We start from the raw sequence: 118,178 nt of genomic DNA, 5'->3' as shown, positions 1-118,178 counted from the left end.
GCTCTTTAAGAGTGCAGCCGTAAGTTACTTGTTCTTATCCATGTCACGGATGGAGATCAGATGACAAATGTGTTCTGTTGAAATAAAGCCATTTTAATCCCTCATTTTAGACTCTTAAGAACCCAGCAGGCAGAAAGAGCTTTTGTTCAGCTTCCTCTTCTACCTGTTAGTGTGGGGCCCTAACTTTTGACTATAATCTAAATTCTCAGTTTACCTTACCTCTCTTGAGTTTTTCATTCATTCATTTATCCTTTCCTCCTTTTTTTTTCTTCATCATGTCTCATCGTCATGAGAGGTATCACTTTTTACTTTTAAAGAAGACAGTTTCTTGGTTTGCTAGTTTACTAATTATTACATATTTTAAAAGGGTCCTTCTTTCTGATCTTTTGTCTTTTCTGTTGCTCAGTGGCCATTTTTGGAGTACCTGATCCTTCAGGAATTCAGTGGGAATCCATTTTCTTGGGTGAGATAAGCTGAAAGAGGGTGTAAGAATGACCTTGTTACAATGAACTCTTGATCTGAATAACGTAAATATAATACATGGTCCCCAGAATACATTTGCTTTGGAATTCAGCGATATACATTAGCTATTCACCAAGTTACCTCCTCATGCTGAAGTCTTATACCTTCTGCCTGTCCCCAGCCCTGGAGCAGTTTCGCGTCAGGTGATGGCGCAGGGCTTACAGGCAGCCAGGTAGCTTACTTGTTCAAATGACCTAGCCTACCAACCTGCTAGGAGATGCGTTAGTCACCCCCCTTTGCTTGAGGCACCGAGGCCCTTGCCCTAGTGCCGGCATGTGATTTGGGAAGGTGGGAAGTACATTAGACTATTATTTCCATCTAACCAGGTCTGTCTGTGGCCCACCTTGTTGGAGGTCCCTAGACACTGTGGGTAACTGAACCAAATGGGTAATCATTTGGGGGATAATCAGGAACTAACTTCCTTTGCATAGGAATAGGGAATGTCCAAGGACCTAGTTCACGAATCCTGGGTGGTATCCTCTTCAAATATAGTATACACTGCCTTAAAAGGTCATTTTCTGCTCTGAATGGAGATAATTTCCTACCTTCCAGACTGAACCCAAAGCATTTGCCCTCCTTTTAGCTTCCTTACTTGTTATTAATTCTTGCATTTTCCTCTCGCTAAGTGGGTAGTCTGTTGCCTTTCTGCCTGCATAAGCTCCAAAAGCTGCTGAGTTTGGAGTCAGCATTATTATAAGCATGATGTGTGGTCCAGAATATTCCTGAGTTGGAGAGCCTACTTATATTCTACTCCTGCTTCCCAAAGATCTCCCTTTTCAGGCTTCAACATGCTGGGGCAGAGTTGGGATTCTGACTGTTCAGGCCACCAGGGTATCCATTAAGTCCTGGATAAGAACCAAACATTTGAGCTTAGTAAGCTAACAGCTGAAAAGAAATGGGAGATTAAGACATGGGTAGTTTTAAAAGAGGTATGTTTATTTGGTTCATGGGTTGATGGGGGTAGCCCATGGACTTCGCTTTCTATTTTGCTTTTCCCTGTACTCAGTTCTGTCGTGTGTTGGAGGGTCAGAGAAACAGGCTGGTGACCTAGGTTTTGGTTCTGGCCATTAGCTGTGTATCTTTGGACTAATCACTTAACTTTTCTGGGCTGCTTTCTTTACCAATAAAGTTAGAAGTCGAGATTAGATGTGCTGTAAGGACCCTCCTAGCTGTAGCATTCTGCAATACATCCCACTGTTTCTTATGTGGCGCTTTCCCTTGGGAGTTGTGTACCTTCTGCTTCGCTGAACACCCTCATCCCGCCCCCGGCTCTGGGAATGGAGACTGTGCACGGAAAGGGGGGAAATGAGGGAAGCAGGATGCCATACTATGTCCTCCTGGCCTCACTGACTAGAGAGAGAAGCCTGCTTCCTCCACCTGGTGTTCCACCTGGGGTCAAAATACAGTTCTCACCAGAGATGTGCTGTGTGTGGCCTTAGGGAACTCACATTCCTACTTAGTTCACTACTTAACAACAAAGAAAGAAGAGAAATGTTTATCTTCAACCGCATTGCTAGTTCTGTAAGGTTTAATAAGGGATAAGCACAGAATGGAAATGAGGCAAGTTTGCCAAGTATTATAGATGGGAAGATTTTGAGAAAAAAGGAGTGAGTGTTTCTCATTTTAAGGATAGGAGAAATTAAGACTATACTATAGAGGACTGAATAGAATTAGGTACTTTACAAGGAAAACACTAAACCAGTAAGTTAAAAATATTCTCTTTTTTTATGTTGTCATGACTGCCTTTTTGAGGGATCCAGTGTTAGCATGTTGTTATCCATCCATAAGTCCTAAGACATGATCAACTCACAGGGAGACTGGGAAGTTTCTGGGGCCTGCATCTTGTATAACCCTGACTGGCCTTGGACTTTGTCCCTTTTACCTTTGGCCATCAGTAAGACAGACATGTGCAAAATGTAGTTTATATTTTATAAGCTGCCAAAAGGCATTGCTCTGTTTATATATCTGTTCCCTATGACCTGACAGAAAATACATTTCCCAGTTCATCCTTGTGCTTAGTTTCAGTCCCAAAGAGGGTGTTGGTGTATTGGCTTTTCTTTGTTTAGCACAGATTTAGACCCAATATACTAAACTTGCAGCACTTTTTATAATAATCACCCAGATGTAGACACGAGCCCCCATTTTCTGCCAAATCAGGGTCATTTTGTTGCTGTAGTTCAAAAAAAAGTAACCGGATAGCCAAAAGGGAGGCTAAGTGTATTTCTCTGCCCTCTGATAGATGAACCCTAACTTCATCTAAAATTCTGACATCTTTCATCATATCCCATAGAGCCAACTAGAGTCCCAGCAAGCTAGCTTATTTTTTTTTAATCAAAGGATGTATGTATGGGCCCTGGAGGTTTGGTAGGCCTGAGATGTAGCCACATACATGCGGCTTCCTCTGAGTTCTTGGATACAATGAGCAGGACTAATGTTGGCTCCAAAAAGGGACAGAGATGGCTTGGGGTTAGTTTTTCTTTTTTAAATGTCATACAAGTGCAGAGCAGTTGGCTGCCGTCCCCGTCTCAGACCATCAGCAGAGCTTGACCTTGGCCAAGATTTTGCCTCATCCTCTCGGCATCTCAGCATAGAGTTGCGTTTCAGCCGTGGAATGCTTAACCAAAAACACATGCTGTAGTGATGGTTTCCAAAGAGCAAGTTTTTGCAGAAAGTCTACATTGTGTTGTCTTCTCAAAACAACAGTTTTCTCTGAACTACCAACCCAATAAACCCCCAAGTGGCGATTCTTTGACTCATTTGTTTACAAGGGCTAGGATTTTTGTTGTTGTTAATAATACTTTATTGAAGAACAGCAAAATGAACATACAATAAAGTACAAATCTTAAGAGTACTGCGTGTGAATTTTGACAAATTGTATGCCCCATGTAGCCATTCAGGGCTGGGGTTTCTTTCTTTCTTTCTTTCTTTTTTTTTTTTTTGAGCAACCACTCATCACAGCCCTTTATTGGCTTGGACTAGCTATGCAGGACCCTCCCACCCAATCCTGGGACTGTGCTCCTTGGGGTCTCCCAGCTCCTGGCCAAGGACAGCCTAGCTCTTGTGGGCCCCTCAGCCTGCCCACAGATCATGACCTCCTCTAAGGCCCTTTGCCAGGCCTGAAACTGGAGGGGCAACTAGAAGCCCCAAGGCAAGGGCCCTGCCCTCTCCCACTGGCTGAGGCAGGTTTCAGAAAAGGCCATTCACTGCCCAGTGGTGCTGGGCAAAGGAAAATGACGATTTGGGAAGAGAGAGGCTGGACAGTGAGTGAACAGATGCTCAGGATTGGGAATCATACAAAAAAGGGGTGCCCCGTCTGCTCCTAAGTGTGAGAGAGTCAGTCGTTGTGCAAGCACCACACCAGCATCTGGCCCACCTCTGTCATGCTCAGCACATGTTCCATCTTGTCCAGGACCATACGGGGAGGGCCACTGATGAAGTACTCAAAAAAGTTTTGTTTCCCAAGACACTTCTCTTTGAGGCCCCCAGATACTCTATCAGCTCTGGAGCTGAGTGCTCATCACCCACTGGGGTGGGGCCCACTTCTATGTGGACCTGGGTGCTGATGAGCAGGTAGGGCATGATGTGTGAGTCCCGATCAGGCTCCTACCTAGGGCTTTGGGCCCAGTCACCAGCCCCTCAGGTTCTAGGACTGCTGCGACCCACGGCTCTGAGTCCAGTTGGGGCTGGGGTTTCTTATATTACATGAAACATCTGATGATGTACGGCTTTGGATCAGAAGGTTGTACATTCATCTACCTGAGCAGATTACTATAAGACAGCAAATCCAGTTTGCTCTTTTGTCGTATCTAGTAGATGTGGTTACTGCAAAACTTCATGATATTTGTTTCTTACAAGTTACTTTTGAAAATAGGTAATGTGTGCACAAATTCCCAAAAAAAAATTTTTAATGTGTAATGAAAAGGGAATCCCTCCCCCCGCCCCCATCCCTCCCCAGTCCTTTCCCTCCTTGAAGGTAACACTGTTACTGTTACTTGGGCGTTATTCAGCCTGGAGCTGGGGGGAAGAGGGGTTTTGTTTTTAAGTCCCAGCTTTCTTTGGTTGTTAACCAAGAATATGTTTCTCAGGGGCGCCTGGGTGGCTCGGTCGTTAAGCGTCTGCCTTCGGCTCAGGTCATGATCCCGGGGTCCTGGGATCGAGCCCCGCATCGGGCTCCCTGCTCCGCAGGAAGCCTGCTTCTCCCTCTCCCACTCCCCCTGCTGTCTTCCCTTTCTCGCTGTGTCTCTCTAGGTCAAATAAATAAAATCTTAAAAAAAAAAAAAAAAAGAATGTTTCTCAGCCTTTCTCTTTATACTCCAGGCTCTGGTCTAAGGCATTTATGCAGAAACTTGGACTTACAGCCTCAGTACCACTAATCCTGTTTGTCCTGTCCTATGAAGTTCATTCTCTGTATCTGTCATCTGGTTCAAAAGTCCATGTTTCTCACAGGATTGGCCAGGAGTTGATGATAGCTGGAGTTGGGTTTTTTATATTAGGCTTGCTACTTTTAAAATACATATTTGAAATTTTCCATAATCAATTTTTAAAAATTCATATTTCTTTAGCAGGGGCTTCTGCAACATACCTATCTGACTAAATTTTTTGTTTTAAAGTGATGCTGAATTGCAATCCACAAGTAAACCATAGATGGATCTCTAGACAGTCCCACCCCCACCCCCACAGCCACCCAAATCAGACATTCAAAACTCCAAAGTTACAGACATGAACTGGGATGAATTTTCACCTTCACAAGCCATTCTTCTCTTTAAACATAGGATTGACCTCAAATTTATTTTGAAAGGCCAACTTCTCTGGCAGGCAAAATTTGATTTGATTTATACACTATGTTTTTCAAGAATATAAATGTCATGCAGCGCAGAGGACTTATATTCAGCCTGGCACAGTATTTTACACAATTTACAGGCTCCAGAGCCAGGGAAGGAAGCCCTCTCATTCCCAGCCCTCTCAGTCAGAAACCAAAGCGTGATGGATGGATGGCTGTCCTCAGCCACTTTTAGCTCCCAGCCTTATTTTGTACTCCTTTGTGGCAGGTGGATGAGGAGTCAGGTCTTCCCCAGATTAGAGTTTCCCAAAGATACACAGTCCAGGGAAAGGAGGGAGGCTGTTTATGTTTTCCAATTCAAGTCCCATATGGTTTCCCTGGGGCCATTTTATCTCTCCTGTCCTTTGGTGCTCTCCTCTTTGTCTTGCTGTTATCCGATCACCCAAGGCCTCTTCAGTCATCACTGAGAATACTCCCCCTGGTCAGGGAGCTCCCTGTGAGCATCCCTTTTAGCACTGCCGTCACATTTGAGCAGCATCTGCTTTCTGACAAGCTTGAAGACAGAGTGAAGGAAGTCGTCGAGACTTTCCCAGTGGAAGTGGATAACACAAGCAGCCTTTGGGACTTGGATCAATACGCTGTGAGGTTAGTGGCCGGGCAGCTTGTACCAGGGGAGGGGAGGCTGATTCCCAGAGGGGGCAAGGATCTCGTGGTCTCAGCTCTGTCGTCTGTGCAGGGTCCTAATGCTGGCATGGTTCCCTAAGCCTTTGGCTCCAGGCTTTTCTAGACAGAAAACAGACGGAGGTAAAATGCTTGCTTGTGTTTTAGATAGACTCTGCTCGCCGCAGCCAAGAAGCCCACAGCTTGGGAGGTGAATGACCCTTCCTGAGAGGTTTCTGTTGCGCCATGGCTTCCTGCTCCTGTTCCCTGACCCGACTGCTGGTGTCAGGCGTCTGCTTGCTGCTCCCCGGACGGTTTCTCTTCGGGCCTTTCTGGTTTTAGTACTTACTACACTTTCATGGGTTTTCGCTCTCTGCTCTTTCTTGCCCTGAAGCTGTTTTTCCTCATACTGTGTATCTTTCCATGTCTCGTGTCCACTCTGTCAAGTGCGTGTCTCCATCTGCTGCTCCTTGTCTGACTCTGCCACGGCTTCTCAAATTGTCCTCTCGCCCGCACCTTCCCGTAGCCTGCTGGGGGACGACCCGCCCTCACCTGGGCTTTGTTGGCCCTGGAAAGAAGTCGGGTACAGGGATTTCGAGCGGATGGCGGAGGAGCCTATCCCAGTTGTGGGGCATGTGACCGCGCCAGTCTGGGTGGGGGCCTCAGAGATGCGGCTGTCGCTGGGCAGTGTGGCGGTGAAGTAGGTAAGTCGGGGGGGGGGGTGGAAGGAAGTAGGGGACACAGAAGGGACGGCCAGCACCCATCGAAGGGGATAATCAGAAAAGGAGGTAGAAGAAGGCCGGGTGGCAGCTAGATGTCACAAGGGAAAGCTGAGCAGGAGCCACACTAGGGGAGAAAAACGGGGCAGCAGGGCCTGCCAGAGATACCGCAGCCCAGCTCTGCCAAGCAGAGGCCAGTGGGCCGGGGGGAGAGAAAAGGGAGCCTTAAAGACCCCTTCTCCCCATGCATCTCTGGTCCTTTTGTTCTTTTTCCTTTCATGTTCCTGCCCTCATGTTATATTAGCAACAGAAAACAAAACAAAAAGCAGTCTGTCTTTGAAAGGGAATGGCAAGATCTGGAGAGTTTAAAGCTAGATGCGTGTACTTCCCCATTTCCTGGACTCTTGGGCCCCTTTGCCCACAGGCTGCTGGAGCCGGGAGAGCTAGCCCCTTTTTGGAACGCCTAGAATGGAGTCCCTATAGCAGTTCGACAGCTCAGCCAGAGTGCCCGTGGCAAAGGCAGCCCGCAGTGGTGCCCACCCACAGAACCCTCCACGTACACGGGGGGAGCAGGGCTGTTGGCCACGCCGGCTGGAGGGCTGGGACTGGTCTTGGGCAGGGCCTGGGCTGAGGGGTGGCTTCCAGCCATGACGCCAGCCCTATCGTGGTCTCCTCTGCCCCCAGGAAGTGAGCTGCAGAGAGGCTCGTGGTTGAAGAAAGAGAAAGGAAAACTCTTCTCTTGTTTAAAAAATGTTTAAACTGAAGAGGTAATAAATGCATATGGCAAAGAAATCAAAAGATACAAAAGAATGTATGATGAAAAGTCTCCCACTTCTGTTCTCAAGTTCCCTTCCTCAGGCATCCTGGATGTACCAATTTCTTGTACATTCTTACTTCTCCTTTTTAGGTCTGCTGTAATCCAGAAGTTTTTAGATTCTTGACCCAATGGAATATTTTAAATTGTTCGAATATATATGTATGTATGTAATGTGTGTGGAGGGACTAAATGATAATAAAGAAAACTGTATCTCGGTTTATTGCCAATAATTCTTGCTGGGGCAGGAACGGTTTAAAATAACTAACTAGAGTCTTAAAATGCTAGCACTGGAAAGGACCTTCCGAGTCCCTTGTAACAAAGCCTTCATTTCAAACACAAGAAAGAGGCCCAGAAAGTGACTTTTCCAGGGTCCCCACGTGAGGTAATGGCACTTTTTAGGTAGTGGCCTTTGGAAAGATAGGGATCCTGGAATGAAAGACAGATGATTGGCACGGGTTTAAAAATTTCCTCCATTGGATACAAACATGGGGAAGGAAATCGGTAATTTCCAGGAAAAACCTGAAGTCACATTCTAATTGAAAAATAGCACACATGCGCGTGCACACACACACACACACACAGGCACTGGCCGCGACAGAAGATGAAAGTCGGCAAAGTCTACTGTCTGTCTCTCCTGCTGAGCTGGGCAGAGGCTGTAAGAGGCAGCATGACGTCACTCCTCTACTGAGGAACCCGCACCCCTTGGACCTGGGGTTCCTGGACTGGAGGCAGACGCAGGCGTTTTTGTTGGGCCAGAGGGAGAAATGCCCGCCCAGACGTGAGTAGGAGGACAACCTGTGCATGGACCCCAGGTCAGAGATGCCAAGGGTGCAAGGAGGGAGTGCCTGGCCATGCCACCGTGGAGCTCTGCCACCACGGGATCCAGGAGCACCAACGACCCCAGCTCTTTACACCGCCTCCCGGGAGGTAACACCCCACAATTTATATGCTGACAAACCGGCAGGATAATTTTGAAAAATTCTCTCTGCTTTGACGTTCGCTCCACACACTGTGAACGATTTCAGTGTCCAAGCCAGATTGATGGGCCTTTTGATGGCTTCAGTGAGAGGGCACATGTATGACTGTAAACACTGGCAGTAAAAACCCTCAATTGCTTTGAACTGGTAAATTTCCAGGCAATGTGGATCTGATGTTACACGCCTCCCTGCATTAACAGCTTTTTCTTCCTGTTCAATTATTTTGGCTGGTAAGGGAGTGGAAATTACACTTCAAAATATATCGATGGATATTTTCAGCCTTGCTGAGAGCTTCAAAATATGTACCAATCCGAGGAACATTCCCTTAATTTCCACCTCCAAGTTTGTCAGGGAAAATGGAGGTATCAACTACAGGCCCAGTTAGACAAAAGGAGAGGCAGGACCAGGGCCAGCGGTCTCTTTGCATTTCAGATTCTCTCCGGTCTTACTGTGTAATCTCTTTCTCAGCCAAATTTTGCTCCAGCCCTAAGTCTAGGGGTCCATCCTAATATGTACCAGGTGACAAGGTCCTTGATAAAGAAATAAGATTTCCCAAGAGCTTGGGTCCGGGGCCTTGAGACAGGGCATCTGATGGAGGCGGAAAAAACCACCAGTTCTCTGTGGCTTCGTTTTCACTCAAGGGATCCAGAAGTCCTAATCTCTGATGCACGTGGTTCTCTCCTATGCCTAGGTGCTGGGCGCATGGGCAGCCATCCATCAACACATTTGCCCCAATTGTGCTTCTGGTTTTCTCATGTCTACCTGACCGGTTCCTTCCACTCCTCTTTCTAAGCACCAGACCTGGATTTACAGCCGCCTTTCGGGACAGACCACAGAGAGCTCCAGTTCGGTTGAACATGCCTCCCAAATCTGTTCCTCCATCTGCGTTTCCCGTTAATAGTTGGTTACCTTACACCAAAGCACTTGTCTCCTACACAAGAAATTTGCATGCTATTCTTCATTCCTTTCTCTAACCCCACTTCCAACTGATCACCAAATCCTTTGAGTCTGCCCTCTCTCTCTCCTCCAGAGTTTCTGCCCTAACCCAGGCCCACAGTACTGCTTGCTTGGATGATCGCGGTATCCTTGTGATCCCCGCCTCACTAAAATTTATAACTAATCATGTCACTCCCTGGTTTAAAATCTTAGATGGTTCTCCATGGCTTACCAGAGTAAGTCCAAACGTCCTAGAAAGGCAGAGAAGACATCTGTTAACCGGTCAGTGCCTACGTCTCTACCCTGTTGCCATCAGCACCCCCTACCCCCAAGCCCCTCACCATTTCCTGTGTTCCCACACACTTCCACATCCTAGTGTCCTCTGTTTGCCTCCTCCTCTTCCCAGAACACCCTTCCACTCTTGCCTACTTGCCTGCCCTTTAAGATTCAGCTCTCAGGTGACTTCTTACTTGAAGAAGCACCCTTTGTGCTTCTAGAGAGTTCCATTATATCCTCTTGTGACAATTGATGTGTATTTCCCCATGATCAGTTACTGGGCTCCTCAAAAGCTGTGATCAGGTTTTGTTCACTTTCGTGTCCCTGGAACCTGGAATTGCCTGGTGTGGTAGACACTCGAGAAGGAAAGAAAGGGATGGGCATACCACCCCACGGGTAAGCAGGCCTGTGGTATTTTCATGGGACAGAATGGGGAGTAGCAACAGCCCTCCCCCCTAGGTATTTTTTTTTTTAAAGATTTTATTTATTTATTAGAGAGAGAGCACATGAGAGGGGGGAGGGTCAGAGGGAGAAGCAGACCCCCTGCCGAGCAGGGAGCCCGATGCGGGACTCGATCCCGGGACTCCAGGATCATGACCTGAGCCAAAGGCAGTCGCTCAACCAACTGAGCCACCCAGGCGCCCCCCCCCTAGGTATTTATCTACTCATTCACCCATCGCACAAACATCCAGGGAGTGCTCCCGCAATGGCCAGAGACTGTGCTAGAACCGGTGACAAAAGAAAGCGGCCAGGCCCTGCTCAGAGGAACTCCCATTCAAGGGTGAGAGACGGGCATGTGGCAAGCCCTGCCCTGGCCTTTTGGGCCATCTGTCCGGCTCTGAGGACCTTTGCCACTCATCTCCACAGAGGCTGTGGAGTGGGGGAAGGGATGAAGGAGAGCACCCGAGAGATGGGGAGGTCAGGGAGGCCTCGCGGAGGGCTCTGCCTCTGGGACCAATTCTGCTGACCAGCTGGCTTCGTTTATGCATTTGTCCTTTGTAGAAATTCCTTACTGTTAAGAAAAAGCATTTGACACATTTCTAATTAACCCTCAGCCTCTGCAATCTTCTTATTCCCAAATGCAACAGCTGACTCATCTCATGACCAGTAATAATATTCGTAGTTCCTGCAGTTATCCTCCAGAACCAGGGTCACTCCTCCCAGATTCTGGTGGGACCACAGAGGACCTTTCCACCCCCCACCCTCCACCCTGCCATCCTGGGGCAGCAGCATTTGGCCCCTGGTCCTGGGGTTGCAGGGAGGGAGGCAGTGCTCCTGAGGAAGCACTGTTGGGGAACCTGAGTTGCTCCCCACCCACTGGCCCACACTGACCCCAGACGAGGCACTCGCTTTCTCTGGGCTCCAGTCCTGCACCAATGTTCCACACAGCTACCCACTCCTCTTCCTTCCCTTCCTGCCAGCAACAAGTGCTTACTGAGCACGTACTATGTGCGGCTACATGCCAAGCGCTGTTCTAAGTGCTGGGGAGACCACGGGGAGCTCCTGGCCTCATGGGGTTTACACCCCAGTGGCAGAAACCAATCTGAAAAGCCAAATAGGAGATCTAGGACTGATAAGACTCTTGGAGCTCCTTTCAAAGAGCCAGGTCCTCTCCTTGATGGTTTATAAGAAACTTGGCTTAGAAATAACGTTCCCTTAGGTACCGTGGTGCCTTCAGTGCTGGCAGTGGGGATGGTACGTGCCACTGATGGCTGGAGGACCTCTGCGGGCACCAGTCTCTTCGTCTGGGCAAGGGAGAGGGTCACCCCCTTCCTCACAGGGTCATGGTGAGTATTCGGAGATCTTGCTTTGGCACAGTGCCTGTTGCCTGGTAACATACGTTCTGTTCACCATGTCTGCCTCCTTTTCTGCTTAGAGCCGACACGGTGGTCTAACCAGTCCCCCTCACCCACCGTCCGGGTCCCTGCTGCAGCTGCAGGCTGGGCAAGAGGCGTCTAAGCTGACGCAGTCTCAAGGGTGATGGGTATGCTGGCAAGAATGGACACCCAGCAGCAGCTGGGGCCCCGCACGCTGCCTCTGCCCCCTCCAGGCTGCTGAGCACAGGCTCTAAAGAGACAGGCAGCCATCCCCCGGTGGGGCAGGACAGTCATCCTTGTTGGGCCGGTCCGAGCTCTGTCCTCCTTCGCAGCCCTGGTGAGCAATCCCCCACATGTGCCCGGGGCAGGCCTTTTGAAAGCCCCTCCCCCGGAAGCCAGCGGCAATACCTGTACGAGGGGCGACGTGGGGTGGGGGCCTGGGCGGCTTACCAGCCCCGGGGTTTACATGCTTTATTTCCTACCTTTCCCAACAGTGCTGCAAGTTAAGGGCTGTCAATACCCCTTACAGTTGAGGCAACTGAGGGTAAGAGTTTGCCCAAACCACTCTCCTAATACGGGACAGAACCAGCATTTGAATACAGGTGGTCCCACTCCAGAGCCAGGGTCTCACCCGAACTATACAGCCTTCCTCCCTTCTGTTATCCACCCCCACATCAAATGCACAGGGGCAGAGAGTTCCCTGGGGCCTCTGGGAGCACCCAGGGCACATGGCTTTGCCCAGCTGACCTGAGTGCTGGCTTCGACAGCTTTAATAGAGAAGGCCCATGCGGAGAGCAATGCCACATTTTGGAAGAAAATGCCCAAGGAACCAGCAGTCCAAAAGGGCACAGTTGGAGGGACCTTGGAGGTCATCTCCCTGAATCCCTCCTCTTCCAGAGGAGAAAATGGAGGCCCCAGTGGGGAGCTGAGGTCCCTGCACACAGAACTTCTGACCACCCTGCAGACCGCCCAGTGTGCTCAGAAGCCCTGTCCTGGCACCCAGACACTGGCGTGGGGAACAGACTCAAATCCAGCCCCACCTCTTCCCTGCTGTATGGCTCTCGTCGCCCGCCCACCCAGTTTCCCCAGGTCCGGGTCTGCGGGGGCTGTGGTGTTTCAGAGATCACAGATGTGAGGAGCCGGCTCGGCTGCTGGCACCTGCTGGGTACCCAGTGAACTACAGCTATTATTACCGCTCGTGTTCAGTGAATGCTGGGCAACACCAAGTCTCTTAGGTGTCACTTTGATTCTCTGGTTCCGCTGGACTCCATTCCTAGGACCAGAGAGGATACAATGCTCACTGTCATCTCTGAACACTGAAATCCATCTCAGGGAGGGCTGAGCCTCAGCCCTACACCTATTCAGGATTCAAATCTGGAAGAAAGCCCATGGGCTGTAGCTGAGGCGGCAGCCCCAAGTTCCTGGCTCTTCCAACGTGCCCGTTACTTGAGGCCCATCACTTAACCTCTGCCTACGTCAAATTTCCGTCGGCCAAATGAGCATGGTAATAACCGGCCTCCTTACCTGCACCCCTCCACCCCTGCTCTCGGGGGAGTGGGGGGAATTTTACTGTGTCCATCTAAGGGAGGGCTGGCTGTGAAGTCAAACATCACCCAGAGAGGCTATGTCCCTATGGGTTTTTCTCGTGGTGGTGGCATGGGGGTGCATGGGTGGGGGCAGACAGCCTTCTGTTCCAGACAGAGCTACCAGGGAGTGACAATTGGTACAGAGGCATAGCATCTTCACCACTGACCCCTGGGGAGTAAGAGGTGAGACATGCAAAAATCCTGCCAAATTCCAGCTCCTCCTTCCCTCCCTCTCCTCGTACAGCTCTCCTTCTCGAGCCATCAGAGACCCCATCAGCCTGATTTTGATTTCCAGCTTCATTCCCCATGCCTAGGGTGAGTTTGAAGCTTCTCACTAGGGGGTTGATGTAATGTCTTTGGATCCCATGTCCTCTTACCTGGTTTTCTCAAGACCAGAGGCAGCTAGACATGCATAGGCCAGGGTGGGCTGACGGAAGGAGCCCGTGGCAACAGAGGGCCATTCCCCAAGTCTTTCCACTTCGCTGACCTGAGAGCCTATGTGAAAGTGGGGCACAGGAGGGCAGTTCCTTTACATTTTTTTTTAAAGATTCCATTTATTTATTTGAGAGAGAGACACAGCAAGAGAGGGAACACAAGCAGGTGGAGTGGGAGAGGGAGAAGCAGGCTTCCCGCTGAAGAGGGAGCCCGATGCGGGGCTCGACCCCAGAGCCCCGGGATCATGACCTGAGCCGAAGGCAGACGCTTAACGACTGAGCCAACCCAGGCGCCCCCCATCACATTTTCTTGTTGTTTGGAAATGCCTGTGGGGCCTGACTCTTAAGCAGCAAGGTTTTCCTGGCTTCCCCCAGAGGACATGACCGCTGGTCAGTGCCATGATTCCTGCGGAAACCAGGCTATGGCTTGACAGTGGTTTTCTCTATCTCTGGAAATGAATCCTGGCCTCTATGGCAGTCTAATTAAACCCCCCAGGCAAGAGACCCCAGGAGAGCAAGGCTGGCCCACGGCTCCTGGGCCAGTGGCATCTCCACACCCATCTCCTGTTGTTCCTGACTGCCACCTGGCTTAGGCCGTGGATTCCCTGCTACCCTCTGTGAGACCCTCTTTGTACACTCTCTTTCCAGGGTCCTATTCTCGGTGGGGCCATTTCTGGACTTGCCGACATGTCCTCGCGGTTTGTGTTCTGAGTGAGGAAGAGGGTACTGCAGTGGCAACGATGATCTTTCTGCAGCAAAAACTCGTTAGGCTTTTCTTTCTTCATTTTACCTCATTCCAACAGAAACGGAATGAGCATCTATTACACGCATGGTTCAGTCCTGCATGTTGGAGAAACAGGGTGCTGATGGGGGTCACTGATGGGGGTGGCTGGGGAAGGCATGAGCTGTGACCTCACCTTTGCCTGATTCCTGAGGCAGCTTCATTTGGAGTCGGGGACATTATGTGGGCCGGGACCCTCCGTGAGAGCCAGGGTCCAGGAGCACCAGCACCAGCAAGAAGCAAACTCCCCGCCAACTCTGCCCCTGGCATTCCAGGGCCCAGCCTGCCCAAAGTCAACTCCCAAGTCCTTTCCAGCATCCTGGGCCCCAGCAATACCAGGCAGCTCTCTTTTCTGGAACACATCAAGCACTGCCATCCTCTGGACCTTTGCTCTGGTTATTCATGCATCTAATACCTTGCCCTGTCCTGCCTCTTAAGAATTTATTCAAAGGTTTATCCACCTTCTGTGAGAAGTCTTCTCTAAGACTACCTTGCAATACATTATTTCTTCCTCTGTGATCCCAGCTTAGTTTATGTAACATCTACTCGCTGTGAGTCTGCTCTGGGCCCGACACTGCTGCTCTTCTAGAACTCATTTAGCCCACCTTGCCTTCTGCTCTGAACACGAGCAGTTCACACAGAAGTCTCAATGCCTCCGGGGCTGGGGCAGTGATTTCTGCGTCCGTGTCTCACACCACCGTGTTTTGCACTTTGTGGAAAGGGCAAACGGAGAGATGGCTTCTAGACTGGGCTCTGCCCACTAATTAGTCGTGTGGCCTCGGGCCAATCTTCCAGCCTCTCTGGTCTCCTTTCTCCCTGACAAATAGCGGTGATAATACCTCATGGTTGTTCAGGGGAAATGAAAGGTCTGGAGGGAAGCCTCCTGAAAGCTGGGAGCCCCAGGCCAATGGAAGATGTGGGGTAGTTGTATCCCCATTCTTTCCCTGGCGGTGAAGCAGAGTCGCACCCACTCCGCTCTCTTCAAATGTCAAGTGCACCAGCTTCCAATCCCTCCTCCGGGCGGGCCCTCGGGCGGCTCGGAATCCTAGGCTGCGGAGGATTCCCGTGCAAACTCCAGACTCTCCTCCCGCCCAGCCGTCCCTTCCCGAGGCCTCGCAGAACACACCTTAAACCCCGCGCCAGAGCGCAGTTCCGAGCGCAGCCCAGAACTGCAGCTTCGCGGCGCGGGCCCGGGTCGGGGTCGCGCATCTCCAGCCGGTGACTCAGGGCCGCTCGGGCCGGGAGCGGTGGGGGGGTGTGGAAGTAGGCGGGACCGACCAGGGCCGCGCGGGGGCAGCCACCGGGCGTTCGGGCGCTGAGCGGTGGGAGCGGAGGCTGGCTCTGGCCCGTCGCCATTCCACCGCGGGCGTCTGGCTCGCGGGGCCTTGCTCCCGCGCCGCTTCGCACCGGCCGTGCTCCTCTCCCGGTGCGCAGCGGCCCAGGCGGCCGGCGGTGGCCGGAGCGCGGGGCAGGCTCTGCGCGCGAATGAATGGGCGCCCGGGGGACGCGCGCGCTCGGGGCTGAAGGGCATTAGGACCGTGAGGATCGCTCCGCGCTCCTGTCTCTCCCTATCACCCCCCACCCCCCACCTCTCTCCCTTTTCTGCTCTGCAGGACTGAGCAGCCAGGCGCGAGCGAAAACAAACAGCTGGGGCTGCGAGCGCCCCCACCCCGGCCCCGAGAGCAAGCCGGCCCGGGCCCCCACTCGGGGCGCCCGCCCGCCCACCATGAGGAGGATCCGCGCCAATGCCATCGCCATCCTGACCGTTGCCTGGATCCTGGGCACTTTCTACTACTTATGGCAGGACAACCGAGCCCACGCAGCATCCTCCGGCGGCCGGGGCGCGCAGAGGGCCGGCGGGAGGCCAGAGCAGCTCCGCGAGGACCGCACCATCCCGCTCATTGTGAGTACGCCCTGCGCGCCGGGCGGCCGGCCGGGGAGCCGCGGCGCGCGTCCTTCGCCCCGCGCGGCTGCAGAGGGCGCGGGGCCGGGGGCTGCGTGCCCGCCGCGCCCTGCCGGCTTTGTATATGTTGGAGCATTCCTGTCCGTTGTTATGGCAACCTCTGTCGGGCCAGCAGGGCCAGGGCGCAAGGATGGAGGGAGGGTGACAGAGGGTGGGGGCTGGGAGAAAGTGCTGCAAGTTTGGTGGGCCCGGCGTGCGCGCGCGACTGGGAACGTGGCTCTCTCAGCACTGCGCCGCCGGAGCCGGGGGCCGGGGGTCGGGGGCCGGGGGCTGCCCGCACCTCGCCCGCCCCAGGAAGGAGGCTGCACCGTGCGCGCAGCGAGCCGGCAGTGGGAACCTCGCGCGGCTGAGCGCGTAGGTGGCGGTACGCACCCCTTCTCTAGTCTCCGGGGGGCAAAGGACGTGGGGTGGGGGCGCTGGGTAAGGCAGGGTCGCTCGGGGCTGCGCCCGGCTTTGCGCCCCCTTTTCGGCCCGGATCAACTTGAACTTGCTTCTCTGGCACGGAGGACTCCCCCACTAACACCCGCGGCATTCTCTGGGTCCGGGAAAGGTCTCTTCCCGTATGCGCCCTTCACCCCAACACGAGGGTCCCTCATGACGGGCGAGCTGGCAGTGTGTGCGCTAGGGCTGGGAGATTCCCTCTCTCGAGGTCAGCTCCGCGGGGAGACAAAGGTGGCGGAGCACGGCGGGGGCCTCCGCGGCGCTGCCGGGGCCCTAGGCTCTCCGGGGACTTGGGCTGGGGCGTGCGGAGCCCCCGCCGCCCTGCAGGGGGCGTTGCTGTCGCCGCCTCCGCCCGGGCCCCGTGTGACAGCCCTGTGTGGCAGGGGCACCTGTTGAGGCGGGCGGCTCTGGGACCGGCGGAGAGGCGCGGTCGGGCGGGGCCGGTGGCGGGCGAGAGCCTTGGGCGACCCTCGGGACAAGCTGCTGGGCTGGGGCGGCTTGACCAGAAGAGGACCAGGAGGAGGGAGAGCAAAGTGTGGGGGCTGAGGGTGGGAGAGTAGAGCAGGGTGGCCATTCCGATGGGAAAGATCTGGGCCTGGGGAGGGAAGAGTGTGGAGCTCCTCCGGGAGGGAGGTGCGGGTTCAGGAGGGCGAAGGCTTGTGTGGAGTAGAATCTGGGGTATTTCTGCAAAGGCAGCTGAGCCCCAGGAATATGGAGGAGGCGGCTGTCGGTGTGGAAGTGTTCTCAGATTCCCAACCTGCCCCAGATGCCGTGTCTTGTCAATCCCCCCCCCCCCCCCCCCCCCCCCCCCCCCGAAGGTAAAAAACCCCTGCAGAGGAACCATATTTCCTAGCCTTGCCTGAGGAGACCTTGGGGTTTATGGGTTTTCCCCAGCCTCCCTCTCCCAATTCCCAGATTCCTGTCTGGTTGAACTCTGTGGGTGAGCCTCATTAGGTGGAGTGTTCCCTTCTGAGCTGAGGGTCCCTGCCACTAGGAACTGTTCCCAAAGCACTTGAGGATGTTTGGATGGAAAGGCTGATGAGGATAAAGCCTCCAGTGTAAAGACCCCAGGGTATTGGGATCTGGGCAGACTGACAGATTGGAGTGGGAACTGGCCGAACCAGTCAGTAGTGGCCCCAGACCGGCAGGGAGCTTGCGCAGGCGTGGGCCCATCTGAGAGCAGCCCGTTCTTACATCCTGCGAGGGCCAGCCCTGGTCTCAGGGTAGGTGGGCTTGGAGCGCCGGGAGAGGCAGGCTGGCCAGATATTCTGTCCTTTGCTCTGGTGACGTGCGGGGTGGAGGGTCTGAGCTGGAAGGGGAGGAGGAGGGGAGGATGGAGGGGAGAGAGGAATGGAAAGGAAGAGAGCTCAGGGAAACTGCCGATTGGAGCAGAGCCCAGGTTGGGTCTCCTCACAGTTGTCTGTCCTTCCCAATCCTGACCTTGCTCTTGAACCTATCCTCACTTCTCCTTGCCCTCTGAGATCTGCTGGGAAGGCAGCTCAGACCGAGAGCCCTGGAATGGTGGGGTGGGCTCTGGGGGGAGGCACGTGGCACTTGTTTTGAGGGGTGGAAATTGGAGATCATGAGGGGGTGCCAGTGAACATCCTCTGGCCCTCTCCTTGTTCCCATGGGGTTCGACTTGCTGCAGATTGGAGCAGGGCTGTGAACTGGAAGCTAAGTTTAAAGTGTGCAGGAATATCAGGAAGATCCCGGGAGCCAGGGAGTGGAGGTGCAGGAAGAGAGGGAGAGTGGGAGTTCCGGGGAGTGAGCCGCAGACTGTTCTCTGGCCACCTAGGGGCACGGCCAGCTCCCTCTCTGTTCTTCAGTTTTAGCCCTGGGTGTCTGTTCCATAGGCATTGGTCCCCAGTCACACACCTCCCTGGACACAGGCTTGCATTGTCTTCCTACCTTCCAAGGTATTTCACTTCAGGAGGATTCTTAGTCATACACGCTGTCACGCAGGAACTATGCTGGAAGCTTCTTACATCTCCATATTGATGCACACAGCAAGACTTAATAAGTACTTGTTAGGCGAATGAAGTAGGACTTCTGCCTGGCTCTGGGAGCAGACAAGCTTCATACCCCCCTCCCCCCAGTACTTTGTTCCTGCCTCCAACCTGACCGTAACCAAAGAGATAGGGGAATGCATGTTCATCTTCTCCGAGAGTCGGACCCTATGTCCAGCCTAAAAGGGGCAGGTGCAGCTGAGGATTGCTTTCTCCCGGAACGCTGTGGTGAACCTCTCACTGGTCTTGCCATTCCAAAACATGTCTCTGTCTAGTTGGGCCAGGACACTGCATGTGGGTTTTCAAATTCTTAGGGAATGATGTGGCCAGCCCTGCTGACAGAGGCTGAGAAAATTCAGACAGGCGTCATCATCACTCCCCTGGGGAATCAGAGAACAGAGCTGGGAAAGGGAGGGTCTGCCTAACAGCCTGGGCCAGGGGGGGCAGCTCTGCCTTCACAATGTCTGGGCTGTTCGAAGCCAGCCAAGTTGCTTCTAGACCTTGGAGGCGCTGTTTGGCATTGTGGGGTGTCGGCATAGCAACCGTATGGCCCGGATTTCTCAGGGAGGTCCTGATTTTTAATATTCTGTCCTGCTGTCAGCCCATGTGTCACAAATTTTGATGTGAAAAATTGGTTACGGAATGTGTAAAACTACAGGGAGATACTGACTCCATCCCTAAACGGCTGCTTATGATGTGGCAGGGTTTGTGATTTTTCCATGCTGTATTTTTGGGGCAAGGCAGTGGATTTGGGGAAATCCACTTGAATCTACATTGACGCATGCTGGGTCCGGTCAGCAGCTGAAGCAGGCGGCCGCGCAGACACGGCCGGCCTTCAGTCTTCAGACCTCGCAGTAGGGAAGAACATTTGTGATTGGTTTGGCACCCAGGTTTTCCATATGCTAGTTCTCTAAGAGGCATGGGTGGGATGCTAAGGTGTTACACGGAATTTCACTTTGCAGACATATTTTTAAAAGACTGTCCATTATGAATATTTTCAGGATAGGGGTACTCATTTGCAACATTTCCTGTTTGGAACCGTGAAAGTCTTAGGCATGAGTTTTCTTAAACTGGAGTTTTCTTTTTTCTTTTCTTTTTTTTTTCAAGATTTCATGTATTTATTTGAGAGAGAGAGGGAGAGAGAGCAGGCAAGTTCAAGCAGGGGGAGAGGGAGAAGCAGACTCCCCGTCAGGCAGGGAACCCGACATGGGGCTCAATCCCAGGACCCCGGGATCATGACCTGAGCCGAAGGCAGACGCTTAACGACTGAGCCACCCAGGCGCCCCGAACTGGAGTTTTCTTATCCTCCAATTGGAATACTGCTGATGACCATGGACAAAATATTTATATCTCTGGACCTTGGTTGTTTTATGTCAAATTGGGGTTAAATGATTTGTAAGGTTTGTTGATCCTTAGACAAGCTGATGAGAACTTCATTTCTAGAAGCAAATAAATGGCTTTAAGGGAATTTTCCTGAAGGGTGTTGTGAGGTTTATTGCTTGTGGAGGGGCAGGCCTCTGTCAGGAGAAGGTCCTGCAGTGACCCCCGAGGCCTCTAAGGGATCCCTGCTCACCTAGCAGCAGGGGGACACAGGTGACTGACGGCTTTTCTGTGCTGTTCCCTGAGAGCAGAGGCTTCAGTCAGATCGGGATGGGTTTATATTTTATTTATAATGTGTGCATTTAGGAACTGTGGGAATAGAGTTTGCCTAAAGGACAGAAAATGATTTTATAGTTCATTTGTCTTGGCGCCACACACAAGGGCGAGCATGGGGAGGATTCGCGAACACCCGCAGTTCCCCTTGCCAAGATGCTCAGATTGGGAAGCGCCTGGTCTCCCGTCACTGGCGTCCCAGCCTGGGTCATGTTGCGACTTGACCGGAGGACTTGGGGACAGCACAGAGGCACCAAGACTGGTAAGGGCCTGAGAGCCCAAAAGTCACCTCCCTGGGAGCCTGAGGCCCGAGGTCCCAGGATTCTAGGGTGCAGCTCACTCTTCCGATGGGCCCCATCCTTCTGTGTAGGAGCAGCAGTTCCCGCCACTGGCTGCTTTCATCTCTGGAAGTCGAGTTTATCAGCTCTGCGAGCAGAGGAAGCCCTCGGGCCTGGAAATGCCATTTCAGGAGACGTGGAGGGGTGCAGGAGAGGCCGGCTGAACTGCCCAGGAAGCCGTCTTGCCGCAGCGGAGGGAACCGCCCTGGGGTCAGAGGGGAGCGTGTATCTGAGCAGTTCATTACAGTTAGCAGATTGAAGATTTAGCCCCTGGCTGCTTCTGGAGGAGACCCGAAACACCTTCCCTGGGACCTGGGGGCAAAGACACAAGGAGGCTAACTAGACCGGAAACCCAGGGTTTCGGAGAGGAGCATCTCAGACCGGAGTCAGTGATGATCACACCCGCGCAGCTGAATCAGACAGTTTGCTGGGTGCACTTGCCAACGGTGCAATGGCTCTGGAAACGGTCTGCAGGGCCTTCGTGTGTCTTCTGTACACGGACATTTGTGCTCTTTGATCTGTGCTTGTCTGGCCTCTGTAATGGCCATTACCCCTGTCAGATATTTATGGAGGCTACATTCATTGGCAACTTTGATGGTAGATGTCTCACAAACTTTAACCTCTCTGATTCCCCTCAACAACCTAGCAAGGTAGGTGTCATCATCAGGTCCAGTTAACATATGAGTAAACTGAGGCTTACTTATCCATGATCAGGCAAGTAGGAAGTGCCTTTAAAACGAGATATTTCTGCCTCTGAGGCCCATGCTATGTCTTCTGTCCCCTGAAGCATCTTTAGGGCAAGACCCAAGTCTGATGCACCAGTTTGTCTTTCCTGGAGCACCTAGATCAGCACCTTGCTTTGTGTTTACTCCATAAACATTTGGTGGGGGAAGAAATGCAAAAACATTTAGAACAAAATGTTAGCAGTAGGAAAGTAGGATTATGAATAGTCCCCCTTTCCATCTTTTGGCTTTTAAAACATTTTTTTTTAAGTAGGCTCCACGCCCAGGGTGGGGCTCGAACTCAAGACCATGAGATCGAGACTGAGCCAAGATCAAGAGTCTTAACTGACTGAGCCACCCAGGTACCCCTCAACATTTTTTTTTTAAGATTTATTTATTTATTTGAGAGAGAGAGAGAGAGCACTGTAGGGAGCAAAGGGAGAGGGAGAGAGAAACTCAAGCAGACTCCACACTGAACGCAGACCCCGATGTGAGGCTCGATCCTACGACCCTAAGATCAGACCTGAGCCAAAACCAAGAGTCGGGTGCTTTAACTGACTGTACCACCCAGGTGCTCCTCAACCTTTTTTATAATAAATGTCTATTAACATTATAATGATAAGGCCCATTGGGATAATTATTTTAAAAAGTATTCAGTGACTGAATAAAATCACTCTTGACTCCTCAATGAAAGTAAACTTCTTAACCACGTCTCACACTTCTGAATCTCCCATCAGTGCTTATTAGCATTGAGCCAACAGAAAAGGCAAGAGACTTATTTATGTGACTTATTCCATAGGGCGTGAAAGAATAGAACTGGGGCCAGATGGTAGAAGTTGCAGGGAGAGAGAAGGAAAACTTGGTCACGGAACCGTCCGTCATTGGAATAGGCCAATGGCTGACGAGGGTTTCTCTTCACACCCCTGTCAGTAGGTCAGCGCTTCCTTCCAGCAGCACTTGCGAGGGGGTGAGGAAAGGCTTTTTGTCCCACATGTCTCCTAAGACGTCAGGCAGCTCTGTAATGGGGTTTGAAATAGGGCCCAATTCTTGCACCACAAGAGACCTGGTGCCCTGGGGAGCAAGGCTGGCTGAGCACATGGAGGCCAGGCCAGGGAGGAGGATGACTGAAAGACCCATACGGCCGCTGTGCTGTCCCCTCCCTGTTCCTTTGGAGCCAGGAGCAGGGAGGCAGTGGGGGCCAAGGCTGGTCCAAGGCAAGGCCACAAAATAGCAAACGTCTTTTTTTTTTTTTTAAAGATTTTATTTATTTATTTGACAGAGAGAGACACAGCGAGAGAGGGAACACAAGCAGGGGGAGTGGGAGAGGGAGAAGCAGGCTTCCTGCAGAGGAGGGAGCCCGATGCGGGGCTCGATCCCAGGGCCCTGGGATCATGACCTGAGCCGAAGGCAGACGCTTAACGTCTGAGCCACCCAGGCGCCCCCAAAATAGCAAACGTCTTGAGTGTCTTTCCTGCTCCTCAGAACGAGGCCCACAAAGCTTTCCTGCCCGACTGAAGCCCAGGCCTGCCTGTCTCCTCCACACCCTGCATTTCAGCTACACCCTAGAAGAGTATCTGGCTGGAGACAGCGTGACCACCTGGAGGACTTTTGTGAACATATCAGAATAGGCAGGAGTGGCAGGCTGGAGTATTTTAAACTGAGGTGGCAAATGGAAGAACCCTTTTCGATTATACTCCCTAGACAAGACAAGGCCACATTTGGGGAGACATGGAGGCAAGTCTGCCCCAGGTAGAGCCTTTCTACTCTTCTGGACCCATTAGGAAGAGCTTCAAGTGTAGCTTGAGGGCCCCAGTGCCTCTTTCCTGCCATTCCAAGAAGTGAGGTGTGGCTTGGTGTACATCAGGAACAACATTGTCTCAGGGCTCAGAGGTGGGTGACATCTCTCGACACGCTCAGAGTGTCAGACCTGCCATTATGGGCCCTCGCAGGGCCAGGACCAGGCAGAACAGTGTGGCCTGGGATGGAAACAGATGGTGGCCTCTGGGGATGAAGGTGTGAGGGGATGGAGAGATGATGTGGAATGAAAACCAAGTGACCTACTTCTAGGCTCACCCTTGCCCCCAAGGGGCGACGTTTTCTTAGGTGAGTCACCTCCCCTCTCTGAGCCTTAGTCTCCTCATCTGTCAGATGAGGGTTGAACTGTAGGATCTCCGAGGCGCCTCCCAACTCAAACCATCTTTGATTTTGTTGACATGCATCTGCAGAAGTGAGGTGGCCCCAAGCCAAGGCTCAAGGTCTGATAGTGCCTAGATGAAGGAGAATAAGGCCAGAGGGTGAGGTGTACAAAGAGCCAGACCATTCGTGTGCAGAAGAGCGTGAAACCTTCAAATTCTCATAAGGAATAAACTGGACCTACTCCCGGGTGCCTGGGTGGCTCAGTTGTTAAGCGTCTGCCTTCGGCTCAGGTCATGATCCCAGGGTCCTGGGATCGAGCCCCGCATCGGGCTCCCTGCTCAGCGGGAAGCCTGCTTCTCCCTCTCCCTCTGCTCCTGCTTGTGTCCCCTCTCTCGCTGTGTCTCTCTCTGTCAAATAAATAATAAAATCTTTAAAAAAACGAAAAACAAAACTGGACCTACTCCCTCCCCATTCTCTTCCTGTCTGATGGAGCTCTGCAGCTCCCCTCTGCTGAACTAGAAGCCTAGGGTGTTTGTGTGTCTGGGGAATGCTCACACACTCACATGTAGGAGTGTCTATGGGTGGACTGCAGACATCTCAACAAGCTGAGAACTACAAAGACCCCTGAGTAGAGAATTAATAGTCCTGCACCCTTGGACTTGACTCAGAAGACAGGTGTGCAATTGTCCTTAGGCCACAGCCTGGAAATGAACATCGTAAAAATCAGTTTAAGGAGATCAGGAGGTTGGCCGTCTCCCGGCAACCTTTAGCTTTTCCTGGGCTATGAATCCAGCCGATTAGGAGAAGCGAGATGAGAGAATTGCTAGGAGCTGCTGGTCTCCTGAGAAGCATCAGCTGACAGCAGAGGACCAACCAGGAAAGGCCATAGGAGGTTGGAGCAAGCCCACTCTTCCCAAACAAGCCCACACTGGTCAGAAGTGAGTGGCATCATTGATTCCTTCTCTTGACAATTATTTACTGAGCACTTACTATGTGTCATGACTGCTCCAGGCTCTGGAGATAACAGAATGGGTAAAAAGCCCTGCTCTTGAGGAGCTTGGATCCTAGTGGGAGAGACAGACCATAAACAGATAAATATACAATGCATAAGGGTGGGGGTGCTGGCAGATATCATGGAAATAAAATAAAGTCACAAAAGGGGACAGAGAGATGAGAGAAAGATGGCCAGGAGAGGCCTCCCAGACAAGATGGTGTTTGAGCTGTGTCATGAATGGAAAGAGAGAACCATACATGCATCTAGCGGGAGAGTGTTCCAGACGACCCAGGCCCAGGGCACAATCTCTGCAGGGTGTGTGCCCGGTGCGCTTGGCCAGGGTAGCTCAGCAAGGGTAAAAGTGGCCCAAGGTGGAAGTCTGGATCGTTAGGCCCATAGGCTGTGGTAAAGAGGCTCAGAAACATGTCCCTGAGTCATCAGGAAGTGATAAATTACACAAAGTGTACGGGCTGGGTACGTCAGTGGACTCTCATTCCATTGAGAAAATTTTCCAGAAATATGATCAAATATAATGGGGAGTGTTGATTCTTAAAGAGGTAAACCTAAGTTATTTGAAAAATATTCTATGGCTAGAACACTTCATTTCCTTTTAATGTGAGATCAATGAGGTACTTGTGTGTGTTGCCTCTCTCTCTCTCTCTCTCTCTGCTGGTGAGGGGGAATGGAGGGTGCTGGTGCCTGAAGAGATTTAAAAAACAAAAGATAATGGGGCCCTTGTTGAAATGCTGGAGTGACGCAGGGTGGGGGAGGGCTCTGTCTCAGGAGGGAGAGTTCTGTGTGGGAAGGAGAATTCCTCCATATGGTGGTACCTGATCAAGTCCTCCTTTGTTTCCTCGTCCGTCCGGTTTATTGCGTTCTCCTCAGGTGCATTTGGGACTCTGGAAAGGATGCTTTCTGGCAATGCAGAAACTTGGAAGTCTTGTCCTTCTGTACAAGCAGGTTCCCCCTCTGTACCCCCTCTGTACCTTCCCCCAAAGGCGGAAGCATCCGGGGCCTTCCCTCAGACGTGGAGGTGGACACCTGAGGCCTGGCAGGATCAAGGAACCCACACAGTTTTTTATCAGGCAGGCAGTGGAAGAAAGGGGCTACTTTCAGGAGTCAGATGGCTCTGCCCGGGCCCTGTCTGAGACTGTGTCCACTGATGTTCAGGTGGCTTTCCCAGGGCCCGGTGACTGGTATGATAAGGCTTCATGTGTCCCCTGGAAGCAGCCAGCGCTCTCACTTTGTGCTTCAGGTCACACACACTCAATTCCAGACCGCCGTCAGTCATGCCCTTTTCGAGGCTGATCGTCAGAGTTCAGATTTTCATCCCTTTATCTTCTCCCAGCCGCGCTGGCTTTTAGCTTCTTTCAACCAACTGTTGGGGAGTACTTCTGACATTCCAAGGTCTTTCATTTCAAGGGGGTCTGGCCTGGGGAGGCCACAGCCAGAGGGGACCCCTGTTGACAAGTTGCCAAGGCTGCAGTCGGTTTTGGTGGGGGGATAGCTTCTGGTGCCTCACGCGTCTGTGACCGGATTCTTTGCTTAGAAGCCATCTTTTCCCCTCCATGTGAAATTCCTCCCTGGGGGGCTGGGACGGGAAGAGACTGAGGGGAGTAGGAGAGGTTGGGGGCATTATCCCAGGGTTTGGGGTGGAGCCCTGCCTGAGGCTCAGGAAGAAAGAACATGGGATCGATTAGTGATGTCTGAGGTGGTGGTGATGCCTTGAAGGAGTCAAGTGGTAGGATTGAGCCAGAGCCCCGAGGCCAGAGGGAGCAAGGGAACCGAGGGACAGAGCTCACACACTGCAGGGACCAGGAAAGGTGATGGAGGGCTGTTCGGAGCCATAAGCCAAAAGGAATTTGCCAGGTAGAAAGCAGAGACTGCCCAGGGTAATGTTCTGTTACAGCCTTGGGGCCCCCTTGTGGGGGCATGAAAATGGCAAGGGTCTTCTCCCAAAACATGGGAAGAAAGTGGCTTGTCCCTGGTGCACCCCAAGATAGCCAACCCCTGTTTTTTTGTGCAGCACCGAATGCAGCATCACCTGCTCAGCCCTTCCAGGCAAGCAGGGTCTCTGAACCACGCCTGGGGGTGGGGGGGGGGATTGGGAGCCAGGTGGGCGTGGGCTTGCAGGAGGACTGCAGTGCTTGGAGCCTGGGAGATCTGAAGGGCTGAGCGGGGGCAAAACTGAGGGCAAGCCACACAGAGAGAGTTAGAAAGGGCCTGGGCCCGGTCAGACAGTGACACTGGTTATGAGGTGACAGGCCTGAACAAGAATGTTCTGCAGAGCCAGGCCATAGGTGCCCTGAGCATGGTCACAGGGGCTCTGGTGGAGGACGGCACCTGCCCCTGGGTAGCCAGAGCCCTGCGTGGTCCAGATGTGCACTGACCACTATGTGGCCACCAGCCACGTGTGGCTACTGAGTGCTTGATGTGTGGCTAGTGTGACAGGGGGAACTGAGCTTTTAATTTTATTTAATTTAAATTGAAAAGGAGACACTCATTTCAATTATTGGTCAACTTTTAGGAGTGTTTAGAAGAAGTGAAGTATGTGGAATCTACATTTTCAACTGTAAATTTTATGAAATCTCAATATGGATCAAGTATTTCTGGTGAAAATTTAGTGTCTCAGTTGAAATGTGCCGTAAATGTGGGGCACCTGGGTGGCTCAGTCGGTTAAGCGTCTGCCTTTGGCTCAGGACATGAACCCAGGGTCCTGGGATCGAGCCCCATGTCGGGCTCCCCACTCAGCAGAGAGCCTGCTTCTCCCTCTCCCTCTGCCTGCCGTTCTGCCTACTTGTGCTCTCTATCTCTGTCAAATAAATAAATAAACTCTTAAAAAAAAGAAAGAAAAGAAATGCACTGTAAATGTAACATACACTGATTTCAAAGACTTAGTACAAGAAAAGATTTTTAAAATACTGACTACATTTTGAAATGATAATATTTGGATGTATTGGGCTAAATAAAATATATTATTAACATTATTTTTACCTGGTTCTTTTTACTTTTTTAATGTGGCTACTAGAAATTTGTAAATTCTCTGTGGGGCTAGCATTCTGTTTCTTTGGGCTGCGCTGGTCCTTACATGTGTTCATGAGCCCCCTCTAACGTGCTAGGAGGTTGTCAGCAGGTTTTATGTAAAGTAAAGAATGTGACTGCATTCCCAGTTTACCTTGACTTCGGGGTAAGTCCTTTCCGGTCCAGCCGCTGCGGAGTCATTGGTTCCTAAGGCACCATCATCTATGGGCCCCGGGACACCTCCCAGCATGGGCCTTCGTCCTCATACCGTCATTAAAACCAAGGTCAATGTTTTCTTGCAGCCTCTTCTCTTTTCAAAATCTCTTCTAAGCTCTTGCTGTGCTGGAAATGGGTTTTGGGTAGGAGGGGTCGGAGCCGTGGAGGCAGGGAGCCTTTTACTTCCTTGGAAAGTAGAGGGATTAGTTCCAGTCTGTTGCTTTTGGTGTTTCGTCTTTATCCTGTTAGAGCCGGAATGGTAAATAGGTCTTGGGTCTACTACCAGCCCAGAACCTATGGAAGTGGCCGCCTGCCGCCCCGTGGGGAGAAGGCTGCTGAGGCTGCATCCGGACTGCGTGGGAAAGAGGCAATTGATTAGCCATGTCTGTAAAGGGCATGGACTGGGACCGTAGAACACGTGCTTTGTGTATCCTGATCCTGCCCTGATGCAGTTGTCTTCTTTGAGACTTTCCCCCCCACTCTAAAGACCTGACATGTTTTTAGAAGTTGGCCACTCTGGGGCGCCTGGGTGGCTCAGATGGTTAAGCGTCTGCCTTCGGCTCAGGTCATGATCCCAGGGTCCTGGGATCGAGTCCCGCATCGGGCTCCCTGCTCCTTGGGAGCCTGCTTCTCCCTCTGCCTCTCTCTCTCTCTCTGTCTCTCGTGAATAAATAAATAAAAAAATCTTAAAAAAAAAAAAAAAAGAAGTTGGCCACTCTGAAGAAGCAGGGATGAGGCTTGCACTGAGTTAGATGTGCAGAGGGGAAGTTGGTCATCTCAACGGATCAGAACCCTATCCAAGGAGAGGTGACGAGAGCTTTAAAACACGGTGCGGACTTTTAGCGACCTTGTTCACTGACTTGGGAGGGGCGAGTTGGCTCTGGTCTGGGCCCAGTCTACCGGCAGCATAGAGACAGAGCTGAAACCCAAGGACAAAGGTAGACACCTGGAGGGGCTGGGAGAAGAGAAGAGGCTTGGTTCTTTTCCTTTTTCTCCCCATCTTCCGTCCCTTAAAAGTAGGCTCTGTGAACTTAAGAGCATTTCCTGCTTCTTGGTGCTACATTTCTGGTTATGGCTTGGTTCAGGAGGAAGAACGAGAGTGGCCAGGGGCACAGCCCCTGGAGCCGTGTTCCAGCTCTGCCACTTACTGCAACTTATTTAAACATGCTGTGCCTCAGTTTCCCTATATGTAGAATGGAGATCCCAGCAGTCCCCATTGCAGATGGTCGCCGTGAAGATTAAATGAGTTAATCCCCGTGAGGTGTTTGGAATCATGCCTCGGGCACAGTGAGTGCCACGCTACACCGTTGGCATACAAGTTAGTAATGACAATATAAATTGTCATCGTCTGTTAACTCGTTTGACTTATTTAATGCTGTGTAACAAATCACCCTAAAACTGAATGGCTGAAAGCAACGCTAATCATTTATTCTCTCGTATTGTCTTTGTGGGGTCAGGTATCTGGGAGTGGCTTGGCTCCGGGTTTCTCGTGAGGTCGTTCGTAGCCAGATGTCAGCTGGGGCTGCAGTCATCCGAAGGAGCGAGGGTGGCTCTCTCGCGTGGCTGGCCGGCTGGTGCTGGCTGTTGGCTGGAGGCCTCGGTCCTTCTCCACGTGGGTCTCTCCACATGGCTGCTTGAGTGTTTCCATGGTGGGGTGGCTGGCTGCTCCCGGAGCAAGCAATCCAGGAGACCAAGGTGGATACTGCAAAGACTTCTTGACCTAACCTGGGAAGTCACATAAGCAAAGGCGTGATGTGACCTGACTCCCATTTTGAGAGAGCTCTGTGGCTGCTGGTTGGAGAAGAGACAGGGGAAGGGTGAGGGCAGAAGCACTTTCTGACTGCCTGGTATGTGCCAGAAGCCTACCAGCTGGGTTTCATATACTTTTCCCTTCATCCATGATAGCAGGCTTGTGGCCTGAGTATCACTACCTCCATTTTACATACAGGGCTGGTTACCTGCCAACAGAGCCTGGATTCCCCCGGGGTTGCCTGGCACCAAAGCCTGGGGAGACGCACAACATCCCTGGGATGCCTCCCTCATGATGGTACGGCTTACTAGGGAAAATAGACTTTGTGAAGGATCTTAATTCCTATTTCTCAAAGTCAGGATGAGGAACCTGAGAAGCCAAGAGATATTCACAGGCCAGACTAGGGAGGGGAACAGGCCCTGGTGATCTCGGCACCTGCCAGAGCTGGGGGTGGTGTGTGTGGGGGGGAATATCAAGGGGCTGGGGCAAGGTTTGGAGGATTGTATGGATCAAAAGGGATGAGCTGGGGAGAGTCCCCGCACTTGGCTTAGGCTCTCCAAATTAACAGAATTCTGAGGTCAAGGAAGCCTTGGCATTACCTGAGCCCTAGAGATTTGCATGCAGAGGGATCAGGCCCACCCACCTGGGAGGGAATAGCTGGCAGCAGTAAAATAAATGAACTAGATTAATATATATCTGCACAAATGGAGCTTAAAAACATGATGTTAAGGGCGCCTGGGTGGCTCAGTTCGTTAAGCGTCTGATTCTTGATTTCGGCTCAGGTCATGATCTTGGGGTGGTGGGATCGAGCCCCGTGTCGGAACCTGCTTAAGATTCTCCCTCTCCCTCTGCCCTTCCCGCCCGGGGCATGCACTCTCTCTCCCTCTAAAAAACAAAACAAAACCAAAAACCCCACACGATATTAGAGGGGGGATTGCAGATGATTTTCTTTGATACTTCTATGCAAATTCGACTAATACAGTTGTGCTGTTGTTCCCGCATGTAGGTGTGTATGTGTGCATATATATCTCAAAGTGTAACAATGGACCAAAGAGGAGAAACAGCGCACTAAGAGCAGTGAGTGTTCCTGGAGAGAGACGGAGGAGGTCGGGACCAACAGGGAGTTAGATTTTATTTGCAACATTTTATTTCGGTTGTTTTTTTGAAAAGAGAGACTTGAAGCCAATCTGACAAAAGGTTAATAAGTTGTTAATTCTGGTAGTTGTGCAGGTGATTCCTAGTCTTTGTACTTTTTGGAATTAAAAAAAACCAAAAACCCTTAAGTCTAAAAACATTTTAAAAGGAAAGGAAAGAAAGGGCTGGTGCCCCAAGGTTGCTGGGTCTCAGCTGCATTAAGATGGAGAAGGAGGCTAGTGGAGGATTGAGGCAAGATTCCTGACCCCCAGCCCCCCAGAGAGCCTGTCACCCACGCAACACTGTTTTCACTTGCCTGGAGGACAGCAAAGCCGTTCTGGATTCTCAGTTCTCGGTGCTCAGGCGCGTCTTCTGTACCTGAAGATTGGCCAAGGAGGCGCTGACATTGAAGGTAGTGGTGGTAGAGAGAGCCCTCCCTCCAACAAAGTCCCAAGTGTTGGGGGTGCAGGGGCTGGAGGAAAAGAAGAGTCAGGCAGAAGGGTGCCAAGAGCCCAGGCAAGGAAAACTGAGAGCCAGGGAGTTCCATCTGTGAAAGGACACGAATAGTAAAAATGGGTGTCTCTTCACTTCTGTCAGGGGTGAGGGGATGACAAAGTCTTGCGATAGATCAAAGGTATGAAGTTTTTCTTTATTGTTCTTTTTTCTCCGTTTAGACATAGTACATGTTTAATACACAAAAGACAGGAAATTGAGAAGGAGATGAAAATCACACTAAATCCCACCATTGGGTTTACCATTATTAACATTTTGTTGAATAATCAATCCAGATCCTTTTTGGTGGATTTTTGAAAATGAAATTGTATGGGGCGCTGGGGTGGCTCAGTCGGTTAAGCATGTACCTTCCGTTCAGATCATGGTCTCGGGATCCTGGGATCGAGCCCCACGTCCTCAGCCTGCTTCTCCCTCCTTCTCCCCCGCTTGTGCTCTCTGTCGCTCTCTGTCTCTCTCTCCCAAATAAATAAATTAAATCTTTAAAAAAAATGAAACCATATATTTTATACTGTTTTGTAACTAGTTTTTTTTTTTTTTTCATTTAACACTCTATCATGAACGCTTTCTCTGTCATAGTCTTCTTCCAGATATTTTTTAATGGCTGCCTAGATTTTCATTGGGTGAATATTCCATAGATTATATAATCACAGTTCATGGACACTGGAGATTAGGTTAGATTGGATAATATGAAATTGTTGTTTTTAGGTCAAAAATGGTCAACTATTGGCAGTTTCAAATGGTTCAACCAAATATGTTTTCCAGTTTTTCATTTTTATAAATAACACAACAATGAACATCTTTGTAGGTGCACCTTTACACATCGCCTCAATTAATTCCTTAGATAAAATCCTGGCAATAGAATTGTTGAACAAAATATCAAACATTCTACCAAAGACAGAATCGGATAGGGCTGGGATTAGGGAGAGGTGAGTGGGGTGTGTGGTGTAAGTCAGGGCCAGATCTGTCTGTATTTCAAATGTTAGTTTTTGCTCACTCTGGATATTTTGCTATAATTTTGATTTTTAAAAATATTTCTTTAAAATATCTATCTTGGGGGCGCCTGGGTGGCTCAGTTGGTTAAGCGACTGCCTTTGGCTCAGGTCATGATCCTAGAGTCCCGGGATCGAGTCCCATATTGGGCTCCTTGCTCAGCAGGGGGTCTGCTTCTCCCTCTGACCCTCCCCCCTCTCATGTGCTCTCTCATTCTCTCTCTCAAATAAATAAATAAAATCTTTAAAAAAATAAATAAATAAAATAAAATATCTATCTTGGGGCACCTGGCTGGCTCAGTTAGTAGAGCATGTGACTCTTGATCTCGGGGTTGTGAGTTCGAGCTCCACATTGGGTGTAGAGCTTACTTAAAAGAAAAAAAGTCTTTACAATTTTTTTTTTTTAATAGGCTCCACACTGGGTGGGACTAGTCCCCCAATGTGGGACTTGAACTCACAACCCTGATGGCAAGATCTGAGCTGAGATCAAGAGTAGGGTGTTTAACCAACTGAGCCATCCAGGCGCCCCCCCCCAATAAAATCTTTAAAAAAATATATCTATCTTGCTTCCTGAGTTTGTTTGGTGTCCCCTTACATTTCGCACCCCACGTGAGTGCCTCGCTGCCTTCCCCTGCTCTGGCCCCGGATAGCAATAGTGTTTCCCTTCTGGAGTCATCATGGTGAGTGAGGCTTATAAACCTCTCAGAACAGCATCCAGGGTTGGTGTGCGCAATAAGCATCATGTACATATCTCCTCTCAGAAAACATTTGTCGTCCAGCATGTGACAAGCGCTAAACTAGAAGCGAGGATGCCAGGGTGAGTAAGTTCCTGCCCTCAAGCTGCTTGGGAGTGTCAGGGAGCCCACCGGGGTGGGGAAGGTGGTGCAACTGCAGGGCATGTGCTGGGTTCAGTGAAATCTTTGCCTCGTACACCGAGGGGTGATAATGTGGGCTGAGTCTTTTATCTGGGCACATGCTGGTTACACACGAAGCGAAAGGGACATCAGGTGCGGCCTGAGCCAGCACGCAGCGTGGGAAGCCCAGTTCCAAGTCATTCTGTTAGTAAGGTCGTAGTCTGGAATGGGAGGAGGACCGGGCCAAGAATGAGCCTGGGTGACGGCGGAGAGACACTGGGATACTGGGATTCTGCCCTGAGCCCCATATCTGTTTGTTCTGAAGTCACACTGACCACAGGAAGGCCAGCCTGCAGCGGTCTGCTCACACTCCCAGGGGCGCCTCCTTCCCTGTGTAACAGATAATGGTGACATGGATGCCTACTGTTGATATCTTCTTTTTCTTCCTATTTTCTTATTTTTAATCGTGGCATAATATACATAACATGAACTTTACCGTATTAACTATTTTTAAGGGTCTATGGTGTCATTAAGTAGCAGTAACACCCACATGGTTGTGCAACAATCACCACCGTCCCTCTCCAGAACTTTTCCATCATCCCGAACTCAAACTCTGTCCGCATGAAACACAAACTCCCTGACTTCTCCTTCCCTACCATTCTACCTTCTTCTCTATGAATGTGCCGATTTTAGGTGCCTCGTGTAAGTGGAATCATACAGTACTTGTCTTTTCGTGACTGGCGTATTTCACTGAGCATCCTGTCCTCAAGGGTCATCCGTGTTGTAGCCCGTGTCCGAATTTCCTGCCCTTTCGAGGCTGAATAATATTTCATCATATGCATATACCACATTTTGCTTATCCGTTCATTCATGGATAGACACTTGGGTTATTTCTACCTTTTGACTGTTGTGAATAATGCAGCTATGAACATGGGTGTATAAAGGTCTGAGACCCTGCTTTCAATTCTTGGGGGGTATATTCCCTGAAATGGCATTACTAGATCATATGGTAATTCCATTTTTAATATTTTGAGGAACTACCATACTGTTTTCCTATTCTTATCATTTTTACCCGGTAAGTCAGCTGAGGCACCCAGCACAGTGCCTGCCCCTCGTGAGTGGTCACTGAACACTGGTTGCCTGGATGAGGCTCCTAGAGGTTGAGTTACTCGCCCAAGGCCCCACAGCTGGAGGTGGGGGAGAGGGGCCAGAACACACTGGAACCCCAGGGCCAAAGACTCTTTATCTCCAGGCTGCACCTACTGTGTGAGAAGGTCTGGCTCTCGTCAGTCCTGGGAGAAGCCTCATCCTCCCTACTCCCCGCTTCCCTCCCCTGGGGACAGAAGCTGAGGACACAGCCCTTAGGGAGCCCCCAAGCTTCAGAGCAATCAGTTGCAAAAGTTGCCAGTAACAGTCGTGATTCTTAGGAAAAGAAAGGGGCAGTCAGGTCCAATTTCGGTCACCCCGAGTTGAGGAGGGAATCTCCGCTTGGGCAGCTCGTGACAAATAAAAACGGGGAGTGTTGGCAACATGCCCACAGCACTCCGCGAGCGCCAGGGCTGCTGCATGCCATGGATTGCTTTTCTTTAGCTGTTCCTGGCACACCAGGAACAGGGTCAGCATTTGTACGTGACCTCTGCAGTGCCTGGTACACGGGGTATACGGGGAGCACTCACGGAGTCTGCTGATGAGTGAGCCTACAGGGCGCCTACGGTGCACCAGGCCTGGAAGACCTGGACCCACGTTCTCAGATTTAACTCTGCGAGCCAGGGACTGTCCCCATCTCCACCGGCCCAGAGGGAGCAACTGAGGCCCTGAGAGGGAGTGACTTGCTTGATGTGTTCAGCCGATCAGTCACGGTGCTAGGGTAAGAAGCAGGCGTCTGGGCTCCTGACCACACACGTATCGAAGGAGAAGGAAACCCATCTCAGCTCCAGACCTGGTCAGGTTTGGGAGGCTGCACGGGAGGCGCCCGCTTGGATCCCTGGAGCGGGAGCGGGGTGGGGAAAAGGACGTGAGGAAACGGGCAGTTCCCAAGCCAGTGGACCCCAGCGCCCTGCTTGTCTGCCCTCCTGGCTCCCCAGAGTTCTGTGAGCTCCGGCGGTGGAAATCCCTCTCCTCTGGCTGTGTGGTCAAGACGCCAGCCCAGCGCTCCAGCCTCCCGGGCTCCGAATGTTCTCGTGACCCCGAGGGAGCTGGGGCTTGCTTAAGAACAATGACATCACTCTCTCTTCTCCCAGGACACTGGCCTGTGGTGTTTCTGAGACCTGATATTTCTCAGGCCTGGGGACCCCAATACAGTCCCCCTTCACTCCAGACACAGCGCTCTGCCCAGGTGTAGGGGTGCTGGGTAGGAGCCGAGCCTATCTACACCCCAAGCCACTAGGATGGTCATTAGAAAAAGAATACTCCTTCTGAAATGACTTCCTGCTGCTGAGTGCTGGCATGCACAGGGCTCTTCAAGGACCAAGTGCTAGCACTCTTACTTTGCATAGGTTAGGTGTTGGGATTTGCCCCAAAGGACCCCTGAGAGATGTTGGAATTGACAAAGATTATGTCTGCACGAGCTGATTCTTCTTTCTTTACGTGTAGACGGCTCAAGCTGCGCGGTGAGGTTTTACATCCTTCAGAGGGGCTTGGAACCCAAGACCGCCCTTGTCTTCCAGAGATGAATTCTGTGTGGTTCCCGGCACACTGCCCACTGGACACAGCACTGTGCATGGGAGCACACGGTCAGGCAGGCCTGGTTCGAGACCCCCACTTTACTGATCCCTTTCGTTGCCTCTGCTCACTGTGCCCCAGCCATGCTGCCCCCCTGTCTTTCCACGGTCGCCTCAAGCTGTCCTGCCTTGGGCCAGCCCTCGCTCCCAAGCTGACCGTGGCGGGCTCCTCTCTCCAGCCGTCTGCAGCCCTTGACCCATTTTCCTGCCTTCCACACTTCCATTCCTGGAAGCGATCCTGCTCGTGTGCACTTGACCGCTCTCCATCGCACAGCTCCCCTGGACTGCGCCGCCCGCCCGAGGAGAGGCGGTGTGGCCTGCACGTCTGTACCACTGAGCAGGGCCTGCCGTGTAGGTGCCTGTAAATGTGTGTCGTTAACTTTCCAGTGGGCTGCTCCCTCGTGACCAGTGTTCCAGAGCATTAAGCTTGCCCCCGCCCGCACCGGACGCTGGCGCCTCCCTGCTCAGAGCTGCTCTTCCAGCCAGACGTGGGCACTGGCGATTCCTGAGCGCGGCGAGCTTGGGCAAGTTCTGTCTCCGTGCTGTGTCTGTTTCTCCAGCTGCAAAATGGGAACAATGAAAGCAAATTGCCTCTCTCTGGAGAAGATTGCTGTGAGGATCAGCCGAGATCATGCATTGAGACGTGTAGTACTGAACTTGGCCTTATTACCATTTGTTATGCTGATGTCCTTTATTGTGGCTCTCATTTTCCAGGGACATTAGGTCATATCTAGAGCCCATCCCACACAGAAATAGGATGGCTGTCATGTAAGAAAGATCCCTCTTTTCCAAAACAAACTGTCGTAGGTACCATCGGGTGTATTTCTCTTTCGGGGGTGCTGCTGTCCTTGCATGGAAAGACCCCTCCAGGTTCCCTCAGACTCCGGACACCTGAAGGACACTGGGGTTCTCCCTCTTGTCCCTCCCTTAGGGACCATGTCGTCCCTCACACAGGGCCGCTGTCTCTCCGGGGTACACACCCTGCGTTCCTCACTAGCCCTTGCTTCTATGTACTTCTGCTGGCATGTGGCTCGTGACCCCGGTGACTCCAGCCCCACATCTGCCCCTAGCTCGGTGTCTTGGCCCAGCCAGGGCAGCCTCACTTTCAGGCTTCCTGAGACAGACTCTCATTGGCCCAGCTCGTCCTGCTAAGCTAGGCCACAGAGGTTAAAAGTCACTAGTGAACCGATAGATGGGCTGCCTTTGGGTCAAGTGCCCACCCTGGGCAAATGGCTGCATCAGAGTGTTCAGAGTCACAGACTAAGGCAGGAGGGGGTCTGGGGATGGGGTGGAGAGAAGAGCAGAGTCCTTTAAAAAGGGGTGGACGAGGGAACTCTCTGGAGCGATATTGATATTCTACTTCTTGGTAGAGATTTGGATTACACAGGTGTATGCATTTATCGAAATTCATTTGAAGATATTCTTAAGATCTGTGCAATTTACGTCCACTCACACCCAGCGTTAAACGAATTTTGACCTCTAGTTAATGACGTGCATGCTGGGAGTATTTAGGGGTGAAATACACTGAGGTCTGCAGCTTCCTCTGAATACACCAAACCATGAAGATGGGCCGATTGACAGATGAAAGGATGGCTAGGAGGATGGATCTATGATGAGGCAAATGCAGCAAAATGCTAATGGTAGAATCCAGGTGGTGGGTACATGGGTGTTCACTCTATAATTCTTTAAGCTTTTCAGTACATTCAAAAATGTTTATGAGACAACGTGAAAGGTTTAATAGAAAAAGAAAAGGCGTGTGAGCAGGCAGGCTCTGTCTGTCATCCCAACACAGTGTGCCCCTCCTCCAGGACACCAGTGCCCCAGGCCAGCTACAGAAGGCCCAGCATTGCTTGAGCAGTATCTCACTCGCATCAAAAGCTGAGATGAGTTGATGAATAATTGAGAGAGTCTCTAGGATATGTGTGAGTCACCCACCGCTCCTGGTTTTCCAGACCAGGCCCGCATCCAGCCAGGTCATTGGAAAGGGGCACACGTGGAGGCGATTTGGGACCTTGCTCGCGGTTGGATGGTCTCTGTGGAATTGCAGCCCTGCGCCACACTCTGACTTCTACAGTGAGTGACTCTTGTAGTCGCTATTGGCATCATTGGTGTATTTCCACGGCGTGAGAGGCCCTGAGATAAAACCCCTGTCACCAGGGCCTCGGGTCTGGTTGCTTTTGCAGGCTCAGCACGGTGGGCCTCTCCCAGATGCTCTGTAAATGTTTACTGGCTACATGTAGGGATGCGTGCATTGTAGAATTCAGTGCAGGAAAGAAGCATCTCTCTCCTGACTGATGGGTACGCTTTCTTTCAGCAAACAGTGAGGACGAAGCAGCACATGGTGCTTCCTTTTCGGTGTGGGTAGAAATTCAGTATAGCAATTACAGCTGCTCTGGTGGCCTGGGGTCCCTCACTGGGAGGGGGAGGGCTCCACACTCCCTCCCTTCAGCGACTCTGGGGTTTTTGCCTTCCCAATTCTAATGCTACAGGGAATACATAATAAATAAACAAAGTCAAGTCCAATTCTTTCATTTTTGCTGTTAAGAAAATGATGCAGAGAGGTTTAATGACTTGCCGAAAGGCAAACAGCAGTCTGCTGGGCAGCTGAGCCAACCCAGATCCCCCCTCTCCTGCCTCCACAGTTCTTTCTCCTGGATCACACGGCCTCCTGTGCTCAGATCTGAGGCGAAGCCACAGTGTAGAAAAGATGCAAGTACCTCTGAGTGAGATGTGCTACCCAAAAGTCCTGACTGTGGGGCCCCAATCTAGTGGAAAATTCTCCACTTGGTCCTCGTCTGGGTAGTGAGTGATTAATTCTGAGGATTCAGAGAGAGCCCTCTATGGTACCCGGAGCTCTGAATGGTCCCTGAAATCTCCAGTCCTGAAAGACCGTGGTGCTAAGAAACCAAAATGTTCCTTGGAATCAATGGCCTCGCAAGTCCAAAGCAAACTAGCAAAACTATCTGTCACCGCCTCTCTCAAGTCCGGGTGCCCTGCTTTCCAGCAGGGACTGGAAGAAGAGCCAGGAGGGCCTGAGGAAATGACCGGGAGGGCCACCTAGTGGTCCGATTTACAGGAGGAGAGAGGGTCCCTTGCTGAAAGTCACACAGTTTGTTCCAGTAGACGGGGAGCCGAGGGCTGGGATCCAGGCCTCCAGGCCTCCAGGCGTCCCGGCCTCTGGCCACAGCTCTTCCCATGACACCATGCTGCCTCTCTAGAAAGCCACAGGACAGTTGCTCTGCATTAGGGCAAACCAGAAGGCAGCTGGAACGGGTTGACAGCCCGCTGTGAAGAAACCTCTGATGCAATTGCTGGTGAATGAATTCAGCAGAGATGCTACCAAACCTGCCCCGCACCGACGTGTCAGGCCCTCGGGACCGCAGCCCTCCTGCCAAAAACCCCAGCACCAGAGTGTCCCCAAGGCCCTGCAGGGCCAGTGGCCCTGCCTCCATTACTCCTGCTTTGAGGGAACTCCTAGGCTGGCCCAGGGCCTTGTGGATCCAGACCTTACTAGGACTCACTCGGACATGATGAGATTCATGGGCCTTTCACAGGGTACATCCTCGAGGACCAGAAGTTTCCACTAGGTTTCCATCAACCCAGAACGCTATGGATTGGAAAATAGTCTCTAAAGCATCAGAAACTTAAAAACTCAACCCAGGGTCTGGAAAAGTCAGCAGCTAGAGAATGAGAGAGTGCATGTGTGGCCCAGGCTCCTGTTTGGGTCTGATGTTGACATGGACTTTTTTCCTGGCCAGTGGACAGAGATCATTAGTTGCTTTTCCTTTGGGGCCTCTGAGGGATGCCAAGGGGCGGAGGCCTTGGAGAGGCTGAAAGTGGCTGAGCCTGTGTGTAAGTCATCGCTTTGATGGGAGTGCCATTTTGGAGTCTCTGGTGGTAAGTTAGCATGAAAACGAGTCATGGGGCATGTATTGCTAGGATATCTGGAAGGTTGGGAACCAGCCACGTCAGGTGGTCCAAACCCCTGAAGGCTTCACTTTGCTGGAAGGTTGACTACAAGTTCTTGCTGCCCAGCTTCTGTCCTGTGTTTACCCTTTGGCAGGAAGAAGTGGGTTGCCTCCAAAGGAGCCAACAAGGACCCCTTTGGCTTCCATGGTCATGTTGGAGGGGGTGGGGGAGAAGACCCTTGGATTTGCCCTTCCAGTGAGGTTGCCCTCAGAGACAAGAGGCAATTCCTTAAAAGGAAACCAGGGTGCACTTTAAGGGGTGCCAGGGTGGCTCAGTCGGTTAGGCATCTGCCTTCGGCTCAGGTTTTAATCCGGGGTCCTCGGACTGAGCCCCACATTGGGCTCCCTGCTCAGTGGAGAATCTGCTTCTCCCTCTCCCTCCACCCACCCCTCCATGCTCTCGCTTGCTCTCTCTGTCTCTCTCAAATGAATAAATAAAAAAATCTTTTAAAAAAAGAAAAGGAAACCAGGGTGTTCTTCAAAAGGGGAAATGGGATCTGGCTTCCCAAAACAAAGACTGCCTTCCATGCCTAGTGTAGAAATTGTTCTGAGCTATTTTCTTTAATTAACTTAATATGACCATATGCTTTGTTGGTCAGCGTCAATGATCTAATATGTACGATTCTTAAAAGCGAAAGACAGTGCCACAGTGCTAATTACTGTTGCGCACCCATATGTGCATCTCTGTCATCAGAACCCCTGCTTGTAGGTGCTCTCAGGTTTGCACTTTGGTCCACACCATCTCGTTTGATCCTTGCAAGGTTCCTGGGAGGCGGTTGGTGTACTGCATTCAGTCCTCCCAGGAGAAGGACACTTTGCTTCTGGAAACCAACATCTCGATGGTCTTATAGGCAAACAGGAAGGCGGGGGAAGAGAAAACTGTCCCAGGACATCAGCAAGGAACCCCAGCTGCCTGAGCTGGGAACCGCTCTCCAGGCACCGACTCCATCCACAATCATCTGGCTTTGGTGCCTCCCCAGAGGAGTTAAGACAAAAACATCGGCGTGGGCTTTGCCCTTTGGTTTTACTGTTGATGATTTTAAAACGGACAGAAGCAAATAAGAAGGTTATAAACATAGTGAGGTTCTTATTGACCACAAGATGCTATGGTGGAAAGTGATTGAAAGATTCACATTAAGAATATGACTCCTGAGAGCACCTTCCAGCACTCAGACCTGCTGAGGAAAATTCCCTGTACGTTCCACCTCTGTGCTGGGAACAAAATCACAGCCCAAACGGTAATGGTCTCAGAAAATCACCAGCCCTTGAAAATGACGGTGGAGGATGAAAATGCGATTTCAGCCCTCTCTGGAAAGAATGAAATGCCCAGACCCTCCATTCCAGTTCCACTATCAATGACAGATAAATGGTGCCAGAGGAAGCAAACGTCACCTGGAAAGCCTCCCCAGAGCTTTCAGGACACATGGAGCTCCCTGGACACCTGTGATTCTCAGAGGAGGTGGGGACTGTGGCCCAAGGGCAGGAGAGGGGGTTGGAGGTCTTCCAGACCCACCGGGGGCTCACTAACCCTCTTTTCATGTTTAAATTCTCAGCTTCAGTGGTCTTTACCTTAAGGTTAAGGGATAAAGGAGATTCTTTTTGCAAGGGCTGGTCTTTTTTTTTTGGTTATACTTAATATCTTCAAATTTTACATAGAAATGTTTGAGGTTTGTCCATAGTCTCTTGGGGGGACTCAACTCTGACTTCTCACATCAGGACACTGGGGGGTCCAGGTAGACCAGGTAGCACGGACAGCTGGGTTGGTGCAGAGACAGCCTGGTGGGACTAGGGTCTGTCCCACTTGTCCTGTTCTTTATGGCCAAGGCAGTGGGAGGGGCCACTCCTTCCACAGACATACACCAGGCCCAGACCTTGACTGTGGCCCACCAGGCCTGTGTTTGCTGACTGCTGGGCCCAGAAGCTTAGGCAGGAGAGCGAGGGTGACAGGCCAAGTCAAACCCTCCCGTCTGCCAGGAAGGCCCAGAAGGATGTGGAACAGGAGCTTGATGCACTGGGTTTCAGGCTCTCTTCACCAGCTGTGGAGCCCCTCTTGAATTTCTCCATTTTCTAATGTGTAAAATGGCTATCATGGTAATACAGAGGCTTATCAAATGAGATCGTGCACTTGACGTTGCTTTACAAACTGTCGAGTGTCATAAAAGCATAAGGAACCGGCAGTCGTTACTGTAGTGGGTGCCCCAAGTCCCCTAATAGATGTGATGCCGCAGGCATGGCTATCTAGGGAGCGATGTGGGTGTCCCACCTAGGCATAGACCGGGAGGCGTCCTGCTGGGTCCCTCTTTCAGACAGGAACCTGGGACGGGAAAGGGGACCTGTGGATGGCGTGCTCTCAGCCTCATCACTAGCTTTATAACACCTGCTGTTTGTGGAGCATTAACTCAGTGCCGGGCACCGTGCTGAGCATTTTACACCCACCATTTCATTTTCTTCTCCCAGCATCCCTGTGGGGTAGGTACTGGGGAACAGAGAGGTGAAGTAAATCGCCCAAGGCTACACGGCTAGTAAGTGACAGAGCTGGGCCTCCCCACCAGGTTGTCCCCTTAAGTTAGTGCTCTTCGCCTGTGTGCCTGATCACCTCTTCATTTTCCGTCATGACCTCTGTGCTGGAACAGACAAGAAACGGTGAATCAGATCAGCTGCATAATGGCATCGCCTGTGCTGGGCCCTGCTCCTCTGGGAGAGGAGACGGAAGCCAAGGCAGGCAGGGTAGGGAGTGGGAGCACCATCCCAGAGCCCGGGGGAGCATATCTGACGGCTCCTCCTTTATCCCCGAAGACACCAAGGTGGGGCTCCCTCCACACCCTTCGATGTCTCGTGGCCCCAACCCTGCCACTCTCCTTCCCCCGTCTCGACCCAGCCACGCTCTCTCTCCTCTCTGGGAGGTGGAGAATGATTCCATCCTACCCATACAACATTCCTTTCCCAAACTCACAGAGCTACTTCAAGTTCCTCATCCTTTGCTCTTTACTCTAGTGACGCTGGCTTCCCCTCCCCCGTTCGGTGGGCAGGCACCCTGAGGGGAAGCTGGCAGATGGCCCTGGGGACAGTGGGGGCAGTTCTCTTCCTTCCTCCGGCGTGAAGACAGGGTTGGCCCACTGGGCGGCCTTGACCCAATCTGGAGAGTCGGATCACAGCGCTGGGAGCAATGTTTGCCTAAGTGCTTGGTTCATCTTCCGCTGCAAAGAGCAATGCTTTCTTAACAATCTGCAATGAGAAGTAGATCTGTAGGTGACAAGAAATTTAAATAGAAGATATCGCCTCCATTCGTTAAGCCTTATGTCCATGCTGGGAACCTGTGCTGCCCACTCTACACATATTGTAGTCCTCACAACCTCCAAGCTGGTACTTTTCTTTTCTAACCCATTCTACAGATGAGGAAACTGAGACTTAACAGAAGTTAAGTATCTTGTCACTGGTCGGATGGCCAAATCAGTAGAGGAGGCAGGGTCAAACCACCCCGTTCTGTCTTGCCCCAAAGTCTTGGCTCTGAACTTGCCAGCATACTGTCTTGCAAAGAAACACAGGCACTGAAGTACGCATTAGGGATTGCACTGACTCCTCGCTCCATGTCTAAACCAGGTAGAGAAAGGATTTCTTCATGGCTGCTCTGTAGGGTTTAGCTTCTTCCTTTCAGACAGACTATTTCTTTTTTATTTTTAAGGTTTTTTGTGTTTTCTTTTTTAATTTATGTTGCTTATTTGAGAGAAGAGAGAGAGTATGAGCGGGGAGAGAGGCAGAGAGAGGAAGAAGCAGACTTGCCGCTGAGCAGGGAACCCAACGCGGGACTCGATCCCAGGACCCTGACCTGAGCCGAAGGCAGATGCTTAACCGACTTAGCCACCCACATGTCCCCAGACAATTTCTTTCTTTCTTTTTTTTTAAAGATTTTATTTATTTATTTGACAGAGAGAGAGACACAGAGAGAGAAGGAACACAAGCAGGGGGAGTGGGAGAGGGAGAAGCAGGCTTCCCGCTGAGCAGGGAGCCCGATGCGGGGCTCGATCCCAGGACCCTGGGATCATGACCTGAGCGGAAGGCAGATAGATGCTTAACGACTGAGCCACCCAGGCGTCCCCAGACAGACTATTTCTTAAACAGGTTTGTCTGTTTACTCCATAAACATTTCAGAATATAACTGGAAAACCCCAAGCCTATTTGAGTCAGTTAGATAGTGGTTTCTTCCTTGGCTAGCAGTTATTGAGTACTTAATGTATATCAAGCATTTTGTGTTAATTATTTTTATTTTGTTCTCATACTAATCTGAGTTAGGTGGTGTTATTGTGAGTGCAGTACGTGGTTAAGCACTTGTTCCTTAAAATCAGGCTACCTGCTCTGCTGCTTGCTAGTCATCTGACCTGTGCAACCATGGGCAAGTCACTTGACCACTCTGTGCCCCATTTCCTCATTTGTAAAATGACCCCCACAGGAGAGTTGTGAGGCTTAAACGGGTTAATGATGTAAAGTACTGGGATGCCTGGGTGGCTCAGTGGGTTAAGCGTCTGCCTTTGGCTCAGGTCATGATCCTGGGGTCCTAGGATCGAGTCCTGCATCGGGCTCCTTGCTCAGTGGGGAGCCTGCTTCTCCCTCTGCCTGATGCTTGTGTTCTCTCTCTCTCTGACAAATAAATGAATAAAATCTTTAAAAAAAATGTAAAGTACTTGGAACCACTAGTGCCTGGCATTCTATTAAGCCTTAGTTACTGCAGACCATTTTACAGATGAGAACAGGGGAAGGCAAGTAGCTTGCCCAGCTACACTGGGACAGTGGACATTTTAATCCAATGAGTCTAATGCCAGGACCCATGCTCTTAACTACTACCACCTCTTAGTGGCCCCAGTTCCTTTCCTTAAAAAAAAAAAATCACTTTACTGGGGCGTCTGGCTGGCTCAGTCATTGGAGCGTGTGACTCTTGATCTTGGGCTTGTGAGTTTGAGCCCCACAGTGGGTGTAGAGACTGCTTAAAAATAAAATCTTAAAAAAAAAGAAAAAACAACAAACCCCAAAACCCACTTTACTGAGGTACTGAGGTGTAATTTACATACCATAAAATGCACTCATTTTAAGTGTATATTTCAATGACTTTTACTAAATTTATAGTTGTACAGCCATTATCATAATCAAGTTTAGAACATTTCTATGATCCCCCCAAAATCTCTCCTGCCTATTTGCAGTCACTTTCCAGCCCCACACAAGGACCTAGGCAACCACTAATCTACTCTTTGCCTCTGCGGATTTGCCTCTTTGCGGCATTGCATATAAATGGAATCATACAATGAGGGGTCACGTGTCTGGTTTCTTTCACTTCCTGTGATGCTTTTGCAGTTTGTATCAGTAGTTTGTTCCTTTTTATTGATGAGTAGTATTCCATTATATGGATAGACCACATTTTGTTTACTCATTCACTAGTTGATGGACATTTAGGTTATTTCCACCTTTTAACTAGTATGAAAACCTTTTAAATTTTATTAATTTATTATGAAAAATTTCAAACATGCAGTGAGATGCACACAGACCCGTCAACCAACTTCAACACAAGACCAGCACCGGCCACGGTGGTTTTATGTAGACCCCCACCCAGAAATCCTATCATTTCACTCTTTAACTTCTCCCTTCAAGCATATGAATTCGCATTTACTTTTGAATAGGTAATATATTCATAAGATTCTAAGATCAAAGAGTATAAAAGACATACAGTGAAAAGTTTCACTCTGGAAACTTCTATCCCCCATCTGCTCTGTTTTCACTCTAGTGCCTTCCAACGACTGTTATTTTCATGTATTCTTCCAAAATGCATATATAAGAAAATATAAATATACAGTCTTTACCCACTTTTTACACAAAAGGTAGCATATATCATTATACTGTTTTGTACCTTGATTTTTTTTCACTTAATAACATAGCTTAGAAATCTTTTCAGATCAGAAGATAATTTCCTTATTCTTTTATTTTTATTTTTACAGCTTCATATTATTCCATTGTATGGAGGTACCTTAACTTATTCAGTCAGTCACCTACTGATGGACATCGGGGCTGTTTCCAGTCTTCTATAGGCAATGCCATGGTTCAGAAACTTGTACATACTTCTCACTTATCCCAGAATATCTGTAGGATAAATTTCCTAAAAAGGAATTGCTGGGTCAGAGTATACGCATTCGTAGCATTTGTGATTTTCATTGATTTGTCCTCCGTTGACAGTTGTACCAATTGACCGCCCCCCGCCGCCCCAGCAATATATGCAAGTACTTGATTCCCTGTATTTTAACTTTTGCATAATAGTTCAGTTCTTGCCTCATTTTCTTCCCTTTCTTTCTTCCTTTCTTTTTTCTTTCTTTCTCTCTCTCTCTCTCTCTCTCTCAGTATTTCGCTTTATTTTATATATTTTTATGTTCAGAAGTTTTGAATGGGTTATTACCTGCACAACTTGAGTCATTTTTTATTTTTTATTTTTTTTAAAGATTTTATTTATTTATTTGACAGAGACAGAGAGAGCACAGGTAGGCAGAGTGGCAGGCAGAGGGAGAGGGAGAAGCAGACTCCCCGCTGAGCAAGGAGCCCGATGTGGGGCTCGATCCCAGGACCCTGAGATCATGACCTGAGCCGAAGGCAGACGCTTAACAACGGAGCCACCCAGGTGCCCCATCTTGAGTCATTTTTTAAAGCATTTTTGTTAATAGCTCTGTTGTGGTGTAATTCACATACCACATAATTTCCCTGCTTAAAGTACACCCTTCGATGGTTTTAGTCTGTAGCCCATTTTTAATGCTCATCTCTAACCTTTTAAAAAAGTGTTTTTTCTAATTATGGAAGTAATACCTGTTCAGTTCAGAAAACTTGGAAAAAATAAAAGCCACCAAGAAAAATAACATAGTGCCATCATTGTTAACATTTCTTTTTATTTTATTTTATTTTGGTTAACATTTGTTTTTAAACAAAAATGGTACCTGATGTATATACTATGCTGAAGTTTGCTTTTGTCATTCTCAGTCCCTTGAAGTCTGTCACTCAGGTCTTCAACCTCTAGGGCTGCTAATTGACATCATCACCATCATTAGGACAACAATGGCAATACCAAAGCTAATGTTCCCCACTCACGCTGAGCTTGCTGGGTGCCTCATGCTGGCTGTTGCACACTCTATGTACTCAATCTCAACTGACCCTTGAAGTAATTTGGTGACATTGGTACTATGCTCATCCCATTTTACAGCTACCGAAACTGGGACTCAGAGAGGTTAAGTAAACTGCCCTAACGTTAAACAGGTAGCAAGTGAAGGAGCCACGGCTTGAACTCTTATCTGTGTGACTTCAAAAGCCCTGGTGACTTAACCTATACGTCCGATGAAAGACATTCAGACCTGGTTCAAAGAAACCAGCTTCTCTCTCAGGAAGAGTCTCGGCAGAACCCGATCTCCCGGCTGGGTGGGGCGTGGACGTCTCTGCCCCTCTCTGCTCCTTTAGCTTGCAGGAAGGGAATGGAGGGTCAGGGGATGGGTTGCTGGAGAAGCAGCCTACATCACAAGATGTGGAGACCCCTCCGCACCAGTCCCAGTGCATGGCTCCCCCAGCCCCAATCTGTCGGTGCAGAATTATGGAACAATCGGAAAAGCACTGAACTCTGCACTTCATGTTCCCTTCTCTCATTTCCCACGTGCCCCCACCGTGTTCCAGCCTTTCCACCACTTTTCTTTGTGGCTACCTTTGGGGCTACCTTGCCCTGAGTTTGCTAAGCCACAGAGCCAGCGGGAGGCTCCTGGCTGTTAACTAGAACAGCAGGTTGGCTGCTTGGTTGCCGTGGCAACAGCTGTCGTGCGTAAGTGGGCCTTGTGGCAGAAGACAATTTAATAAACCAAATTTGGAAAAAAAAAAACCAACAACAACAATACAAATTTGGGAGCCCAGTGGGCATCTACTAGAGACCTTATTGGGTGTCTTCTGTGGCACTGGGCCGTGCGCAGGATGTGACTGAGGAGGTGCCAGCCCAGTGGTGCATCCTGTGTCCTCAGAGTTCCTGAGACTCAGCTCTAGTCATCACCCAAGGCCAAGGCCTTGCACTTCTGCTTCTAGCTATGGTGTGTGGGAGCACCCTCCCCCTGAGAACCGCTGGGAAATCTGGACAAAGCATTAAAAAGTCTGCGGGAGGTTGAGAATGAGGTGGCAGATGTCCACCCCTAGGGACCCGTGGTCCGGGGGGAGCCGTGAGCTGTTTCTCGGTCTGAGCTGCTGTGCAAATAGCAAAACTCTTGCAAAAACTTGTCCACGCTTGCTGCCTGGCTTCTCTCCTTCCGTTCCTTTCTGATCCACTCCAGCCAGGTTTTTGTCCCCACCATTCCTCTAAAATGCTCTTGTCAAGGTCACCAATGACCTCCAAGTGACTAGATCCCATTCTTTTTTTTTTTTTTTTAAAGGTTTTATTTATTTGACAGAGAAAGACACAGCGAGAGAGGGAACACAAACAGGGAGTGGGAGAGGGAGAAGCAGACTCCCTGCCGAGCAGGGAGCCCGATGCGGGACTCGATCCCGGGACTCCAGGATCATGACCTGAGCCGAAGGCAGTCGCTTAACCGACTGAGCCACCCAGGCGCCCTAGATCCCGTTCTTAATTCTTGGTCCTCCTCTTTCTTTTCTATCAGCTGCCTTTGACACTGTCAGTCACTCTCTCTTCTCCTGCTTCAGGGAGACCACACTCCCCAGCGGGTCCTTCCCCTTCTGTGTGCTGGGGCTTCCTCCTCCCTGACCCTTAAGCTTTGGAGGGCCCCAGGCGCGGGGCTTGGTCCTCTGGTTCATTCAGTCTTTACATGCTCCCTGAGGGATCTCACCCAGACTCAGGTTCCTGGGAAACAGGCTCTGAGCCAGAGACTTGCCTGCGGGCTTCATTGGGAGCGCCTTGGGATGAGTACCTGTAAGGGCGTGAGGGACTCTGGTCCCGAGGGACAAGCTGACCTGTGACTGTCATAGCAAAGGCTTTAGCCCACAGCACTGGGATCGGGGGAGCACCGGGCACTGTGCTTTGCAGGAATTCGCTCACTGAATTCGCCTAGATCCTCTGTGAGGGGGGTTCTGTCATTGTCTCCATTTGACAGGTGCAGAGGTTGAGGCTTGTGAGGTTATCCAGCCGCCCACCACGAGGAGCTGGGACTCAGACCCAGTCTGGCCGCCTCCCAGAACCCTGGCCTCCTGTTGCACTCAAAAGAGCCTCAAAAGAGCATGCGGAGTAAACTCTTGGGCCAGGTTCCTCGGAGGCCCTGCACTCCCCTCCCCACCAGCACCCCAGAATGCACCCTGCAGGGCTCCTCAGGCCTGTCCCCAGAGCCCTTCACCCTGCCAAGGAGAGGACACTTGTCCCTCCGGAGGTCTGGGCCAGGGCCTCAGAGCCAGGAGTCTCTTGTTTCATTCAAAGATGTATGAGAAGTTTGTACCTGCTTCATGGTTAATAGAAAAGTAATGTCCCATCTTCCAAACACTTGAATAAAAGGAAGAAGCACTGTGATTATCCATGTCTTTGTGCTTCCCTGGATGGATTACCTCGTATCCTTGACCCCTTTATCTAGTAGATGTGGGGACTGAAATGAGGGCAGGTGAGCAGATTCTGCTTCCCTCTCACCCCCCACCATCCTTCCTTCCTTTCCTGCCTTTTCTCCAGGTGCTATGACTCACACCCCCCTGGGCTGGCTGGGGGTGGGGGTGGCGGAAGGTGCTGCTAGAGGGGCCTCCCTCAGATTCTGTCCCGACCTGCTCCTAATACACCAAGGCTGCTGTGTTTTGGGATCTGACAGAGCTATTCTCTGCTGATGAAAGAATTTAAGCAGCCCCAGAGGCAAGATGAAGGAATGAGCACCCCGAGAGCCAGACCCCTCTTTTCCCAAGTCCCCTAGTGGCTGCTTTCAGCATGTAGTGTGCAGACTTCAGGGAGGGACATTTCCTATCTTACTGCCATATGTCACAAATGGTTCGGAAACTGGATGAAAGAAAAGTTCAATGCCCAAATAAGCAAATCTCTAACCTTTGGGGATGAACCCCTCTGCCTTTCTGAAGAGCTTTTATATTTATTTATTTTATTATTGTTATTTTTTAAGATTTTATTTATTTATTTGAGAGAGAGAATGAGATAGAGAGAGCATGAGAGGGGGGAGGGTCAGAGGGAGAAGCAGACTCCCCGCTGGGCAGGGAGCCGATGTGGGACTTGATCCCAGGACTCCAGGATCATGACCTGAGCCGAAGGCAGTCGCTTAACCAACTGAGCCACCCAGGCGCCCTAGAGCTTTTATATTTAAAATACATGGGGTGCCTGGGTGGCTCAGTCGGTTAAGCATCTGCCTTTGGCTCAGGTCCTGGGATGGAGCCCTGCATCCGGTCCCCGCTTAGTGGGGAGTCTGCTTCTCCCTCTCCCTCTGCCCTTCCCTCCGCTCTTGCTTGCTCTCAAATAAATAAATAAGTAATCTTTAAAATATCTGTGTGTGTCCACACATACAGAAGCCCCATACTCACAAACATGCCCATGTCTGCAGGAAAGCTTGTACCCAATGCATATGCATAAGCAGCCCCATGCTACCCACAGGTAGGCCCGTGCATACACACAAGTGTGCCCACACTCATACAAGCACGCAGACCCAGAACTAGAGGCCCTGGCCAGAGTCAGGACCGGCTGGAAGCTGTCCTCACCGTTGCTGTCGGTGCTGCGGTTGTGGCTTGGCGACAGTCTGATCTCTCTGAAAACCGTTCTTGCTTTTGCCCACTCAGAGCTGGGGTGATGTTCGAAGTGTGCTGGAGAGGCTTTGAATGTAGGTTTGGGAGATGGCCAATGAAGCATCTGCAGAACTTTCACAGCATCCTTCCTGAGGCTGGAGGGAGAATGGGGTAGGCTGGCTTTAGATCTGGTAGCCTGGGTCTTTCTGACTGTGGGAGTGCTGGGCATCAGGGTGGGGCCCCCACAAGGAGGGCTGAAGACTGGGTTCTTAGTGGATGGTGGGAGTTGGAGGTGGAGGAGGGGCACTGGCCCAGTGTGGAGTCCCTAGAGTGGGGTCCTGCCCAGACAGGGGAGGAAAGGAATGACTGCCCAGTGGCAGAGGCCAAGGACATCGGTTGGCCGGTATCTGAGAAGGCCGGCTAGCAGTGCTGGGTTTTAGGGCTGCAGCCTGTGCCCCTAACCTTGGCCTAGCCAGACAACGCAGGAAGGACTGGAGCTTGGCAGATCCCTTCAGTGGATCAAGAGCCACAGGGCAGGCATGGGCCCCATTTTACAGAGAGGACATCAGGTCAGACAACTCATGAGTGGCAGAACCAGGAATAAAAGCCCATGTTCTTTCTTTAAAAAAGATGATTAGATTTTTTAAAAATCACAAAAGCATGGGGCGCCTGGGTGATTCAGTCAGTTAAGCGTCTGCCTTCGCCTCAGGTCATGGTCCCAGGAGCCTGGTTTGGAACCCTTCGTCTGGGCTCCCTGCTCAGCAGGGTGTCTGCTTCTCCCTCCCTCCGCCACCCCGTGCTCTCTCATGCACTCTCTCTCAAATAAATAAGATAAAATCTTAAAAAAAAATAAAGAATAAATCACAAAAGCTACACATGCCTGTTTTAGCAAATGCATTAATACAGAGCTATTTAAAGGAGACATTAACTCTCCTCTTGCCCCTTCTGGCCACCCCACTCCAATACCATCAACCTGAGCTAAACATTCACAGCCTGCCACGTAATTTTCTTTTCCCTATGATCACAGAAATGCACACACACACACATAGCTAGCTCTCTCCCCTGCTCTTTCTTTACACAGAAGATGGAATCTTACCCTTACAAATGATCCAGCCAGTGTGCTTTCCCCCTTAAAATACTGGGGACATCTCTCAGGACAGTGTGCTTAGATCTACCTCATTCTGTAGAATGGCCTTACAACAGTTTGTATAATGGGTCCCGGCTAATGGACATTCAGGTGTTTCAAGCCTTTGCCAGTATAAAAATGCTAGAAGAAACATGCATACGTGGGCCTTTACACACTCGTGCTTTTCTTTCTGTTGTGTAAAGCTCCCAAACTGGGATTACCGCTCGGTGTGTTTTATTTTTTTAATCAAAAATTTTAATTAAATTTAAAAAAATTTTTTAATTAAAAATTTGTATGTTTTAAAGTTTTTTTTAAATTAATTTATATTTTAGAGAGAGAGGCAGACAGAGGGAGAAGCAGGCTCCCCACTGAGCAAGGAGCCCGATGCGGGACTCGATTCCAGAACCCTGGGATCATAACCTGAGCTGAAGGCAGATGCTCAACCGACTGAGCCACCCAGTCCCAAAGCTCTGTATGTTTTAAATGTAAACACACGTTGCCAAATTATTTTCCCCAGAGTGATAGAACGGAATATCTCTGCTGTCTGTCCTGCCTGCAGTCTCATCACCTTGGACAGTACTCTTCCTTTTCGTCTGCCCGTCTGATAGATGAAGATGGCATCTTCTATTGCCTTGATTTTCTACCTCTCAGTAGTTTCATATGTTCATTTGCATTTCTTCCTTGAGGCATTGTCCGTGTCCTTTGCCGATGTATTATTTGGGTTGTCTTTTTTTTTTTTCTTTTGAATAAGCTCTTAGGCCCAGCATGGGGCTCAAACTCAAGAACCCGAGAGCGAAGTCTCACACTCTACTGACTGAGCCAGCCAGGCGCCCCTGTTTGTCTTTTTCATATCAGTTTGGCAGAGCTCTTAACATATTTCAGGCATTAACCTTTTATCTGTCAAATGTATAAATATTGACTTATTATATAATAGGATATTATTTGTCTGTTGAATTTGTTAATAGTACTCCTGCCATGGGAAAATTCTTGGTTTTTGTGTAACCCAGCCTAGCTACTTTATCCTTAATTGTTTATGGGCTTCCTGCCCTCCTTAAGGATCTTCCTCACTGTTCGGTTATTCTACTAAATTTTATTACAATATATTTTTTATGTGTATATTTTATTTTATTCTTTTTCTTCAAGTTTTTATTTAAATTCTAGTTAGTTAACATATATGGTAAAATTGGATTCAGGAGTAGAATTTAGTGAATCATCACTTACATACAACACCCAGTGCTCATCATAACAAGTGTCCTCCTTTTCTTTTTTTTAACATTTTATTTATTTGAGAGAGAGAGAGCACGCACCTGCAAGCACAAGCAGGGGGAAGGGGCAGAGGCAGAGGGAGAAGACGACTCCCCACCGAGCAGGGAGCCTGAGGAGGGGCTCGATCCCAGGACCTTGAGATCATGACCTGAGCGGAAGGCAGATGCTTCACCGACTGAGCCACCCAGGAGCCCCAACAAGTTCCCTCCTTAATGCCCATCACCCATCTTGCCACTCCCTGGCCCACCTCCCATTCATCAGCCTTCAGTTTGTTCTCTATATAAAGAGTCTCTTATCATATGTATATTTTAAATTCATCTGGAATTTGTTTCCGTATCTGTTGTGACGTGAGGGCCTAATTTTGTTTTCTTCCATATGAATAGCCAGTTATGCCAGCACTATTTATGCCAGACTATCTTTTCCTCACTGAATTAGAATGCCGATTTGTCATATACTGAGTTCTTGTATATATTATTTCTAGATTATATTCTGTTCCACTGACCTGTTTGTCTTTTCCTCAGCCAGCACCATATCATTTTGATTAGAGAGGTTTTCGATTAGATTTACTAACTGGCAAGGCAAGTCTCTCCCATTGTTTTTGGCTTTCTTTTTGGGGAGGAGGGGGTGGATTGGAGAGGTCAGGGCTCTTTTCAGATGTTTGTTCTTCCAGAGGAATTTGCAAATCTTTTTGTCAAGATGAAAGTAAAGAGAGAGAAGATGATGGGTATTCCCACTGGAAGGGTGTCCGCTGGGTCTTGCACGAGTGGGGAAGCCCACGCTCCCGCCACTGGACAGGGCTGTCCCCGGCCTTCCTGGCCTTGAGATCCCTGGATCGCATAGGAGCACAGTGAAAAAGATAAAGGCAGCTTTAGCCTGAGCTTGGAACTTCCCCTCTACAGAGTATTGTGTTTTCCCTTGGAAAAGAGACACAAATTCACATTATGGTCATCGGGTTTGGGTTTGGTCAGTATGTTTTGGTTTAAAACCAATCATGGATTGGAGAGAACTTTGTGCTGCTTGACAGACTGCAAAAAGTACCCCGTACCTGTCTTTTCAGGTATGTAGGTAAGTTCTGTTTTTTCATTTTTAAGAGATGCCAAAGGCATGTTTGCTAGATGGGAGCGCGTGCGTATTTATCATTTCAAGAGCTTGGGCCAGATTGCCCGGCCCGCCAGGGGCTGCCCTCCTAGGCTCCCAGCAGTCTCCCCACCTTGTCCATGGCCTCTGCTTGGTTCTTGGGGTGGAATCCGGGTTGGTTCGCTATACAGCTGCTTAAGAGAGCTACTGAAGAGCGTGGGCAGCAGACGTGGAGCTGACACCCCTCTCCTCCCTGCCCCTTCAGCCACCCCAAAGGCACAGGCCACGCAAGGAAGAGGCGCCAACTTTGCCTTTCCCTTCTGGTTCTTCTTCCCGTCTGTGGATCCCCTGCTGACTCCAGTGCTTTCCAGCAGCAGTTCTTCTCTGCATCGCCGCGCCCCCCCCCCCCCCCCCCCGCCCCAGCCCCTCCTGCCCCACTGCTCTGGAAGTACTCACTTTGGGACAGTGCCCTGGGAGGGCTGGGCTAGATTCTATCCTTGGCTTTGTCTCTCCCTTTTTTTTTTTCCAAAATCTATATTTAACCAGTTTGGCCCCAAAGGGAATTAGCCAAGTCAGGGCTCGAGCGAGTGCCACAGGCTTGGGATTGCGCCAGGAGTTCTGAACCCAGAGTCCGAGAACGGACCTCAGGGGGTTTGTGAACATCTGAAGCCGCCTGCGGCAGCATGTGGGACCATGTGGGCTTTTTTTCCCTGAGGAGAGTCCTTAGCTTTTAAGGGGGTCTCAGAACAGATGTGTGACCACTCTGATTCCCCCCCCCAAAAGAACCCCTGCCATGAGGACAGGGTAAGTAGCTTTATAAACAAGCAGAGTAAAGGAACGGCATTCTAGAACTCTAGGGAAGGGCCTTATCAAGAAGGGATGGGAGGGGAAACTGTATGCAAAATTTTGTGTGAATATGCCTTCTGAGAATGGATTAGAGAGCTTTCGTTAGATCCCCAAAGGGTTCATAACTCCCAAATTTAAGAATCACAAATACAGAAGCTCAACGACATTAAAGTATTAATGTCATCTGAGAAGATAGATATTTCTAATAGAAAATTTTTTTCAAAATGTAAATACATTTAATTCATTGTAGAAAATCTGAAAAAATCTTCTGGAAATCTTCTAAAATTCACTTACAATCCTGACGCCCACTTTTTTTTTTTTTAAGGATTATTCCAGAATGTCCGCTGTCTCTCATTCTCTCTCTCTCCCTCTCCATTATGCGCGTGTGTATATGCAAAATTAGAATCATACTGGGTTTTTTTTTTTTTCACATTAAAGCACTCATAATTGGAGTATTTTTATTTTATGTACAATGAGTTGGCATTAAAGTAGGTATCTTGGATATCTGCCGTTAAGGTAGGTTATCTTGGATGACCAATTCAAGGAAGTTCACTTAATCCAACTTAATGAAGCCTATATCCTTCACGTACTGACGGGAACACTGGCGGCACATATTGAGGCCGTATTTCCGGATCAGACCGTGCCGGTTTGAGCAGACGCCGCAGCAACGAGAACCTGGCCAGATTTCCTCGGATGGCTCCGGTACAGGGCTGGTGACCCATCTTGCTCTCTCGGATGCAACGAGGCAAAAGGAGAATCATACTGTTCTTTAACAAGACTTTTTCTACTTATTATTTTGTGAGCACTGTCACCTGTTCTTGGTTTTCTAAAACAATGTTTTTCAAACTTCTCTTAAGGAATGGAACCCTTATTTTCAAACCAAATCTTACGCAGAAGTCTAAAATATGAAATAAAAGATGTGAGGTTCTAGCTAAAGCACAGGGAGAGAAGAAACAGTTTGAAAGCCACTGGTCTGAAAATGAGTTTTAATGGCTACGTAGTAGTCTATCATATGGATGTGTAGCCTGGCCAGATTTAGCAAATAAAGATATAAGACATCTAGGTAAATTAGAATTTCAGATAAACATTGAATTTTTTTTTATTTCATTTATTTACTTGTCAGAGAGAGAGAGCACAAGCAGGGGGAACAACAGGCAGAGGGAGAAGCAGGCTCCCCGCCGAGCGGGAAGCCCCATGTGGGATCCCAGAGCAGGGCCCTGGGATCATGACCTGAGCCGAAGGCAGATGCCCAACCAACTAAGCCACCCAGGCATCCCTGAATAATTTTTAGTATAACCATATTCCAATTTCAATTTCAGAGAAACAATGAGTACTTTTTTGGAATAAGCATATCCCATGCGATATTTGGGACATACTTACACTAAAAAAAAATATTCATTGTTTATCTGAAATTCTCATTTAACTGGGCATCCTGTATTTTACATGGCAACCTTATGATGTGCCATAGTTTGTCTAACCAAGCTCCCATTGTTGGACATTTAGATTATTTCCAGTGTTGTACTAGTATAAAAAATACTGAGTGGTATATCTTTGTACCCACATTTTCATAGACTTCTTATTTTATAACACCCTAGAATCAGACTTGCTAGACCAAAAGGTGGTAAACACTTTAAAGGCTTTTGATACAGTGCCATGTTGTTTTCCACCAAGGAAACTGTACCCTCAAGAGCTGTGCATGCAAGCGCCTGTTTCTGGAAGAGTTAAATGTGCAACAGTCCATTATTAATGATTCGTGTTAGGTGGTCGCTCTGCCCTGGCAAGACCCTGAGACAGTCAGCTTCAAGGCTGGCAAGTTTGATCCTTGGGGTCCAGGATAGCTAGAAAGGGCTGGTTAGTCCAACAACATCTGGGTGCTTCGAGTCAGGGGTCAGGGCTGATAAGAAATAGGGTAGAGATGTGCCGGCCCTAAAAGGGGAAGGGGTCACCAGGACAGACTTGGCCCGGGAGAAATAAAAGTAAGCTGTACAGAACTAGGCCCATTGTAAGGCATTATTTTTAGTAAGCAGCCTTGCATTCCATAAAGACAACTATTCTAAGGAGGGGAGAGGCCACGGAGGAAAAAGTCTCAAAGGAGGTTTTTTCCACTTAAAAATAAACATTACATAAACATAGTAATAACCAAAAGGATAGAAAATCATCCATAATCTCCCCCTCCTAACAAACCACTGTTTCTATTTTTCAGTATGCCTTTCTGGTCAAGCTCCATCATTTTCAGAAAGCTGCAGTCACCTGGCACGTGGGATTTATACCCTGCCCCTCTTCTCCCATTACCGAGCCAGCATTTTTCTGGGCCGCTCCAGAGCTTTCAGACCTAATATTGTTAACGCTATTTTTTCTTGATTTCACAGGTCATAATTATTCGTTAAGACAGATTAGAACGTCCAGATAAACAAAATGGAGTCGCGACGCCCATATTAATTTGTAGCCTGCTTTTCTTCACTTTGCTTTGTATGGTGAACAGCTTTCCATGTTAAAAAAAAATACATTTCTACATTTTTTTTTAAAGATTTATTTATTTATTTGAGAGAGCGAGAATGAGAGAGAGAGAGAGTACATGAGAGGGGGGAGGGTTAGAGGGAGAAGCAGGCTCCTCGCCGAGCAGGGAGCCGGATGCGGGACTCAATCCTGGGACTCCAGGATCATGACCTGAGCCGAAGGCAGTCGCTTAACCAACTGAGCCACCCAGGCGCCCCATTTCTACATCTTTTTAAGTGATTGCAATGTATTCTATTGAAGGCCATACCATAACTTACTGAACCAATTCCCTACTACTGGAAATCTAGGGGGTTTTTCCTCTACAATATTTTGCTATTATAAATGGAACCCACTTTAATAATTTCCTTAGGAGGGATTCCTAAAATTGAGTCCTATGTATACATCATTTTCAGACCCTTGATATGTACTGATAAGTTTACCTCTAGAAGATTTTTTTTTTTATTTATTTAAAGATTTTATTTATTTATTTGACAGAGAGAGACACAGCAAGAGAGGGAACACAAGCAGGGGGAGTGGGAGAGGGAGAAGCAGGCTTCCCGCTGAGCAGGGAGCCCAGGATCCTGGGATCCTGGGATCACGACCTGAGCCGAAGGCAGACGCTTAACAACTGAGCCACCCAGGGGCCCCTACCTCTAGAAGATTTATACCAGTTTATACTCCCTCTAATAAAGCATGAGAGCATACTTATTTTCCCACAGCCTATAACAATTATTGTAAATGACTACTAAATATTCTTTTCAATTGATGGAACATAATTTACTTACTCTTTTCCCCAGTGTTGACATTTAGATTGTTTTCAAATTTTCATTCTTATAAATAAGACCATTGTGAACATCTTTGTGCCTAATATTTGTCTATGACTAATTGTGTGATTAAAACAGGAATCCTAGATGAGAGGGCATATTTACTCCAGTTACTCCCTCCTTCCAAAGGTTAAATTTAAATCTTCTGGTTATATGGGAGATTTGGGGCCCACCTGGCACCCTGCCATGGCTAGTGGAAGATAATGGATAGAATAAAATAGAAAAGGCTTTGTGCCAAAGGATATAGCACTAGCAATGTACTGCCAGACTGTTTTCCAAAAGGGTACTAATTTAATAACCATTCTGATGGCTTAAAAACAATTTAATGTAATATTCAAAGATATTAGTCAAGGAAGAAAAGCACTATCCACCATTAACCCACAACAATGTCATTCCCCACAAAGGACTCTTCAACTGCAATTAAACCACACATTTCTGTCCCTCCTGGACTGCCCATCTGCCCAGCTCATGCACTTGGCGGGAGCCACTGGTGGGGCTCCCATTTCCTGCAGCTTCCCCACTCTAGAGATCCTATGTATTCTTACCTCCTGTCCAAAGCTCAAGGAGAAAGCAGGTGCTCTTTTGATGACACTTGACCAGAGCTGCTGACCGCTCTTCCAGTTCCCATGTAGCTGGGATCTTTGGGGCACCGTGTACACACCCTCTTGATGGGACAAACATCCCCTGAGCACCTACTGTGTGTCAAGAACAGCAGTAGGTCATTAAGAAAGCAGCTCTTGGTTCTTCAGAGGGGTTCCAGGATGTGTAATAAATACGTATTGAAGAACGATAGGGTGAATGGATGTTGTTACAGATCATTTCATGTTCAAGATGGAGAGGCCTCAGAGAGCATCTTGCTCAAACCCCCTCCTTTTGTTTTTTAATTGTTGAATCTTTGTTTTTAAGTAAATTCCAGTTAGTTAACATACAGGGTTATACTAGTTTCTGGTTTTCGATATAGTGATCCAATATTTCCATACAATACCCAGTGCTCATCACGACAAGTGCACTCCTTAATCCCCACCCCCTATTTCCCCCATCCCCCACCCCCTCCCCTCTGGTAACCCTCGGGGTTTTTTTGTTCTCTATAGTTAAGAATCTGTTTCTTGGTTTGCCTCTCTCTCTCTTTTTTTCTCCTTTGCTCATCTGTTTCAAACCCCCTCCTTTTATGCAGTCATTGAGAGAGGGCCTCCCGTGGATGTGGACAGGGTGCAATGATTTTATTTAATGAGCTCAAAACCCCTGGGCGGTAAGCATCATTACCTCCTTTCTGCAGCTGTGGAAATGCTGTTCCCAGAGGGTACCTCAGGCCTGCAGAATGGCTTGTGGGCTAGCCTGAGGGACTTGACTGACAGCCCTTTTCAGCTCCCCTTGGCCCGCCCGCCCCTTTCAACCAAGTTACTAAGCTAAACACTCCATACAAGGCATTTTACAAGAGGTTTTTTAAAAAAAAAAAGCTAAAAATGGACAAATGGTAAAGGGAAGGTCTGAGTACCATCCCCTTCAGAGTGTTCTGTGGTCGGTGCCTAGAGCCCAGATGAGGTCATGGCCCTGGACCTGGGCTCGCCTTCTTAGCCTTCCCCCTAAGCCCCACTTTCGGTTGTTAGGCTTGCGCTTTGGGGAGAAATCAGGAGACGTCAATCTGGGCCTCCAAGCATTACCTGGATGTTGGATTCACCTGCTATAACACCCACACACACACTCAAGGGCTCAGCCACCGTATACTGCTCCCCTCCAGCCTCCACTTTGAAAGGTAGCAGAAAACGCCACCCAAAAGATACCACTTTGGTATATTGATTATTTTGAGCTGTGGGCATTTGAAAACCAGCAAATGCAGGGAGATGCTTTCTCTGAACTCCCATCATCTGCCTAAACACAGATCCTCCAAAAGGAACTCACTGGTCATAAATCCCCTTCCCGTGAGTTTCAGCGGCCAAGGAAGTTGACTCTTATCACGGGAGAGAAGACTAAAAGTCAATACCACACCCAGACAAACTGTCACAAACCATCATACCTCCCATCTAGTCTTCTAAAGGCCAATTCATCTTCCTAAAACCCATTTACTCACCCTTAAGAGGTCTACATCCTCCTCCTCTTTCCCTATTAAGATGGTGTAATCCTGAATTCTGAGTTCCTTGGGGAGTTACTCATTTTTCTCTGGGTATCTTCCTTGTATACATGTTAATAGACTTCTGTTTGTTTTTTCTCTTGTTAAACTGTTGTGATTTATTTTATTTTTTTTTAGAAGATTTTATTTATTCATTTGAGATACAGAAAGAGAGCACACGTAGTGGGAGAGGCAGGGGGAGAAGCAGAGGGAGAGGGAGAAGCAGGCTTCCCACAGAGCAGGGAGCCTGACGTAGGGCTTGATCCCAGGACCCTGGGATCATGACCTGAGCCGAAGGCAGACGCTTAACGATTGAGCCACCCAGGCGCCCCAATCTGTTGTGATTTATAAGAAATATATCTTTGTTCTTGGTCCTAAACCCTTGGAATTTCCTGAGTGATAAGAGCAATGGGAGCATGTTTTATTATAATGTTGGGTCTCGTGTCCTCAGTTATGTTAATGAGGTGACTTTTGGATGGGGACTGGTTGCCAGGGGAATGAATACCTTGAACTGTGAATAGAGGAGAGGACCTTTTAGTCCCATGCCCTGATTTCCGGGGAGGGGAGGGGAGAAGAGGCTGAAGGTTGAATCAAATGCCAATGGCCAATGATTTAATCAATCATGTCTATGTAATATGACACCTCCATAAAAGCCAAAAAGGAGGGAGGCTGGAGAGCTGCCTGGTTGGGGAACCAGAACACTTTCACGTGCCACCCAAGCTCCACCAGAACAGAAACTCCTTTGTTTTGGATTTTGCCCTATGTATCTCTTCATCTGGTTGTTGATTTGTATCCTTCAGTAGCCTTTGTAATAAGCCGTAAGTAAGCTCTGGGTGGCTCTAGCCGAGTAATGGAACCCCAGGAGGGGGTCGTGATTTTGTAGCCAGTTCGTTAGAAGCACAAGTAACAGCCTGGGCTTGTGACTGGCATGTGAGGAGGTGGACCTCTTGTGGGACTGGGTCCTCCACCTGTGGGATCTGAGGCCGTCTCCAGGTAGACAGTGTCAGAATTGGGCTGAACTGTAGGTCATCCAGTTGCTGTCTGAGAATTGCTTGTTAGTGGTGTGGGAAAAACCCTGCCACGTTGAAACTGGGTCCCAGAACACTTTATCTGTCTTTTATTATAGGAGTCTCAGATAAGACCTAAGAAAGGTAGAGGGAAAATTATTCTTTTTCCCTTGCAACTTCCCTTCCCCTCCTCTTCATCAGGACTAACCTGTTCCTGGCTGGTACTTCTGCCCCCAAATGTTTCAGGTGAAGAAGGGCTTACTTTTCATCTATTTATTTATATCTGTAATACATTCTGAAGATGATGATGTTGATGATGACAATAATTAACTCAGTTCTTTTATCTTAGGTAGAGAAGAATTAAGGTTCATCTGGTTGTTGTTTTTTTTAAAGATTTTATTTATTTTGACAGAGAGAGGGAACACAAGCAGGGGGAGTGGGAGAGGGAGAAGCAGGCTTCCCGCCGAGCAGGGATCCCGATGTGGGACTCGATTCCAGGACCCTAAGATCATGACCTGAGCTGAAGGCAGACGCCCAACGACTGAGTCACCCAGGTGCTTCCGGTTAATCTGGTTTTTGTAAAGAATTTTATTGTAGGGTGCCTGAGTGGCTCAGTTGGTTAAGCAACTGCCTTCAGCTCAGGTCATGATCCCAGGGTCCTGGGATCGAGTCCCACGTCAGGCTCCCTGCCCAGGGGGTGTCTGCTTCTCCTTCTTCCTCTGTCCCTCCCCACCACTCTTGCACGTACTCTCTCTCAAATAAATAAAATCTTTAAAAAAAGAATTTTATTGTAAAAGAGTACTTATTTATAAAAAAAACCAAGCTTGTATAAAGGAAAAGGTAAAATTCTTCAGTCTTCCAGCCCACTCCTGTGCCACTTTCTGGAGGTGACCACTGTATACCAGTTTGCCATGTATTTTTCCAGATATATCTATACATTTACATACGCATGCATTTATGAACTCTTTATACAAAATCAATCACAATGTACATACATAACTTATTCTTTCTAACATTTATTTAGAATTCTACTCTAAGGATAAACTATAATTTAGGGATCATATAGTCTTTTACCTGAACTAAGACAAATTCTAATTCACAGGGGCTCCTGAGAACACAGGTGTATACTGGGACTGTCTCAGGAAAACCAAGTTTATGTTTACCTAAAAATGGAACTTCTACTGAGTCAAAAAGTAGAATTTAAAATGATGTTGTCAAGAGTGCCTGGGTGGCTTAGTTGGTTGAGCATCTGACTCTTGGTTTCAGCTCAGGTCATGATCTCAGGGTTATGAGATAGAGCCTGAGTGGGGCTCCACACCCCCGCTTTGGGCTCCATGTGGGGTTTGCTTGAGAGATTCTGTCTCTCCCTCCCGCTCTGCACCTCCCCATGCCCATGTTCTCTCTCTCTCTCAAATAAATAAATAAATAAATAAATAAATAAATAAATAAATAAATAAAATCTTAAAAAAAAAAGAATAAAATGATGTTGTCAGACAGTTTGGTCATGCCAATTTCTAATCTATCAACATATAAGGGCTTCTATTTCTTCAAACTTTCAAAATACTGAGCATTATATATAATAGTCTTTTAAAAAGAAGAAATCAAAGATATTCAACCTCATTGATTATTAAATGCAAACTAAAATAACATACAATTTCTTACTAATTTGGCAAATCCAAGAATAAAGACTCATTCATTTAAATTGAGAGAGAGAGCGTGAGCGTGTAGGCATGCACATGCAGCAGGGGAGGGGCCAAGGGAGAGAATCCTTTAAGCCAACTCCCCACCAAGTGGGGAGCCTGACAGGGGCTCCGTCCCATAACCCATGAGATCATGACCCGAGCCAAAACCAAGAGTCCATGCCCAACCGACTGAGCCACTCAGACGCCCCTCTTTTCTTTCTTTTTTTTTTTTTTTTAAGATTTTATTTATTCATTTGTCAAAGAGAGAGAGAGTACAAGCAGGGGGAGCAGCAGGCAGAGGGAGAAGCACGTTCCCACTGAGCAGGGAGTCCAACGAGATACTCGATCCCAGGACCCTGGGATCATGACCTGAGCTGAAGGCAGAGGCTCAACCAAATGAGCCACCCAGGCATCAACCCCTTTCATTTCTTATTGGTCATTTGTATTTCACATTTCTATGAACTACTTGTTCATATCCTTTTTGTCTACATTTCTTTTGAATTATTGGTTCTTTTTTATTGATTTATAAAAGTTCTTTGCATATTGAAGGAATTAATTCTTTGGCCTATATTTGGCTAATATTTTTTTCCCAGCATAATGTTTGTAGCTTGACTTTGTGGTTTTTTTAGCCTTATAAAATTTTTAAATCTTTATGTACATTTTTTGGTGACATTTGGATTTTACATCTGAGATTGCAAAAAACAAGAACAAAAAGTAATTTTTTCTGTATACTTTTTAGTTTCTTTTTTATTTTATTTTACTTTTTTTTTTAAAGATGTTTTATTTTTAAGTAATCTCTACACTCACCGTGGGACTGAAACTCACAACCCTGAGATCAAGAGTCACATGTTCCACTGACTGAGCCAGCCAGGCACCCCTAGTTTCTTTTTTAATTTTAAATTTTGAGCCACCTAAAATTGATTTTGGTTTAAAAAATAAATTCAGCTTTACTTGTTTCCATATTGTCTGGTCACTTTCCCTAACATCAATCACTGAATAGCATGTCTCTCCCTTCCTCCTGCCATTTGAAATGCAACTATATCTTGTGCCAACCCTCCATATGTACTTGGTTCTATTTCTAACCTCTCTGTTTTCTTTTATTGATTTGTTTGGCTTTATACCAATAGTATCTTGCTATATAAAGTCTGCAGTCCTTCATATGTCTTAATATCTGGTAGGTTTATTTCCCTATCTTCAATTTTTTTCAGATTTTTCCTGATTGTTCACTCATGCTTAAATTCTTCCAGCTGAATCCTCCTCTCTCCCCACCATTCCCAATACAGTTGTTATTTGATCAGTATTGCACTAAATTTGTAGATTAAGTCAAGGAGGATTTACATCTGTGTATCACTGAGTCTTTTTCAAGAATGAGCTGCACTTCCTGTTAAGGTTCTGTTTAACTACAGGGTGGTCATCAAGGAAAACATGGACAAACATATATATTATTATTTAGGTTACATTGCAATGCATGACATAGGCATTGTATTGTGACTTACTAACAATGTATGGTTTGGTGCACGGTGCAAAATTGTAATGAATGAGATGCATGACACTATATTTCCATTGATCCCAGCTGTGATCAGATGATTTGTGTCTCTGATTTCTGCTTGAATAAAACTGTATCCTGGGACACCTGGGTGGCTCAGTCGGTTAAGCCCCTGCCTTCCGCTCAAGTCATGATCCCAGGGTCCTGGGATTGAGTCCCGCATCATCGGGCTCCCTGCTCAGCGGGGAGCCTCCTTCTCCCCTGCCTGCAATTCCCCCTGTTTGTGCTCTCTCTCTGACAAATAAATCAATAAAATCTTTAAAAAGTTTTTTTAAAAAACCCTCCATCTTTAGCATACCCTAGAAGAATTAATCGAAAGGGCTCTGTTCATTAAAAAGAAAATCTTAGTATTAGCCCCATTTCCAGATTTTTATGGCCATTTTGCATATTGCACCTAGGTAAAATGCTGGGCTGTCAGGGGAGGTGCCAATCTGGGGACACAAGTTGTACTCGGGGCTGCAGTGCCCCTTGGAGAAAGTCACATGAACCAGGCTCCTTTTTTCCTGTTCCCCTTCCCCTCCTCTTTCTTTTTGCTTAATTTGATTTTAAAAGTCTGCCTTTGTAATGAATGCTGTCTCTATTGGAGGGTATAACCTCATTGTTTAATTATATTAATTATATATGAAGCACAGGTAATGTACTTCTAAACTTGACCTACCGTGCCAATAATGTACTGCGCCAGATCACTACATTAATTGGGCTCTTTGTTGCAAAAAGTGATATGAACTGAGGCACCAGGCCACAGTCAGCCCCTGCTGAGTACTAACGGCTGGGATTTGGTCCTGGCCCAGCTGGGATCCTCAGTGGGTGAGGCAGGAGGCTGCTGACACTCTTTTTTTTTATCATCCAAAGTTCATAGTTTTTATTAATTAGAGTTCACTCTTGGTGTTATACATTCTATGGGTTTTGACTAATTTATAATGACAGGTACCCACCATTGTAGTACTATGCAGAGTATTTTCACCGTCCTAGAATCCTCTGTGCTCTGCCTATTCATCCCTCCCTTGCGTCTAACCCCTGGCAAGCCTGATCTTTTTCCTTTTATCTTTTTTTTTATTCTTATGTTAATCCCCATACATTACATCATTAGTTTTAGATGAAGTGTTCCATGATTCATTGTTTGTGCATAACACCCAGTGCTCCATGCAGAACGTGCCCTCCTCAATACCCACCACCAGGCTAACCCATCCTCCCACCCCCCTCCCCTCTAGAACCCTGTTTGTTTTTCAGAGTCCATCGTCTCTCATGGTTCGTCTACCCCTCCGATTTCCCCCCCTTCATTCTTCCCCTCCCGCTACCTTCTTCTTCTTCTTTTTTTTTTCTTAACATATATTGCATTATTTGTTTCAGAGGTACAGATCTGAGAGTCAACAGTCTTGCACAATTCACAGCGCTTACCAGGCTGCTGACACTCTTGAAATAGTCGTACTGGAGGTGTTCTATGTAGTACATGGCCCATAATTGCTTTTATTTTTCCAGTTAATATCGAGTTCAATAGACTGAATACGAAGCACCGGGAATGACACTGACACATTACACCTGTGTGATCTGCACCGTATGTGGGCTGGGAGGGTGTTCGTGGGGGCCTGGGGAGCCCTGAGGTGGCCCTGTCTCGGCTGTTCTTTCTGCTCACTTCCTTTCTCTCGGCCGCAGAGCGTGGCAATGTTGTTGGGGGGGGTTGGAACCTTCAAGCAGACAAGAACCTGAACAGGAATTGGCTTTGTCCCCCTTTTCTGTGACTGCAGCTGCAGGTCGTCGGGACCCTGAGGACGTGCCTGGCTGGGAAGAACGAGGAGGGCCCGGACTGACCCAAGGAAGTTTGGTTATGTGCTGTTTTCGTCTAATACAAACTCTTATTCTTTTCATTTTTTCCACGTCCTTTCTCGCCAAAACAGAGAAGCGTTTCCATGCCCATGCCAAGACAAGAGATGACAGCACTGGGCAAGTCTGCCTCTGAACCATGAGCTGATGCTCTGAACCCTGAGCCTAGTGGGGAGGCAGCCTCCAGCCTGCACTTGTCAGGGCCTGGGTGTGTTCTGGGCACCAGAGGGCAGCTTGTTTTGGAGCTGAGGGACGCAGAACTGGAAGGCAGGGCCAAGCCCATCTGTGCCTAGGAGGAGTCTGAAGACATGCAGAGAAAGCTTTGTGCTTAAGCCCTGTAGCCAGACAGCCTCAATTCCAGGCCCAGCCCAGCCACTCAGCAGCTCTGTGACCTTGGCGTGTTATTTTGTCTCCCTGGGCCTCAGTTTCCACCTCTGTAAAAGCAGGCTCAGAGGAGCACCCATGTGGCAGGACTACTTGAAGCTGGAAATAAGCAGCTTGCATAGCACCCAGCTCATAGCAGGCCCTCAGGGAGCAGTCAGCATCCACTCATTACTGCAAGAGAGGCCTCCTTGTTCCTTACGCTCTGCAGCAGCTATGACGGGGGCGGGGGGGACGGCAGGGTTTGGTACTCTTCGCAAACCCAGGAATGCTCTGCTCAAGCTGATACGCAGGTGGAAACTGAGCTATCCCACCGCACGTCCCTAGCTTTGCCCGCCTTCAGAATCCCTCCGCCCCTGGATGACCTCTGGGCCAAGCAAAGTGTGGAAAATGGGACCTGGGGAGCTTGATTGGACCTGAAATCTCCCTGAACCTGAACAGAGACCATCTGGGGAACGCACTCCCCCTCTTTCTTGATGAGACCACTGGTGTCATAAAGCTGTGTGGTCATCAGCGCCCCTGGGGAAACCAGGTTGTGGTGGCAAATCTAACCAGAAGCCCAAGGTGGGCTTCCCAGGTGGCCCTTACCCTGTGCTCCTTGGTATGTAATTGAACTAGAGCATCCAGGGCATGCGGGCATGTGTTGCAAGGTGGTGGTTTCTATAGTAACAATGAAGGCTCCAGCTGAGTTCCAGTTGGCTCTGCTGATGGTGAAGCCGTACAGAGGCCAAAACCCAGACTCACCCTGAGGCTCCTTGGGAAGGGGGTCAGGGGAGATGGCCTCCAAGGTCCCTTCTAGTCCTTGGTCCTGTGATTTCCCCAGCTCACTGTCCTGCATCTATATAAAGTGGCAGCTCAGCCTTGCTAGCGCACTGGAACACCTGGAGAGCTTTAAGAACTCCTGATACTAGTCTCCCACCTCCAGAGATTCTGATTGAATCGGTCTTGGGTAGGGCCTGGACATCAGGATTTTTAAAGTATTCCAATTCTTCGGATTCTAATGTGCAGCCAAGGTGGAGAACGACTGGTAAAAAGGCAGGCGAGCTAATAATAATTAATAATTAATAATTCATGTGCCAGATAGTGTGCTAAGCATGTTATTTACATCGTGTCCTTTAATCCTCACAACAATCCCCATTTTCTAGCTGAAGAAGCATGCTCAGAAAGGGTAAGTGACTTCCCAAGGCCAGAGAGCAGTAAACACCTGCATTCTATCCCCCCAGATTTCAAAGGCCGGGCTGGTAACCCTTACATAACTGTTTTGGAGGCCATGTGAAAGGGGAACTGGGGACATGTCTGGGGCAGGCCCCTGAGGGACCCTTGATACCCTAGGCGAGGTTTCCTGTACCCAAGCTGAGGTCCCCAGCCCTGTGCCACCCCCAGCGTCTCGTCTGGTTGGATAGGAGCGCGGGTAGGCCAGGCGTGGTTGGCTGCTTCCCCAGAACCCAGTGGCTTGCGGGGAGGCCCAGTGGGACCCGCCTTTTCATTCGGGAGAGGTGGAACCTGACACCTTGCACTCAGAGCTGGTGAATCATGTGCTCTGTTTCCCAGCCTTCCTGAAGAATGGCAGTCTTTCAACTTTGGATGCCGCATAAGATGAGACTTTGTTCCCAGGGGAGTGGGGAGTGGTTGGGAAGCACATTTTGTTCACCAGGTGGCTGGGGTTTAGAGCAGACTCAGGAAAAAAGTCAGGAGCCATCCATAAAATAGGACCAGGGCCTTTTAATTTGCAGTTTCATTGAACTTGAGTGAAAGGCCAGCGCAGCAGGTACCTGTTTTACTGGCAGTAAAAGGAAATTAGGCAGCAGTTATTTAAAAGGAGTTTGAGTTGTTTAAATCTACAATTTAGAGGTGCATGTATGTTTTAAAGGAAAGTTTACAGGGCTTGGGGACTTGGGTTGAACTGTTTTTGATAAAAAATGATGTGGAAAATATTTTCCTTTCTTATTTCAAACCTTCCCCTTTGCTGTTTGCTTCCTAAATTTAGCAGTCAGGGAGAAGTAAGCAAATCTAGCAGGAAAAAAAAAAAAATTGAAGCCAGGCAGGCAAGATTCAAAGTTTAACTGAAGTGATGGACTGAAAATACAACTCTCTAAGATGAGAAATAATTCTTCCCGTTTTATAGAGCAGAGTCATTATTTCAGTTTAAACAATTTCAGATGTGATTGACCTTGTTGGATGTGGAAGTGGTGGATTGGGCATTTCCCCAAAGGACAGACCGGGGAGGAGACCATCCTCTAACCATCTAACCCTCAGCCAAGAGCTCTTGGAGGAGGCTGGAGGGCTGTGGGAGGCCCAGCAGGCTGTCACTCACCATCTCCCAGCCCTCCTTCCTTGTCAGGGCAACTCAAGGGACTCTTATGTTGTGGTCCAGATGGACCCCTGCCCCGATCCCCAAGCCTGACCACAGCCCTGCCTGCTGGGAAGGCAGCGAATGCCCTACCTGACTGTAGGCTCAAGTCACTGGGCCAGATGCCAGGGACCAGCCTGGTCCACTGCCACCAAACTCTGTCATTTCCATTCGTGGCTCGTTTTTTGGTGTTTGTTTTTGATTTTGTTTCTTACTTTTTTAAAAAGATTTTTATTTATTTATTTGAGAGAGAGCACGTGCACTTGAGCGAGAGAGCACAAGCAGGGGGAGCAGCAGAGGCAGAGGGAGAAGCAGACTCCACGGAGCAGGGAGCCCGACGCGGGGCTCAACCCTAGGACCCTGGGATCATGACCTGAGCCGAAGGCAGATTCTTAACCGACTGAGCCACCCAGGCACCTCTGTTTCTTACTTTTGGAGAATGGTTTTCTATTCACTGGAATGACTGAAGGACTGACATCTCTGAATTTTGGGTTATTAGAGAGGATAGTCAACTCAAACTAGTTTAAGCAAAAAAAAAAAAGAGGACAGATAGGTAGTAGATAAGACAGGTAGGTAGGTAGGAAGGTAGATAGGCAGATAGATAGACAGATACAAAAAAAACCCAAGATGAATTGGGATCAGATATGACTAGCTCCAGGGATCCCCAGATAATATCACTATAGCTCTTTCTTTCTGTCTCTTGGCTCTGATTGTTTCTTCTTCATTCTCCAGACAAAATTTCTCCATGTAATAGGCAAGAGGACTTGCCTCCCAGGTTTATGGGACATGACAAAAAGAGCTCATCTTATAGAAAGTTCTCAGAGTGGATTCTGATTGGCCCAGATTGAGTCAAATGATGATTGCTTCACCAATCTCTATGATAGATCAGCCTAGCCTGGGCCTTGTGCCCACCCCTGTGGAGGTGATCAAGGCGTTGATGGGACAGGAGGACAGTGTTTAACAGTCCTGCCAAGAGATATGAGTGGGAAGGAAATCCCCAAGGTAAGCAGAAACTACCCTGCCACCAACTTGGTCCACCTCAGTTCCAAGTAATGTGTTAGCCAAGTACGCATATGTGGGAGGGGAAGGGGATGAGTGGGGTCATGACAGCTCATCACTCGCATATTCATTAGCCATTGATTTTGAATCCTACCAACAGGCACTGTTCCGGGTTTTGGGATCCAGCATTAAACAAAACAGACCATCCCTTCCCTAGTGACCCTTATATTCTTGTGGGGAGAAGCAGTCAGAAAGATAAAATAACTAAGCAAAATACACATAGAAAGAACATCAGATGACACTTCCATCAGCTAGAAGGAAATTTAGAACAAGGTAGGAGGATAGGGAATGAGGGGGTGGGGTCATAGGGTTATAGGTGCGGGGGGTGGGGGTGCGGTTAGAGAAGGCTCACACAAGTGAGGTTTGAGCAGAGCCTTGCAGAGGGGTGAGGGAGGGACCCATGCAGACATCTGGAAGAGCCTTCCAGGAAGGAGAAGGAACAGAGGGGTTGAGGGGAAGGGTGCCGGCAGGCTCAAGGAACACTAGGAGGCTAGTGTGGCCAGAACAGAGCCAGGGAGGGGGCAACAGCAGAACCCGAGCCCATGAGGTAACTGGGCCCCCACCCATAGAGTGCCCTGGGCCACTGTGAGTTCTGTCAGGAGAGCAAAAGCCACAGAAGGTCATGTGATATGTCAGAGCATTCCCTTTTGTTAGCTGTGGTTTTCTCCCCTGTTGATTATAGGTAAGTTGAGAGCAGGGACATTATTTAGGTATTCATTCATTCGTTCATTCACTCATTCATTCCTTTATTCAGCAGACATCCACTCATTCCTTCCTTTATTCAGCAGACATCCACTCAGTACCTACTACGTGCTGGGTGCTGGGAGCCTGAAGGTGGGGATCTCACCATCTAGTGGAAAAGAAAGAGAAGTAAGGCACAGACGTCGGTGCCGTGTGATCTGTGAATTCCACAAGCAGCTAAGTGCCCGCGTCCCCTCCAGAAAGGGCAGCGGTACGAGTCCCATGTGTGGTTCCTACTGCTCCAAGCCCAGGATCTCAGATCTCCCAGGCTGATCCAGATATAGCTCCTCATGGTCCTACAGCCTCGAGCCAAAGGACGCATTTACCCCTCGCCAGTGTGCTTAGTAAGCGGTGTGGGTGGGAAAACAGGGCAGAAGGGGAAGAGCATTCACTGGTCCCCAGTCTGTGGCGCATGCACCCTGTCTGGACTCCGGTTCCAGCTAGGCTTGGGGTGGGATGGGCTTCCACGGCCAGGTCTCCAGCTACCCATGATCTGAGGTTGAGGGTGAGGGTTTCTTCTTGAACTTCCGTGGCCACGTCTGGCATAGGATGGGGGAGCCGCGAGGGGTGATCTGGGTTCCTAGATTTCTCTTCTGGGGTCCATACTGCTTTTGCTTATTTCCATCTTCCCAGCCTCTTGCACAGTGCCTGCATGTACGAGACTTGCAGGAAATATTTGTTGATGTAGCACTAGTGGTGAGCCCGTAGGACACCGCTGTGGATGTGCAGGGCCGTGGTCTCGGTCAGGCTGAGGAGCATCGGGGAAGACATCACGGATGACCCCTGCATGTGTTATTGGGAGGACCAGGAGGTCAGCACTGCCCACCTCTGCAACCAGCCATGCAGGAGAAGCATGTGGTGGTCTTCAGGGACAAATTCGTTTTGAGGTGTTGAGTTAGCGGTACCGATGGGCCATTCGAAGGCCTGAAAGTCTCAAGATCAAAGAACAGGGCCAAAGGGAAAGGAGGGGTCGAGAGCCGTGAGGAAATATGAGCTGCGGTGCAGGCATATGAACTAGTGAGATACCAGGTAGAAGATGTCTGGGTCGGGACGGGGTGAGGCCAGGGAGGCGCTGGGCAGAGAGGAAGTTAAAGCCCTACAGAGATCACATCCTACCCTTCCTTAGTGTCCCCTCCACTTGGCTGACTTGGGGCCAACTGATGTTTCGGCTCCAGGCCCCAGATATGCTGGGTCAACGTGGAAGCAGGGCTAAGACCCCAGGGAGGGAACAGGGACTGGGACTCCACAGCACCCTTCTTCACGAGGTGGCTCACAAGTGAAGGGTCTAGCCTTGGAGGACAGCTGGAGCACCCTCGGAGGCTATGGTCTGCGGGAGGGAGCAGCAGACGCTTCTGAACAGCATCTTTGAGGATGTCTAGCTCATCCTAGTGAGCTTCGCTAGTGAACAGAACTCCTCTAGTGAACCTTGGCCTGAGCCCTTGGTCTTCCACAACATTCTCTAGAGCCCTGAGGAAGCTTTGCCTGAGGCGCAGGAAGCCTGCAGGCTGGAGATGGGGGAAGAGTCTCCTGAGCATTCCTTCCCTCTGGCACTAGGGAGTGCTCTGTGGAGCTCTGCGGAATGACTGGGTGACTGGATGAAAGAGTGAGTGAACTCAAGCATTCTTGAACAACTGAATGAATGATCAGATAGGCCTTGGAACTTGGCAGAGGGGTGTCCCAGTGCCTGGTAGATGCACTGCTCTCAATGCATGTTTCTTGGGTGATGGGTGAGTGTGGGATGAGGACTCAGAGGTTTCCTGAGCCCACAGAGTGGCCAGAAGCCCTAAATAAATAAACACGGTTATTTCCCACAGTTGGCTTGCAGGATAATTAAGTGGCATACTCTCCCTTTGGGAGCTTCTGCAGTTTTTCTTTTCTTTTATCTCAGATAGCAATAGAAGCTGCTTCCCATTTCTCTGACCTGGGCTGGGAGGAATTGGGGGGGAAGAGTTGGCGCCCGTCCTTCTCCCAGGTGGGAAGGACACAGAGAACTTCTCCTGCTCACTCTCCAAGATGGACAGCTTGGGTCCTTCTAGCAATCCAGGGTTCAGGTCAAAACAGCCTTCCTCTCCCTCTCCCTCTCTCCTTCCTTCCCTCCTTCTGTCTTTCCTGAAATGTATTTCCAGCCCATGGGGGCTCTGCCACATCTGTCCAGCCCTTGTCATGGCACCAACTCCGAATATCAATCACAGTGTGGCCGCCGCAGCCGTGGCCACCATCCTGAGCATCTGTGTGTAGCTGGGCCCGGTGGACACGAGGAGACCTCCCTCACCAGCTCTGACCTCAGGGAGCTCAGGGGCTGGCTCCTAGGACAGGATGCACCCGGAGGCTGGAACCCGACAGAGTGGCATCCCTGAAGGAGATACTCACCCCCTGGAGCCTTCCGCATTCCTGCTGGCGAGGTCCGGGGCTAGGCTTTCATGGAGGCCCCGGGCCACTGTGGATGTCCCCCAGCATCACCCAACACCTTGGTCTCCTCTCCCCCACGTCCAACTACCTTCCAGGGACCATCCCTCTGGGGCTAGGCCTTTGATGGAGTCCTCATGCAGAGTTCTGTGTCTGGATAATCCTCGCCCACCTTCCCGCTGCCTCTGGGGGCCCACAGCTCCAGCCCAGGCTGCTGGGCAGGTGGGAGGGCTGCAGTCAGGATGCGCTCACCGTTGATGATATCTCAAGGCACTCTGGGGGAACATCCAGCCAGCAGTTTGGTTCAAATAATGAGATGTCAGGATCCATCTATCTCTCCATTCATCTCAGATGTGTCCTTCCCCAGGGTCTTTCATGGGGGGACTTTGGGAGTACAGAGTGGGGTGTGGCTAAGAGGAGAGAGGCTGGGCCATGGCCTGTGTGATCCATCACTCCTCCGGTGAGCCAGGAGCTCTGACGTGGGGCTATCTCGGCAGCAAGTGCCAGTCCCCGAGAAGAGGCACCGTTGTCTGCATTTGGGTGTTCTGGCAGCTCTGGCACGAGCCTGGAAGGGCCTACTTGTCCTCACAGGTAGTTCTCTGGACAGCAGCTCATCCAAGCCCCGGCTGTTTTACTGTATGCCTAGTCCAGGGTCAGGCCCAAGTTTATCCCTAGGACACTGTAGCTTGCTTGGCGACCTCCAGCTTGGCTGGTGGTCCCCTCAGGGCACCTCATCTCGGGGGTCACCTTCTCCAAATCCAGCAAAGAGCACTGGGCAAGAGAATGACTTTCCGGGTCAGAACAACCAGTTTGAATCCAGAAACTGTGACTCATTAGCTCTGACCTTGGGCTTTAAAAAAAAAAAAGCCTTCATCTTTTAAGAGCAGTTTGGGTACTGTTTTTTTTAACTTCTTGAGCCTCGGTTTCCTTATCTGTACAAGGGGGGAAGTACTGATCTCCTGCTCACAGAGTTGGGGTGAAGTACGGACGAGGTAAGGCAGCTGGCTCCTGCCGGCGGGATCAGGGCTCACCCCACAGTGGCGGCTTTATCCTCCCGCCTGCGACCCCTCTGATGCTGACCTTTGGCTCAGGTGACAGGAACACCCTCCAGAGGCTTCGATGAGAAGGCGTACCTGGCAGCCAAGCAGCTGAAGGCCGGAGAGGACCCTTACAGGCAGCATGCCTTCAACCAGCTGGAGAGTGACAAGCTGAGCCCAGACCGAGCCATCCGGGACACACGCCATTACAGGTACAGCATCCATGGCGCCGGGGAGGGCAGGGCCGGCCCCCGTCAGCAGTCCCCGGGACGGAAGGAATGAGAAGGATCGCCTCAGACTCCATCTGGTTGTTGAGAGCCTCACACCCTCACCCTCAGTTGTTCTCTCGCCTCCTCTGTTTCATTGACCTCCGGAGGGCCTGAGACGGCCAAGGAGACTCAGTGGGCGCCGGGGAGGCCCCTCAGCACCTCAGTCTGGAGTCCCAGTGAGAGGGGGCTGCCAGGGGACCACAGGGAGGCCGGAGGGGGTGGGCGAGCCTGCTGATGGTGGCTAAGGTGAAGAGGGGCCACCAACCCTGCCCGCACTGTGCAAGGGATTCTCGTCTTCCTGCCCCGCTGCCCCCGCTTCCTCAGCAGTTCCCAGAAATGCTCCCCAGCCTTGCTCTTGGCTCTCCCAGTGAGCTAGGTGGGAGAGGCCCCAGAGCAGGACCAAGGACACCTTCCATGATGATCCCCACTCCGACTGCACTCGGTATAAGTGACCGACCTTGGGCAAGCCATCAATGCCCCCTCCTTGGTTCAGGCCCTTGATGTGTCCTGTCTGGATTATAGTTGCCACCTCCAGTCCCCCCTTCCTGCCCTCACCTATGGGAATAGTCTGAGGTCCTTACCCTGAAGTGCAAGCCACCCCTCCTGGCCCTGAACCAATGTTCCTTTTTGCCTAGCACTTAATGCTCCCGCAGTCCTATGCCCTTCTGTCCCCCCGCCCTTGTCTATGCACACACTGTTTCCCCCGCCTGAACCCCACCCCCCACCTGTACCTTCACAACTCCGCTCAGTGTCCTCTCCTCCAGGGAAGGTTCCTTGCCAACCCAGGCTGGTCTGGGGGCTTCATCTGTGCTCCGTGCTGACAGGGCAGGAGGGGCTCTTGGAGCAGACTCACCCATGTGCTTGCGTTTCTGAGGGACCCACATGGGCTGTGTTGGACCAGCTGTATTCCTAGCACCAGGCTGGTCCTGGTCTAAGGGTAGGTGGGGATGATGCAGGTCAAGATTGCTTTTCCTTCTGAAGCAGCTACTCCACAGCACAAAAGGTATGTGCGAGATAAGGGTGCAGAAAGGGACATGCTTCTAGCACTTTCCATGTCACTCATGGAGGTGAGCCTGAAATCCGGTGGGCTTGGCCGCCTGTCAAGAGGAGATGGACATGGAGTCGGGGGAGCCCCAGACTGTCCTCACTGTCTTGGAACCCCAGCACTGCTAGTACGACGATAACCCTGCTACTCGGAAAGGCCTCCCCACAGGTCCACTGGCCAGCTCAGATCTCACAAGTTCTTTCTCAGTCAATGCTGGTGCGGAGTCCACCTGCACTGTGGGGCCTACAAGGCTATGTCCACACAACTCTGTTTGGAGACCTTTCCTGGCAACCCTGGCTACGGCCAACCTTGACCCCAAGGCGTAGAGGTCCTATGGATCCAAATCTCTGAACTGATCCGGGGTTAGCCTGGATCACCTCTGCCCTCACTCCCACTAAGCCCCCCTCCTAGCTTCTCAGGTGCTCACTGAAGAACTTAAAGGAGGAGTTTCTCTTGGGGAGACACAGGTCTTAAAACAAGACTCTTCGAGTGTGAGGCAGGGCTGGTTTGGTGAGGCCAGCCTCCCTTCCTGCCCCCGTGTTGCTACCAGCCCCCCCAGAAGCCTGAGGTGGATCGGGGTGTGTGTGTGTGCGCGCGTGTGTAGATTGGAACCTCCTCGTCCAGCCCTCAATCTGGGGAGCCCCCTCAAGGGGAACAGAGAGACCAGGCAAGACAGACCTACTAGCAACACAAAGAAAACCCCACCAGCCCCAAACCTGAAACACAGGCCTGGGTCAAACCTCTTCAAAGGCTCTTGGCTCCTGAGAGCCGGATAAATCGCCATCATCATGGTTGTAAATCCCAGAGAAATGCAGAGTGGAGAGAGTTGGAGGGGGCGGGTTGGGGGGAGGTCAAGTCTACCCTCCAGATGGGGTATGGGTAGGTAGGCCACTTTCAGGTGGAGAATGGGCATCACTATCCAGATTCTCTCCTTCCTGGGCACCAGATGGTTGGGGTTCCCTGTCAGGACGTGGGTCCCTGGAGGTCAGTGCTGGGGGGCCGGGAACCCAGGAGGCAGCTGCTTCTCCCAGCACTCCCCCCCCATCCCAGCAGGCCAAGCCCACTCCCACCCCCAAATCTGCATGCCTCTGGGAGGATGCACTTGGGAAGCCTGGCTTTTGGGGGGGGGCAGAGGTGAATTTCCCTACCCCTCCACCCCTCCTACTCCCTACATCGCCTGTCAGGGAGAATGATTCTAAAGCCTCTCAGGATTCCTCCCATGGGGGTCCCAGGCTGGTGGGACTCCTGCCTTTCTGACCCCATCTGCTCTGCAGGGCAGGAAATGGGCCTGGGAATCCGGCTGTAAGACGCTGTCTGGGCGTGAGTGCTGGAATGAGAAAACAGACCCTGCTGGAATAGTCAGAGAGCAATTGTAATAAAGAAGATTGCCATGAAAACCAGCTGCCTTCCCGCCGGCCCCAGGAGCACGAATAAAAGCACCAGCAGAAGCGACAGGGATGGAGGCTGGCAGGAATGGATTGTTTTAATTCCCTTTCCTGAGGAGGGGGAAGCCAATGGCTGAAAATGTGGTGTGAGCCGGAGAAGGGGGAGGGAGCGGGGTGGCAGGCACTGCTCGTGGTCTTCTCGGGGCTTCTGTGTGCTCCAGGGGGAGGCCAGGGCCCCCAGAGGAGACAGGCTGCTCCCCCGCCCCGGGCCACCAGCCAGCTGTCCAGGCTGGGCAGCGAGAGGGAGGGAGTCACAGGACGATAGCAGAGGGGCGATTCCTCTCCAGATCCTCCAAACGTCGCGAGCCGGGAGAAGAGAAAGAAACTACAGGGTGCTGTAGCTGTAGCTGAACAGAGGCTGGTCTCCCCGTCTCCCCCATTTTGTCTCTCCAGCAGGCAGGGAGCTCCGTCTGTTGGCCCAGGGCTGGGTCCCCGGGGCCTGGAGCGGTGCCCACACAGGCACAATGGTCAGAACCCTTCTGAACACTTCAGTGATGGGGGTTCTGAGGGCTCTAGGTCTTCGGTAAAGATGACCAGGCCGGGGAAAGTGCCCCAACCTGTGGCTTCCCTCTTAGGGCTCCAGGCCGGATGGGCTGAGTGGGGTGGAGTGCGGGCTTGGAGGGCAGCCCCGCCCCCTGGCTTCAGGCTTGCCTTCCCTGTCCCACAGAGGTATTCCTGGGGCAGCAGGCTGGACAGAGAGAAGCCTCAAGCCTGTCCTAAGGATGCTCCCACGCTGCCCTCTGACCCCTGTGCTCCATTCGCAGTTGCCCGTCTCTTTCCTACTCTGCGGACCTGCCGGCCACCAGCGTCATCATCACCTTCCACAATGAGGCCCGCTCCACCCTCCTGCGCACTGTGAAGAGGTGAGCCCCATCTCAGGACCCTCGCCTCAATGGTGCTGCTCCCCGAGGCCTCGGGAAGATCTGCCAAGCCCCCGGCAGGAGTGCACATTGAGACAGGGTGCGGGGCCAGATGGTGTGAAGAGGTCAGCCACTGGGAGGTGGAGTCCTGTCCTTCCGAGAAGCTGGAGCTGGTGAATCAGGGTCAGAGAGACCCCAGCAATCTAGTTATTGGGATGCACAAACACAAGGTCCGGTCCCCAGGACAAAGGCAGATATTCAAGGGTCAGGAGCCAAGGGAGTCAGGGATGGACATGAAGCCTCAGGTGGATGGCCGTTAGCCCAGTAGGTGCCATCCAACAATTCATAGGGAGATGCCCCTCTGTCCTCCTTAACTTGGCCCTGCGGTCAAGTTTAACTCCTACTTGCCCCATTTCTTTAACGAGGATAGGATTTGGAGTATTCCAGGGATTAAAGAAACTTGGGGTTCCTTTCCCAGGGAGCAGAGGAAGAGGAAGGATGGTGGGAAGGAAAGCAGGCCGGCAGTTCCGGGCCTAGCTGGGTGGTGTCCCGTTCCCCCCCGCACCCCCACCCACCCACCCACCGCTCCCGGCCCTGGCAGAACTTGTTAAGCCTAAGCAGTCAGAGCAGCTACAGGTCCTGTCTTGACAACAAAACTGGGGCAGTTCCCACAACCCATCTGGCCCAGATCCCGGGTGCCTGCAGGTCCAGGCAGCAGGGTCAGCCAGGTCCTCGGAAGAGCCTGAGGACGATACTGCTCCTCAGCCACTCATCAGGGCCCGGGAGTTTTGCAAGGAGCTGCTCGTGGCTAGTGTGCTGGCCCCTGAGCTGGGTGGTGGGGGAGTCCTGGGGCAGGGAGAGGTAAATGGACGGTGACCCCTAAATCCAGGCTCCTCTGTCTCCATCACTATGTCCCCATCACTCCAGTGTCCTGAACCGAACTCCAGCCAGCCTGATCCAGGAGATCATCTTAGTGGATGACTTCAGTTCAGATCGTAAGTTTCTACCTCCTGTTTGTTATTCGCACCCTTCCAAACTCTCATTTCCCCAGAGCGTGGAGGCAAGCGCTCCCAGGGCCGTGCTGGATATCACGGGCTGACCCCTCCCCCTCAATTGGGATCTTTTCTTTTTTTTTTTTTTTTTAAGATTTTATTTATTTGACAGAGAGACTGTGAGAGAGCACAAGCAGGGGGAACAGTTGAGGGAGAGGGAGAAGCAGGTTCCCTGCGGAGCAGGGAGCCCGATGCGGGGCTGATCCCAGGACCCCGGGATCATGACCTGAGCCGAAGGCAGACGCTCAACCGTCTGAGCCACCCAGGTGCCCCAACCGGATCTTTAGTCTTCTAGGTGCCCTCCCTGACTCTGTTCCCAGGTGCCAAGGAAGGGGGAAGAGTGGTGTTGTTTTGATGGGACACCAGTGAGATGACATTTTTTAAAAACAGAAGCAACATCAGCAGCATCCTTTGTTCTTACAAGTGCCGAATGCTGAGGATTGTCCCTTCAGTGTGGCCGCGCTGGTGTTGACCTGGCTACCCGGTGTGACCTGCTGGTGCTCTCTGGCGCCCCCTGGGGGCAATGCCATAAGTATTCCTCAGTCTGGCCTGGGAGTGAGGCACAGGGCAATCCTTTGGCCATTAGAGATGACCATGCTCCTGTGTACCTCCCCACCCCCATCCCTTTCCCTGGACCTACTGTGAGACATCTTCTGGGCGGTTCCAGGGGCGACCAAACCCCTTGTGGTCTGACGCCCATATCTGAATGAGCTTGCTTCCTTTCCTTCACCTTCAGCTGAAGACTGTCTGCTCCTGACCAGGATCCCCAAGGTCAAGTGCCTGCGCAATGATCGGCGGGAAGGTAAGTTCTTGGATCCTGGGTGCCACTGCAGACCTATTTTGGTCTAGACCTCTGCACCTCCCCATTCCCTTTTGGCACCATGTCACACTAAGCCAGCATGCGCCTACTGCATTCCTGGTGGCCAGGACCAAGGGGTGTGGAAAGACCCTTCTGCTATCCCGGGTCAGCCTCTGCCACGGCATGACTGTAGGCAAGTCGCTGTACTTCTGGCTGCCTGGGCTGTCTCTTCTGAGAAGTGGAGTTATTTATTTGACAGAGAGAGAGAGAAAGAGCAAGCAGGGGGAGTGACAGGCAGAGGCAGAGGGAGAGGGAGAAGCAGGCTCCCTGCCAAGCAGGGAGCCCGATGCAGGGCTCGATCCCAGGATGCTGGGATCACGACCTGAGCCGAAGGCAGATGCTTAACTGACCGAGCCACCCAGGCGCCCTGGGGCATTATAAAGCAGATGTCACCTCACTTCCAATCGAGAGGTGTTTCGGAGCATCAGCCACGCAGCTAGGATTGTACATGGCACTCTAGGAAGCACAAAACAAGTATGAAACTTGGTCCCTGCCCTCGGAGAGCTTATTGTAAGGCCAAGGAGTCAGGACCAACCGCAGGCACAGACTGGTCATGGTGATGTGGGGGCAGACCCCAGGAGAGGGACGTGATGGGGGACTAGGCCTTGCCTGGGCGAGGGCGCAGCGAAACAGGTGAAGGGAGCAAGCAGGGCAGTCCAGGCTTGCGGACTCGGCACGAGGGCTGGCCCGGCACAGGCGCACCTGTCATACCAACAGCCCTCTCCCTGAGGGCTCACCTGTAGCAGGCGTCCACTCTGCCCGTGTTCTCACATTCCTTCTTCCTAACAGCCCATCGTCCCCCTTCGCATATAAGGAAAGTGAGGCCCAGGGAGGTTCAGTAATTTGCCCACGGTGATGAGTAGAGGAGCCAGAATTCCAACCTGGAGGAGGGAGGCCGCCCTTAACCTCCCTCTCCTCCTCCCTGCCTGGGAGAATCTGGGTCTGGTCAGTAGGGGAAATGGTGGGGTGAGGGTAGATGGCAGAAGACCTTGGAAGCCAGAGAAAGGCATTTAGACTTGATAAGGCAGGTAGTAGGGAGCCACTGAAAGTTTGAGAGAGAGAGAGAGAGAGATGTGAGGGGCATAATTAAGAAAGAGCAGTCAGACCAAGGAGACCTGCTCACTGGCATGGAAGAGGCCAGAGAGAAATGAAATTTCTCCCAAGCACTGGGTTGTAGGTACCTTTAGGCCCAGGAATATAATGTTTCCTGGGATTTGCCCAACACGGGTACAAACCTTCAGTACTTGCTACCTACCGGTGGAGTGCAAGGATGGGACAGATGGATTTTTGCACAGATGGGTGTATAGTCAGATGGATGGAGGCAGAGTACAGGCAGAGGTATGGCCAGGGAAATCTCTCCAAGGAGCAACTGTATGCTGAGCTCTTAGAGTGAGGCCCCTCCATCTCCACAGCTCACAGGACACCAGTGGCTGTTCTCTCAGTAGTCTCAGCTGGGCCTCCTCTCTCCCCAGGAGCTGCCAAAAGCGAGGCCATTCTTTGACAGCTGGTGAGCCATCAGCAAGACTGTTTGGGGTGGGGGTTGAAGCAGAGCAGAATCTAGCTGAAGTGTCGGCCTTCTAGACACCGGGCACTCTCCCCAGCAGGTGGGGATTATTTTCTCTCTGAGTCTTTTAGATGAGAAAACCCAGGCTCAGAGAGGTTAAATAACATGCTTAAGGTACGTGAAGGGTCTGGCATACTAACTCCAGACTGTCTTAGTCTAGAAGATTCTCACGAGGTCACCTCTCACGAGGTCACACATGACGATGCAGCTGAAGGGGGCGGCTTAGAGATCCCGGGGGGTAGGGAGGAAAGGGTTTTGGTTTCTGGTTTTCTTTTGGTACCAAAACACACTCGAATGCACATTCCATTCACTAACACCTGACTGTTCATCGGTGTGTCCCCAGAGCCCAGAAGAGTATCTGGTACACAGAGAGCACTCAGAGAATGAGCCTGGAGTAATGATGGTTGCTGAGTGGATGAGAGAAAAGAGGGAGGGAGGGAGGAAAGAATCAAATACAAAGTAAAGCTCAATCACAGTAACTCAGAGGAAGCCTTGAGAGCCCTGAGACTTTTGCGGGATGGCGGGGAAGCAAACTGGCCCCGTCCCAGTATCAACCCCTGTCCACTCTCATGGCAGGGTTGATCCGGTCCCGCGTTCGCGGGGCAGATGTGGCCACAGCTGCCGTGCTCACCTTTCTGGACAGCCACTGTGAAGTGAACACCGAGTGGCTGCAGCCCATGCTGCAGCGGGTCAAGGAGGTGAGTCCCTCTGTCCCTGGGGGAGCTCTGTCCCTTGGGATGTGCCCACCATGTTCTTGGCATGAGGGCGCGTGAACAGTCATTGACGTTGGATAGGCAGAGTGGGAGCCTAAATGGTCTGCTTCCACCTGAGTGACATCATGTTAATGAGCTTTCTCCTCTGAAAATGGGGTAACTGTAGTATTTGTCTCACGGGGTTGTTGTGAGAATTCATGTGGATGTGAGCTTGGGTGAGCTGTAAAGCTCCTACTACGAATGGTGGTGAGGTTTTGCTCCCGGGGGAGGCGGGTCCTGTGCAGGGGCGGGGTGCAGCTTGGGGTCAAGGCTGGGAAGCCTGAGAAGGAGGAAGGGAGTGTGTGTCCTTGTCAAGGACAGATGAGGACAGGAGGTCCCTAGCACGTGCCTGCGTTTCACTAGAAGGGGGAGGGTAGGACAGGTGGAGGGAAGGATGAGGTAATCACGGATCAACCATAAAAAGACAAATAACCCAACTTAAAAATGGGCAAAGGATTTGGATGAACATTTCTTCAAGGCAAATACACAAATGGCCAACAAGCACAGGAAAAGATCCTCAACATTTTTAAGCCTTGAGGGAAATGCAAGTCAAAACCACAGTCAGATACCACTTGATACCTACAGGATGGCTGTGACCAAAGGATGGAGAGTGACAAGGGCTGGTGAGGGTGTGGAGAAGTGGGAGCCTTTTCACTCATGGCTGGTGAGAATGTAACATGGGGCAGCCGCTTTGGAAAACAGTCCTGCAGTTCCTCAAAAGCTTAAACACGGAGTTACCTGATGACCCTTCCACTGCTGGGTATATACCCAAGAGAAATGGAAACACACGCCACACAAAAACTTGCACCGCAGTTTTCGGGACAGCATCATTCAGAATAGCCAAAATGTGGAAAGAGCCCAGATGTCTGTCAAGATAGCCATACAACAAAGTACTAGTCAGCCATAAAAAGGAATGGAGTACTGATAACGTGCAACGATGTGGATGAAAACGTTTCCCTAAGTGAAAGAAGCCGGTCACAAAAGGCCACGTGTCCTATGATTCCACTGATACGAGATGTCCAGAATAAAACAAAGCCATAGAAACAGAAAGGAGATGAGTGGTTGTCAGGGCCTGGAGGGAGAGAGGATGGGGAGTGACCACTAACAGGTACAGGGTTTCTTGTTGGGGTGATGAAAATGTTCTGGAATTAGATAGGGGTGATGGGTGCACAGTCTTGTGAATATATTGTAAGCCAAATTTGTACACTTTAAAATGGTGAATTTTATCACATGTCAGTTACGGCTGATGAAATTGCTATAAAAATGTGAATTATATCTCAGAACAAAAAAGTGTATAAAAAGGCAAAGGCGAGGCCCCCACAGAGCTCTCTGGGAAACCATGGGTGGTCTCCCCTGCTCTGGTCCTGAGAGGGGGTGTGAACCGAGGGGCAGAGCTGGGCTCCAAGTTGCAGACAAGAGGATTTTGAGGGTCAGCACAGAGTGTGGGGAGAGAAGAGGCTCTGGTCTGGGTCCCTCTGTGGAGGGAGAGGAAAGAGAGGGCTGATGGCCATTGACAGTTTTGCATAGCGTGACTGACATAAGCCACCCCACCCCCGAATCTTTAGTAAAATTGACATTACCCACCAATGTTTTGGAGGTGGATTTGTGCCTAGGAGGGTGAAGGGAGCAATGCGTCTGACCTTGAAGCGGATGTGGCATGAAAGAGTGACAGCCAGGTTGCGTAGGGATGGCGGAGTCCCTGCCCTCACGCTGCTGGCGGTCCAGTTGGGAAGACTCAGCCCGAACATGCACAAAGGTGGATGACGATTAATAAAACAACAGTTCAAACCAGCAACAGAAGAGCCACCTCAGACAGCATATGATTCAGAGCCCCAGGAATTGTCTGGACTGTAACTGTGAGAGCAGCTTAAAAGAGGAAGAAATCCTCAGCCTGTAGCAATCTGGCAGGGCTTCACTGAGGAGGTGCGATCCCAGCAGGGCTAAGCACGATGTGAAAGGAAGAGGCTGGGAGAGCACTGTGCCCATGGGACCCAGGTGGGACCTTCCAGGAGCCTGGCTATGGGGCTGCAGGACAGCTCCCAAGAACCTGCCGCATCCTGCAGAAAGGGCTGAGTGCCCTGTGGCTCGGAGAGAACTTCTGCCCACAGTCCAGGCAGCTGGGCCTTTCTTCACAGAGTCCTTGGCCTCACACCATCTCTCGTTCCCTCCCCTCCAGGACCACACCCGTGTGGTGAGCCCCATCATCGATGTCATCAGTCTGGATAACTTTGCCTACCTTGCTGCATCTGCTGATCTTCGTGGAGGTGGGTCCATCTCCCAGAGGAGGGGCTGTAGACTTGAAAGGGGCAGGGGAGGGCAGTCTCAAGCCTTGGTTTGGTGCTCTTCTGCCCAGCTGTGCCAGAGCGTCTCACACCACCAGAAAACGGAAAGCTCTGGGGTTGGGGACAAAGCCCTCTGGCCCAATCAGTGACAGAGCCCAGCTAGTCTTGTGTCTTCCCCTCCGAGGCACAAGCCCTGACACATCCTTCCCAAAGGCTGCCAGCCCAGGGACCATGCCCACAGTCCTGGCAGAAAGGCATGATGGGACAGTGTCATCATGAATTCCTGATACATACACCTGCAGGTGGTCTGGACCCGGGCTGTCTAATGCAGTAACTATGGGCCGCATACGGCTATTGAGCTCTTAAAATGTGACCAACCTGGATTGAGATGTGCCGTAGGTGGAAAATACACACCAGGTTTCAAAGTCTTATTATGAAAGAATGTAAAATATCTCATCAGTAGTTTTTTATATTGATTACATGTTGAAATAATAACATTTTGGGTATTTTGCATTAAAATATATTCAAATTAATTTCATATGTTCTTTTTGATATGGCTACTAGAAAAATTTACATATGTAGCTTGCATTTCTGCCTTGCATCATATTTCTTTTGGACAGCTCTGGTTTAGACTTTTTAGCCGTGCTGTCCAATATAATAGCCATATTTGGCTATTTATATTTAAATTACAATTAAATAAAATTCAAATTCACTTCCTAACTTGTACTAGCCACATTTCAAGTGCTCAATAACCCCATGTGGCTAGTGCCTACCATATTGGACAGTCAGTACAGATATAGAACATTTCCATCATTGCAGAAAGTTCTATTGGACAGGCTGCACTAGAGAATCTGTTGCTAGGAGCTAGTGGGCAGAGTGGTTTTCCTTTTTGGGGCCCGGACTTCCAAAAAATGGAAACAGCTATTACTTAGATCTTGGAGTTGAGTGGGGTTCTGAAGGGAGCCAGGCATTTCTCCTTTGGGAAATCACCTCAGGGCCTTTGCACTTGCTGTTCCCCCAGCCTGGAATTCCATTTCCCCAGATATCTGCATGGATCAGTCCTTCATTCAGGTCAAATGTGACCTCTTTAGAGAGCCTTTCCTGACTACCCTTACTAGAATAGTACGAACACCTCTCTTTTCTTTATTTTTCTTTTTAACACTTTTCACCTTTGACTAGCAGATTGTTTTATTGATTTATTTTTGTAGTCTCTGTCCTACCCAGTAGATCAATGAGGGCAGGGACCCGTCTCGTTCTGAGTGAAGGAATGACTGCATGAATTGCCCAGGGCCCTCTGCGAGCTGGGCTCTGATCAAGGGAGACTGAGGGCTGCAGCAGCTCTGCCCTGAGCTCCGTCCTCACCCCACTCTGTCCCTTAGGATTTGACTGGAGCCTGCATTTCAAGTGGGAGCAGATCCCTCTTGAGCAGAAGATTGCCCGGACCGACCCCACCAAGCCCATAAGGTCAGTGCTGCCGTGGGCTCTGCAGAGACCCCTTCCTTCCCTGGGTCAGGGGGCCTGGGAGGCTGCTGGGGGGGGGGGCTGTTTCAGTTGCTGGTGCTCCTTAGGGGGCACTGTCTAAGTGCTGACTCTGTTCTGGGCCCCAGGGACAGAGAAGACAGAGGTCAGGGAGTTGCTGGATGTCCTGCCCCTGTGACTCTGCAAGCGGGGGATTCTGGGGCAAATGACCTGGGGTTCTGGGGCCATCTAGAAGGGTTCCCAGCTTCTCCAGCTCATGCACTGCCTCTTTCCTCTCCTTGCTCCCAGGACTCCTGTCATAGCTGGAGGAATCTTTGTGATCGACAAGTCCTGGTTTAACCACTTGGGAAAGTATGATGCCCAGATGGACATCTGGGGCGGAGAGAATTTTGGTAAGTTGGAAATGACAATAACAGTAACAACAATAATAGATAACCCTGCTCGAGCGCATTCTATGCATAAGGCCCTGTTCTACACATGTATGCATTTGTTTAATCCTCATAACTCTCTGAGGTAAGTACTATTATATCACCATTTTACGGATAAAGAAACTGAGGCACAGAGAGGTTAAGTAATTGGTCTAGAGCCACACAGCTAGTAAACAAAGATTTAGGTGGTCAGGGGGAGCCTGTGGTCACATGGCTAGACATGTGTGTGGAAGGACATACAGATTGTAACCGGGGCTGCAGCTTTAACTACCACAGCTGATTCTCTTCCAGAAAAGCCAGGGGTGGGGGGTGCAGCGGAGTTTGGTGGTTAAATGTAAGAATGGGGGCAAATGGCCTGGGTGCCAATCCTGGCCCTACCACCTACAAGCTGTTTGGCCCTGGACAAGTTAAAGCCTCCCGAAGCCTCCATTTCCTCAAGGGGCTGGTATGAGTACCAAATAAGAGATGAGTTAAAACACGTGGCATGCTGCTGGCGGCCATTATCATTGCTGACGGGGCTGGGGGAGCCCTCTAGCTCCAGCAGGAAAGGGAAGAGCCCAGCGAGCTCCCAGGGTCGTCAGCGAGGTTCGGTTAGATAAAGGCCTGCTACAGTGGATCAGCCGACATGGGTAATATAAGGGGCTTTACTAAAGAGACCGTCCACACGGTGTGGGCGAGATACAGGGAGGCGCAGGGACAGCGCAGTCCTGGGCTGGCTGGTGACTGCTGTGAGCTGTGGCCACCCCTAGGTCTGAGAGACGGGGAGGGAGTGCTCCCTGACAGGAGCTGTGGTCTTGGGGCAGCTGCAGCCAGCTCACAGCACCCAGGCAGAGGGTGTTGGGGGATAAATACCCACCCTCGCTCTCCCCTCTCTCTGCTCTGACGGAGCCTGCCAGCCCGCAGGAAGGAAGCCAACGGTGCAGCCCACACGGCGAGGAGCAGGGCGAAGGATGGGGAGCGATCTGGGGGTCTGCAGGGCGAAGGATGGGGAGCGATCCGGGGGTCTCCTGTTCTTTGCAGAGCCCTTTGTTTCCTTCTTCATCCTCACCACGTTTCTTGCAAAGTAAATACGGCTGGTGGTATCTCACCCATTTGACAGGTGGGAAAACTGAGGTGGACGCTGCCCTCCAGATTTCAATCAGGAAGCTCCACATCTGACAGGTGTGCGTAGTGCCCCAACCAGAGCCACTTCAGTGTTGTGAGGTGTGATCAAAGCAAATTCTGTGTTTCTGAGAGGTGAGGGGCAGGTCTTTCTTCTCTCTCCCTGATTGGGACACAGATGAGCAGTGGGGCTTGGTTTTTTTTTTTTCTTAAAGATTTTATTTGTTTATTTGAGAGAGACAGAGATAGCAACAGAGATAGCAAGAGAGCATGAGTGGGGAGGAGAGGGGGAAGCAGTCTCCCTGCTGAGCAGGGAGCCTGATGCAGGGGCTCAATCCCAGGACCCTGGGATCATGACCTGAGCTGAGGGCAGATGCTTAACTCTTTAACCGACTGAGCCACCCAGGCGCCCCAGCAGTGGGGCTTATAATAGGTCTGATCCTAACTCAAAACCAACTGGAGTGGAAACAGGCGTGGAATGTTTTCCCCTTTATAACTTACTCTTGGAAACCATTTGCAGACAGGCATTTGAAGAAGTAAATTCTGGGAACCGAGTGCACTGACCCTTCCGTTCTGACCTTTCGCATATTCTGGGCCCAAGTGACCTCCTGTGTGCCCTCAGTCTCAGCCTGAAGGGAGCTTTGGCAAAGCGGGCTTCCTGTACAGACTCAGAGGACTGGGAAACGAATGGTCTCTCCTGCATCCAGGAGCTTTTTTCTTTTCTTTTTTTTTTTTTTACAGCTGGTGATTGACAGAGAAACAAGTAAATGATCAAATGGCTAACTTCAAATTCTGCCTGAGGCGAGGGCTCAGTGGTTGGGGAACTTGAAAGGTGAACCACAGAGTGTTTCTGGGAAGGGTTTTGTTTCTTAGAAGAAAGTCAAAGAAATTTCTAGGCTAGCCATGGTGCTCGACATTCAGCTGCTGGGAGCAGTTTTGAGCCAGGAGAGCTCTGTTGCTGGTGGGTTTGGGCCTTTCATTTCATTCTTTTGTTGAAGGAAGGAAGATGCCTAAACTGAGACTCATTCCTGTATCCCCTCAGAGAGCCCCAGAGGCCACTATAAGTGGCGGTGGCCAATGTGAAAACCTTGGGATTCCCATTAGAGGTCCTTTTAAAAGGTAGTCAGATCATGTCGGTCCTCTGCTCACGACCCTGCAGGGACTCTGTCACATCACTGAGAGCAGAGCCCACAGTCTTCACGCCATCTGCCCTCCCCTCATGGCACACCCCCAGCTCTGCCCCTATCTCCTGCCTTTCCCACCCGGCCTCACTCCACCCCGCAGCCGCCTCCACCAGGCCTCCTTGCGGTCCCAGAACTTGCCGCCCACTCCAGCCTCTACGTCTTTGTCCTTGCCGATCCTTCTGCCTGAAATGCTTCTCCCCCAAAAGCCACATGACTTGCTTCCTCCCCTCCTTCAGGTCTGAGCTCAGATATCCCCTTTTGCTGGAGAACTTCCCAATCAGATTAAAACTGTAGCCCACCCCAGCTCCACTGGCGCTCTTCAGCCCCTTCCTGCTTTGTCTGTCTCCATTGCACTTAATACCATCGGATAGACTACGCATTTCACTCATCTTGTCTACTTACATCTTTGTTCCTTATTTTAGTGAGTTCCCGTCACCTACCCATGAGTGTGGAAGGATTCTAGAACAGTGCATGACACATAATTAACAGGTGCCCAATAAAATTTTGCTGAATGAACTAAGGAGTCTGATTCAAACAGTGCAGCTTGCTGGACAAAATATGAACTTGACATTATAATTCTGCAAGAGTATTTCGGTGATCTTGGAGAGGTTAACATGTTTGAGCTTCCCAGTCCTGATTAAAAACAGGGGGACAGGGCACCTGGCTGGCTCAGTTGGTAAAGCATGTGACTCTTGACCTCAGGGTCATGAGTTCGAGCCCCATGTTAGGCATGGAGCCTACTTAAAAAGAATAAATAATTTCTTAGAAATTGAAACAAACAAAACATGAGGATGATAATACCTGCTTCACATGCTTGCTGTGAGAATTAGACCTGGGTTATAGAGCATGGCACATGGTAAGGGCTCAGTAAATGGGTGACAGTTACTGCTCGTGATCATGTTGTGGGTAATGCCAAGAACCGTATGGACAGGGCAGGCTGGTGGGATGAAGTGACTTATTAGCGTAACCAAGTTAGTCTGGTAGAAATGGAACCAGAATGCAGCTCTTCTGTCCCCCAGGTCTGCCCCTAGTTCTAAATCTCACTTGCTGACCCAGCTGCAGAGCTCTTCCCAGGAGAAGGGACACAAGCCTGGCAGTGTGCAGGCCGACCTAGGGAAGCCCATCAGCATGGCCAGCCCCGCTATGGCATGTGTCTAGCCCTGGCCCCTGGCCCACGTCTGGAAGCTGTCTGCTGCACACAGGCTGGACAGAGGCGGGCGTTAGTCACTGGGGGTGGGGGGTGGGCCCCGACGAGCTGCGCCAGGTGAGAACCCCCAGGCCTGGCCAGGGACCACGAGTGTCTGTACAGCCAGCTGGGGAGTGGGACGAGGGACCGAGGCTGGAACTCATGAGAAAATGGTCTTTTTTTTTTTTTTTTTAATTAAAAACAAAACAGACAAACAAAAAACAAGGGTTGTGTATTTTCTGGGACAGGAAGGAGGTGTTTTAATGTCACAGGGTGTCTGTCCAACGGTAGGGTTCATACGAAAGGGTCATCAGAAGAGATTATGAGAGGGTCAGCAAGCCCCCACGGTGGGTCCTTGGCAGAAGTGACAATCGTTGAGTGGAGAACAGAGCGGGCAGTTTGTGATGGCCCCCTCTAGGAAGCAGAATGGCTACATGCATCTCCCTGCCCTAAGAGGGACCACAGTCCCTCACAGTCCTACAGAAGCTCATTCAGCATCCCCACCACTAACTATCAAAAGGAAGCGTGTCTCAAGAGGGCCAGTGGTAGCCTGTAAATGGAGACCCCCTGTGCCAAGAGGGAGGTCTGGAGCCAGAAAGACACCAGCTGGAGCGGCCCGTGGCCTGGTTGGTGGCTGGTATTCCAGCCTCGTGGATGCCCAGAGCCGACTGATGAGCAAATGCATTCTTCCTTAGCAATGTCTGGATGGGGCTTTCTAGTCGGAGGCTGGAAATGATGCTGCGTTTGATTCAGTTCTCCTTCTCCTCATGGTCTTGGTGTTGCTTCAGTGCTTTCCCCACTGCTCTTCCAGGGCTCAGATGCGGGCAGTGTGTAAGGGGTTGGCAATGGAGGGCATGTGTGTGTGTGGGGGTGTATGTGTGGTGTGTGTGTAGAGGAGGTGTACGTGGAGGGGGTGTGTGTGGAGGGTGTGTGTGGTGTGTGTGTGTGTGTGGTGTGTGTGGAGGGGGTGTGTGTGGAGGGGGTGTGTGGGGCGGGGTGTATATGAAGGGTGTGTGTATGTGGTGTATATGGAGAGGGTGTGTGTGGGGTGGGATGGGGAGTGGGGTGTGTGGAGGGGGGCGTGTGTGGTGGGGGGCGGGGGTGTGCACATTCATGGAGTGAACAGTCAGGAACGTGTGCAAGGATGGGCACGTCCCATGTAGATGGGCCCAGGAACCCTGAGCCCCGCCTGTGCCTCCAAGGAGACACCAGGGGCGAGGGCGAGGAAGCCTAGCTCCTTCCCACCTTCACTCCGGGGGGACTTGCCAGGGGCTCTTCCCTCCTGACGGCCCCCATCTCCTGCAGAGCTCTCCTTCAGGGTGTGGATGTGCGGTGGGAGCTTGGAGATCGTGCCCTGCAGCCGGGTGGGCCACGTCTTCAGGAAACGGCATCCCTACAACTTCCCTGAGGGCAACGCCCTCACCTACATCAGGTAGGTCACAATGCAAAGAGCACCAGGCTAGGAGCCGGGACACCTAGGTCCGAGACCCCACCAGCCCTGTCGGTTACTCCTGCGGCTTTGGGCAGCTGCACCCGCTTTCCGGGCCTCAGTTTCCCCATTTGTTCCTACCAGTTCTGGGATTCCAGGTACCTTGAGGGGTGGAAGGGTGAAATGGAGAGTGTTGCCTCCAGGCCTCCCTTGTCTTGACCCTCTTTGTCCATGAACGTCTTGGAAAACTGGCCCAATCACTAAGTGGACTAACTGGACCCTCCACTCACTGGGCCCCAGGTTCTGGTCATGAATGCCATGTCCTGAGCCTGACTTGTTCAGCATCTGCCCATCCATGTCCCCAGCCACAGGATGCGCTTGGCCCTAGAGTCCAGCCTTCACCGCGCTCCTGGTGGGGGTGGAAGGGGAAGAGGGTCCCGAGCACCCCCTTTGAGGACAGTTCTTTTGCTTGTCAGGCCCACGCTTCCTTGTTTGCCACAGCGGCTCCCCAGTCGAGCTAATTGAATGGCTTATTATTTCGGTTTGCTTCCCCCCACCCCATTTTTTGTTTTTATAATTATAAGAGTGATATATGTTCGCTATAAAATGCAAGCTGCACCAGTATATATTACCTATACACATCTGTACGTATATGTGTTTTTACTCTTCATATCATATACAGAGGAAAAAGCAAAAGTCCCTTTTACCCAATCTGACTCTTTTCCCACTTGTCTCTCCAAAAGTAGCTACTGTGACTAGATTTCTGGTCTGTCATTTCAGGCCTTTTAACCCCTTTTCATATATGCGGTTCATGTAGAGAGAAGCATACACACCATAACTTTGTGTTTTTCCATAAATGGGGTCACGCTGTATGTTCTGTCTGCAGCTTGCTTTCCTGCCACTCGACCCTAAATGGTGGACATCCTTCCGTGTCAGTGCATGCTAACCATGGCCTGTACTCCATCATATAAAAGTAGGGGCCATTATTCCCCTATTGATGGGCATTCAGGTCATCACCCTTGTTTTAGTAAACAAATATTTGGTCCATGTCCCTTTTGCCCACATGCAGGCATTTTGGCAGAATAGAGTCCTCCAGTGGAGTGTGAAGAGTATACAGACGTGAGCTGATGGATGTTAACGGATTATACTCATTTATACCACCCCAATCATATTACTTCGCATACATTCCCAAGATTCTCATCACCCTGTACTGCACAGAGCTGATCTTGATCCTAACTCTGTCACCTCCCTAGTGACTTTATTTTGTTCCTTCTTCCCCTTTTAGGAACACCAAGCGCACTGCAGAGGTGTGGATGGATGAATACAAGCAGTATTACTATGAGGCCCGGCCCTCGGCCATCGGGAAGGCCTTTGGCAGGTGGGCACCCCTCCGCCCCCCCACCAGCCCTGTTTGCCTCCCTCCACCCACGTTAGCACAACCAGAACAAAACACAAAATGATGTGGAAAGCACTCAGTCTCCTTGGTAACTGAGCCCCTCCCCGCTGGACTCTTGGGGGTGGGGGGTTCTGGTAGGATACACAATGTGAGACAGGACTGGGTCCTTGAGGAGCACACAACCTTGAGGTTGTTTCTGGGAGAAACAACCAGAGAAGGCTCGCTGCTGAAGATGAGCTGCCCGTTCACCAGCTGCCTGCGGGGAAAAAGGACAGCTGTGGGAGTAGTCAGGGCCAGGCTGTCTGCAGAAAACCCTTGGGGTTTGGCCACCACCCCCTGCTGTTCAAAATACGCCTGGGACCTGTTAGCCTCTTTTCCTGTCCTGGGCTGGTATGATGACAGTCTAGTTAAGCATTTTCAAAATGTAGATTGGTTATGAAATCAATTTCATGGGTCGTGACCGGCATTTAAAAAAAAAAAAAATGATAGAGAACATGATAGATTGGAACAGAGCGAATAGAAAAGAACAGTTGATTACAGTTAAAGCTAAGTATTGTTTGGTGAAATTTCTTTCAGTTATATGTGTATGTGTGTAGCTATATATGCACATGGGAATACTCGATCACAATGTAAGATACATTTATTTCTTAAGATTGTGGTCAGAAGACTAAAAACATTAGTGATCATCTCTGAATATTCTTCCCTCTGTTTATTCATATCTATATCCCTTAAAAAAAAAAAAGCTACATCTCTGACTATTTCTTTTCATGGTGAACTAACCTTTACTGAAGACCTACCCTGTGCTAGGCTCTTATGCTCTCTTAATTCATTTGATTCTCTGAAAACCTTCTGGGATAGGTGGTCATGTTTACTGGTGGAGAAACTGAGGCTCAGAGAGGCGGTGGGGGGTCATCTGTCAGTGGCCATTCCCGTCAGGGTAGCTGAGGACCCTGGGGAGGTGGAACTGTGGCGTCCACGGGCACATCAGAGGGTTCTCATTTGCCAAAATTCCTGAAAGACCTTTAAAGTGTGCTTTTCTTGTTAGATTCTTTCTGCTAAAATTGGAATGCAGGAAAGGAAAACTTGGAGTTCATTAAAGCTCTGCTTAAGGACCAGCTAGGGGTGTGCTGAGGTCTCAAGGTGTGAGAAGCCAGAGTCAAGCAGGGCCCCAGTGGGCTGCACTGATCCTGGAAAGTGAGCAGGAATTTGAGGAAAGAAATGAGGAATGGCCAGGAGACCTGGGGTGACCTTGCAGGTCAGAGAAGGATTTACGGCAGGTGGCCACAGCTGGATGGCAGGCTGGGACAGCTCCTGGCCCTGCCCTGCTTGGGGTAGGTGGAAAGAGGGGGCCAGCCTCCTGGGGCTTCCTCCTTGTGCCCGCTTGCCAAAGCCTGAGCCTTCCCTTCTCTTCCAGCGTAGCCACGCGGATTGAGCAAAGGAAGAAGATGAACTGCAAGTCCTTCCGCTGGTACCTGGATAACGTCTACCCAGAGCTCACGTGAGTGCAGCCCTCAGCTTGTGCATCTGGCCTGGGTGGGGGACCACCCTGAGATCTCCCCATCTTGGGCAGTCCGGTTCTTTCTAGCTGTCAGCGTTGAATCTTCAAGTGAAGGCTCTGGGGGGAATGGGAAGGAGTTAAAAGTGAGATGTGGCAGGAACCAAACTTTTAACAGACTGGGTCATAGAGCCAGAAAAGGGCATTGTCCCCATAGGGAGACAACACTGCATTATGTAGCAAAAGCCGCAGAAATAAAGACTCATCCCTTTTGACTCTGTTCTCTCCCTTCTGGGAGTTTATCCTCAGGAAATAAAGCAACCAAAGCAAAAAACTATTGACAAGAGATGTTCATTCAGTGTAGACTTCTCTGCTGCTGTGAAAAATCTAGAGATAGCTAGTAGTAAGGGGTGGGTTTAGTGAATCCCAACGCATGGATCCAAACAAATATTACGCATCCATTACGATTGCAATCATAAAGCCATGCAAAGCCATGGGGAAACATTTGCTCTGACAAACTGGAAGCGGGATGCAGAAGGGGTGTGAGCTGGGGGTGAGGCTGCATCTGCGTGTGCGCGTGTGAGCTCCCGGCCTGGGGGTGAGGCTGCATCTACGTGTGTGCGCGCGTGAGCTCCCGGCCTGAGGCTGGCATGGGGCAGTGAGCCTTCCTTTTTTCTCAATTCAAAATCCCTTTTATCCACATGGCTAGTGGCCTCACCTCCTCAGGTCTTGACTCAAATGGGGGGAGTGGGGGGAGGGCGCCTCCCCAAACAGTCTCTGTTTGCAGAGCACTCCCTTCCCCAGCATCCCCTGTTCCATGCTCGCCATCCAGCGCCTATGTGGCCGGTTCATTTCGTTATTGCCCCCCCTCCACGTGACAGTAATCTCCATCAGGGTAGAGGTGCAGATCTGCTTTGTTCGCTGTTTGATCTCCGGCCCCTAGAACAGGGCCTGTCACAAAACGGGCACTCGATAAATATCTTTAACTGAATAAATTGCATAGTCAATAAGCCTCAATAGTAATAACTTGGAAATTAGCATTCTCCTTTCAATAGCTGTCACCTTAGGGAACGGGTTATTCCATCACTGGCAGCTGTCTCCCAAGGATGCTGCTGAGGCTTTCCAGAACACTCCACCCCTCAGAGACTGCATGTCCTCGACAAAGGCAAATCTCTGTTCTTTGAGGGCAGCTTTCATTTTTGGAAAACAGCCATAGTTAGGTTGTCACCAAGTCCAGTGAAGAAGGCGATTCCCCCAGATAAGGTGATCCTGGGTCCCTGATAGAGCACGACCAGGACTGAAACAAGTATCCAGAGTAAACTGATTCTGGGAGCAAGTTTCAAGGAATTTTGAAACAATTTAAGCAACATCAGCGTCCTTGAAAAGAGTTCGTGGCCTGGATGAGCCAGCTCCCCAGATGATGGCTGTGAAGGGAAAGAACATTAACTTATAAAAGTATAATAAATGGACCACTTTCTCCAGTGGCCACTTTTAAGGGGATAGTTTCATTCAGACGTGTCATCTCTGAGGGAAAAAGCAGCCGTTTCTTTTCATCCTGTCAGAGTTCGGGCAACATTGGGACGGAGCCCTGGGCTCTAGGCCTCGGGTGGGAGCTGGGCTGCCTGTGGGAGGCACCAGGGAGGACCAGGAATATGTCTCTCCTCTCCACACCCAATCCGCATGCACAGTGTCCCATGTCATCCCCTGAGGACTGAGAGGAAAGAGTATTTTATACCTATCAGAAACCTGGATCCATCACAAGACAGGAGAGTGGATGTAACCAGCTATGTGAAATGAGGAGCATGAGTCTTCTTCCGTTTGTTTTGGCACTGTCCAGAGGTTTGAAAAAACTATCTTGTGTCCGTAAGATAGAAACTGTGCACCTCATTCCTGTCCAGGTTGCTCATGCCCACTCCGCTCTTCAGGTTCTGCCTCGGTTCTCGGGATGAGGGGCTGGCAGCGGCTCAGGTCGTTGGTTAGGAAGGACATCTGTATGCCAAGCTTTCCTCCAAACAGGGGGTCCTAATGGTTGGCCCCCACTTGCAGACGGTCAGTGGGGAGACTGAGGAGGCTAAGGGAGAGGTCCCTGCTTTCCTAGGCCTGCCTACAGTCCCGGCACAGCTCTGTCCCCCCCCCCCAGATCGGAGGCCTGCTGCTGGCCTCAACAACCACTGATCTAGTACTTTGATTAGGACAGCCAGGAACCGTGCAAGCTGTGCGCACATTTGCCAGGGCGCTAACCACACAGTGGATATTGTACATTCATTATAACACTTCCTGGCAGATGGCAGTAAAAGTCTTCTAACAAAACCAGTATATTATGACAGTTTTCTAACAGATGGAAGTAAAATGTCTCGAGGAAGGGATGCTTTTGCTATTTCTACAGAGGCATCGTAAGGGCTGATGGCAGCCCCGCTGGGAGGAGGCCCACGGAGAGGGAAGCAGATGCAGATGTAGTGGAGCCAGCTCGGCCAGGAAGCCAGGGAGGGTGGTGGAGACGACCATCCCAGAGGCCCCTGGGGCCAGGACCACACAGACCCCTCAAGAGCCCCATCCAGTTTGGAGACTGTTGCCTAAGCCCCGCATCTCCCCCATAAGCATCAGTGGGCAGGCCTTTGTGCCAATGGCTGTGGCCCCCCCATGGACAGTGCCCACCTCAGTGCTGAAAGCTGACCACCCCGCACATCTCCCTGAGGACAGCGGGCAGGGAGAGGAAACATACAGAAGGATCTGGAACGGACTGGGCTGCATTCCTGAGCTGGCTGAGAGGCCTCAGTGGGTGTCTCGTCTCCATAGAGAAGGACAATAGAACAGGCTGCCCCTGGATGAAGCAGAGGGGGTGGGGTCTGCATCCCAACACCCTCGTCCCCGTCCCCGGGTAGAGGTCACAAATTCAAATCCTACAGTGATCAGATGGGTGATGCAAACCAATCTCGTGGGCAGCAATGAGACACAAGGGAGTTGTGGGGACCATGGCCAACTGGGATGCAAAAGCCCCTCCCCCCAGGGGCAGCTCGACCACGTGTTTGTGCCTTGAGTGCCTCGCTGGAAGATCTTCCTATTTTCTCAAAAGAGGCTGGATCCAGATTTCTTTGTGTAACCTTCAGATTTTTAATATTGCCAATTAGCTAAAAACAACCACCACCACACTATGCAGGTCAGACAAAATGTGTTTGAGGCCGGAGCCTCCCCCCGGCCCCTGAATCAGAGAGCTCCCATTGACACCCTCTGGCAGGGCCCACCCCGATCCCAGGACAGAGAGACAGGAAAGAGCAAAGAGCTTGAGGAATGCCATGCTCCCGCTGGCTCAGGGTTGTGTGGAAATTCGAACTCAGGGAAGGCCTGGGTGGGAGAGTGACTCAGAGGCTGATCTGGGTACCCAGGACCTGGGTGCCCTGACTCCCAGCCCTTATTCGGCCTCTCTCTTCTGCTCCCAGCCCGTATCTGTGCTAGCTACTGGGAATAGAATGGCCCCCTCTCTGCCCTGGGGCCCATCTGCCCTGGAGTCCAGGGGGGATTATGCCAAAGCTCTCCTTTCCAGTGCCAAGCCTCAGAAAACCTGCAAGCAAGAGTCGGGATGAGGGGTGGAGGACTGGGCCTCTGGGAGCAATCTGGGGTCTTGGCTGTGGACTGTCCAGCCTCTAGGTGAGGCCAAGTTGGGGCATATCATGGTCTCTGCTCAGGGTCAAGATAGGAAAGACGACATCTGATCCAAAGGAAAGGAGGATGGGGCACCTGGCTGGCATAGTCAATAGAGCATGCGACTCTTGATCTCGGGGTTATGAGGTCAAGCCCATGTTGGTTGTAGAGATTACTTAAAAAATAAAAAAATATATTTTTTTTTCAAAAGAAAGGAGGATAGACAAGGAGCAGGGAGGAAGCAGGTGAAGGAAGTGGGAGAGGGAAGGGGAAGGAAAGGAAGTAGAAGAAGCAGTCTTAGTGATTGGCAGGAGGGGAGAGGCATCCAGAGGAGAAGTAGAGGGATAAAGGAGGAGTAGTGAAGAAGAGCAGAGAGCCAATGGGGCCCACGGAGGGGAGAACTGCTGATAGCGGCCTTTCTGGGGAGGGGCTTGGCGCAATTGGCCCTTCCCAAAAAGGGGAGGTGGTCCTTTTTTCAAAGCTTCAACCACCTGTGTATTAGGGGATCATAGGGGGCATTTTATTATTGATCATAGTCATTGTTATTATATTACTATTTTTATTAAACTTCCCTCTACTGACAAGTTGGGGGCAAAATAAGTATTTATCTCTTCAAATGCCATATTCCCAGGAGGGATCAACTCTGATGCTCTGTAAGGCAATAAGAAACCAATAAAGACGACTTTTTAAGCTAAAAAAAAAATGTGTTTGGGACCATATTCAGCTTGGGGGCCAGCAGTTTTCAACCTGTGGTCTAGAATTATGCAAACTCTCAAGAGGGGCCTGGAGGGGTGCGCACTCCTGCGAGGAGTGTGTGAGAGAAAGTGAAGATGTCTTCCTGAGGCTCTGTGAGAGTGGGTCGTGGTTGGGGGTTCTGGGGGCTTCCAGTCAGCCTTGAGGAAGGAAGACCTGGTTTGGTTGAGATTTAAGAATTCCAGAAGTATTATGATGCCCCCCTCCCCAGCCCACCTAGGTGCTCTTTGGACAGAGGTAACAAGAGATGGTTAAGATTAGGCACATGGGGGCACCTGGGTGGCTCAGTCATTAAGCATCTGCCTTCGGCTCAGGTCATGATCCCAGGGTCCTGGGATCGAGCCCCACATCGGGCTCCCTGCTCGGCGGGAAGCCTGCTTCTCCCTCTCCCACTCCCCCTGCTTGTGTTCCCTCTCTCGCTGTGTCTCTCTCTGTCAAATAAATAAATAAAATCTTTAAAAAAAAAAAAGATTAGGCACATGACCAGACTCTGAGCCCCATCATCCCATGGGGCCATAACCCAAGAGGGTGTATGACCTTCTAAACCCAGGAATACAAGCCTGCATCAGCTGGGGCCAGCAGCCTCCTTAGGTTTATTATCCACAAAATAAGACAATGTGTCGTGTGTGTGTGTGTGTGTGTGTGTGTGTGTGTGTGTGTGTGAGAGAGAGAGAGATGTGTGTTTAAGCATATTTTAAATAATAATATTTTGAAATGCCTGTTTTATTTAACAGTATGTTATAAACATTTTTCCATGCTATCAGATACTCGTTTGGAGTCATTTTTAATGGCAATGGGGCTTTCCACCCTATAGATGAATCAGTATTTATTTAGCCTGTCCCATATTGTTGGATATCTATTTTTTCAGTGCAACCGATCACTCTGCAAACATCCAAAATTACTGCCGCAGGATAACAAATTTCCAGAAGTAGGATTGAGATTGTTAGGTCAAACGTATGCACATTATTTTTTGTGTGCTTTTTATTATTGAAATACAACTGACATACAATGTATTCGTTTCAGGTGTACAACATAGTGATTCAACAATCCTCTACATCATTCAATGCTCCCCATGATAAGTGTAGTCACCACCTGTCACCATACGACGCTATTACAGTATTATTGACTATATTCCCTATGATGGACTTTTCATCTCTGTGACTTATTTTATAACCGGAAGTTTGTACCTCTTAACCCCTTTTATCTATGTGTGCACATTTTTAAAGCTTTGGATACATAATGCCACATTGCCCTCCAGAACGGTTGGGCCAGTTTATGCTCCCACCCACAGAGTATGAGAAGATCTGATCCCATAGCTATTGCCAACACTGGGGATTGATATTGATTGGTGTTGATATAATATGATACATATGATATATTTTATATAAGTAAATATATAGAAATAATACATATGTATTACATATTATATGTTATGCCCATATATAAACAGTGGTAACTCTCTAATATGTATTTCTTTAATCATTAGTGAGATTGAACACATTTTCCTAGTTGTGGGTTTGAAATTTGCCTCTCCAAAGTGACCTTTTCCCTGTCATTTTGAGAAGTCCTATTGAGTCCATATTTAGACCCCAGTCTCTCCCCAGGTTTTCTTCTCTCTAGACTGGGGAGCCTTGGCTTTCTGGTCTGAGCTCTTTTCCCAGGGTCCTCTCAGGCTTGGCCTCCAGGGCTGCCCTTAGGGCTCCCAGAGGCATCCTGCTCCTTCCCCCATCCCCTGCCCTCCTGCCCCTGCTGGCTAGGGCTGCTCCCCAGGGCCCCTTCCCATGACACTGAGACCAAAAGCCTGGTGCCCGGGGAGCTGACTGAGCACTGCCTTCTGGCTGAGGGGTGAGTAAGCCTAGAGAGGGCAGAGGACAAGCCTGAACCACTCCATTTTCTCTCAGAGTCCCCGTGAAGGAAGTGCTCCCTGGCATCATTAAACAAGGGGTTAATTGCTTAGAATCCCAAGGCCAGGACTCAGCTGGGAACTTCCTGCTTGGAATGGGGATCTGCAGAGGGTCTGCCAAGAACCCCCCAGCACCCCAGGTAAGCTGCTTAGGGCCTTGAGGTCAGAATCAGGAGGGGGAAAGGAGCCTTGGGTCATTGTCCAGGAGTGGGGGAGGGGGCTTCCCTTGGCTCATTCTCACTTTCTCTCTGCTTACACCCTCCACAAACCCACTCTCCCAGGAACCACATACACTGTCCCCTCACACTGCTCCTTGGGTCTGCTTCTGCCACATTCCCGTCCCTTTTCCCAACCGTGCCACAGTTGCCCTCTGGGCACCACCCACTTTCTCCTTGCCGAGGGAGAAATGTTACCCAGACGGCACCCGGTTCCCTCCTGGGATGCAGCTGTGGTCAGCGTGTATCATGGACAGCAGGGCATCCAAGACTCCTGTGTGTATGTGCGTGTGCCACATATCAGGGTCGCTGCAGTCATGTCAAAATGAGCAGGTCGTGGAGATCCCCTAGCTGCCCTGGTCCTGCATCCTGTCTCTCCCTGGCCCCCCCGCCCTTGGCATCCCTTGGTACATCCTTGGTTGCCCTCCAGCCCGCTCCAGCTATGCTGCCCCCATCCTTTTATTACGAAAACTTTCAAACATACAGAAAAGTTGAAAGAACAGTACAGTGAATACCCATATACTCACTCTTATTATTTGTAGAAAATTCTGCCAACATACATGGTATTTGTTTTCTAACCTGTCTACCCCCTTCCCCATCCCTCACTGCACACTTGGACTTCACGTGCCTGTCTTCTAGGCGTGGCTGTTCAGCGACCATCTCATCCAGCAGCAGGGGAAGTGCCTGACTGCCACCTCCACGTCCAGCACCCCAGGCTCCCTGGTCCTACTGCAGGGGTGCAACCCGAGAGAAGGCAGGCAGGTGAGTCTCCTCACCCCCCGGGGATGCGCAGGCTGGGTGGCAGCTCCTGGCATGGGAGCCCTGGGTTGAATCAGATGGACTCAAATACTCCCTCCAGAGTGAGGGTCCCTCCAAGTCAGCGGCGAAGTCAAGTCTGTTGTGCTCATGAGGAAGCACTTCTTCAAGTAAATATGGTTACATGTCCATCCTGCCAGCCTGTGGGTGACACGAGGGCAGAGGCCGTCTGTCTTGTGTCCTTAGCCCCTGACAACCACTGCAGCCAAATTCGAGTTGGCTTTTACCAAGAGCCGATGATAGGAGTTTTACATAGACCATCTCATTTTATCCTCGTGCAACCCAGGGGTTTGGGCCCTCGTCCCTCCCCATCTTACAGGTGAGTCAACCGAGGCTTGTTGAATTTAAGAAACAGGTGTCAGATGAAACACAGCTGGGAAGGGGTAGAGCCGAGATTCAAACCCAGGTCAGTGTGACCCCTAAGCCCACGGTCTTAACCCAGAACATAGTAGATGTTTGGTAAGTATTTCTTGTTTGTGGCTGCCGGGAAAGTGAGACCCAGATACACCGATTTCCAAGCTGGCATGACAGCTTCCCATGAGCACTACCTTTTCCATTTGTCAAACACTCAGCCGCCCTGTCTCCATGAATCCTGGGAGACAGGTCAGGCCCACCGGTCGAGGAAGAATCCGATGTTCCGAGAGATGACATCACTTGGTCTCAGGGTCTGCATCAGCCAGTGGCAGAGTCAGCTCAGCTCCCTTCCTGGCTGGGGGGGAGCCGCTCTGCCCGAGGGTTGGAACACAAAGGCCAGAGGTTTTCTCCAGCCCTTCCCCTGCCCACATGCCCCGGTAGCCGTCCCCGTGCCTGACCCTGGCCGGCCGGTGGGACAGTGCAGGGTCGAGGAGAGTGCCTGGCCTTTCCTCCCACCCTTTTCCTGTTTGCCTGGGTCAGCTCTTTCTTTAGGGATGACTGGCAAGTGGCTACGCCATTCTGGAAAAGCAGCCAGATCCCCGCCCTCCAGCCTCTGAGTGCATGCATGTGTGTGTGTGTGTGTGTGTGCGCGCGTGTGTGAATTGTGTGCCAGGATCTGCTTGCTGGGCCTGCCGGACACTTCTGAGGTGTTTCTGATTGGCAGAGGAAGTTTGTCCTGCTACCTCCGCCCCTGCCCTGCAGTGAGGGGTGTCCTCAGGCTCTTCTTCACTGGGGGCAGCAGACCTCTCCGAGGGTCAGGCTTTGAGCCCACTCCCATCAATCCTTGCCACCCCAGGAAGTAGCTCCTGGGGGGGCCACCGCTCACTTAATTCTCTCGAGCTCTATCTAATCTGCTCCTGCAAGTCCTGTCAGGCCCCCAGCGGCACCCTGGCCCCCAGGCCCTCTCCTCCCAGAGGATAGGATGAGCGGGTCTCCCATTGCTGGTGCCTTCTCAAAGCTAGGCCTTCCTTCTTGGTCCCCTTTGGCTTCCACGGCCACTGGGTGTCATGGATCTGAGAGGCTCTGTGTCCTGGAGCCAGTGGGATGCAGTCAGCAGACCCCAGCCCCGCCACCCCTCACCTCTCTGAGCCTCGGTCTCCTCCCTGCCTGCCTTGCAAGGCGCCTGCAGGAACGGAGGCTGAGGAGATAGGAGAGTGCCGTGAGGGGCACTGATTCTCTGTCCAGGCCCAGGCCTGAGCGGCCGGGAGAGTTCTCGATGGCATGGGTAGAAAGTGAGAATCCTGTGGTTCTGGGAGCACCTCCAGCGAGATCGGGTGATCCGTCCACTCATCCGCGCATTCACCCTTCATAAATACCACTGCGCTGGGCCCCTGCCTGTTCTCGGGAAGGTACAGCTCCTGTTGGCCACAGACAGAAAGGAGGACGGGGTCCAGCGATGCCCAGTGCAGGGGAGCGTGGCCAGCCCCTCCCGGGAGGTCAGGGACTAGAAGAGCACAAAGCAACAGAATGCTGTGAGTTCCAGAGGGACCAAGGCCCTGTCCTACCCACCACCCCAACTTTTAGGCCAGGGACCCCTCTCTGCTGGGGCCGCATGGGCACCCTACAGGCTCACATTCCCAAGGGGAGTCCACAACCCCCACCTTCCCCCCAAGTCAGTTCACTTCTCCACCCACCCCAACCCCTGCAGCCCTAGGCCTGGCCCTGCAGCTGGGTGCGGCTCAGCCCTTCTGCGGGCATTCTGGCAAGCCCACGGCCCCAGCCCCTCAGAGCCATGGCGGGGGGGGGGGCGGCGGGCGCCTCCATGCATGGTCAAGCACTCCCCACTTCCTGTGGAGAACAAGAACAAGGGGGATACAGGAAGAGGAGAGATGGACAGACAGGCCTCTCTCATTATTCTTCCCTGAGCCTTGAAGCCTGGGTCAGCCTCAGCCCTTCTCTTGAGTGTTCCAAAGGACACCCCCTTCCTCCACCCAGGCATCTCCAAATGCTCCACGGGAACACCTCTTTTCCCCTTCCTCAAGCCTGGGGACAGGAGGCTCAGGAGGGGACTGTGACGGGGACCCCAGGCCTCCCACCATCCCACTGGCCTTACTCCTCATCGCTGCAGACATGGTGACTGGATCCCCCTTACGGCCCTTGGTCACCTGCTGCCTGGTTACAGGCCAGGCCGGAAGCTCAGAGCGGTGGGGAGAGGAAATCTTGTTTGAAGAAGCAAAACACGCACTAAGCCAGGACCCGCAGACTCAACGGGCCAGCAGGGAGGGATGGGGCGTGCTGCAGGGGTGGGGCGTGCTGTCCTGGGCAGGACAAGAGCCCCTCTAGCAGGGAGCAGCAGCTCAGCCCCAACTGCCCTGGGCCGTGTAAGAAACCGGCCATGTCTAAAGGGAAGCTAGAAACGCAGGTTTTCATGTGACAACGAAGGCAAATTTTATTTATTTTTTTTTATTTTTTTATTTTTTAGAAGATTTTATTTATTTATTGGACAGAGACAGAGACAGCGAGAGAGGGAACACAAGCGGGGGGAGAGGGAGAGGGAGAAGCAGGCTCCCCGCCGAGCAGGGAGCCCGATGTGGGGCTCGATCCCAGGACCCTGGGATCATGACCTGAGCCGAAGGCAGTCGCTTAACCGACTGAGCCACCCAGGCGCCCACGAAGGCAAATTTTAAACAGACACTGTGCAGGCCAAACAAAATACAGCCCCAGGTCAGGTTCATTCAGCCCACGGGCCTCTGATCTCGCCTTCTGCTGGACTGTGGAAGCAGGAGTGCCCCAGCAGGGAAGGGGTTTAAGACTGCGTGTGGGGTCGGGGAGCTCTTATGTAAGGGACATAGTCTGCTCTAAGTGAGGGGGTGGGGCATCCGAGGGATATTCAGGCCCTTATATAGATGCGAATTATTATGATTGTTAATCGTTGTGTTTTCTTCCCCGTCCTCCCCCCCCAGAGATGGAGGAGAAAAGCCTCTTTCATCCAGCACTCGGTCAGCGGCCTCTGCCTGGAGGCCAAGTCCGCCCAGCTGGTGACCAGCAAGTGCCAGGCCGACGCCCCGGCCCAGCAGTGGCAGCTGACGCCGCACACGTGACGGTAGCCTGGGGCCTCCCATACCTTTTGCATGAGACTTTGGGACTGGAAGCGGGTTAGGGTGGGGGAGTGTGAAGCAGGCCGTCCCCATCTCCTCACATTTCCGCCGGAATCATCAGCAAACCCCCCTGCCACGACACACAGTTCCCCCAAAGCTTGTTCGGGGCGGGCACAGCGGGGCAGGCCCTGATGCTCCGGCTGCCAGCCCGGCCTTGCCCCAGAAGAGGAGACGGTCAGATGCTGCTGCTGGGCAGAGACTGGGCAGCCCACCCCCGGCCCTTGGTCCCCTTCCCCTCACCCTCCCAGGGTCCCGGACAGTGTTTGGGGGAGCCGTCCCCCATTGGCTGGGGAGAGCAAGGACAGAAGCCCACGCAGGGCCCCTGCTGGGTCACAGGGCCTAGCTGTGGGACCGGCATGAGAGAACATGGGCAGCATGGATGGGGAGGCTGAGGGCCAGGCGAGGGGGTGCAGCCTGAAGGCAGGTGGAGAACAAGAAGGAGGTGAGAAGCTCTGTGGCTTGTCCCAGGCAGGTGCTGGGTTGAGCGTGGGAAGGATAGGATCTGGAGCAAAGGATGGGTAATTTGCAGAAGGACATGGATGGAAAAGCAGCAAAGCACCAAAAGAATTAGTCTCTTCCGGACAACCCATAGTTCTTCCCATGCTGTGTCAGTCCCCGCCCATCGCGCCCGGCACTCTGGCCTCCACGTTCCTAGCAAGAGGCTGCAACGGGGTCTTCATGGGCAGCCTTGGGACCCAGTTTATTAAACAAATCCCACTTCTGTTTGGCCATGTGTCAGGCCAAGACCTCTTTTCTTGGGCTTAAAGACCAGCTGGTGCCCTGTCTGCTCTGCCCGGGCCCATGGTGATGACCCCGGGTGGGCAGGCAACCACCATGCACCCTGGAGCAGCCCCATCCTCGTTCAGACTTTGACTCCTGCCTTCTCAAAAGCCTTTGTCTCTGTAAATACAGCGTTATGGTGTTGAAGTAGCTGGTAAGAACAGGACCTCCCTTCCGGAGCTAAACATTCCCTAACACATTAGGGAGTAAGTCACGGAGGCTAAGCCTCATCCTCACCCTCCCCACTGCAGGAGGGAGGCCTGAGAGGGTCAGTTCCCACAGTGAGCGGGGAGGCTGGCTGGTGGCTCCTGTTTGTGTGGAGAACCCCAGCTCCTTCTCACGGCCATTGGGCCCACGGCCTGGTCTTGGAAACGCTTCTGCTATTCCTCTTTTCCTCTTCCCCAACCCTACTGGCTCAGGCAGGGTGATTTTTGGCAAAAGACCAGGGGTATGAGGACCCCTGGGCATCCCCCTCCCAAAGCAAATCCGCCTGGGACCTCTAGGGAGTTCATGGATTCCAGAGGGCCCGGGACTCTCCTGAAATTGTCCCCCAAATCATGCATGTGTGTGCAGATGTGCATTTTCCTGGGGAGAGGGTCCATGGATCGCCCCAGCTTCTTGCAGAGGTCCCTGATCCCCAAAGGGTCTGCGCCTCTGCTCTGGCCTGGAGCAACCACCGGGCTGAGCTGCCGTGCGCCTTCTCCCTCCCTGGTGAGCCTAGACTGCTGGTTCCTGCTCCTCCATGGGCCCTCAGGCCAGGAGCCCTGCCATGGGGGGCCTCGGGAGCTTCCTCACTCCCTGACTCTCACCAGGCCCTCTCAAGCAGTGCTCCTGGGCCCCAGCACAGGGCCTTGGCCCCCCAGGGGGCCCCATCTCCCGTCCTCTGTCACTGTGTTTCCTCCGCCCCCATCTCTGTTGTGTGTGTCCCCCCCACCCCCCTGCAGCGTGGCCCCTTGGGGATGGGGGGCACAGCTTCCCTCGCTGAGTGTAAGGGGGCTGCTGCTCAGAGAAGCCTGAGAGCCCCTCCCTTCCCTGGGGGCCGACTGCACCTGTCCACCGCCCCTCCCTTCCCCGTGGGCCCCCTGCACCTGTCAGACGCCCCTCCCTTCCCCGTGGGCCCCCTGCACCTGTCCACCGCCCCTCCCTTCCCCGTGGGCCCCCTGCACCTGTCCACCGCCCCTCCCTTCCCCGTGGGCCCCCTGCACCTGTCCACCCCCCCTCCCTTCCCCGTGGGCCCCCTGCACCTGTCCACCGCCCCTCCCTTCCCCGTGGGCCCTCTGCACCTGTCCGACGCCCCTCCCTTCCCCGTGGGCGACTACACCTGTCCGCCGTCCTTCGTGGGCCTCAGCCCTGCTCTGCTCTTGCCTTTCCTCTTCTTAACCAAAGCATGTGCCACTCGCCGTCCCTGAGGGGCCTCGTCTTTATGAAACATGCACTTGGAATAAAACCACCTCTCACCGTACACGTGCACCTGCGCCTTTCTCACCCCGAAGCCACCCTCCCCCGCCGCATGGGCAAGTTGGGGCCTCGATGCTGTAAAACTGAAACTGAACGCGTTCGGGTCTCACCTCCTCCTGTACCTGACAGCTTGCTCCTCGGCCTACGTGCCCCACGGTACCCCAGGGTGTCCCGGATGACAGGCTGGCAGCTCTGGGGGACCAGCAGGTGTCCCTGCTGCTGGGGCGGGCTGGGACCAGGGCCCTGCTCCGGCTCCGTGGCCTCCTCGTGGGACCCTGCTTGGGGCTTTGAAGTGGAAACCACAGGGCTTTTCCGAATACTTGCCTTTTGCCAACCCTCTCTCCTTCCCTGGGTGATAGCCCTGACCCCCCAGAACTGCCCTTCCCCGCCTCCACCACACAAGAAGGCAGTGGGAAAATGCAGGTGGGACATCTTCCTGGGTAGAAACAGCAAACTAATTCCAGAAAGAGTCCCATCAGCCTAGCCTTGTTGATCGGGTAGCAGATGCTGTGCGTAACGTTTCCATGGAAACCGATGGAAAGCCCCCACCACTCCTATGATCAGAAGCTGAACCTACCCAGGTAAAAATAAATGCTGCTTCGGTGCACATATGAACAGTGGTGGGCAGGCCAGTGCGCACCTTTCCTGCACGCAGCCATTTCTGCCCCACCCCCCACTTCATCTCAGGGGTTCCCAGAACTTCTGGCCACCATGCCCCTGGCTGGTGACAGTTCCAAGCACACAGTGTGGCTGCACAGCCCAGCTTGGGCTAACTGGGCACAGGGAACAATTTACTGCAGAAGACTCTGGCTGTAGTCTCTGTCCATCCTGTCAAGGAGCACATCCCACTGCCCACCTCCTTCTTAGGGTTCTGGCCAAGCTGGGCCAGTTCTCCACATTCCCCCTTTTTTCCTTCCCAGCCTCCAGGGGCTCTGGTGCTGCTTCTCCTGAGTCGTGCTCTTTTGCCCTCCTCCAAACCTACCTCTCTGGAGGCCCATTTTTCTCTTCCACCTCCCCCTTTTTTTTTTCTGGAAAATAAGACTGGGTGAGCCTTTAGCCAGCTCCTGGAGGGGTCGGCAAAAACTCTCAGGCTGGCCCTTAGGGACTTACAGAACACAGCAGAAAAGTCTCGAAGAGTGCATGGGTGGGGAGGGCAGGAGGGACGTGGGCATGAGGCCTGCCTCCTGTTTATCCAGCAGGGAGGAGTGCCTCCATCCCTGGGCCTCTGTGACTTGCCTTCAGTTTTCCCAGTGGCTCGGCCCCACACCCCTCAGGAGAGGGCTCTCCATCTGCAGTTGGGAGAAATAACATGGGCAACACCTGTCTTCCAAGGGGTCCGGCACCCCCAGGCCTGCGGAGAATCTTCCATCACTGGGCGGGGTGTGGTCCTCTCCCACCAAGGGAACAGAATAGGAAACCTGGAAAAGAAAAGCTACAGTTCGTGACACCCACAGCTTCATTCCCGACAGTGCTCCCACCGTCCTTGGTGTGTCCCTGCCATGGGTGACCCCTCCAGAGGGAGGGAGGGGTCCAGGCAGCTTCTCATCTTAAAAGGTCTTCACGGCTGGGCAAAGAGCTCAGGTGAGGCAGGTGGGGGCCGCCCTCTCCTGGGCCTGCAGCCAGGCTGTGTGGGTCAGCAGGAGGGTGGAGGCTCCCGAGCCATCTGAGGACAGCCCTCTGCCTCGGGACTCGACCCCATGAAGTGCGAGGAAGTGGGTAGACAGAGTGTGGATCCCAGGGCCCTCGTCAGCCAGTCTGTCCTCACTCTGCCACTTACTGGCCGTGTGGTCTTGAGTCTCTTACATCGTCTTTCAGCCTTGGGTTCCTCACCTGGAGGAAGGGGTCACTTCGAGCCCTGGAGGGGTTTTGTGAGGAATGATTTATTTCTTGTGTGCAAAGCATCTCTCTAAAAGCCTAGTGAACATGCATTCGTGCCACTATTAATAAACATTTTTGGAGGGCCTGCTACGTACTAGGCGCTTTACCGGGGGTGGTGACACATATAAAACAGAAATTGTCTCTGCCCTTAACATTCTAGCAGGGGACATGGACAAAGAAAGGGGCCCCTGTGATACCACATGATAAAAGCCACAGGGAAGGCAGGAACTATGGGAGCAGCAAGGAGGGGCCTCTTGCTGTGGGCAGGGTGGGGGGGCGGCCAGGAGTCCTGATGCTTCCAGGACAGCTGCCCATGACCCTCGGGGCAACGCCTGCCTCGGCTGGGTGGAGGGTGGGCTGGATGAGGCCTGGTGGGAGCTAGAATACTATCCAGGCTGGTGGCTCAGCAGGTACCGTGGAATGGCCTGGGCTTGTCACCTCAGTGCACACAGCATCATGGGGATGTAGACCAGCCTGTAATCGTAGAAGGATTCTAGAAGGAAGGTATGGCAGCCGTTTAAACCCAAACAGATAAACCCTTTCCTTCTTGAGCTAATGACCATTCCTCCAGGGCTCAGTCTTTGGTGAGGGCAGAGGAAAGGATGGGGAAATAGGTGGCGGGGAGAACTGGATGATTCTTATCTGGAGACAATGAATACAAATGACCAGGTGGTGTTCCAGAAAGACTTGTTTTCTCCTTCCTCCTTGGTTCAGGTTATCTCTGATCCATTCAAGCCATCTGAAAACAAAGCCTGTCTCCCAACAATTTGTCTTTCAAATAAGTGTCTCTCAAGTTTCAGCCCCCAGATAAGCTGGGGCAATCAACTCAAGGTGGAGGCACTCGTAGGCACATTTGTCCCCAGGCTCCCACCCAGATCTGCTGACTCCGAATTTCCATGTGTGTCCGAATTTCCATGTGTGTCCCGTGGCCTCGGTGATACAGATTCACCTGGAGTCTGCGACCCTCTGAAGCATGAGGCAGACCTGGAGGCCCAGGGAGGAGAAGCCACGCAGGGGATACTCAGGATGAGCCCCAGCTCTGCACCAAGCACTCCAGTACTTGACCTCACTGCGAGCAGGAGAAGCCAAGGGGAAAGAAGGCCACCCCTGTGCTCCTTACCAGCAGAAGGATGTAGGAGCTGGATGTCTAGGCCAGAACTGGCTCCCAAGGAGAGCAGTAACAGACAGATGCCCCCAGCTAGGACACCCTCATTTGAACAGGAAACCAGGGCTGGCAGGAGAGTCTGGGGTTCTGGGTCCAGGACCAGGAGAGAAGTGTCTCCAGACGTGGTTGCTTAGGTCTCCTCTGGGGCCTTTCCCCACCACCTGAGTCAGAGGTAGCCCCCAGCTGAAGCCCCCAGCTGGGTTAGAGGCAGCTTGCTGAAGTGTGGGCCCATAGGCCCCATAGCACTCTCAGACACAGCCACTGACGTTGGCAAGGGCGTCCCTCGCCCCGGGATGACTGATCTCCAGAGCCTTGTTCTCCGGGGGGTAGGGGGGTAGGACAGTGGGGGCTTGTTAAGGTTAGATCAGGTCACAGTGGGAGCAGCAGGTGGAGCCAGGGGCTTTCTCCTGGGTATGCAGTGTGACCTCAGCCCTGCGCTCACATCCTGTAGCTGTCGGGTGGAGACTGATCGCCTCTTGCGTTCCAATGGATGCCGGGCAGGTGAGCAGGCTCTGGGCCGCGGTCTGAGCTTCTCAGGCATGCCTCTCGTGGATCACATAGTCTCTTACCCCTGTGGCATCTTCACCACGAACATCACCGAGCCCACGATGATGTGCTGAGCACCTACCGCAGAGGATATACAATTGGCTCAAGGAGTCCTGTAAACCCCCAGTGGTCAAGGCTGTCCACTGCCAGACACCAGACAGCCAGGCCAACCTCAGCTCCCATCCTCCAGCCACACTCACCTGTGGCATTTCTGGAAGTTGCTTTCTGCCTTCTCTTGCCTGTGCTTGCTGTTCCTTCCACTCTCTACCTTGTCGTCTCCATGGGTCGATGCTACCCATTTTTCCAGACAGATGGCTGCTTCCACAAGGAAACGTTCCCAGTCTCCCACTTGTCTGAGGGCATCCCTCCAGCTTGTTTCTTCAATGTCTTGAATGTTCCTCTCCAGCCACAGTGGTCACCTTCTTCCATATGCTGTGACGAGGACTTGTCTTCTCTAGCCCTTATTTGTCCTCTTTGCGGCCAGGCTGGGTCTCGTGGATACCAGGACCCATGTCTGCTCCCCACAGCCGCCGCTCGGAGCCTGGCTCTCAGAATCACAGTAAATGCTGGCTTGCCAAATGAATGAACTCACAGATTCTCACTGGGCTGTGTTTTAGTTTTATTTTGTTCCATCTTGTTCTAGTGACAAGGCATTTTTACGTTTAGGAATTAGGACAATGCATACAGGAAGCACTCAGTCCATATTTGTTCATTTTTCCTGTCACTTCTCCCTATAAGCTTGATATCTTCACAACTCCACCCTTCCTACTTATTAGCTGTCTCCAAGCCCTCAACAGCGAGGCGCTGGTGATGCCAAGGGCTGCCACGGATTGAGCATTTCCTGGGTACCCAGAACTTGATACTGCTACAGGTGTCGATCCCCAACACCTCCTGTGAGGTAGGCTCTGGTGTGCCCACTTCCCGGATAAGGAAGCGGGGGCCCAGTCAGGAGAAGAGACTTGCCCAAGGACAAATATCGAGGTTTAAACTTGGTTCCCGAGAAGTGAGCGTTGGGTGGTCCCACAGACCAGCAGCATCAGCAGCATCTGGGAACCTACTATCAATGCCAACTCTTGGGCCCCACTCAGACCTACTGAATCAGAAACTCTGGCGGCGGGGCCCAGCTACCTGGGTTTAACCAGCCCCTAGAGGCTTCTGATGCTCCTGGAGTTTGAGAGTCACTGGTTTGGTGACTAGGATGGGTCCTGGTCCCCTGACTGGAGGGCATGGGTCACCACCTGGCATAGCCGGCCTTGCTCTGCTGAGCAGGCTGCCTCCCACCGAGCCCTGGGCTGTGATGGATCTCTCTGGGGCCGAGGGTGGGTGGGGATGAGACCGGGCCAAGGCTTGCCACTGAGCCACATGCCACATGCCAGCCGTGCTTCGTGTGATTTATGAGCTTCTGCCCCAACAGCAGCCACAGACGGCTGACGTGCTTATAAAAGAGCTCCCACCCCAGAAGATTCCTTAATCAAGGCATCAGCGGTGCACCCCCCAGCCTGCAGGATGGGCAGACATTTTCCATGAGTTATGTGGCTCAGTCCTTTTTAGGGACCATCTGACGGATGACGTTCAGGGCCACTCACATCGCATACTCACCAGGCGCTGAGCCTCCCACATTTTCACTTCTTTAATCCTCACAGCAGCTCTGCCAGGTAAGTATTCTCATTATCACCCCATTTACGAGCTGGGAAATTGAAGCCCAAGAGGCTAACACACCTGCCCACGATTATCCAAGCCAGTAGAGGTTGAGCCAGGATTTGAGATCATGAAGTCTGGCCCAGGCCCCATGCCCTGCACTGTGCTTTATTGCCTTTCACATGAGTTCACAGCCTCATACCAACACCAACACTTGTGTATTGTTCTGTCCCCATTTTACTCTTCAGGAGACTGGCCCTTTGCAAAGCTCTTAGTCCCAGTCCAGAGCCCAAGATATGTCCCCCACCACCCCACACCCTTTCACAGCTGATTCGTAGAAGCCTGAAAGCTACGGTGGCCAGGGCTGACTCATCACCCACAGATGCAGAAAAGGCTGAGAGGCCGATGGGCCCTACATCAAAAGGCAGGAATCGGGAGCACCAGGATGCCGTCGACCGGAGAATGTGACGGTCCCTCTCACAGCGACAGAAGCTATTGCTGCTGGCTCTCCCTGGTGCCAGGTGTCCTCTGGAGCTCAGGGGGGTGAGACCGTCCGCATGACCCGGCCCGCAAGGGCTCAGGGCTGCTTTGCCGCATTGTCTGCTCTCTCCCTGCTTGCCGGCCAGGGCTATTGCTTTCCAAATGCATTATTTCTCCTCGGACACTAGCCTTGTGCTTGTTCGGGTGGATTCTCCTTCTGCAGGCCTGCCACTTTGGCTCTTGGGGATTTGAGGGTGGTGGTGGGGAGCTGAGGGTGCTTCGTGGTGCCTAAGGGCTCACCCACAGTTTGCACCAGGAACCTGGGCCTTTGTATGCTCATCCAGCAGCTGGGCTGATTTTTAATTTACTATAAGCAAATGTATCCATCCCAGTTACTTTTGGCTGATTGACCGGGTGCCAGCAGGGTGCCAGCAGGGGTGGAGAGGAGAGTTCTAGCCTTGCAGTAGGAGAACATTCGCTCCAGCTCTGGCCCAACTGAGCTGGGTGACCTCCAGCAAGCCACTTAAGTTTCTTGAGCCTCAGTGTCCTCAACTGAAAAACGGGGCTGACGTGGGGGAAGATGAGATGAGAAAATGTCTGTGCTTAGGCCTTGTAAACTGGAAAGCGCGTGCAGCAGTCTGGGAGCTACGAGGGAGTGTTTCTCCGACCCTGGGGCAGGCTGTGGATTTTCCAAATGCTAAGGACATGCACCAGCCACCAGGGTTCAGTCATGGGGGCCAGAGGGGGTGGGAAGCTGACTAGGAAAGAAGAGGTGAGGAGTCCAGCAGTCCACCTTGTTCCTGAGGTTGCTGATCGGCCTATGAAAACTTTTTTGGTGGCACTTGCTTTTACCTTTGAGAAGCAAGACAAGTAGATCCAGCAGGGGACTTGATGTTACAAGAAGGCCTTGAAAACCTTCAGACTACTGGAGTAAGCCAGGATGGGAGCCAGGAGGGAGGTTGAGGCCGGAGAAGTGGCTCTGTCTGGGGTCTTCAGAGCTGCCCCTCTCTCACCCGCATCCCCCACCTGACATGGAGTAGGGCTCACTGGGCCTGCCCCATGGAACAGAGGAGCTGGGGCCTGGGATGACTGTCCTAGCCCAGGCGCCTCTGTCTGTGGAGGACACACAGGATGCAGCCAGGCCTCTCTCAGAAGGCCTCAGGGAGGATGACCAAGCCGCATTGTGGAGACCTTATACCACAGATCCTTATCAACGACACAGAGAAAGCCATGGTTGGGAGCCCCCTCTCTGGCCCAGGGTTCACTCTGCCTGGCAGGACATAAAGAGCAGGGGCTGTGGAGCCAAACCAGAGCTGAAGCCTGGCTGTTTCTCCTAGTAGCTGGACCACACGTGGCGAGTTACTTTCCCTGTCTAAACCTCAGTCCTCTCACTGGGAAAACCGGGATAACACCACCCACTTCTTAGGGAGTTTGAACGGGCTGACAGTCGTGGAGGGGTTGGAATAAAGAAAGGAGGGCACGGTGGCCAGACAAGTGCCCACCCTCCTTGAGGGGGCATTTGCCTTTGCACAGCTGGACCACCAGACCCCCACACAGAATATGGTCAATAAGTGTGAATGAATGAATGAGTCAACGAATGAATGAATGAATGAAGCTCTGTGTGTGAGGCAAATGCGTCTCCCTGGGAAGGCCTTGAGTCCAAGCTTAGCCCCAGCCCTCGCCCAGCGTCCCCAGGACTCCAAAAGGGGGAATGTATTCAAGATAGATACATGTTAGACAGGTTAACTTTGCCAACCGAGGAGTCCTGGCAGACGTGGAACTGAGCGATGGACAAATGGATGTCATTTTTGGGCAAGCATGCCTGAGAACGTCCCTGAGATTCTCTACCCCACCCCTAGCCCCTGGGGCAGGAGCCTTCCTAGAGGTTCCCTGAGTATCCACGCTTCGGCCTTTGGTGGTGAATCAGGGTTGTGTCCGAGGGGCTTGTGTTTTCCTATACTCCCACTAGCTTGCAAACTGCGTACAGAAAAAGACGTGTCCACGGAGCCTGGTACAGTGCCAGCACCTGCCAGGTGCTCAGTAACCATGTGTTGAACGAATAAGGAGTCTAATAAAACTGCTATTCTCCCTGAGTGCTGGGAAGCTCTGGTCTTGGAACACAAGGTTTGGGATGCGTATCAGTTTGTGCTCAGCTTTCTCTTCTAATCTGGCTGTTGATTTGGGTTTTTAAAGAATCAGTGAGGTCTGACCAGTGAACATTCCTTTTCATCAGGCACAGGAGACCCAGCATTTGCAAGTTAATGCCAAATTGAACCTGTGTGTGAGGACAAGGGGAACAGCAGAGATGATGCAGCAAATTCAGATGGGGGTGCCCCGACCTGCAGAGAAAAGTGTCTTACGTACTAATGAACATGTCAAAGGCTAAGGCGGTGAAAACTGCAGCTTTGGGATCATCTAAGGTTTTAGTTGGCAGCAGAGAGAAAGGATGAAGGCTTCTCTGTGTACCAAGCTGTGGTCTTCCTGAAGCTTTGGTCTGGGGCCAGGTCTCCACTCAGGATAGGGGGTCTTTAGTTTATTTGCATATAGTTTGCTAACATCAACAAAGTCTTTGCTCAAGCAATTTTTAAGTACAATGTTATTGCTTCCCTGAAGGCTATAATTCCTTGGTTTTTCTCCTCAACATTCTTCTTTCTCACTTAGCAGCCACTCACATTGACCCAGATCTTCCCACCCAGGAGTGTCAGGGGGAGTTGAAAGAGCCGAAGGAGGGGAGCACAAAGAACGGAGCAGGTCGCTGAGCAATCGAACCCGCTTTTCGGGATGCCCTCAACTTGACCTAAGGGTTTTAAGTATTATTTTGTTTAATTCTCAAGCCAACTCTGGGGGATGCACATGATTACCATCTCCATTTGTAACAAGGAAACCAAGGTCAGGAAATGTTTTATGAGTCGCTCAAGATCACACAGCCAGGAAATGGCAGGACCTGGACTCCAAGGATGTCTGGCTCTTAGAATTATGTTCTCAAACTAAGGATCCCTGTAAATCACTTACCCTTTACATCTCTTTAAACATATAAGACAGTCCTGTTACAGTTTTTTGATAGTGTGCAGGGGCTACTGGCTTGTCCCTGAACGGTTTTCAACTCTGATTGTGCTGGGGAACTTTCTGGAGTTATCACCGGGGGAGGGCTGGCTACATAATTTGCGGGGTTCAGTGTAAAATGAAAATATGGGTCACCTCATTCGCACATTATTAAGAATGTCAAAAATGATGACAGGAGCATGGGTCCCTCAAAGCCCCGGGCCCCGTACAACTTTCAGTGCGTGGGTTGTTTGCCTGCGAAGCCGGCCCTGAGTCAGGGTTCTGGGTAGACCCTGGCATTAAGTCTAGCACATGATAAACATTAAACCTGTTGGCTAACGGAATGAACCAATTCAATAAATATTTATCTACTGTTACAGACCACGCAGGGTTCTAGGCACAGCGGATAGAGCAGGAAGCAATACATGTCCGTTCCCTCATCCCATGGAGTGTATATTCTAGACAGAAAAACAAGTGAACCAAAAGACGTACAAGATCATTCCAAGATACTAACAGGTGTAATGCAGGAAATAAACGGGGCTTATGTGATTGTGTTGCTAGGAAGGCAAGGGCTACCTTTAGATGGGGTAAGAGTTGGCATTTGATGCAAGACCTGAGTGATGGGAGCCGGTGGGAGGATTCTCTGGGGAAGAGCGTTCAGGCAGAGGGAGTAGGGAGCACGGGGCTTTGCAGGGCGGGGCCCTTGGCCTAAATGAATGGATGAGTGGGTGGAGTGGCTGCATCCCCACTGGAGTTCCTGGTGGTAAGCGAGGGTCTCAAGCTGTGCCCCTCCATCCGTGACAGTCCCCCACCTACCTGTCCCTCCTCATGTGCTCCTCACCCTCTGTGGTGTGTGTGGCAGTCTCCTTGGAATTCCGCAGATGCACTAACCTCATTCCTGCTTAGAGCCTTTGCACCTCGGATCCTCTGCCTATGACACGTGTCCCCCCCACCCCTGCTCTTTCTCATCTTTCAGATCGCAGCTTAGATGCTGAGGCTTAGAGGGGCCTCTGCCCATCCAAGCTCAAGTAACTCAAAATATTGCGCTCTCTTGGGAAACCTTAATGATTTCCTTCACAGTGGTAGCCACGTTCGGGTCTAGTCTGGCCTGTAGGCACCATAAGGGTATCATGGACCAGGGTCATGCCGATTTCATTCACTATGAACCTGAACTGAGGTAGTAAAGACAAGTTGATCCCCAAGCCCCTCACTCCTTTATACAGGAACCAGTGTTGATAGGCAAGTGCAGGTGAGAGTAGCTCCTTGATGCCATTGCTCAATTGATTAGCTAAACGATTTACCAGTTAGTCAACAAACACATACTGAGAACCAATTATTTGGAAGGTACTAAGGATTCCGATATGAAAGATTTAATTCCGTCTTCAAAGAGCAGAGATTATTGAGGGAGGTAGATAAATCCCACCAGGAATTCTACACAGTGTGATAGCAGCCATGACGGAGGACACTACCAGAGCTCAGAAGCTAGATAAGTAGAGGATTTGGTGATCACGGAAGGCTTCCTGGAGGTGGTGATGCTTGAGTTGAGCCTTAACTTACGATTAGGGGTTAAAGTGTGTGGGCCTTGAGGAAGTAGACATGCCCATTAAAGGAAGGGAGTGTGCAAAGGCATGCAAGAGATCGTGTGGCATACTCGTGGAGCTGTACAAAGTATGGCCGGAGCAGGAGGGAGGGGGACTGGTTGGAGCCAAGTCTGACAAGTGGGCAGGTGCTAATCATGAGGGACCTTGGATATCAAGCTACAGATTTGGATTTTATTTTATGAGTGACAGCTTTAAGAATTTCAAGCAGGGAAGTGACATAATCAGATTTTTCATTATAGAAAAACCTCTCTTCCATAGCAGGAGAGAGGACAGACTCGGAACAGCAGGCCCGCCCTTCCTTTCCTGGATTATGTGCCTTCCCTCATGCTGTGAACCAGAAGCTTCTGTTTTGTTACAGACCCTATTAGTTATCTATTGCTGTGTAACAAATGACCTCCCCATTTAGCGACTGACAACAACTGACAGACTCTCAGAGGTTCTGTGGGGCAGGATCCAGAAATGGCTTAGCTGGATGGTTCTGGCTCAGGGATGCTCAGGAGGCGGAAATCAGGGTGTCCGCCAGGGCTGCAATCCTCTCCACACTCACCCAGGGCTAGACTATCTGCTTCCAAGCCCACTCACAAGGGGCCTCTTGCACAACATGGCAAGCTGGCTGCCCCCAGAGTGAACGGTCCACGAGAGTGAGAGAACACGAAGATGGACGTCACAGCCCTTTTATAACTGAACACTGGAAGTGAGATGCCATCACTGCCACGGGTATTCTATTTTT

The 118,178-nt window shown here is 51.0% G+C and overlaps 1 protein-coding gene, 1 long non-coding RNA gene and 1 pseudogene across 2 annotated transcripts; 2 read left to right on the top strand and 1 right to left on the bottom strand.

Annotated features, from left to right (window-relative positions):
• Positions 1-3,793: 3,793 nt before the first annotated feature.
• Positions 3,794-4,140, bottom strand: LOC118002670 (annotated as a pseudogene).
• Positions 4,141-4,741: 601 nt separating this feature from the next.
• Positions 4,742-7,714, top strand: LOC118002667. The gene is made up of 2 exons (XR_004677082.1): positions 4,742-6,666; positions 7,366-7,714. It is a non-coding gene; the product is annotated as an uncharacterized LOC118002667 (long non-coding RNA).
• A 7,944-nt stretch (positions 7,715-15,658) lies between these two features.
• GALNT16 (polypeptide N-acetylgalactosaminyltransferase 16) lies at positions 15,659-107,085 on the top strand. Its single transcript, XM_034992353.1, has 15 exons — positions 15,659-16,208; positions 74,251-74,408; positions 77,720-77,818; positions 78,743-78,810; positions 79,604-79,669; positions 81,867-81,988; positions 84,219-84,306; positions 85,704-85,788; positions 86,092-86,195; positions 91,008-91,134; positions 92,417-92,509; positions 93,942-94,025; positions 100,316-100,457; positions 101,172-101,294; positions 104,666-107,085. The coding sequence occupies exons 1-15, from the start codon at positions 16,032-16,034 to the stop codon at positions 104,801-104,803; spliced, it is 1,674 nt and encodes a 557-aa protein (XP_034848244.1). The 5' UTR covers positions 15,659-16,031; the 3' UTR covers positions 104,804-107,085.
• Positions 107,086-118,178: the final 11,093 nt, after the last annotated feature.

This window comes from Mirounga leonina, unplaced genomic scaffold (genome assembly GCF_011800145.1).
Source record: "Mirounga leonina isolate KUSES-001 unplaced genomic scaffold, KU_Mleo_1.0 Mir_82, whole genome shotgun sequence".
Lineage (NCBI taxonomy): Eukaryota > Metazoa > Chordata > Mammalia > Carnivora > Phocidae > Mirounga > Mirounga leonina.
The sequence above is the reverse complement of the archived record's forward strand: the minus strand, read 5'-3'. Positions and strand labels throughout refer to the sequence as shown.

Excerpts from the sequence above, each read along its gene's own strand:
- GALNT16 (XM_034992353.1), top strand. The coding sequence starts at position 16,032 with ATGAGGAGGATCCGCGCCAATGCCATCGCCATCCTGACCGTTGCCTGG. Across the intron at positions 79,670-81,866 it reads GCGCAATGATCGGCGGGAAG|GGTTGATCCGGTCCCGCGTT; the intron begins GTAAGTTCTTGG and ends CTCTCATGGCAG. Across the intron at positions 86,196-91,007 it reads CTGGGGCGGAGAGAATTTTG|AGCTCTCCTTCAGGGTGTGG; the intron begins GTAAGTTGGAAA and ends CATCTCCTGCAG.